The sequence below is a fragment of the Pan paniscus genome, chromosome 2 (assembly GCF_029289425.2).
Source record: "Pan paniscus chromosome 2, NHGRI_mPanPan1-v2.0_pri, whole genome shotgun sequence".
In the NCBI taxonomy this organism is placed as follows: domain Eukaryota; kingdom Metazoa; phylum Chordata; class Mammalia; order Primates; family Hominidae; genus Pan; species Pan paniscus.
The window spans coordinates 73,737,332-73,881,510 of record NC_085926.1 but is presented as its reverse complement, the minus strand read 5'-3'; the positions used below and the strand labels follow the sequence as shown (position 1 = coordinate 73,881,510).

Sequence of the window (144,179 nt, the reverse complement as noted above, 5' to 3'; positions counted from 1 at the left end):
TGAACATTACATTGTTCACCCAAAGAGGTGATACTACAGAACTCTACCCAAAACTGAACCCAACGAAACATTTTCTCAACTTTCATTATTTACTGTGTCAAGATTATAAAGAAGCCAACTTTCTTTGTTTTTCTAATGTATATATATTTTTCATATTCTCTTTTAAAAAGTCAATTTTGAGGGTTGATGCTTTATACACAGAAATTTAAATTGGTCTAGTATATCTGACTTGTATCTAGTATTTCTTATTTCTCTTCAAAGAAGAAAAGATGATTTATGGGGCGAAATTTGACTTAGAATATCAAATCCCGCTGATCTACCTTGACAAGAATGCTTCATCTCATCCAAATACATAAATCTACTTTATTTTAGCATGATGTGATTTTCAACATAATGTTTTCATGAAATGTAAAAGAATAGCAAATACGTATCGAATACTTTAGTGTACCATGAACTGCGCTAAGCAGGTACTTTAACTGCATTAAGTAGCTTTAAACAACCCAATAAGGTAAAGATTAATATTCTCCTTTTAAAAAAAAATAAAGAAACTGAGGCTTGGGGAGATTATATAATTTGCCCAATTTCACACAGTTATTTAGTAAAGGAGCTGAGAGTCAACCCAGCTGGTCTACCTCCAGCACTGTATTGCAAAATAAGGCTAGTGAACCTCGCATCCCATGTGCCCTCCTCTTGGGGAGGATATGAGCAATGCCCTGTAGTGTAGAAGCCTATCTAATTTCCCTTTACCTAGCATTTCTAGAAGTTACTTCACTGCAGAACCTCTTCTCCCCCAGAGTGCTGACTAATATTAAGAATCTTCAGAACGTAGTCAGGAAAGCTCTGCCTTAACTATCTGAGTACAGATTATCACACTACACATGCTCGCTCACACAACTCTCTCTGCCTGGGATGCCCCATCTCCATCTACTCAAACACCAGTCATTTAAAGCCTGGCATATCTTTTTTAACTTCCTTTGGGATATCTTCCCTTTGCTTAACAAAAACCGAATAAGCAATAGCACTTTTCTAGCACTAGAACATTCTCTTGTTACTGCCTCGTTCTATGATTGTCTCCACTATTTGACTGTGAGCTCCTTAAGGGTCTGCTTGAATTGTTGTATGACTAGTGGCAACCACAGACCTTGACACAAAATAGATATTCAATGAACACTGATGGAATAACTTATTGGTCCTTTTGCAAGGAAACAAAGTATTTCACAGTTATCCATTGTTCAAGAAAACAGAGGCAATAGAAAATGGTGAGAAGTTAAGAGGAGAAAAGAGGTAAAAAAGAAATCAAGCTAAACATACAAAATGCTAGTATAATCTTTACTCATGAGATTTGTAATTCTATTTTTGCAAGTCTATAAATGTGGATATGCTGTAACTCACAACAAATGACAGGAATAGCATTTTTTGAGGGTTTACTGTGTGCCAGTCACCACTGTCCTCTTCACACATGGGAACTTATGGAAGACCAACCTCAACGAAGTAATTGCAATTCTCACACACAGTCTCCATCAACAAGGAAGAAAAAAGTGGAAATTTAATTCCCAGTTTATAGACCGCTCTGGTGAGTTCTGAAACAGCAGGCAAAACAGATGTTGCCCTGACTTCCACTCCCTGGAATGTGACAGCCACCTTGATTGCCCTTTTCCAGCCATTTAATTTGGTTATTTAGCGAGGCAGTGACATTGATGCATCTGTAAGAGGTAGGCTGACATAAATCAGATCCTCTTACATTTTCTAAGGAAAAACCTCCACCCTTTCCATCAGACTATTGCATTATTTCTATAGTGATGCTGAAAAGGGAGAGAGGTGATTCGTATTCATCAGGATTCTAAAATAAATGAAAAATCTGCTGGCCTGGCAAATAGGTAATGCTGCTATTCAGAAGACTTGCACGTATGACTGGATTACCAACAGATGCCCATAAAATGTTCCTTCTCGCCTCCTGTCACCTAAGAATGAATTCTGTATGTTTTTTTCCTTTACTAATTTCCAGAACATTCAACTCCATCTGGTGTTGGTGGGCCCTGAATAAAGGCCCTTGTCATCAAATCGCTCACTATTGATTAGGAAAAGCAGATACACAAATAGCTAACTACCTTCCATACATATAACGGTAAAACTTCAAATGGCTCCCAGCCAATGAGGACCAACACTTTGCTAGGCTCAATAATGTATTAACCATCTCATAATGAGGATGCCAGCTGTCAGCCACAGGAAATACTAAAACAGGGAAGAGAATATTTTCAACAATTTAGTTAATGATTTCCATAATGTGCTTGCCAAAGCCCACGCAGCATCTTTGGATCACATTAAGGTCCCTGCTTTAAAATCTTCTCTGGCTCCTAATTGCACACGGGATAAAATTCTCACTCCTGTTTTGCATCCCATGGTGGTATGGTACTGTAATTAAGAGTTTAGCTTCTGGAGTCAGGCATGCTCTAACTTACCTGCTATGTGGTGTGTCAATTATTTATATTTGGCCTTCTCACCCGGAAAATGAGGGCAATAGTAGTACCTACTCAGAGAGTTTGGAGAAATTTAAATGAGATAGTCTATGTGGAATGCTTAGTACGTAATAAATGTAGAAATAATGGTGGTAGAGTAAGTTGTGGTGGTGGTAGTGGTAAAATAGTAGACAGGTAGTAATTCTAGTTTTTAGTTTTCCACAGTATAATACAATGTTATATTAACATATTTGTGTGCATGTATGTGTATGTCATATATTTATATATTCATTCATATGCACGTATGTATGTGCATTTATGTATAATTTTAATTAGGCTATCTTAGTTTAAAATAACATTTCTTCCATTTATTTAATATTGGACATTTTATTTAACCTTAACTTTGCTTTGATTTATTATCTATAAACTGGAAGTCATAATAATACCTACCTCAGGCTTATCTTAAGGTTTAAACGACATGAAACATGTAAAGTAACTGACACATAGTAAGTGCCCAGTAAGTGTTTATTTTCAAAAATACCCTTTGCAAAATATCTCTTGAAAGATAAAGCATCTTTATTTCTATAGTAGGAAATATTATTTTTATTACTTCCAATTCATAAAAATTATTTATTTCCTGACTCTCCCCTTGAGTTTGCTAAATTCTAATAAATTTAACAGGCATACATGAAACAACATACCAATAGCTGTACTCCTAGGACACATACACAATTTCTGTAGTATGAGAAACTTCCAGTTTAAAGCCTAGAAACTCTGAGTTATTGAAGTTGAAAGTATAGAAATCTACTCTGTCACAGTCACTTTCGATGAAAACTACAATTTTTGATAAGTTCCATAAAACCTGCTTAATTCAACATTTATGAGAGACACTAAAGATAAATGAAAGGTATAGAAATGGAAACCTTTCTAATCAGTCATTTGTCAAGAATAAAGGACAAGAATGATAGGCATGAAAATAGACTAGATGTGCATATAAATAACCTGCTGGAAATAAATGATTAAATATTTTTATAAATTTAGCCAAAATAGACTTAGGTCCATAACATAAAGCTTAATTCATGTGCCAGTGAAAGATCAGGTGCACTGGTTCATTCAGTACACCTAGGCAGGCCCAGGTTGGGGTTTGGGAAAGCATGTACATTTCACATATTTCAACAGGAGTAAAAGAAAAGACAAGAAAGCTGATTTCACAAGACTAGAGAAAATCTCCTCTCTCCTTTAATTGCCATGGTGGGTGAGCTGCAGTATATAATTAATCCCCTGGAGGAAGTTTTGTAGCCACGTCATATTGTTGGAAATGAGTTAACACTGAAGCACAAAAACAACACCATTAAAGGAAGTGGATAGTTCTATAGAGTGAAGAGGATATCACAGGTAGACCACTTTTTGAATGTCCCTTTCTTTAACCCAGTAGAAGGGGCAGGTGCAGGAAGCTGGCATGGCCAGATGACCAGATCTCAGTGGGGAATGGGAATATGGTTTACCCTATACTGTGGGTTTTGGCCCCACATGAAAGCTTTTGTGAAGCACCAGAGATTGGGCTTTCTCTATATGTTCAGTATCCATTTTCTCAGGACCTTAGGGAATGATAAATTGCTTGAGGAGTGATTTGATAAGTCTCCCAAGTCATGTTATTTTCCACCATTAGAACTTCTGGTTTCTCTTTGCTATTGTGAATAATGCCGCAATAAACGTACGTGTGCATATGTGTTTATAGCAGCATGATTTATAGTCCTTTGGGTATATACCCAGTAATGGGATGGCTGGGTCAAATGGTATTTCTAGTTCGAGATCCCTGAGGAATTGCCACACTGACTTCCACAATGGTTGAACTACTTTACAGTCCCACCAACAGTGTAAAAGTGTTCCTATTTCTCCACATCCTCCCCAGCACCTGTTGTTTCCTGACTTTTTAATGATAGCCATTCTAACTGGTGTGAGATGGTATCTCATTGTGGTTTTGATTTGCATTTCTCTGATGGCCAGTGATGGTGAGCATTTTTTCATGTGTTTTTTGGCTGCATAAATGTCTTCTTTTGAGAAGTGTCTGTTCATGTCCTTCTCCCACTTTTTGATGGGGTTGTTTGTTTTTTTCTTGTAAATTTGTTTGAGTTCATTGTAGATTCTGGATATTAGCCCTTTGTCAGATGAGTAGGTTGTGAAAATGTTCTCCCATTTTATAGGTTGCCTGTTCACTCTGACAGTGGTTTCTTTTGCTGTGCAGAAGCTCTTTAGTTTAATTAGATCTCATTTGTCAATTTTGGCTTTTATTGCCATTGCTTTTGCTGTTTTAGACATGAAGTCCTTGCCCATGCCTATGTCCTGAATGGTAATGCCTAGGTTTTCTTCTAGGGTTTTTATGGTTTTGGGTCTAACGTTTAAGTCTTTAATCCATCTTGAATTGATTTTTGTCTAAGGTGTAAGGAAGGGATCCAGTTTCAGCTTTCTACATATGGCTAGCCAGTTTTCCCAGCACCATTCATTAAACAGGGAATCCTTTCCCCAATGCTTGTTTTTCTCAGGTTTGTCAAAGATCAGATAGTTGTAGATATGCAGCGTTATTTCTGAGGGCTTTGTTCTGTTCCATTGATCTATATCTCTGTTTTGGTACCAGTACCATGCCGTTTTGGTTACTGTAGCCTTGTAGTATAGTTTGAAGTCAGGTAGTGTGATGCTTCCAGCTTTGCTCTTTTGGCTTAGGATTGACTTGGCGATGCAGGCTCTTTTTTGGTTCCATATGAACTTTAAAGTAGTTTTTTCCAATTCTGTGAAGAAAGTCATTGGTAGCTTGATGGGGATGGCATTGAATCTGTAAATTACCTTGGGCAGTATGGCCATTTTCACGATATTGATTCTTCCTACCCATGAGCATGGACTGTTCTTCCATTTGTTTGTATCCTCTTTTATTTCCTTGAGCAGTGGTTTGTAGTTCTCCTTGAAGAGCTCCTTCACATCCCTTGTAAGTTGGATTCCTAGGTATTTTATTCTCTTTGAAGCAATTGTGAATGGGAGTTCACTCATGATTTGGCTCTCTGTTTGTCTGTTGTTGGTGTATAAGAATGCTTGTGATTTTTGTACATTGATTTTGTATCCTGAGACTTTGCTGAAGTTGCTTATCAGCTTAAATGTGGCACATATACACCATGGAATACTATGCAGCCATAAAAAATGATGAGTTCATGTCCTCTGTAGGGACATGGATGAAATTGGAAATCATCATTGTCAGTAAACTATCTCAAGAACGAAAAACCAAACACCGCATATTCTCACTCATAGGTGGGAATTGAACAATGAGAACACATGGACACAGGAAGGGGAACATCACACTCTGGGGACTGTTGTGGGGTGCGGGAAGGGGGGAGGGATAGCACTGGGAGATATACCTAATGCTAGATGACGAGTTAGTGGGTGCAGCGCACCAGCATGGCACATGTATACATATGTAACTAACTTGCACATTGTGCACATGTACCCTAAAACTTAAAGTATAATAATAATAATAAAGAAGAGATTTTTAAAATTACCATAATAATTGACCTATTATCCTCTATGAGTCTCATCGTCTGATAAAGATTTATTCTCAATTGTATAAAAATCATCAGTTATTGTTAAATAAGAAACTCAGTATATGTAGACTCCTCCAGTCTCTTGGATTTACATATATAGTTTTAATTGTACAATATTATTGTAAAAGTTAATATCCTTTCAATGTATCTGATTTAAAATTACCACAGAGCATTGTGGGATTAAAGGAGTACTGTGTCAAGGGAAAAAACAAACAAACAAACAAACAAACAAGAACTTCTGGTTTCTCACACTCTCTACCCCTTGAGTGAGTCCAATGAGCGCGGTTGTGCTCAGTGTGAGGAGTGGCACGAAACCACCCACCTCAACCCAGCCAGGATTCTCCTAGCCTGGAGGTGCTTGAACACATTCCCCTAATGACTCTAATGTACACCCAGGTGGAGGAACACCGCCCAGCCCTTTCTTGACGGAAGGCTTCAGGCTCAGGCTGCTTCCGTATCACTTAGCTCCATTCTCCCTAAGAACTGATTGTCCCTAACACCTGTATCTTCGGATCCACCAGTAACTTTAGAAAGTCTTCCTACTATTCTAGTCCCTTTGGCCAAAATGAGCCTGACCTGCCTGTCTCATGGGCAAGCACTCATTTGGCCCAAGGTAGCTATCTTAATTTTAATTATTTTTAATTTACTTTTGGGCTGCAGGCTAAATACAAATAAAACTGATACTTGCTTTTAGGTTTGTCTAGATTCTCAAAATGTGCTCCCCAAATTAGCAGCATCAGCATCAGCTGGAAATCCATTAGAAATGCAAATCTCAGGTCCCACCCAGGACCCAATGAATCAGAAACCATGGAGGTAGGACCTAGAAATCTGTGTGTTAACAAGCCCTCCAGGTGATGCTGATGCACAATCAAGTGTGAGAACCATGGTTTAGCCTCCCGATGGTTCTCAGATTATAGCTGGGTGGGGCTCAAAAAGGAAAGTTTGGCATGTTCCAGCTTCTTTAGAGTTTTACAATGCCTACGAGAAACCTGAACTTCAGTAGGTGACCTTCTTTTATTTAAATTTTTAGACTATCAGTCACAAACTCAAATGTTTATAGAGACCAAGAAAGTAAATAAGTAGATTGAGAATGGGCACGTCACTTAGGAAGGCAGTGGGATCCTGGTGAATTACAGAGCACTTGCCCCACTTGAGATATTGACAAAAGAATATTCAAAAACCACTATGCAGACAAAGCAAACCATTTCCTTGGGGTCCCAATTTGTCCTGCAGGTAGCCTGTTTGTGGTCTTGATTATGTCATATCTCCTGCTATAAAACAGGAAATAAGGGTGGCTGTTCGCTGTACCAAGTTTTTTGGTTCATACAAAAGGGAATGGTTATTTTAAAACAGGTTTAGTCCTCTAATAAGTTGAAGAATTTTGCCTCAGTATTTATAAATCCTGTGACCAAGGTGCATGCTGTCCTGATGAATGAGGTCCTACAGCCCTAAGAGGAGACTTAAGGGAGAACGTTCTGCAGGAACAGTACATGGACTACCTTAGCTGTTGCTTGGGCATCAAAAGATGTTTCATTTTGCTTCATCTTCCTCTCAACAAAACTTACTTGCAGTATGTGAGCCTCCAAAAAAATTATAGTTAACTCACATGAAGGGGTAATATTTAGTGACAATATGTTACCCACAGAAGGGCCATTTGCATTTAGAAAGGATGGAATCCTGGAGAAGGAATTAAGCATTCTCTAATTCCAAGTGTTGGCAGCAGCTTATAGTGAAGTTGTAATCAGGTCTATTAACTATACATTCATGTAGTGTCAGAATTTCTAATATTACTAACTTTGTTATGATTTTTTGTGTACAATTAAATGTTTTAGTGTATTCACAGAGTTGTATAAGTATCATCACAATTTCAGAACATTTTCATCACTCCAAAAAGAAACCACATACCTACCAATAATTACCCCTCAACACCTCTCCCCAACCCCAAAGCCCTAGGCTACCATTAATCTACTTTCTGTCTCTATAGATTGGCTCATTCTGGACATTTAATATAAAAGGAATTATGCAACATTCAGTCTTTGTGACTGACTTATTTCACTTGCAGTGTTTTCAATGTTCATTTGTATTGTAGCATATGTTATGACATTATTCCATTTTTATTGATGAATAATATTCCATTGCATGAATATAACACATTTTGTTTATCATTCATCAGCTGATGAAAATTTGTTTACACTTTATTATGAATAATGTTGCTACAAACATTTGTGTACAAGTTTTGTATGAACATATGTTTTCTCTTCTTTTGGATACATACCTGGGATTGAAATTGCTAGGTCATATGGAAACTATGCTTAACCTTTTGAGAAACCGACACTGTTTTCCAAAGTAGCTGCACCATTTACACTTCCATCAGCAGTACATAAGGGTTCCAATATCTCCACATTATTTGTCTTTTTGATTAAGGCCATCTTAGCATCCTAGTAGATGTGAAGTGGTATCTGGTAATCTTGGTTTGCTTTTATCTGACGACTAGTGTAACTTTGCTGGTATTAAATACAAATAGTTGTAGAGGATTTATGGTGTACTAAACACTGGGAATACTAGAGTGCACAAAGCTTGAATGGATTGTGTACATGTCACATTCTATTGCCTTATAAACCATGTATATCTGAAAAATAGTAAAGATTTTGGTGGTTTAATGGAGCAAGTTATATTCATTGGGTGCTTACTATATGCCATGGAGTATGCTTTAATGTCTTACAGGTATGATCACAATTATCTCCCATAATAATTCTGTTTTTAAGTAAGTAGTATTTTAATTCCTACCAAACATATAAACAATCCAAGGGATACAGAGTTTATGTGATTGTTCCAGATGACAGAGTCAAATGTTGATATTGCACCTACACAAGCTCAAATCTGCTTGCCTCCAAATTCCATGCACTTTACTTCTAAACTGCTCGTCTCATATTTTCAAGTGAAATTTTACATGTAGAAAAAATAAAACAAGTAAAATTTGCTGCTTGACATTGCATTTGCTCATTCATTTCATGAGAACCAAACAAAGAGTTGAAGCTATGAGTTTGGTTACTTGGGCAAGACCTGAACCAAAAATTCAAGAATGTGGTCTTAATCTCATTCCTGGGTTTAATTGAAAATGAGCAAGTTTACTTATCTGTCTCCCTCTCCACACAAGTGAGTGTGATTAAGTCTAAATTTCCAAGTCTGAAATAGAAAATATTTTGATATTGCTCAATGAATTACCCATGCTAACTTGTTGGATTTAAAATGGGTTTTCTTGGGTTTGTTTGCTATAATTTAAATTTAAATGATTTCTGTGACAGTAACCAAAGCACCATGAAATTTCATTTCATATCAGTTTTATTATTAAATTGACAATGTTACATATGTATTTATATGCTCATCTTCTGACAACATTCTCTTTACCCGCCCACCATTTGCAACCAGTTTACTGACTCAGAATGAATGACAGATTAATTCTAATTATAAATATGAACACCCTTTCTAAAGTTTCCATTGATTTGTTTTTGTCAGCTAAGATACTGTAAATGTCAATGCTCCTTTTGATTCTCACAAAAATCTATGTGGATAAAAGGCAACAATTTCCTGAACATACTGATTATTCCCCATTGACCAATAACAAAAGTATTTATGATGTCAAAATAACATGGGCAAAAGTACTGATGACAATACATTGCTTCTCTATTTTTACATTGACTAAATTAAGCTCTCAGAAAAATTTTCTCTTGGTGCTTATTGCATTGATAATTTCTCCTTCTAACAGGCTAGGAATTTTTGTTTGCCATATTTTCGTTAGCGGTTTTCATTGTTCTGTGTGCCATTTAAATTCCCAGACTCCCTCATCTAATTTCTTCATGAGTGTCAGTTTGGTATCTCTGCTTGTTCAGTGAGTTCACAGCTTAGTTAGGCTTACTTCTTTCAGTCACTGTAAGGAAAGTGATATACTTTAAAGATTTTTAAAAGGCCAATTGCTAAAAATAACCTGAATAAACCCTTTGAACAGACCAAGCATATTTTGTGATTTAAAAAAAAATTCTGGCATTAGACTAGCTAGTTGTAACTACAAAGTTTATATATTATTTCTATATTATGTTTCTATTCAACATTTTATTCAATGTCACCTTCCTACTGAGATATCTCAATTCCCATGGTATGTGTTCTTCTTCTCTGCAATGACTAATAATCTCCATTTGTTAATCACGGATGTGTTCCAGGTGGTCTTTGGCTAGAGGTCATTGCCAAGGGAAAGTTGTGGACTCTGCCAGAGATGTCCTTAAAGTACAGGGAAGATGTGACAGCACACAGTCGAAGGCAGTTATTGGAAAAAAAAACAAAACGAAACCGTGGACCATTTCATGCTGGTGTCCTGCCCTATTCACACTGTTCAATCAACTGATTATGCTTATTTTACTCTTTGTTCGCTAAAACTGAAAATACAAGAGTAAACTCCAGTCTAGTTCCAACCTACAAATCTCAAATTGGTCATGTCAAAATTAATTGGTTGTGGCTGTCTGTTGCTCATTAATGCACTTCAACTGTTAAGAAATATTTTTTGAAAATCAAATGTAGCATTAGGAAAATTTAAAAGCATGAACACATCTAATCCTTACCAGCAGGAGTAATGGCTTTTATTTCTTCTACTTTCAATTCAAATCTGCCTTTGTCCCCATTTACATAATCACACGTAATAATTGTTACTTGACTTGCATTGGCATGTATAAATATGTGAAACGTACTTAAAAATCAAGTTTGCAATAATAATATCAATGAAATGAAAAAATTGGAAGAGCCAGGCCAGCTTGAAAGTGTGACCAATGTGATCCAACTTAATCCTTATTTGCATGCAAGTAACCTTAAAATTTCTCGCCAGAGCTCATTCCGCCTTTCTCTTTTCCTCCCTTCCTAATAAATGGGCGGGTAAATAAAAATTAAGGTAAGCTTATTGTTAAGCTAGAATATTTCCCCTCTTTTCTCTTTTTTTAAAAAATATTACTATAGTACTTTCTCTCCCTGCTCTCAGTTGCATCTCTGGGTCCCCAATTTAAAACATTTTGGAGTTCTATTAAGATATAGACCTCTCAATACCATCACTTCCAAATAGGCTATTTATCCCCCTCTTCCACACCCCCCACCCATAGCACCACTTTCTATTGTTTTTAAAAATGGATACACATCATATATAATTCTGGCTCTAAGTTATAAATAGACACAACCAAGTTATTCATTCAAATGGCATTCTCTTAAATTTTTTAAGACTAGAGATGGTGAAATCTGATGAACTTCAACTTGTTACTCTCCATATTCCTTTCCATATAGCAGAATACTGGGGAGATGATGAGTTTATGTCAAGAATATATTCTTTTATTCAATAAAGCTAAATTTAATTCTCAATATAACTGTCTGCATTAACACTGCCAGGCCATTTGAAACCAATCTCTAACCCTTTTTGAAATAACACTAAATATAAATAAAATAACAAAGATTTTTAATAAATAAATGACTGGAATGGATTTCAAGAAGCAAGCTTGCTATTAAATCAACACTTCTTGACCTTAGAATCCAGTAAATTCTGTAATTTTTTATCCTTCATTAAAAATATTGCTTTTTTTTTGAAGGACCATTTAATTCTAGAGAGTAAATATGAATTTTAAAGAAGTTATTTTTATCTCCCTCCAGATTTCTGGAAAAACTAAAATCCTCAAGGGGGAAAAGTAATTATTGTCCATTGAAGCTCTTATTCAGATAGGAATAGCACTGGGTAGTTGCAGGTGGATGGAAAAACCCAAAAACCAGCTAAAACAAGAACTAGGCAAAGAAACCATATCATAATAGAAAACCCAAAATAAGGAAGAGAAAACATTCAAAATCCCAATCAGGGTGACATGCCATGACTCTTCCAGGCAAACCCAAACAAGGGAGAAAGGGGGTGGCAACTGGAGGGGAGGGTCCCTGAAATCCCCTCCTTTTCCAGAATATCTAGTAATTGATCTCACACCCTAATTAAAGAAACACCATAAAATTAGAAACCCAGACTCATTGTGAGCGACCCCTCAGTACTACCCCTGCACTTCTCTGTTAAGTGTGTACTTTTGCTTTGCAATGAAAGCTTCTTCTGACTTGTCCCTGAATTCTTTCTCAAGATGGTGTCAAGAATCTGAAAAACTGGCTGGGGCTGGAGTTCCACCAGCATCCAGAGGCCCTCCTGAGCCTTCCAGCAACATTATAATCATACTACTTTATGCATCAGGGTCTATCCAAGTATGATATGGAAGGATGTATTGCTAATGGGCAAAACCGTATGTTTGATTTGTCTCAGTGAAATATACAGTGTTTAGATTATTATGAGCTGATATCAATGTGGGCAGGCTGTCAAGATGGCCTTCCCTCTCTGTTTTGGCTCTGGTCTTGAAGCTGAGAACACCACAAAAACTGCCAGGCCACCATAGCAGCATGCGATAAAAAGTTTGTAGAACTAGTTTTGTAAACTTTTAGCTTATCAGCCACTAACTAAAAGGTATAAAAAAGAAGTATTTGCAGACACAAAAAAGAGGACATACGTTGTTTGACTCCACTCATCTGAGGCACCTAGAACCAGCAAATTCAGAGACAAAGTAGAATAGAGCTTACCAGGAGCTGTGGGGAGTGGAGAATGAGGAATACAGAGTGTGTTTGGGATGATGAAAAAGTTCTGAAAATAGATAGTGATATGGTTGCACGACATCGTAAGTGCACTTAATGCCATTGAATTGCACACTTAAGAATGGTTGGAATGGTACATTTTATATTACATATACTTTATCACAAGATAGATAGATATATAGACGAATAGATAAATGAATACATTAACAACATGGAAATTTAAAAATAAAAAGTGCCTGGAAATAGAAGAAACAGGCAGCTTTTTCCTCCTCTCAGGAAACGACAACAGGTACTATCTGTGGACATGCTCCTTCTGAGTACGCACTACCCAACAGATCCCAAATACAAGCATGTGTAACTCTTTGACTGCAGGCTTTCTCTAGCTGACTTGTCCTGTACACAAGGTGGGCAGAAGTGAAGGGGATATAACACCCTCAGTGAAAGGCAGGGGATCTCTCAGTGAAAGGCAGAAAGGAATTGGTGGATAAATGTCCCAGCTCATCTTTCCCCAATGGGGATGACTCCAAGCATGTGCAACACTGTCTCCCAAAACTCCCCAATGAGAATGAGTCCCAGTTGCTTTCAGTGGCATAAACTGCTTGATAATTTGCCCCTTATTGGCTTCCTGCCCTTCCCTGTCTCAATCCCCTAATAGTTCTTCTTGGGATCACCTCTCACACAAATAACTTGTACTTAAATCTTGGTCTCGGAGTCTGCTTCTTGGAGAATCACCCTGAAACTTGAAATGTTGAACTAGTATTTGAGGATGCAGGGTTGGTTCCTGGCACACACCAGAGAGACTTGCCTGGCAGGTAAGGAGAATCTGAGTTTACCGAAGAACAGCTTGCCTTCCCGAAGCATGGAAGTAGCAAATGTGCTCACCAATGTGGACCAGGGAGAAAGAATTATCATAAGAACCATCCTTCCAAGAGGACTCCCTGGAGCCCAAAAGAAGGACGGTCTGGCAGAAACCGGATTCTGAGGGGCTGATCATATCTACAGTGGGCTATGCTTTTATTAGGGACATTTGCAAGGTTTCCGAAGAACTCACAAAATTACCCAGAAAATACAGAATTAGTTTTGGACATTTGAATACCAAGAGGTCACCAAAGCAAATGGTAGTTATACCAGCCTGATAAGGTATTTTTTGATACTGACTTCTCTCTCTCCCCTTCTGCTCCTGCCCTGGAGAAACTAGAGGCAGCCCAGAAAGTCAGACAGTGGATATAAAACATAAGGTGAAGAAATTACAAAATAGCCAGTGAGACTTCCCCCAGCTCCCTACTCCAACCTCACATCAGATTTATAAGCCCAAAGCAGGTCTGAATTGAAGGAGGGAAGTTGTAAGCTGGGTGAGAGTCTGGGATATTTATATGAGATGCAGAAAATTAGTGAGACTAACCTGAGATTTCAACTAAGAGGTGGAAAAGCACATGTTCATCAGAATTAGTGAGCAGATGCCATTGTAAGAATGAATAAGCTTATTTTCTGCTTGATTTCTATAGATTATGGTTTGCTCAACAAGCTACTACATAAATATTTTTTCCATTTTGATTCTTTAAAATAATAGAAAAATTATGTCTATAAAATATCTAACAGAAATGTTAAAAAGTGTTATCAAAGTTGATTAACACCCACATTATGCACAGAGAAAAACTGTGATGCTCTAAAATCTCATAATATTCACACTGTGCTTTTTGCCATAGTTGTACTAATAGAAAATGACCGGATTTTCCTTTGTTCCTTTGTAACATTTAATCTGTCTTCTACAGTATCTTCAATGAGCGTGTGTTGCTTGTATAAATAGAAAATAAAATAATATTAAAAAAGAATATCACCCGATAACAAAGAAGATGAAATTGAGAAAGTTAAATTAATAGAGGCAACATTGATATCCATCATGTTATTAACCAGAACAACAAAGACCAACAGATTGTATTCCATCATTGGAAGAAATAATTCCTGTTCATAATTTAAAAAAACCCTGAGGCCACTGGAAGATCTTGAAGCACCTTCCAATCTTTGAATGTAGATTGATTTCCAAAGCTAATTCTTTGAAAACTAGTCTAGTTTTCATACCCAAGGTAAAAAAAAAAAAAATACAAGTCTACTCGATTTACTAGAAGACCCCATAGTCTACCCTGCCAAATCACAGAATATAATATGTCTTCTTTTAAGTCCTAGTATGCACAAAAAATATTTTATGATGAGGAAACAGGCTTGTATTATTCAGAGTTCTCTACAGTTCTCCATTCTCAGAAATTCTACATATCATTTTGGCTACCAAACCTTCTTATTTGGACATCCCTTTTGTACAGACATCTCTAAATGTTCAGCTGGGAATTTCTGCTAATTAATTTTCTTCTTCTACAATAATTAAAGACCTTTAAAAGTCATGATCTTCTCTTTTTTTAATTAGATGCAATGATTAGAAAATATTTTATATTACACAGCACTTTGCCTCTAATTGATTACATTTTCCCTTCCTTTAATTAATTTTTGTACAATGATAAAGCATTTTTGCCTTTGGGCCCTTGTAAATGTTTGTGTGCACTTAAAAACCCACATGTGTATATGTATAAGTGCTGTTATTTCACTGACTTTGCCCCAAGAACAGTCTTGAGAAGAGAAGCAAATAAAATACATGTTGTATGTGATATGAATATTGTCACCATATCTTATTGTTTGTTTGTTTGTTTTGGTCTGGTTAGGTGTGTCTTTAGCACGTTTTCATTAATTTTCTTGAAGCCCTAAGCATTTGAGGAGTAAGTGTTTATATGGCATTATCTAACTTTTTCCACCTTGTTTTCATCCCCAAACTATTAAGAACAGCTCATCATTTTGTGCTTGGATGGGCTTGCAATCTGGGGCTTTGAAATACCATAGAACACAGTTCATACTTTGATGAACCCTTGTAGCTCTTCCTTGCCCTAGTGAGAAATGCTGAGTGTGGGGTGCCTAAACTACCACCTACAGCAATATTTCCCCCTCTCTGCATCTTCTCATCTTCACCAGAGATCTTGGTGACTTCACCTATAGAATTTCAGAGTGCATGTCTCAGAGCTCTCCTAATCCCACGATTATTAGGAAGAGCTGTTTGTTTTGGCTTCTTGGGATGGGTCATTATATGTATAGTGGCCTATATGTGAGAAGAAAACAAATGCCTATGCAATAATCACCATAGTCAATGGAAAGACAGCAGCTTCCCTCCCCTTTCTGTCCTATAGAAGCACTGATTTCTCATTCTGTACACTTTTGCACTTTATTTTATTCACCCTTGTATTGCCACATATACGCCTTACTTACGTGTGCTTTGTCATTCTATATGAATTGTAAATTTCTCAGAGGAAAGACCTACATTGCATAGCTGTTGACTAATGTGGAGGTCAGGAAGTACTTGCTCAACAAACCTGACTGAATCAAGTTTAATAGTCCAATGGTCAAAGCACAGGATTGGAAAACAAAAATTATTTCCAAAGAACACAATTACTGCAAAAGTTGCTATACTCTCTTTATTCTCTTCATTTGAGAAATGATCTGAATATTGTTTAGTATTATTTTTTAGTTTTTTTTATTTGCAAAACTCGAGACCATCAATCATACAGTCTGTGGTCTTCAAACCAAGTGTGTTCTTCAAACCAGCAGCATCAGCATCACCTGGGAGTTTGTTAGAGATAAAAAATGTGGGACCCCACTCCAGACCTACTGAAGTGCAATGTGTATTTTAACAAGATATCCAGGTGGCTTTCACATACATTAGTTTGTGAAGACCTGTTGTAAAATACATGACCAATGTTTTCCACCACCACCATCACCATCACCATCTCTACTAGTAGCATTACTAGCACCACCACCATCACCAACACCACCATGACCAGCAACACCATCACCCCCACCACCATCTCCTATTATACATTGAGTATAAACACAAGCCAGAAACTGCACTAAGCCCTTCATATGTGTAGTAGCATGTTCTCACACTGCTAATAAAGACTTACCAGAGACTGGGTAATTTATAAAGGAAAGAGATTTAATGGACTCACGGTTCCACATGGCTGGGGAGGCCTCACAATCCTGGTGGAAGACAAAGGAAGTGCAAAGGGCTCATGGTGGCAGGCAAGAGAGAACGTGTGTAGGGGAACTTCCTTTTATAAAGCCATCAGACTCGTGAAACTTATTCACTATCACAAAAACAGCATGGGAAAGACCTGTCCCCATGATTCAATTACCTCCTACTGGGTCCCTCCCCCAACACATGGGGATTATGACAATTTAAGATAAGATTTGGGTGGGGACACAGAACGAAACCATATCAATATGCATTATTCTATTTGGCACACAAGTACTCTATTTGACAAATAATACTTTATACTCATTTCACATAACAAGATATGACAGCTTATAAATGGAGGATCTGAGTCTCAAATACAGTTCTGTTTGGGCCTGAAAATCTGCTCTGCATTCCAGTGCCTTTCATTTTCAAGTGAGAGTTTATATCAATTACAAAGATGGATCATTTTGAGTGGAAAAACCATCTAATTGACAGAAAAAAAAAGCTGTACTTTTTCCTGCTGTATAAGTGTCTGATTCATTTCTGTTGAAATGTAACTTAAATTTTTTTAAATTATTTTTTCTCTTTGACTTTTTATCCCCACGACCCCTTCTGTAATTAGCCTTCAGTTATTATTTTGAGAAAAGGAAACACTAAAGAGTTTATAAATTATAAATTATCACAATCTTTAATATTATTGAACCTCTTAGCTTTCATTTCTTTCTTTTACAGGTTGGTGCAAAAGTAATTGCGGTTTTGGCCATTATTTTTAATTACTCTTAATGACAAAAACCACAGTTACTTTTGCACCAACCTAATACTTAGGAAATTTATCTTTTAAAAAGGGAGGGAACAAATGCTGTGTCCTCACATGGCAGAAGGCAGAAGGGTAAAAAGGGGTAAAGGGGGCCTAGCTAGTTGTCGCCTACTCTTTTACAAGGCATTAATTTCACCTATGACAGTGGAGCCTGCATGGCCTGATTGATTACCTCCTAAAGACCCTTCCTCTTTATGTACTGTTACACAGGGAATTAAATTGGAACATGAATTTTTGAGGGCACACAAACACAAAAACCATAGTAGTAACTATGTACCATTTTAATTGCAATATTCGGTAATAGGATCACTATTTTCTTGGTTGATGTCGTTTTGCATTCCCTAACTATCAAGAGCTAAAAACTTTCCAGTTCATCTCAAATCTAGTCAAATTCATAATCCTCTTCCATACATTGTCTCCAGCAACTAATCTTGTGTCCCATTACTCTAGATTTTCATAATCTCTTGCAGTAATCTCAAAAATGATCTCTCTGACCTTCCATACACCCAATCCATACTTCCCAACGCCTTCAACTCTGTCCTTATCCAACACATATGACATCATCTTCCAATTTACAATTTTTTTATGGTTCCACATTGCCTGTATTAGTAATAGCTAACGCTTTCCTCATACTAATTTAGTACTGCACGGAGCTAAATGTCTTGTGTGTATTAGGTCATTTACCCCATCAGCATTCAAGTAAGGTAAGAATTGCTATCATACCCACATTACCAATGAATCTCTGAGAAACCCAGTAGTTTGCCTAAGACCACACAGCTATTAAATGTTGGCTCTGGGTCTCAAACTCAATTTTGCCAGATTTCAGACTCCCACACCTGTAGCTCCCATGCCTTATTGTCTGCAGAATAGACGGCAACCCACATAATCTGTTATCCAATACTCTCCATGCTATGACTTGATGTTATCCTCCCAGCTGTGCCTTCTACAATATAGAGCTCAACATTTCACTGTCTTTGAACATCCCTTGGACTTTACAATGTCTATGATTTATTTATGCTATTCCTTCACCTCTATTGCCATTCCCCCTTTTATGGATGTTCAAATTGCCCTCAGTTCTTGGATGCCAACACCTGTATTATATTTTCTGTAATTTCTTTTCTTTTTTTTTTTTTTTTTTGAGATGGAGTCTCTCTCTGTTGCCCAGGCTGGAGTGCAGTGGCGCAATCTCGGCTCACCGTAAGCTCTGCCTCCCGGGTTCATGCCAGCCATTCTCCTGCCTCTGTCTCCCAAGTTGCTGGGACTACAGGGGCCCACCACCATGCCTGGATAATTTATTTTCTGTAATTTTTAAGTTAAAATCAAGTTCCCCCTCTTCCACATCCTAATAGCACTTTTTTCTTGCAACACGTGTAGTTTTAATTACAGGTGGATTTGCCATGTAAGGTTCTTGAAAGCACAGTGCCCAGTAAATACCTCTTGAGTAAAATTGAATAAAAATTTATTCTCATTCCACCTCTAATTTCTGACCTTAAAATGGATATAGTTTAATAGTTAAAAAAATAATTTTTGTTGGATGCAGTGGTTCATGCCTGTAAACCCAGAACTTTGGGAGGCCAAAGTGGGAGGATTGCTTGAGCCCAGGAGTTTGAGACCAGCCTGGGAAAAATAGACCCTTGTCTCTATAAAAATTAAAAAATAAAAAATTAGCCAGGCATGGTGGTGCATACCTGTGGTCCCAGCTTCTTGGGAGGCTGAGGTGGGATGATCATTTGTGTCTAGGAGGTCAAGGCTCAGTGAGTCATGATTGTGCCACTGCACTCCAGCATGGGTGAAACAGTGAGACCCTCTCTCAAAAAATAAGTAATTTTTAATATGCTGTTCACCTGGATTGTGTAAATTAGCTAATGGAAATCAAATCTCGTATTTTTACCTTCTCTTTTGGGATCTTCCTTACATTAAACTAAAAATTGACTTTTGATTGAGCTGTTATTATTACTTTTTGTTTTTATTTTTTACAGTCATGAAATTTTACTGAAAGAATTGTCCCCTCAATGTGTAGAAATATATTTAGTAGGTTCCCTCTTCTTAACCAGGAGGCTAAAAAGAAAATGTCAACACATAGAAATTAAAGAATGTACCTGTGAAGCCTCCCCAGATGTGGTACCTGGTGGTGGACAAGGGTCACGGGGATACTTTTCTGTTCTTTGTAACTTTATGAAAGCAAAAAACCTTAGTTACTTTTGATTTATAATAGTGGCAAGGTCATCTTTATCATGAAAAAAAAAAAGAAAAACAAGGTCTATATTTTCAGACCCTGAGATTCAATTTATCATGAAGATCAATGACAGTTTTATTCTCTAGAGAGATAAACTATTCCTTTTGCTATAAAATTATCACCTTTGTTCAGACCTTGTGCTGTTGCTAAAGTACTGTGAAGCTGGAGTTGTAATAGAATCGTTTAACAATAGAAAAACATTACATTTGAACATTCGTTTGTATAGCTGTCTCCTCTTTCCAAACAAAAGATAGTATATGAATCCACTGCTTGAGTTGTGAGGACTGAGTGAGAAGCAGCCTAACTCATTAAACTGGTAATGTAACTAGAAAGTTAAGTGTTTTCTGAGAGCCATCTAGAGGATGAGAAGGCAAGAGATAAGGCCAGAAGTATTTGGAGGAGAGTTCAGGGGGGGCAAAAAAGGATAAAAAGTAGAAGAGAAATCCTTGCTGAACTAAAAACATTATAGAGCAAAAGGGAGAAAGAAAATAAATTAAACTCTAAATAGGAAGTATACTAAGTATTAGACATTGTTTCTGAATTTAAGAATTCACAGACTAATCGAGGAATCAGGTATACAGCCATTCTGTCATTTATTCACTCATTAAAAATTTACTCAATGTATGTGTACTATCTACCAGGAACCAGGATGGGTGCTAGGGAATAAGATAGACACAAGCCCTACCCTCACATCACTGTCAGTCTAAGGAGATGCACAGGCACTATAAATGTCATCTAAATAAAAAACATCACCAGCAGGGCTGATTCTAGCAGCTTGTCCCACATTTATATTGCCCAGAATTTACATGATCAGAAGAGCGGGACTCCACTTTTTTCCTCCAATGATTTTCTTTCCCAGGAGTCATGCCAAAGAATATAAGTGTAGGTTAGTCCTAGCTGCCATGTGCTCTTGCCAAGTAGATCTGAAATTAAGACATGACCACTGGATGCTGAAAAAGTCACAGTTGATGTCAATGCTTGTAGCCTCAAGCATTGAATGTTGTTGCTACTGCTTCTCTACCTCTTGATGTCACACATCGGTGAAATTACTGGTGATGGATACTCACTGCTAAATGTTATAACTCCTAATTAAAACTTTTAAAATCACTCACACAGACTTTCCTGTAGGATGACAGGGTTAGGAAACAATCTCTCTGACAAAACCCCAACATTACTCTTCCATATAAAACAGTTTTCAGAGAGATTAGTCCACTAGTCCCAGTTCCTTCTACCTTGATTATGAATTATTTTAAGGGCCTCTGTGTACTTTCCTACTAGTAGGTCATGGTCAGATCCATCCCTGTTGATCTGATCCTTCAGTAATAAGGTCTCAAAAGTTACTTGATCATTCTCCAATCCCAGAAGACCTCTCTGCTCCTCTGTAATTTTATGTAATCTCCACTCAACCCTAGGCAGCAATATCCACACTCCATATTCCCAATGAATCTGTTAAAAGTGTGGTAATGTATCTCTGTCTGCTTACAGATTCTGCATCCTGATACTGGCTCACCCTGAATGTCCTGTCAAAAAGTGATTAGGGTTAATTTTTGTATAAGGTGGAAGGAAGGGGTCCAGTTCCTGTTTTCCTCATATGGCTAGCCAGTTTTCCCAGCACCATTTATTAAATAGGGAATCCTTTCCCCCTTGCTTGTTTTTGTCAGGTTTGTCAAAGATCAGATGGTTGTAGATGTGTGGTGTTATTTCTGAGGTCTCTGTTCTGTTCCATTGGTCTGTATATCTGTTTTGGTACCAGTACCATGCTGTTTTGGTTACTGTAGCCTTGTAGTATAGTTTGAAGTCAGGTAGCATGATGCCTCCAGCTTTGTTCTTTTTGCTTAGGATTGTCTTGGCCATACAGGCTCTCTTTTGGTTCCTATGAAATGTAAAGTAGTTTTTTTTCCAATTCTGTAAAGAAAGTCAATGGTAGCTTGATGGGAATAGCATTGAATCTATAAATTTCTTTGGGCAGTATGGACATTTTCATGATATTGATTCTTCCTATCCATGAGCATGAAATTTAGGCTGTGGAGAAATAGGAACACTTTTACACTATTGGTGGGACTGTAAACTACTTCGACCATTGTGGAAGACAGTGTGGTGATTCCTCAAGGATCTAGAACCAGAAATACCATTTGACCCAGCAATCCCACTACCGGATATATACCCAAAGGATTATAAATCATTCTACTATAAAGACACATGCACACATATGTTTATTGCAGCACTATTTACAATAGCAAAGACTTGGAACCAACCCAAATGCCCATCAATAATAGACTGGATAAAGAAAATGTGGCATATATACACCATGGAATACTATGCAGCCATAAAAAAGAATGAGTTCATGTCCTTTGCAGGGACATGGACAAAGCTGGAAGCCATTATTCTCAGCAAACTAACACAGGAAGAGAAAAACAAACACCACATGTTCTCACTCGTAAGTGGGAGTTGAACAATGAGAACACATGGACACAGGGAGGGGAACATCATATAGTGGGGCCTGTTGGTGGGTGGAGGGCAAGGGGAGGGAGAGCATTAGGACAAACACCTAATGCATGTGGGGCTTAAAACCTAGATGACAGGTTGATAGGTGCAGCAAACCACCATGATCCATGTATACCTATGTAATAAATCTGCGTGTTCTGCACATGTATCCCAGAACTTAAAATAAAATAAAAAATAACTAAATAAAAATGATTAGGGTGGGTATCTGTAGTACAACAGTAAAAATATGCACATGATGGAATATAATCAAGTATAAAATGTGCAGAGCTGACTGTACATCTCCTTGGTCCTCTTCTACACCTTCACCATAAGGAGCTGTACTTTTTCTCACTCCACAAGTCACTATCACTGTCCTTCAAATAAAGCATCACTCTCTTATTTAAAGGACAGAAGAGTCATGTATGAGTCAGAGGAAGAAAGATGAGAACTGGTAGCTGATTCAGGACTTTCCCATGAGTCTTTCCTGATTGGTCCTAAGATTTTACATAAATGTTGTATACTTGCAAACATAAAATAAGCCTCTAATAAATGTTTATTGAACTGAATAGAACATCACTAAAACTACTATGAGTATACAGATATACATTGAAGTTGCACCATCGCATTAAATTTTATTAAATATCGTCACTTCTCCTATAAAAGAAAAATAAAGCAAAGAGACAACCAATTTAAATAATGCAAAAGAGATAAATAATTAAACAATGCTGACAATGCCACCCAACAAACACATGCCCTAAAGTGAATGGGCATGAGAAAGATGTAAAACTGCTCTGCCTAAGCATGATTTAGTCCCTATGGAAATACATACTGTCGTAATCACATCATGCTGAGTGTGAATGCGAGGGCTCACTGTATGCACTGTTTATGCAATATGGCACCTCCACATGAGCTGGGTCCATAATCTTTAGCTGTTGCTCAACTGAAGAAAGCAAGGTCTGTTTCAGTGTTGGAGGAAAACTGACTCTGTTGGACTCGTTGAGAAATTCAATATCAGTTTCCAATGTGGTAGCCAATTTTGCATCTACATTACCAAAAATATAGAGAACAGAAATACATTAAGCCGTGGTGCCAAGCACTCTAATGACTACAATGTTGAGAAATGAAGTGAAAGACAATAGTAATTTGACCATATATGCTTTTCACCTACCTGATATCTTTAGACTAACAACCAGAAAGATGCAACTCCATCATATTTATGAAGTTATTCTAAATCTAAGCTTTGGACATATGTACTTATTAACACATGCCTTATTTTCATTATAATTTAATTTAAAATACACATAGCATAGCTGTGTAACCTTGAACTAGTCACATAAATTCTGTTTCCTCATCTGTAAAACAAAAGGGCCAGACTTTGAACACTCATATCCCTTCCAGTAGTATCATTCTCATTCAGAATACATTAAATTCCATTCTATATGCAGAATAATCTAATTGGGAGATGATTGGTTGAAGCTTCATTGTGAAAATCAGAGTTAGGAAGCCATTTCTGTGACATGGAGAATAGTCAGACAGAATTACATGTATGAGCTTTGTGAGTGAACTATTAAGATTAATACTAATGAGATTCTATTTTTATAAGTTGTCCCTTGACAGCAATTCTTAAATAAAAAGATAGGACTAATGTCTCAGGCACAATTCAGTACACAGTCAGCAAATGAAGAAATACCTTTGTTAAATTACCTTCGAGTCAAAAGCCTGTTGTCTGTGAGATTAGTTCTTATAATCATTTTTTATTAAAAAACCAGCTGCCATTTATGGACAGGTGTTTAATTTGAGGTCATGTTAGAAAAATAACTATTTAAAACAGTTTTATATACTTGAAGAATTTATTGGACACGTTTGAAATTCCATTCACAACAAATGCAAGAGGAAAATAAAACAAACATATGATTTCTCATTATTCTCTAGAAGCACTGGGAACTTAACCCTACCAGTCCCATAGTGAAATGATGAAGCCATTCTTTAGTTATGCATATTCTGCTACTCTATTAAGACATTTGCTAAAAAGTCAATTTTTCTTGAGCACATTAATATATATATGAATTGAGGTGTTTCAAATTATATTTTTATTACAAAAGCTTAAATTTTAATCCAGATTTCAGCTTTGCCTATACTTAGGAAGAAAGACTGTCAGTCATGGAGGGAAAATACCATACCCTGTTAAACTCCTTGCAAGAAATTTCTTTTCTAGTAGTTATTTGCTTTGCTCTCAGAAAGCATAATTAGTCACATTTTAATAGTCCCTATGATCTCTTTCTATATAGACAGCTGTGGAAGAAAATATTGAAACTCAGGAATTTGTCAAAGTTAATTGAAAGCAACAGAACCAAAATTTCAAACTTAAGTTATTTGAAATTAGAGTTCAGATTATTCATATGTAATCAGATAATGCTTTGATGTCTTGACCTATGTGTTTTTGTTTCTAATATTTATTGCTATTTCATGGCTCTTCCCCATTTAGGCCCTAGCTTAAGTGTTTTATGTTCAAGATCTCAGGAAAGAATAAAAAGGATGACTCAGAAGAACACAAAATGATCAATTTTTGGCTTTTGGCTTTTAAGATAGCATAATCGTGTAATAACAAAAGATGAGTGCTTTATGAAAGAATACTTTCTGACCTTTGGTCCTTCTCCCTAAACCCCACCACATTCATAACCAAGGGCTGCTAAAACAGGAGAATTAGTGGGGAAAAAGAATGTGGATATGGGTGGGCTTCAAGAAGGACCCCTGAACCCTTGGCTGAGCCCCAAGGTGGGGACAATGGAAAACCTAGAACAGCATGTTCTCACTCATAAGTGGGAGCTGAACAATGAGAACCCATGGACACCGGGAGGGGAACAACACACACCAGGGCCTGTCGGGTCCCCTCGGGGTGAGGGTAGAGAGAGCATCAGGATAAATAGCTAATGCATGTGGGGCTCAATATGTAGGTGACAGATTGATAGATGCAGCAAACCACCATGGTACCCTTTTACCTATGTAACAAACCTACACATCCTACACATGTATTCCAGAACTTAAAATAAAATTTAAAAAAAAAAAGAAAAGAAAAAAGAAAACCTAGAACAGGAAGGAAGGGCCTTGTCCCAGGTGTAGCAGATTCTCCTTGGTTACCCTCAATACATATACCATATCTATCTTCTCTCTCTCTCTCTTCATTAGTAATAGAGATTGCGCATTTTAATCACCACAAAGCCTTTCAGTCAAAGGACTGTATTTCCTGGCATTCTATGCAGCTGGCTTTGATCATGTGACTAAGTATGGCCTATCTTCCCTCTCCTTCATGACTTAAACGAAAAAGAATAGTGAAAACTGGTCTATGAGATAAAGCCACAGCATGAGGATAGCAGAGCAACAAGGTAATGAAGCCTTGATAATGACATATTTAAAGGATTGTATCAGCCTTGAAACACCATATTAGCACAGAACCACCTTCCAGTATTTTCACATGAAGGAGAGATGAACATCTGCCATATTCAAGTGACATTATTTTCATGTCTCATAAAACATCTCAACTACTATCATAATACACTAGCTGAAGCCCAAAAGATGGCCAGATATTGTTTATTTTTTCCACCCAGCACAGTGTGAATGCAGAAAATTTTTCTCTAGGCAGATGGGACTGAGACCTCCTCAGAGAGTTTCAGTGACCACCACAGAGTCTGGAAGGGCCAGGGAGCATAGGAGCAGAGATCCCCAGTACTCAGAGTAGTGCAGGAATGGGGGATGGTCTACCACGTGCCCCCAGATGACAGAGAGAAGAAGGATTGGAAAATGTCTGGCAGGGAGGAATCACAGTAGCCACATGGACTAATGGCCAAAGTCCATATAGGAATGGCAACTTACCAGCAAATGCCAGTGCTAAGAGCTAATAATGACCCGAACAAGCTTGTGCCCACTCACGCTCTAAGTTAATATGTTCTGACATTACAGACACCCACTGGAATTTAGATACAACCCCAGAAAGGGAGGAAATAAGGAAGCCCTGAATTCATTGAAATTAATTTTTTTTACCACTGAGAAAAATGGAATCTTGTCATAGACATTAAGTTCTAAAACACTCAAGTTCTAAAAACTAAAATTGTTACCAGTTCTTACATTTCTTGGTTTGTGGTCTGTGACTTGTACTCGACACCAAAACAATTGTTAGGTGGTAGAGGACAGTGGAGTTAAAAGTTATTAAATAATAACCAGTTTGTGGATTATTCATTACATTCATTCATTTACCAGCCCTTACATAATGTATGAGCACTCAAATATTTCTAAATATCTGTTGAATTATTCCATTTCACTGACTGTGATATTATATGAATAAACTTTCCTGAATAAATTATTACAAGTAAAACTTCAAATTGTCCTCCTCCTCTTTTAAATGTGGAGAAACTGCCTAAAGTTCCTATAAACACTCTCTAATCTATACACCAACTAATTCCTTGAATATACATGTCCAATAGTAGAATCTTTTTTGTAATAGCCTAGTGAATTTAGTGCCAATATGGGGTAACATTTTTCTTTTCAAAGCTATTTGAGTGGTATTTTGCAGGTGATGATACATTTAATATGGCATTATCCACAGGTAACCTTCCAATTTCCCTTTTTGACCTAATAACCTATTACATATTGTATTAGTTATTTATTTAACACATTTTTTAGCATTCATTGTATACCAGGGGCTGGGTTATCACTGCAAAGACAGCAAAGAACAAACCCATTGAGGCTCTTACAGATTCAATAACAAAGGAAAGTATTAAACAGAAGGAATAACTGTTTAAGATGAGGCCTGATAGTTGAATTACATTTACCAGGCCAATGGGGTAAAAGATGAGACGAGGGGAAGGGAATATTTTCCAAAAAGGAGAACACATTTGAAGTCTTAGGTAGAGGAAACTGTGTCTGAGGAATTCCAGTTTCAGTGTGACTGTATCATAGAAGGAGAAATAAAGAGCAAATGAAAAATGAAACTGTACACACAAATGCAGATTTGAGGAGCCATAAATCCCTAGAAGGAACCTATGGGAAAAGTCCATGTTTCTAAAAACTATTCTAGAAAAGTAGAGTCCTGCAATCACAAGTCAAATGCTTGCAAATTTGAAGCCCCCTTGAGGTGCCTGAGCTGAAGTCAATCGTTTTCCTTTCCACCTCTCAGGAGAAAGTATCAAGAGATCCAGAGGGAAGAGTGACCAGCAGATTTGACCACTTTTATGACAGTATATTATAGCAATTATTTAGAACCTTGACATATACTTTAGATTAATTTTATTGATTTTCACAAAATTTACAGTTTATAGATTTTTTTAAAGAAAGTTTTCCCTATTCCCATTGCCAGTCCTCAATATGAGCCTGGAAATCTTTTCAGAAAGGAGACCATCAGTTGAGACAAACAGAAACGAAAACTGATTTGCCTTCCATCCCTCACACTATTTTACTCCAGAAACAGGAAAAGGGAATGCCTGAATAAGGAATGATTGTTGGGGACAAAATTCTTAAATTAGAAAAGCTAATTCAGTTCATTAATAGATCATTAATAGATCTTCACAAACCAACAGAATTTAAGATCATTCAAATATATCAAGAGATAGAAAACTTATGAGTGTTCAAGGAAATAAGAGTACACTTTAGGGAAAAAGTCATATTCCTCACATTCTAAACACTAACTCATTGCAGCAGGATTGCAACCAGATTCCCCTGATGACTTTTGGAGAAGAAACACCAATTAAACAGACGATGACAGAAGGAATCTGAACTTATAAAACAATCACATTGCACAATATTCCCTTAAAATTGCTAAACCAGAAGGCAGATCTATACAGGATGAATTTAAACTCCAGTTCAAGCAGAATTAAGGGGTGTAATGACTACTCCTCAAGGAAGACAGACCAGAAAAATTAGTATGGAATTCCAGAGTTTGTAAGATATTTACTATCCTAGACTACTATATCTGAACCAACTAGTTCACTGAATTGTAAGCATTCAAGGCTTAGAAAATAATTGAAAATAGTGAGAGAGGAAAGAACAGAATAATATTTAAATTCCCCAACTGTGCACAATTCAAAAACTGGCCATACATAAGAAAAATATAAAATATACTACATGACACCCAAAAGCCTTTCCCTTAAAAGAAGATTGTTCAAAGATTCAAAATTATAAACAAAAATAAAGTTTGAGTAACTGGGAGACTTTAAAAATAGACTTCAGGTAACTTTCAAGCAATATTCTGGGAGTAGACTCAACAGTGGAAGTCAATAGAATCTATCCTGTCTTTTGTAATGGACTCAAATCTGAAATGGGGACTTGGTCAGAAAAATAATTGGAGTGAGATATCACCAGTTTAGAAGATCTGCAACATGTAGCTGAGTATTGTCAAAAAGTTCTAGAAAGTAAATAAGCTAGAAATAAAAACAAATATCTGATTCTCAGATAAAACAACTAACCACCCAAAGAGCCAAGGATACTCTGTTCTCTAAGAATCAAGAACCTGTAAATGAGGACACTTACAGATATTGCAAACAAAAGTGTTATTGGAAGACCCATGTCACTTATTGGTTGAGAAACAAAAAGACAACTGTACAAATCTGTTGAAAGATACCGCTCCAAGAAAACTATTGGAAGCTGCCAATTCCTGTCCTTTCACTAAACTCCAGAGGGGAATTGTTTACAAATATAAATGAACAACAATATACTTTTCTTGTTGATCAGTGCCACTCTGTACACCATCAATCCCACTAAAGAAGCAGATCTCATCCTTTAGAGCACTAAAACTACTAAAATGGTGGGATTTTCTAGTGATTCTAAAGCTTTTCCAGTGTTCCAACATAAAATTGTTACTTTGAGACCAATATTGGAAAAACCCTCCTTTCTTTCCTGACACAACTTTTGCAGATTTAATAGGTAAAGATCTACTTTGCCAGTGGAACTGCCAGATTAAACATACTACAGAAGTATTATTTTTAGATGTTTCAGGAAATTCTCCTGCACACAATGAAGTTATGGCTGATATGGATATTAATACATCCTCATTATGTATGATTCAAAAAAATCTTAGAATTTAGCTGTGGTTCCAGAAACACTATGGACAAAAGATTCTTCATACGTAGGCAAAAATAACTAGAGAAGACTCTAGTTATTTTTTCTAGACTCTAGATTGATTTTTCTAAAACTTTACCTAAATTTTCTCAATGGCTTCTTAAAGCTGAAGCCAGTGAAGACCTTAAACTAATTGTGACCCCTACCTGGGACACTCCAATTTACCTATGAAATGATTGAAAAAGACATTTTACTGGTGCAGTTATTTGTAAATTATGTAAGGTCTTGCCCCTTACTCAAAGTCTTCACTATTTTTGTTATTCTCAATAATCTGAAAAAGTAGAAAAACACAAGTAAAACATTAAAACTGAAATTACCTAACCAATCAGTGCCTTTCAGCTCCCATAGTCACACATCCTGCTCTAAGTTCTTTTCGTCCTATCTCCTTTTCCCTTCAGGATCTCAAACATTCTCTTATTGCGAACCATGAACTAGTCACTGCCAGAAACGTGTGCTAAGGGATAATGTCACCTATACTTGACTCCAATCTTTTACAAGTTCAATATTATATAAAACTAACCCAATATACTCGGTCCTATCATTAACAGGCACAGGCTATCTTTCCTCACCAATCACCTAATCTGTGTTTCACAACCTAAAAGCAAGTGAGCTAGTGTACTGGGAAAGAGTGATGTACATTCATGATCTCATACAAATCTTATAGCAACTCTTTGAACTAGGTTTTATTATTATCTCCATTGGACAAAAGAGAAAATTCTTGGTTAATTCATTTGCCCAACTCCGATGTCTGGTATTTGAACACAGGTTGTACAAAAAAAACCTTAACCACTTAGAAAAATGAAGCATGCAAGGATTTGGGCATTAATTGAAATCCAATTTCATTAACACTGGCTAGCTCTTAAAAAATGAAATTAAATTATGTTTGATGTTATATTCCATAGAACTATGGCCAAATTTATTAATGCTTGCCAAAACTCTTCAGTGTTTGGGGTAGTTCTTTCTTCTCTCCTTCATAGATTTGGTCACATTTGTTCATTGGAAATTGTTATTAAAAATGTTGTTTATCATGTGTGCAAAGAACAGGGATAAGTCTTAAAGCTAATGATAAGAGAATGCACAATCCAGCTGTCATACAAGGACCTAACCAAAAACAATGTTGATTTTTGAGAATGGAGTGATTAGTAAAAGAAGAATGATCAGGTTTTCAGAGTCCCAGACAGTTCCATCATTTTGTGGTAGTAGTTATGAAACATGACCTGACTTCTTGAGTACACACTGGGTGACTGCGATTGGGTGAAATTTCCTCCTCCAGCACTTTCTTCTAGATCTTCAAATATGTGACACCGACAGAAATGAAGCTGGCAAATCAATGCATAGAGAATTGTCTCACATATGTAGCTCTACCCAGGTCATACATATGCATATTGTTTTCTCATTAGCATGTACTGAAAGGAAAAGAGCATACAATAATAGAGGCACATTGGCAATCTGCAAAGAAATGGAAATAATGAGGGTCTTATTGCTTTTAAATTTCTTTAAATATATTTTTAGAAGGCAATTTTTGATGATCTGTATATTCACTGGTGTGTGTGAAATAGCTCTCCTGGATTTGTTTTTGTTTTGCCATAGACATGACATACATTTTCCTTAAGTCTGAGAAATTAGATGCAGGCCCCACATGATTTTCTCATCCTGAAACTTACAAGCCCTTGATTTATGGGTCTTTTAAAAGTGCAGAACACCCACAGATCTGCCAACTGACTTTTATTTATTATCAGTTTTCTCTAGTGTGGACTGAAGTAACTCCATCAGTTATTCTCCACTATTACCATATTCACTATCATCTACCTATATTCTTTTTCATTATGCAAAGTATTAATGTTCCTTTCAAATCCCTTTCTGCTCAGTGCTTCTCTTCGTTTTCTTTCCCCATCTTTGCCTTTCATTTCCTACGCTAAATTTTTACTTACCTGGTGATTGCTTTCAAACCCTTTTGTATTAACCTTAGATTTTGAACTTTGTCATAAATGTTTTATAGACCCATTTCCGTTACCCAAAAAAAGCATACTTGGGTTTCCAGATCCATTTGATTATTGAACCCAGCCATTTGACTTCAATGGGGATATGCATAACAAAGGATATATTTCAAATGTACAATATGTCACACAAAATATCTGGATTTTGGCGGCATCAGTTTTCTCATTATCCCATAGGCTCTAAAAACTGAGTCAATTTTAACTGAATTCATCAAAGAAATATTCCTGGATTATTAATGCAATGTGCATCCTTTGCAAGAAGGACCTGTACTTTGTCATGAATTTATGCAGCCCATGAATAAGCAAAATCATGTTCATTTAAAAGACTTGTTAATCCCGAGTGAATTATTTAGATTCTGCCACCAGCCATTTTGCAAATCTAAGGTGTCACACTGATTTAATAAATGAATGAACAAATGAAAGGGCTGATAGAGCTGTGACAAAAATTTAAAAACCACAGACACTAAAGAAATAGTATATTTTAAAGCCTTTTTACAAAAACAAAGGAAAAACACTTTTCTAGGCATCTCCAAATTGTGATCCCAGCATTTCCCCTACTTAGCTAATAAGTCTTTCTAACTTCTGCTCATTATAAAGTTAATCATTGTGTTGTAGTATATTGTTTCTTTTCAATTCTGATATCAAAATTACCCTTGATAGCTGCTATATTTGAAGATGATTGAATTGAACTTTTAATCTGATTAATCAAAGAGCTCAAAATATAATCATAGTAATTTTATATAGGAATATATTTTGCTAGAAATCACAGAAAAGCCTACTACAGTGGCTATAAACATATTTTGGTATGGTGGTCCAAGAGTGCCATGGCAGTTCAGTGGTATCAACAGGGATACAGGCTCTTCTATCTTTCCATCCTCAACCTGTAGGCCTTAACCTTCATTTTGTTTGCCTCATGATCACAAGATAGTTGCTCTGCTACTAAACCTCACATCTGTAGTACCAGCAGGAAGGAAGAGAGAACGCAAAGAGGCATAGGTTATTCTTTTTTTCCTTGAAGAGATTTTGCTTTATTTCAATAAAGAGAATTCTGCCTAAGAACGCTGACGTCATTAGCAAAAAATGGTATCCCTTGACCAACTCAAAACTCTTCCAAAACCAAGAATATGAGTACTTTGGTTTTCTTGTCTGTCTACTTGAGGAAAACAAAGGTGAATAGGACTGTGAATGACCATGGTGTAATCTATCTGCTGTATTTCCAGTTTGTTCCTATTGTAGAATCTAAAAGGAGAGCATGAGAGACTACTGAAGATATTTGATAAGAAAGATAAGGGGATCATAAAGACAATAATAATTGAGCATAAGATATGTGGGTTAAGATTGGTGGAATATGGTGGGTGATGCAGCTAGGTAAGTTTGAACCAGACGTTGAAAACCGATGAAACCAAGCCAAAGTTATTAGCTGTGATACTATGGACCACTATTCTCCACTGGGCTATACGTTAGAATCACTTAGGAGGCTTTCCAAAACTGTTAACGCCAGCTAAATCTGAAATTCTTGGGATAAGGCTTAAATACCTATATTTAACATTTTCTTCATGTTATTCTTAAGTAAATTCAGGGTTAAAAGAGTGACTCTGAAATTTATTTTGAGAACTGAAGGTTTTAGAGTAAGCCACCAATAGAGCAAACTATTTACAGATTCATTCAAAATATAAATATGGAGAAAAATTAGCTTGTCAATATAAGTGTCCTTTACAGAAAACTCAAATAAATATGTCCTTAATGGATAGAACTTGAATATGGATATACATTTAGATCTTGAATATCTCTTTAGAAATTATTTGAAAAAAATTGTAATAGTATGTCATTATTTGTAGTTTTAATGCCATTAATCCTGAAGACCTGGAAAGCCCAAAATTTATCAATGTCAATTCTGAATTACATATTTTAAGGAAATAGCTCCTTCAAAACACTTGAGATATTTTGATTTGTGCAGTAGTCATGAGTATAATGTTTCAAACTTTATGGATTATCTATTTACATTTACTCTGCAGATATTATTTTAAATTGGTCAGGATAGGCTAACTTCTGTAACAAAAAACCCATATCTCAGGAAATAAATATTTATTGTTCTAAAACAAGGGAAAACAGTGAACATGGAGAAGAGAGTGGGAAGTTTTAAAGAACTGGGCATGAACTTTGCCCGCTATCTATTGTCCAGAGCTAAGTCAAATGGCCCCACCTAAATGAAAAGGAGACTGAGAAATACAGTCTTCTGTGCCCAGGAGGAAATGGAAACAGAATGTAGGAAACACATGGCATTGCATCTGCCCCAACTACTTAAACACTTTTGAAAGTGACCTTTTCAATAATCTAGAAAAAGCCATAGAACTTCTCCCTAGGAAAATGCATGCATTCACATCATTTTATATATAATTTCGCAGGTTGTATGGATCCAGCTTAAAAAACCCCACTCTCCAACTCTGAGAGTTGACTATGTAGATTTGCCATGAGTACTTTCCATAACAGAAAAAAAAATCATTGGACAATTTCAATGATTATAAAACATGTATACTCTAGTCTGTCTTCCATATCTCCCAATCATTCTCATAGGAGTGCAAACCCTATTGTGAACTGCACATATAAGAGATCTAGGTTGGATACTCTTTATGAGAATCTAATCCCTGGTGATCTTTCACTGTCTCCCATCACCTCCAGATGGAACCATCTAGTTGCAGGAAAACAAGCTCAGGGCTCCCACTGATTCTAGATTACTGTGAGTTGTAGAATTATTTCATTATACCTTACAATGTAATAATAATAGAAATAAAGTGCACAATAAATGTAATGCACCTGAATCATCCTGAAACTATCCCCTCCCACCACCCCAACCCTCAGTTCATGGAAAAATTGTCTTCCACAAAATTGGTCCCTGGTGCCAAAAAGATTGAGAACTGCTGTGTTCAGCCTTTCAAATATTTGAAGAATTTTTTCTTTCGGTTGCCTCGGTCAGAGGTTACAAACCATCTAAGGACTGGAATGGGCTTGCAGACAGGTGTTATTTAGACTGAACTCCTTTTTTAGGCATTGAGCATGAATGCCTTCCCACCAAGCATTTTCTACTCCAGTTTCCACCACACCTTAGTTTATACCCAATGAGTTTCTTCATTAAGTTCATGCCTGGTGCCTGAAGGCATGTGAGTTTGCAACCCTCTGCTTTAAGCTACATCCTTTCTAGGTAAATCAGGAGTGGTAAATAAGTTTATCTCATATGCCAATTTTGTGAAAAATGTCAAAAGTGCATCCAGATACAGGGGCAAAGAATCTTGTGATTGAAGGATCGTGTCTGCTGTGCAGACAGGAGATGGGAGGAATGGCTTATGTACCATTGTTTGTAATTCCTGTGCTAATCATTTACTGTCCCCTCAAGCATCTTTTAATAACTTCATTTCTAGACTTGACTTTTCTCTAGTGCCCTAGTTTATCAGTGAACCTTTTTAAAAATGGTTCGAAGAATGTGGATACTACATGTGGTACAAACAGCAAATGAGATGAAATGGACTATGACTTCTGCAGACCTGAAGGTATTATGCTAACTCAACCCAGGTTGCATATTTGGTATGAATGACATATAAGTAATTTGTGTCAAACAGATAGTGCCACAACATCCCAGAGTATTCTTCACACAAACTGCAATAGCATCTGACTTTTCTTTATGCCATTTGGGGGGTATGATTTTAAATATTATACATATATATAGTGTAGCCCAATAAACTCTCTTTGAATCCTGTCATTTTTATCTAAGTTATTTGCTATCTTTTCTAATTTTACAATTTTAAATTATCTGTTAATGTGATGACCAGGCATTATCATTTAAGATGTTTTAACTGCAAGAAAAAGAAGGGCAAGTCGAATTTGTTTAAACGGCAAAGGAGACTATCAGCTTATTACCAGAAGTGCTGGGGTAGACCTTGCTTTGGAGATGGATGTTTGATCTGTGTTACAATATGTTATCCAGGACTCAGGGGTTTTCTACTCTTCCTTCAGCAACAGTGTCAGCAGCATCTTACGGCTGTTCTTCCTTATAGTCATGGGTGCCTGCTATAGCAATTGGGGCTATACACTTCCATGCTTATGTATAAGAGATGATATACCTTCTATTCTAGTGACAATTTCCCAGAAGCTCCAAGAAAATATTTCATTGTTTCCCATGGGGCCACCTCCTCTCAAACCCTGATGTCAGGGAAGTGCTATGAACTGAATGACATAAGCCTGGATTCCAAACCAATCATTGGCAAGGATTATAGGATGGTTATGATGGATTTAACTAATCAAGTCCAATGCCTGGGAATGGTATCAGCATCTAGACCACTTAGTCTTTCACAATGAAGTTGGTATGCAATGAATATCAGCAAGGCAACATCAGTGTCCAGTATACTGGTTGCTTCCATCTTGATCCAAGTCATTGATGTATTTTTTTCTCCCAGGAGTCACATTCTTCCACACTCACCCTTGCAGTTTACCTGGTTCTGTTTTAGTTACCTTTTCTCTCTCATTCAAGACAGCATTTTCTCCATACAGCTTCCTTAAGCTTCTATTACTTTCTCTCTCTCTTTGGTGACCCTATACACCCTATAGAACCCTAATCCTGTCATAGTATGCACGCTGTAGTATAGTATGTATCCCTTCCTATCGTTAGCATGTTCTACTTTCTTTGGTTTCTCACAATGAACTGCAAGTATCTTGAAGGTGAGACCATGTCTTAATACCTATGGCATCCCCAATGCCTACCCCAAGCACCTGACACATGGTAGGACATCTATAAATATTCATTGAAATGAAAAAATGTTGAACAAGAAGAAACTACTTTCAGATTGTGTGATCACACCACCTAGAATGTTTCTAAATTAACATTAGTTAATTAATTACTTAAATTCAGTAATTTAATTTAAATAATAATAGTTGAAGTCTGGTTGGCCAAAGAAGTGGCAGTATATCTAACTATACTACCACCCTATCCAAATCTCTTCAAATGGATATCCTGAAAACCTAGAACTAAGCCTTCACGGAAATAGACTATAATTGGCCCACATTTCAAATTTAGCAAATGTCAGAAAATGAAATTCATTTGTGGGACTTGTTCTTAGTAAACCTATTCTAGTTTTCTCTTTTTTTTTTTTTTCTGAGATGGCATCTCGCTCTGCCACCCAGCCTGGAGTGCAGTGGCACGATCTTGGCTCACTGCAACCTCTGCCTCCCAAGTTCAAGTGATTCTCCCGCCTCAGCCTCCTGAGTAGCTGGGACTACAGGTTCGTGCCACCATGCCTAGCTAATTTTTATATTTTTAGTAGAGACGGGGTTTCCCCATATTAGACAGGCTGGTCTTGAACTCCTGACCTCGTGATCCGCCCGCCTCAGCCTCCCAAAGTGCTGGGATTACGGCATGAGCCACCGCGCCCAGCACCTATTCTGGTTTTCTAAGATTATTGATGGTTTCTTTTCTTTTATTCCTACATGTCCACAATTAATCTATTCATTAGCAACATAAATAGAAATATTCAGTATGGTATCACAGATCTAAGTCGAATGTTTCTAGCCATTGTAATGTAAGGCCAGACTTAAGCACAGACAAATAGTGGATGCAGCACTTTGTCATGCTGCTAACTGGGTCTGAAGCATGGTTTTTACTTTCTATTAGTGTTATTTTCTAAGTATTGATTATCACCCCTCTCCCCTCAGATGGTCAGCATTCCTGCCTGTTGTTACGTGGGGGAAATTCAAAGTGTATGAATAATGTATGCTTTTCTTTTGTTATAAAATTTTTCCTGGATTTTTCTCAGGGAGACTAATTTTGCATAGTATAAACTGAAATTACATATTTCTATAAGACAATCCAGAGCGAAAGAAAAACCAAGGAAAGCAATGTTTTACACGAAACCAATAAAAAGCAGGCAGATTAGCTCTAAATCAACTTGCAGTGTGTCAGAGAAGTAAATTTAACTGCTCAGAGTCACAGAGGGAGAATCCATCTTTGTCTCTGTGGTCTAAGTAAGATTTTGACAAGAAATTTAATAACATGAAAGAATAAATGTGATACTATACACAGTGGTTTGTTTCATGAAAGAAAAGGATGAAAAAGTCACTAGATGTAAGTCATTGTTCTCAATTCATTGTTTCTAATTCATTGCATCTATTCATGAAAACAATCCTCACTCAGCCTCTATGACTTTGGCATTTGGAAATAAAAATGGAAGGAGAGAAGGAGTTCCCCAGAGCTTTTGACTGTCTGAGTGTTTGAGGCCATAAACAACAAATCAATACATTAAAAAATACTGCAGCATGAAATGCAATACATTCTTATAGACTGAAATTAAAAATAGATTAATTCTAGATTTTCTGATGGTAAAATTTTGGATAAGTACGTCAAAACTAAATGTTTATCTTTTCTCTGGTATTCAAGTTTTACAAGTCTAATAAACATATGCCTGCCAGTTTTGCCAATTGTGTAATCCCACACTGGAATTTCTACTTGTTCCAATGGGTTTCTACTGTTTCTAACCATTTCTTAGCAATGGGAAAGATACCTAAAACATCAAACATCTTGTCACACCTAAAATGCCCTGTGTGGTTTACGTGCATGCTTTATGACTGTATGCTTTATGGAAGAATTGCATTATTTCTAGAGCTTTCCTGGAGTGAGATGTTTCCTAATGAGAATGTGCAGTTTTCAAAGATAAGGTGAAGGATTTTCTTGATCTCTGAATTTCTTAATACCTAATGTAATGTCTGATACTCTGTGGTGCTCAATAAACATTGCTTGAATAATAACAGAGTGGAAAGACCATGGTTTCAAAACCATTAAGACCTGAGTTCAGATTCTAACTCTTCTACTTATTAGCTCAGTGACTTGGAGCAATTTCCTTTTGTTCTCTGAGCCTTAAATGAAAACAATGACATCAGCTTTGCAGATTGTTCTGAACACTTGAGACCACATGTGAAGGGAAAAAGAACAGTAAGTGTGTTAATTGTGGCTGTCAGTTGCATTGTGTCCCCCCACATTCATATGGTGAAGTTCTAACCCCCAGTACCTCAGAATGTGTGGTCTTGTTTGCAGATAGAATCTTTATAGATGTAATCAAATTGAAATGAAGTGATTGGTGGAGGGAACCTAAGCCAATATGACTGGTGTCCTTATAAAGAAAGGAAGTCTAGACACAGAGATTTGCATAAAGGGAAAATGATATTAAGAGATATAGGGAGAAGACAGCCATCTACAAGCCAGGAGATGGGCCTGAAATGGGTCCTTCTTTCATAGCCCTGAGAAAGAACCAACCCTGCCAACACCCTGATCTTGGACTTCCAGCCTCCGGAACTCTGAGACAATAACTCTCAGTTGTTTAAATCACCCAGTTGAAGCCAGTTTGCTATAGCAGCCCTAGCAGACAAATGCACTAGTTCAGTGAAACTGGTTTATTCCTCACACATGACTCTTTGGTTTCATTCTTTTATTGAATTTCTCATTCTTTTATTGAATTTCCCTTCCTTGAACTCCCAGCATTTTCTCTTTGCTGTGTCTGTGGATGTCGTCTAGGAAATGGCCCAGAGTCACCAAATCTTGCTCCGGTCCACACTGAATCTTGTGGCCAACAGAACTTAATCACAGTCATCATTTTTTGTGTCCAGGCCATATCTGTTTCAAGCCAATTAAGTGGCTCCAATTTAGGCAAGAAGGTCAATAAATGGAATACCAATCAATGGTTCTTGTGTCTAGAAATAAGTAAAAGGTTTAATATAATTTTATCAAGATATAATTAATAACTCCACTGTGGTATAGTGCTACATTTTCTAAAATTCATGTCTAAGAATTAAAAATAAGAATTAAAGAAGAGTTTAGAATCTCCTGGATTTAGCTAGCTTGATTCAAGAGCCCAGATGATAAACCACTCTCTCATCCATTTTCTTGAGTTCAAATTTCTTTCCTGTATACTTTTTAGTATAAAGATAAAAATTGTAACCCTGTCTAGTGCCTTCCTTGGGTAGAAGTAAGAGATGAATCACAGCTTAAAGATTCTGACCCTGCACTGAAATTGCATTTTGTCCACAGCAAATGGACTGAGGATTTAGTAGTCCTGAATTCAGAATCTTTTAGCTGTTCCAACTTGACACAAATGTGCATTTAACTAGCATCCTGGCAAAGAAGCAATTCCCTACTAGGAATTAACTAAATGATATCTGTTTCCATTATTTGTACTTGCCTCCTTCAGCTAAATGCATTTTCATTTCCCCTTGGGTTTCACTTCTTTCAATATTTCTTGGCTGTGATTGGTTTGATTTCTGACATTTTGGCAGCCTCAGTTCAAGAGATGAATGCAACTAATTTGGTAGATAAAATTCTAATCTCCTCTGTCTTGAGTGTCAATTTTTGAAAGGTAATCTAAGATGATGTCTCTATCCTGTAATTTATTTTGTCTAGATTTGACTAAAGCCAGGTTTGAGCAGTTGATTACATTCTCTGATCCAATCACCTGAAGGCTAAGACCAATGACACAGGCTCTAATTGAAGAGGGGGAAAAAAAGCACAGCTCTAAAATCTTTTGTGACAAAACATTAGCCCTAAATTTGCCAGTTGAAAAAAAGTGTTGATGAAGTTGCTAATGAGTGAACTTGGCTTTCTTCCTTGAGGTCTGCCTTCCTCTGCTCTCCTTGGTCCAGCAGAAAACTCTGTTGGCATATTTATGAAGAACTAAGAAAGATTTTCTTTCAGAGAGAATTTCCTTGGCTCCAAAGAAAACTCCATTCCACAAAGTAAACTTGATTTCAGCCTCAACAGGTGCCAGATGCTGGTATCTGGCACTAAGAAATATATTTATTAAGTTACACTTTTAGTTCAGAAGCCATTGAAAAAGGTTTCTACAATTTTAAGTCATCAAAACTGCTTGCATAGCTCTCTTTTTATTTTAAAATTATGTGTGTGTATATATACAGATACATGTATGTATATATATGTGTGTGTGTATAATATATACACACACACACTCCTTTCGAACTCACTATCCCTTAAATCCTTTAATCTCTTCATCTTGGAAGATTGTTTACACAAATGACTTTGAATGTTTTCACTCAAATTCTGTGCTTTTCTATTTAATCCAATAATGAGCTTACCCATCCTTCTGCATTGCTAAATGGAAAAGCACCCCTGGTGTCTACTGACATGGTCACCCCATGCTAGGCCAAGGCAACATCGCCTCAACTTTCTCGGGTTTAACCTTTAATGTAGTATGCAGCATCCTGAGACCTGCATGCATGATGAATGGAATCTCTGGCCCGTCTGAAAACGAGTTTGTGTCGGCAAGAAGATTTAGTATCCCCTGTGCACCCTTGAGATAAAAAATCATCTGGGCTTGTGGGAGCAATTTGTCTAAGAAGAGTAATTTTAGATATTCTTGCAATGACTTTAGAGGGGCTGAATTCATAGTGGTTTTCCCCTTGATTTTATTTCAAACACCTGTTCATCATGAACAGCCATAATTCGAAGCCAAGGTAATGGGGACCCACAGATGCACAGAACAAGCAGAACTGATTCGTGCCCTTTGTGAGGTTTCTCTCTACAGATCACATGTGAGCCCGTGTGTGCTTGAAGAACATTTGCTATCACTGGTCCTTGCATTTTCAAAACTAGAGTCTATTATGAGGCACTCTCAGTGTGATAAGTCTAACTGATAAATTATGGAAACAAAAATAGAAAATTGATAGCTGCGATAAGTTTCCTTAGTGCACAGCTGGTGCAAGCATCTTGCTCTCCCATCTGTGTGTCAGCGTCTGCATCCCTTTTCCACCACCATAGGCACTTCTTTTCTTCTCTGAAGTAAATCTCTTTGCCAAAAGTCTGTTTGTTTGTTCTGCTCAACAAACGGCACATGTCCTTAGTATGAGCCCTCTCCCAGTTTTTCACAAGAACACTTTCAAACATTTTTTCCCCTTTTACTTAGACTCTTGACCATGTACAGAAAACTATGTCTTCTCCAGGTAAGGCAATACTGTAAACAAAGTGTGTCTCTGGCCTCCTTGGCATTTCTCTCAAAAGCCAAACACTGCGACAGTTAGCCCATGCAGTTTGTCCTACTGCCCTTTGTGAGTCAGCCAGTCTTAGAGACCATGAGCACAGGGCTCTAAATCTGGAGACATGCAGTCTCTTATGTTTGCTAAGTGTGTGATCTCAGAAGAATGACTCCATCTGTCTTTGGGCCAGGTTTCCTCATCTGTCATTGTTCACAACATCACAACAATGACACTTGTTATATATGAAATATAGGCAGGAGATTAATTTAGGCTAAAGATAGGCTTTATAATACAAAGACCTCATGACATTTACCCAGTGGCTTAACTAACAAAGAAATTTGTATTTTCCACACCTAAGTGTCTGAAGGGAACATTGCAGATTAGTGGGTGGCTCTATTCAATGCAATCACTCGGATATCCTTCATTCCACGATATTACTCTGCTATCCCCTTGAAATTCATTTTTATCTTCTAGGTTCAAACAGGCTGGATTTCCATGGGTTCTAGCTTGCTGAAAGGGGGACAGAACATCAAAGAGACCTGCCTATAGTCTTATGGCACCAACCTTGGCACCAAACATATCACTTCCATTCATTTTCCATTAGAATGAACATAGTCACATGACTATACAACTGCAAGGGAGGCTGGGAAATGTAGTTTTGCCCAGGAATATGGAAGACAGGTTAAGCATATCGACACAGTTAAGACACAGTTATTGTATCTCTATCACCATAGGAATAGATTCTATATTAAAATCCCAGAAGATTAAATGAAATAACATATATTTGACCTTGACATACAGTCAGTGGTCAATAAATGTAAACACACATTACTACTAGTGGTAGTATTTGATAAACTCAAGTGTTAGAGTGAAAACAGACTACTAGATGACTTAATTTCACTTAGTACTAGCACTAATACAACCCACATCTGACAGGCTATTAGGGATTTCTGCCCCATCCAAAAAGGGATCTGGAATGAGTCTACATCTCAATGCTCACTGATTTGGAACACATAACTTATCTGCCTAAGCTTCCGATATGGCTCAGAGTCCCTCTTCAATTCTTTGCTAGGCTAAGACACTTCCCACTCCACCTAGTTCCTGCCAGTTTTTTTTTTTTCTTCATGATATGGATCCAGCTTTCTCTAACCCCAAGCATCTAATTGGGCTCCCCTGCCTATTTGGCCACCAAGTATAGATTAGGATGGAGACCAGCAGACTAGTTTATGTGCTCTCTGGTGCTATCATGTCACATGGTTCATCTTATTGTAACTGCTTGCTCACTTGACTGTCTTCTGCCCAAAACAATGAATTAGCTGAGGACTAGGACTGGGTATGCCTTATTTACTACATATTCCCAATGCTCATCAAAGGACCTAGCATATAATAAGTGCTCAAAAACTATCTGAAAGAATAACAAAACAAAAAAGCAGAAAAATATCCCTGGAAACTCAATATATCAGTTAGCATTCTTAGAGATACTAGCAGCTGAAGTAGACAGTGTAAAGATTAAGGCAGATAGAGAATTTATTTGAAAAGGCTAACACATGGGAAGTCACGGAATTACTGAAATAGGCCAAGTGACCAACATAGCACCCAGATCCACACTAGAACCTTGGTCAGAGGAGAGAACTGGCATCACCACTGATTATGATGACATTTGTGCTGCTGCTCTTTTTGCTCTCAGAACTTGATTGTGAAACAACAACCAAACCATGCATGGCAGCTTCTGATTGTTTGAGGCTATGTCACATGCCAGGCCCCTAGGAGTGCTCAGCATTTGTGGTGTAATTTTATATCTGCTTTACCCCCAATAAACTCAGAAAGGGTTAACTGGCCAAAAAAAAAAAAGATAATTATTTATTACACTCAAACATACCTCTTGCTATTTTCATGCTCCAATCCAGTCCAAAAAAAGCTGACCTAAGACTCAAGAAAAGTTCCAAGGTCCTATTTCACTTTGTCTTACTTTCTCAGCTCTACATGCATGAATATTTCTGAAAGATTTCTTAATTTATTCATTATGGTACCAAGCCATACTTCAACTCTCTCTGGACATAGAGAACAATTGCACAAAGATTTATCAAAATCCACTACTTTACAAAGACAAGTGCTTATTCATATGCACAGAATTAAGGAGGAGGCAAAGTATTGGCATAGTGGTATGTTTCCTCCATGAGAGGACACAAGACATATTTTGTATTTGTATATTTATGCGTTTGTTTATTGCCTTGTCCCTTACAGAATACAGTCTGTAAAGGCATTTGTTTTTGTTTGTTTGTCTTACTGCTGTATCCCCAGAACCTAGAACAACTTATAATATGGGGTTGGCACTCAGTAAATGAATGGTGAATGAATAAACAGATGGGTATCTGTTACAGGAGTGGAGTGGTTAGCACACAGGTGAACATTCTGACTGGATTTGTTTCTTCTTCACAAAGTGTTGGTCTTTACACGTTATCTTTCCATTAAGTCAGATAGGGGATTATGGGAACCCATGAAGAACTTAAGTCCTGTGCTCTCTACCTCTGACATAGTACCTAAACCCCAAAGTCTGCAGTTCTGAAATTTCCTTCTCTGAACAAAGGCCACCTGCTCCCACTTTTCTCTCCCAACCTCCAACCCTCCTTTGGCTCTCTAAGGCCTCTAGGTTTTTACTATTCATCATCACCCTTGTCCCTTCTTGACTGCCCTGGCAGTACTCTACACTCATCATGTCAAAGGTGCTCTTACCAGCAGCACTAGGTTGAGTAGTGATCTCAAAACCTCATGTTAACCCAGAACCTCAGAATGTGACCTTATTTTCAAATAGAGCTTTGCAGTTACGATCGAGTTAAAATGAGGTTATATTGGATTAGGGTGGGCCCTAAATCCAATGACCCATGTTCTTATAAGGAAAAAGAGAGATCCAGAGCCACAAACTGACATACAGGGAAGAACACCATGTGAAAACAGAGAGAGACTGGAGTTATGCTGCCATAAACTGAGGAATGCTAAAGATCTCCAGCAACTAACGGAAGCTTGAAAAAGGCAAGAAACGATCCTCCCCTAGAATCTTCAAAGGGAGCATGGGCCTTTTGACAAACTAATTTCAGACTTCTGGCCCCCAAAATGTGAAAGAATGAATTTCTGTTGAAGCCACCCATTTGCGGCACTTTGTTAAGGCAGCCGCTAGGAAAGTAGTATGCTAGCCCTGGAGTCTTCACCACTGTTTCCTCCAGCCACTGTCATGATTCCCATCCCCAGCCCTGAATCCTTCCTGTTTCTACTGCTGCTTCCCTTTAGCTGAGGAGCCTGCTGGTAAAGCCACACATAAGCATATTTTGTTTTTGTATAGATACAAAATCCCTCCCTCCCACATCCCTGCCCCCATTTCCCTCCACCTACCCCAGCATCTTTTTCCAGCAAAATACCCACCTCCCACAATCCTGCTTCATCTAGAATGCCTCTCTCTCACTGGCCCATTTGTAAGCTTGCTTACCCTGAAAAAAGACCTCCCTACGTCCCTCTGACCTCTACAGGACTGCCCTTCTTCTCTCTCCCTTTTACCAGGCTTCTTAAAAGAATAAATGTATACCGGGCGCAGTGGCTTACGCCTTAATCCCAGCACTTTGGGAGGCTGAGGTGGGCAGATCATGAGGTCAGGAGTTCAAGACTAGCCTGGCCAATATGGTGAAACCCCATCTCTACTAAAAATACAAAAATTAATCAGGTGTGGTGGTGCATGCCTGTAGTCCCAGCTACTCCAGAGGCTGAGGCAGGAGAATCACTTGAACCCAGGAGGCGGAGTTTGCAGCAAGCAGAGATTGCACCACTGCACTCTAGCCTGGGTGACAGAGCAAGACTCCATCTCAAAAAAAAAAAAAAAAAAAAGTGCCATCTACCTCAACCTTTAAAACATCAAAACAGCCCCATAAATGTTCTTTACCATCCTTGAGAGCTCTGGTCTTGGGCACTACTGAACCCTCTCTTCTTCCTAAAATCTCTCTCATACACCCAATTCTGAAACTGTTTTGTCCTGCTCTCTTCCCACCTTGACAACTTCTTTTCAAATTATTTTTTCTCCCTCCCATATCCCTTAATAAAGGCATTCCCTTAAGTTTGGCCTTTTACCTTACATTTTTTGTTGTTTTCCTTGATGATCATACCTATTTTCATGAATTTCTCTGTCCTTTCTGCTTAATTTATCACATACTTTGGAAAGACCTCAACACATGTTTGAATAAATAAATGAATGAAACCCAAAATCTTGATCTTTCAGATCCACATTTCTAAATGTGTACAGAAATAGGTTTTGTTATGTGTTTCTAATGCCTAGCTGTGTTCTTTACATGCTAAATGAATGAGAATAAATGAATAGCTATTTTTACACAAATACCCCGCTGGCAAACAAAGGTTCAATAAATCCGGATTTCTCCATCTGTACCCACAAGCCAGCTCTTCCTTTTGACTTTTTCCCCCAGCTATGAGTGTTTCACCAATACTAAGGGTTTGCAATCTTGGGATCATTTTTCTTTTTCTCTCTTTCTCTTATACTTTATCTGTTTCATAATCTTTTAAATTCCATATCTTTAAAATATTTCAAATATCTCTTTTTTTCACATTCCCAATGCTTATGCTCTAGTTTAGCATTCATTTCTCTAGTGTTTTCCATGTTCATTTTCCTGCATCTTAAATATCATAATTATAACTCAATGTATTTGTCTGGTTTTTATTGCTTATAATAGAACACCCAAAACTGGGTAATTTATAAAGAAAAAATTATTTATGACAGTTGTAGAAGCTAAGAAGGCCAAGGTCAAGGGACTGCATCTGGTGAGGACCTTCTTGCTGGTAGAGAGACTCTGCAGAGTCCCAAGGCAGTACAGAGCATCACATGGCAAGGGCGCTGAGTGTTCTACCTCAGGTCTCTCTTCCTCTTCTTATAAAGCCACTGTTCCACTCCCATGATGATCTATTAATCCATTAATCATGAATGGAGTAATTCATTCATCAGGGCAGAGCCCTCACGATCTAATTCTGGGACTCCATGTTAAAGACCCCACCTATCAGTACAGTTACTTTGGGGATTAAGTTTCAACATGAGCTTTGGAAGGAAAATTCAAATCATAGCACCAAAATTCTCATATCTTATCCTTTTCTATCCAGCCTGATTGTCAAGAATATCAGTTATGGTGTAAGCTGGACTCAGACAGAATCTCATCTCTGCCACTTACTAGCTATGTGATCTTGGGCAAGTAACATAATCTCTCTGAGCCTCAGCTCCTCTTTTATAAAATAGGGGAAATAACAGTCCTTATTTCATAAGTGCAGGGCATGTTACCTGGCATATAGAAAGTGTTCAGTAAATAGGGGGTTCATAAGGGTGAAAGTGGTGGCTGTGGTGGTGGCAGCAACAGTAGCCAGAGGTCTGGTCTCCATCCTCCCTTATTTATGCAGTAATCTTTCAGGAGCTCCTGAAAAACTTGCAAGTAGTGACCAACCAACCATTCATTCACAGGTAGCCTCGCAGATCCTGTGAAGAAGAACACAAATGTCAGGAGTCAACCAGCTAAAACCAATTGCTAAAACCAATATCAGAGAATTTTTATAGGAATTCAAAGAGAAATTTTGTATTAAAAAGGTCAGCCCAGTGCCTGGCCTAAATTAAACAGTCAAGAAATGAAATTATTCTTGGAGACATTTTACAGGGGTTTGAATTGTAGTACTAAAATGAGGATGTATACTTATGGTAACCAACTGAGGAGACTGTAGCAGGCGTGAAAAGATTTGTATCTCCTTGCCCTCTTGAATTTAGTCATGCCCAAGTAATTTGCTTTGGTCCATGAAATGCTAGCTAAGGTGACCTTTATTAATTCCAAATAGAAACATTTAAATGCTAACACTCAGTTCTCCAAACTTCCCCTGCCAGGCAGAAACTCTCTCTTCACCTTCAATGGAACATTTAGTGTGAGTAAAAAATAATTCTTTGTTTTTCTAAGCCACTGCAATTTTGGGGGTGTTTATTACTGCAGCATAACCCAGCCTATCCTGACTGTTAGGGTTGATAACCAGTGTCAGGGAGAAATCCTATGGCCTCAGAGAGCCACTTAAATATTCTTCTCACCCTTGATCTATTCTTATTAATAAAGTGGGCTACACGGTTTTCAAAGTTGAATTAGTTAATAAGATCCTTGGGGCTTTGTCTTTAATGAGAAATAACACTGACATGAGAACTGGAACTTGCTAGAAAACCAAACACTGCAGGAAGCTCATCTCTGCTCTTTAGCTTTTATAACTATTCCACTGCTACTCCAGAGTTTCCTTTTGGCTTATGTCTCCTGCTCCCCACTTCATGTCCACCCATTCTGCCACAGCTCCTCAAGTTACACTAGATGAATATTATCCTAGTAACTCCATATTTCCTTCCTTCCCACATGCACACTCACTTTTCCCTCTACATGGAAGGCCTTAAAAAAAAAATCATTCCTTTATCTGCATGACTAAATCTTACCAATCATTCAAGGTCCATCCTAAGTCCTCTCTCTCTAGAAGACTTCTTGCCCTTCCCAGCAGGGAGTTATAATCCCTTTGTGATATCCCTATGGCATTATATGTATATTTTCTTTGACTTGCTATTTTTAAATCTTGTATTATTTTTTATCAACTTATATATTTTAAATGCCTTAATAGATTGAAGCTGTTCAAAGGCTTGATCCATGACTTACATATCTTATCCTGGGCAATTTAATAGATTTCTTTGGCCTTAGGATGTCCTCATAGATAATTGTAATGAATGATGATAAATGGAGTATTGATATTTAGCTGTATGACAAGACTTGGCAATATATAACACAAGAAATAAACTGTACTAAATTTTTTTAATGTCACAATTTGTAGAAAACCTAACCACTCATCATTACCTCTTCCAAATTCTGACTCAGTTTTGAAATCGGCCCAGAAGCTTTGAGTGATCATCTTTATTAGTGGTGAAACTGAATTGGAAAAGGTAATTTGGATTGAAGGCCAAAATGGGGCTTCCTACAACAGGCCTCTGGAACTGATTGTGTCCAACCAGTCGCAGATATAGCAGCTAGAGGTGTGCAGGCCTCCCTGGCAGATTGGACCAGGAGGGCCTGGTCCTGGTGAGATTATGACATAATGGCCAGAGTTACAGGGAGAGCTTGCAACACTTGCTGCAGGCTTAAGAGAGAACCAGGCTCTAGGCAAGGCATGAGCAATGACCTTCATCCAGACTCACCAATGAAATAAGAAAGGAATAAGGTTTAGAGAGAAGTATTTCCTGCTTGAGAGGATCAGGAAGCAACTCAGGAAGAAAAAGAGCAGGGTTATCTAACAAAAGACACGCTCATAAACTTAGGTCATAAGAACAAAACTAAATCACTTAATCACAAGATATAAGAATACAGAAGGAAGGACACACAATTTTTCAAATTTCCTGTGGGTTTGATGTCAGATTTTAAAGACATAATACATATGCTAAGAAAAATAGGCTTTAGATTATGTTTGGAGAATCATATATGCTTGCATTCTCCAAAGTAAATTATTTAAAAATATCAGTTTTGTACTGTTTAGTTACTCACTCACATACAAGTTTTGCACTTTAATTAAAGGATTATATTGTTAGAGGTCAGAAGATGATACCCCAAAATGAAGGCCTCAGAAGCAAAAGATTCTTTCCAACCTTCCCCTGCCTTCCTGTCTCTCAGTCGGGTTCTCCCTCAAGGCTAGCCATAGAAACTAGAATCCCTCTTCTGCAAGGTGGTCATAGACTCCAGAACCCCTTTTTCCCAAAGCCAGCCGTAAAACCTAAAATATTACTTTAACTTTTGTGCTTTCCTTTCTGTGCAAAAACTGGCCATAAAGAAATTATCTGGCCTATCTTGTTTGATTATAGGTCATAAGACCTTCCACCCCATACCCAGAAGGATGACATGTTGCATAGAGAGGCCAAGAAGAATCTAGACAGACAGACCATGCTGGGATCTCCACTCAACCCGTTAGCACTAAATCATAATTTTTTATCCAATCATATTTCTACACAGCTGCTGCAACTTTGTTGATTCTAAGCATAAAAATGGACAGCTTCCCCTGCATGTTTTGGTCTTCATTCTGAAGGCTCCTATGCCATGTAAAAGTATGATTGAATAAATTTGTATGCCTTTTCTCCTATTAGTCTACATTTTGTCAGTGATTTTCAGTGAATTTTCAGGGGGCAAAGGGGAAATGTTTCCTTGGCTTCTACAATATTAACTGGGCTGTATTATATTGACCAAAAGTCTTAAGAAAAACAACAGCTTTGAATAGGCACCGCTGTCTACTGACTGCCCAGTTGGGCCCAGGAAGACCATGGTGGCATGTATACACAAATGAGGTCACATGTTCATACTTGAAATCTGCAACATTTTCAATTCTGACACTACAGTCTTCCCACCTGACCCAGAAATGCAAACATCCCATGTTTTTCAGGAAGAATGTCAACTCTAGAGATGTGGCAATTCAGCAAGTAGATGGCTTCTCTGGTGAAAAACTACATTAGATCTCAATAAAATACATTCCATTAAAACTTAGCAGCAGGACAAGAGTGTGTTACTGCTTTTATTGTCTGAATTGTGTCTCCTATGTGGGTTTGTAATGCAATATTACATGTTAGGGCATTTACAAAGAGTTTTCAAATCATTAAAAGGCTATTGTCAAAAGAATGATGGAAAAAGGATGAGAAAGTATCCCCTCCCCCTCTGCAATCCTCAGCCCTCCCCAAATACCAGCACCTGGAACAAGCCATGCTTTGCCTTCATAAAAAGCTGTTGGAAGCCTGAAAAAAACAGGCAAGATAGAATTAAGAAAAATGGGCATATCCCACTGACCCTGAGTATAGAAGAGAAATGTATAGAATGTATGAGTTATTAGCACAGTAGAAAAATATTTTATTTAAGAACCACATCTTCACAGCTCTGTCTGAAAGGTTTCACTCAAACTGCAAAAAAAAATAAGCGTAAAGATTGAAAGCTCAGGCTACTCAAGGATCTATAATGTTGTGTGTAAAAGAATCATAAAATCATCAGCAAAAAGAAGGACACAGTAGGAGTCCCAAATTGTAAACGATTAAGCTCCTAGGCATGTGTCATACTTCATCCTAAGGGATAAAAAGAGGAGTTTCAAGTGAATTCCCCAGCTTTGTTTATGGCACAGCTCTTTCTGACAATAAGGTTTATCTTTCAAAAAATCAAAGTCAAGGTTTGGCTTGGTTTTGCTTGGCATTCATCTTCAGCAACAAATGAAATACATTTGCATTTTAGGTCCTCAAAATAAAAGATTTCAGAGAACCCATTGCCAATTGTTATCAAAGAATGAAAGAGAGAGGAAAGACAGCAAACAAAAATGCTATATCTTGGCCATTAACATAGTGAGTCCTTGAATGACAATTCATGAGTAACCAGGACAAGGGCTATGTCTAAGAAGTATACACAGCTGCCCAAAACACTGAGAACCTGATCTTCGTCTATGTTAAATGGTCTGTGTGTGTTTGCTCACTTCATCTGCACAACAATCCTGTAAGCTGGTGCTTACAGAGAGATAAAACCGTCTTGCTCAAGGTCACACTATTTGTAGATGGCAGAGCTGGAGTTTGATTCCCATCTCTGACTCTAAATATATGCTTTAAAAGAGGGTTTCTCGACCTCATCAGTATTGTCATTTGGGCGGAATATTCCGTTGTTGTGAAGGACACTACAATGTAGGTCATCCTTGGCTTCTATCCACTGGATGCCACAGCACCTCCCACTCAGTTGTGACAACAAGAAATGTCTCTGGACACTGCCAGATGACCTCTGGGGGGCAAAACGGCCTCTGGTTGAGAACCCTTGCTCTAAACTAGTTTCACTCAAAAACGTAGACTATGCTCTAGTTAACAGACTATGAACATAAGGAGCTTGTGCCAGCATACAAATCAACTATGTCACTAAGCATACTGTTTACTTCGAATGACATTTTTTTTTTTCAATAGCAAGACTTTTTTAGTAAGGAAGCAATGTGTGGATTTTCATTTTGGAGCGAGCTCTTTATCTCATCAAAGACCAGCACTATGTAAAGTGCTGCTATAAATTATTGTGGTATATTGCCTCCCTGAAATGGTAATATTCAATAAGGATTTGATAAATTACTTTTCAAGTTATTTTCCCCCTTAAGCCTGTATTAGATAGTCTTTATTCTGGCAATACACTTCTCATCAATAATCAAAAATTATTATAAAGCTGAGTTTAATAAATGGCTCTTAGGTTTGGTTTGAGTGTTTGATTGTATTGCTCTCTCCCTGACCTTCAGGTTACTAGATGACATTCCTGATTGGAAAAGCTCAGTGCCCAGCTAGACAGCTTGCCCCACACTAGGCTATTATAAGGTTTGACAACTTGGTCCAGAATAGTCATTGCAATCTACAAGTAACTGGAGGCTGTGTGGTTCCCATCCTCTCCCACTCCCCTTAGGGACACTGCAGTTGGGGAAGATGGGAACTACAGAGTCTCCAGTTACCTGTAGATTGCAATAACTATACTAGCTGTTTTCCCAATAAAAATTCTATTGTCTTATCCTCCTTTACCATCTCAGCAACTAATATTCATAAATAGCAACACCTTCTGAGAGTTAAAGTACTAACAGCAGCAGCAGCAACACTATTTAAGAATAATTGAATGCTTCATTATGTACTAAGCATTAAGAGCTGCATATACATTAGCTCAGAGAGTTTTCACAATAACCATATGAAGTAGGCACTATTATAATATCCATTTTACAGATAAGGAAACTGAGATCAGAAAAATCCAGTGCCATGACAGAGGTATTTTGGCTGGAATCAGCCCAGATAGAACTCTGAAATTTGTTCATTTTTTTCTTGAACTTTTTATTACATAGAATTTCAAACATAGAAGAAATAATAGACAGAAGAATATAATAAACTTCATAAATAAGTCACCAGTTACAAAAATTAGCAACTCATGGACAATCTTGCTTTAATCCAAAACCAAATCTGCTTTCTTTCCCTTATTACTGGGAAGCAAATCCCACACAGCATCATCCATAAATATTTCAGTATGTATATCTAAAAGATCAGGACTATTTTTAAGAAACATAAGTTTCAAGCCATTATCAGACGTAAAATATCATTGATTATATCAATATTATTAAATATCATCAATTGTATCATAAATGTTATGAATGTTTCTTTTTGTATTTTATGGTTCTTTAGTTTGCATCAGAATCTAAGTAAAATCAATTCATTGCAACCAGTTGATCTATGACTTCAGTCTCTTTTAATCTCTCCTTTCATTTGCAATTTATTTGTCATAAAAGTTGGGTTGTTGGATGGGTACGGTGGCTCACGCCTGTAATCCCAGCACTTTGGGAGGCTGAGGCAGGCAGATGACTTGATGTCAGGAGTTCAAGACCAGCCTGGCCAACATGGTAAAACCCTATCTCTACTAAAAATACAAAAATTAGCCAGGCATGGTAGTGTGTGCCTGTAGTCCCAGCTACTTGGTAGCTGCTGCAGGATAATCGCTTGAACCCAAGAGACAGAGGCTGCAGTGAGCCGAGATCACACCACTGCACTCCAGGCTGAACCACAGAGCAAGACTCTGTCTCAAAAAAAAAAAAAAGTTGGAATGTTAATCCTATAGAGCAAGCATCTGTGTCATCTATTGTTTATTTTTGCAAACTTTTAAAAATTTAAATACATACATACATACATAAAATAGATCAATAAAATTTAAAACCATCTTTTAACCATTTTTAGCTTGAGGGTGTACAAAAACAGTCAAGGGACAGTTTAACCACTATAGTAGAATGTTCCACAGTCTGAATTTTGAGGATTGCAACCTCATGTTGTCATTAATATGTGTATCAGTCCATTTTCACACTGCTATAAAGATACTACCTGAAACTGGGTAACTTATAAACAAAAGAGGTTGAATTGACTCATAGCTTCACATGGCTGGAGAGGCCTCAGGAAACTTCTAATCATGGCAGAAGGTGAAGGGGAAGCAAGGCACATCTTACATGGCAGCAGGAGAGAGAGTGCAGGTCAAACTGCCACTTTTAAACCATCAGATCTTGTAAGAACTCCCTCACTGTCATAAAAACAGCATGGGAAAAACTGCCGCCATGATCTAATCACCTCCCACCAGATCCTTCCCTCAACACTTGGGGATTACAATTCAAGATGAGATTTGGGTGGGGACACAGAGCCAATATCAACCATATCAACGTGTTTCTCTATTCTTTGTATTTTCTATAAATTGTGGCTGGATCTAAAGCTTGATGAGATTCAGGATCAATCCTTTTGACAAGCTACATCATAGGTGGTGTATTCTTCCACCAAAAAGGACATAATATCTGGCTTTTATTCTTCCCAAATTTCGTTTTTAACATTAATGTTCTGTGTAAGTACTTGACTTCAAAGAACTTCAAATTACCTTATGGGCACATAAAATACATATATATATATATAAAATAAGTGGTTTCCTTATTCTTACAGTGTTTTTTGAGTGACTTCTCTGCTAGGCATTGAATTAGGTATGTGGTATATCGAGATGAAAAAGCCAGAGGCTCTACCGTCAAGGAGTTGTCTTGTGGTAAGTGTTTCACTGATGCCATGTAGCACAGCCAGTCAAATAACAAACCTGGCTTGTAGTGAACCAGGGAAGCTGCACCCAGCAAGAAGGAAATAGAATGATAAACATTCATAGGAAATAGAGATCAGGTTCTCTTGCTCTGGGACAAGGATGCTTTGTAGAATTATGATGTCAGTTGGACTCAAGACAATGGGAAAGACTTAGAGAGATGAGGTCAATCATCTCTGTAGATTCCAATGAAGAGGAATCCTATGAGCTGCAGTACCAGTGCAGAGGGGCATAAGATGTGTGCATGGCCAGGAAGATGAGCAGCTGGGTGAAGCAGAGGGGCTGTTTAAGGGTTATCATGGGCAGACCTATCATTTTAGGCAATCCCATTTATAAAATCTCCAGAATCAGACAATCCTTTGGTAACCATCTAGTTGAGTAACAACAACAACAACAAAAACAATGATATCAAGCAAATTTTTATTATCTTATTGAGTCTTCATAGGAATATCATTGGGTAAGCGTTATTAGTCTCCACTGTACAGCTGAGAGAAAGGAGTTCCAAAATTCTTCATTCTCCCTCTACTCAAGTTTACCCAAGTTGTAAATGCCAAGGCAAGGATCTGAACTCAGGTCTGTGCTACGATTCATTTATAAGGGCAGAGATTTCCCCTGAAAGAATACCATGTTGACCCAATCTCTCATGAAGGATCTCTCATGTTGGGGGTTGTTCAGGATTCCACATCCCAGGAGGGGCTACCACATTCCTTCTTCAGATACTTATTTCTGCCCCTAATCATTTAGACGACTTTAAAAAAATGTTTTTTCAAGAGAAGAACAATATGGTAAAATAGCAAGCTTGAGAAAAGAGGAGTAAAGCAAATGAATTGTCGCTCTGGTCAATACAGTTGCTCTGATATAAAATCTGTCTCTAGGCACCAAGAAAAAAAGGAAATAGAAATAAGAAGTAGAGAAGAAACTCATATTTATTGAGATTGTCTGCACCTGGCACTGTCCTGGCACTAATTAACATAATTCATATAATGTCAAAACATCCCTGTGAGGTAGCTGAGAGATGATAGTTTTTTTTAACTTTTAAGTCCAGGGTACATGTGCAGGCTTGTTATATAGGTAAGCTTGTGTCACAGCAGTTTGTTGTACAGGTTATTTTATCACACACCCAGGCATTAAGCCTAGTACCCATTAGTTATTTTTCCTGATGCTTTCCCTCCTCCCACCTTCCACCCTCTGATAGGACCCAGTGTGTGCTGTTCCCCTCTATACGTCCATGTGTTTTCAGAGAGATAATAGATTTTTTAAAGACAAAGTTCCTACATGTAGACCAAAAGAAATTTCTCACGTAGGAGGATATTGAGTTATGTAAGAGCCAATGCTACAGTATCAGCAAAAACTTTGAAAATAGCACACACAGGGACACCGCTACCAGTTAATACCCAAATCCCCATCCTCAGCCACCTTTGCCTGTTAATACCCACATATTGGCAAACTCATGTGAATGAAATGATCCCACTGTGCAATTTTAGTCTGTCCAAGATTTATATGGGTTCAGACTGAGGTGAGTAGCAAAAACTAGAAAGAGCCAAGAAAACTGGTAAGCAGAAATAATAAGCAGAACAACAATAATTATAATACATGAAGACAAGCAGGTAGTCATCTGAAAAATAGAGTGGAGAGTGTAGAGTAAAATAAGGAAAAAATGCAAACCTGTATAACTTGAACTTCAAAGGCAGATTGGTAAGGCCAACTTCTCCACAGCAGACAGCTTCAAGAGAATGGATTTCTCTGGTTCAAAGTTGGATTCTGAAAGACAGTTTTCCCCACAGATATTTTTCCTCAGTCCAGTCAGTTTAGCCTCAGTAGCATCTGGTGGTAGGAGAACCATGGGGTATCCTATAGAGACAGAGAGGATGATTTGATTATTCCCATAATAATATTCATACACAAGAATGATATGGCTAGGTGTTAAATTGAGGGGGGAGGCCGGGCGCAGCGGCTCACACCTGTAATCCCAGCACTTTGGGAGGCCGAGGCCGGCGGATCACGAGGTCAGGAGATAGAGACCACCCTGGCTAACAAGGTGAAACCCGGTCTCTGCTAAAAATACAAAAAATTAGCCAGGCATGGTGACACACGCCTGTTGTCCCAGCAACTTTGGAGGCTGAGGCAGGAGAATCGTGTGAACCTGGGAGGTGGAAGTTGCAGCGAGCCAAGATTGCACCACTGCACTCCAGCCTGGGCAACAGAGCCAGATTCCGTCTCAAAAAGAAAAAAAAAAAAAAAAAAAAAAGTTGAAGTGGAGGGGAATGTCTATTAAAATATCTAGTTCAAAGTGTCTCAAATTAAAGTATTTCCCAAACAAGCTGAAAATAACATCTGTTAAATGAAATTAAATATTTGTATTGAATTTGACCATTCCTTAAATGCTACTAAACTCAACATTTCCTGTGGTCAGACCATGCAGATCTCCTCTTATGATAAACGGTAATTGCCGAAGGATTATGGGTAAATATTCCCCTGTCATTTCTTTTGAGAGGGAACCTACTAGGTTAATGTGAACTGGGCTAAAAATATTGATTCCAGAAATGAGTATGAAATGTTGTGATTTCCAATTATTCTAAGAAATTGGTCTTTGAAATCCTGAATTATGAAAGGATAAAGTGGCTCCAATTTAATCTGTGAAACAGGACTCTATTTAGACTCCATGGTCAAGTTCCTAGGAAAAAACTTTAGACGGGAATAATGGTTGGCATCTAATATTGTTGACTGGTGCCCTCCAGTGGCAAAACTTGATGGAGTGTTCAATCCAGTAAAATTCAAAGTGTCTTCTGTTTCAATTCTCAGGCCTTTTGAACATATGAGCCCAAACTTTTTAAGAGCCCAATAGTTGGGAATAAAACCACAAAGGCTTTAGATTGTACTTGGTTTTACACTGTATGGTCATAAAATGCTAGAGAAAAAGGTTGTTTGCCTTTAAAGTAAGGCTGGAAAAAGACTGAGAGCCACAGGAGATTAAAATGACTTGGCAGAAAGATATTGGGCAGGCATTTTAGAATCTTCAGGCTGTATCCTCACCCTTTCCCTGTTGTATCAAACTCCTTTATGGTATTTCCTGTTTAGCTGGAAGGAATGACATATCCCCAAATGCGCAGGTCCTGGGCATTGAGGAGATGCCAGTTATCCTGCCTGTTAATATGAATGTGCCCTGAGGATACTGATGTTTTTCACATGACAAATGTCTAGCTTTGGATGTCCTAGTCATACTGTGGGTCATTTATTTTCTTTCTTATTTTAAAGTCTTTTCTTTGGAAGGCCAAGGCAGGTGGATCACTTGAGGCCAGGAGTTCAAGACCAGCCTGGGTAACATGGTGGCCCAGCTATTCAGGAGGCTGAAGCAGGAGAATGGCCTGTACCCAGGAGGTGGAGGTTGCAATGAGCTAACATCACGCCACTGCACTCCAGCCTGGGCAACAGAGTGACACGCTGCCTCAAATAATAATAATAATAATAATAATAATAATAATAATAAAGTCTTATCTTGACCTCCTCAGGATGCTGTGTCCCTGGGCCCTCTCTGTTTCCTTTCTGATCTCCTACATTGCTTTCCCCCGCCTCCCACCGGGGTCTTCCTTTTAGCATCCATCCATGTCCTCACTTCCCTTTGGGTCTGAAGGGGAAGACAAACCTGTCGGCCATCAAGAGAGGACCAGACTCCCTCTAAATTCTTGAGGATCTTGATACATTAAAATATAAAGAAATGCCAAGTTATATTTAGTGATATATTTTGTTTCTGAAATTGGAGTCTGTTTTCCTGTTAACAATTTTGACACAAATGCAATATAATTGTCTTATTTGTAAGATGATTACAGAGACTATTTTTAAAAATCTAGCTCTAAGTGTACTAAGAGAAGGGTGCTCCAGAACTAGGTCACAGGTATGAAAGTATATGATGACATCATTCTCCTTCAATCCTGTCAATACATCTCTGTGACAATAAGTATGAATTTGTAGAGAAAATATGATAGCATTAAAATGCAGTTGCGGCTAGGCACGGTGGCTCACACCTGTAGTCCCAGCCCTTTGTGAGGTGCAGTGGGCAGATCACTTGATCTCAGGAGTTTGAGACCAGCCTGGGCAACATGGAAAAACCCCATCTCTACCAAAAATACAAAAAATTAGCTGGCATGGTGGCACATATCTGTGGTCCCAGCTACTCAGGAGGCTAAGGTGGGAGGATCACTTGAGCTGGGAAGGCAGAGGTTGCAGTGAGCCGAGATCACACCATTGCACTCCAGCCTGGGCAACAGAGTAAGACTCCATCGCAAAGAAAAAAAAAATGTAATCGCCTACCGGGTTCATCTTCCTGCCCACTGCAGGGACAAATTGATTAACTGAGACTGCAAGCATTGCAGTAAAGAGTTTAATTGACACGAGGCTGGCCACATGGACATAGTTACCACTCAAATCAGTCTCCCGGAAGGCTTGGAGATTAGGGTTTTTGCAAGCATAATGTGGTAGGCAGGGGGCTAGGGAATGGGGAATGTTGACTGGTTGGGATGAAATCACAGGGATGTGGAAAATGTTCCCTGTGCACTGAGTCAGCCTGTGTGGGGATCACAGGACCAGTTGGGTCATGAGTTGCCAGTCTTGGTGAAGTCAGCTGCTTGTCAGAAATGCAAAAGTCTGAAAAGAAATCTCAAAAGGCAAATCATGGGTTCTACAATAGTGATGTAACCTACAGGAGAAATTAGGGAAGTCACAAATCTCATGACTTCCAAACGGTAGCTCATTATCACTTAACTATACCAACATCTTAACAGAACTCAGGTCCCTCTCATAATTCTAACCTTGTGGATTTTCATTGGTTTTACAAAGGCAGTTTAGTTTGGGGAAGAGCTATTATCATTCTTGCTTTAAGGATAAACTATAAATTAAATTCCTCCCAAAGTTAGCTTGGCATATGCCCAGGAATGACTAAAGGACAGCTTAAAGTTTAGAAGCAAGATGCAGTCAACTATGTCAGATTTCTCTTACTGTCATAATTTTGCAAAGGCGCTTTCAAAAAGTCTAAAATTATATATCAATAGTCTAAGCCCTTCCTGAATGTGAACTGTGGCCCAAAGGGTGGCTCAACTTGCTCTGGGAGAGTGAGTAAGAAGTAGATATATCTATGCGACTAAACAAGGAAGCCAGTTTGGGCACAGAAATGTATTGGTATTGAGGAAAGTATTTCAATTAGGACAGATAGTTAGAAGTCTCTTAGTAATATCCAACCACAGAACCCACAGTTAATTCAGATTCAAAGTGCACAAATTTTAACTGCACAAAAAGAATGTGAGTCTCCTCATCCCTGCATTACAGATTTGGGGAGAGCGTGTATCATTACAGTGAAAATAATCACCTGGGACTGGAGCCGATGGTTAAGGACCTTTGTTTTCAGATGCTCACATCCACTAGAGATAGTTTATATTCTAATGATTTTATCAATTCTTCCTAATATTTTATACCATCTAGAGGAAATAGGAAAAGCTAATTATAGCTTACCTTCATTATCCTTGTCATCATATTTAAACTACTCCAGTCTGTGTTTGCAGATTGACATAGGCAAGCAGACTTTTGAGTGTGAATCAGAACAACTATTTTAGGAAATAATGTTACTATTCTCTGTACCAGTTATCTCCCTTCCTTCTCAGAGCCCTCTGAGAAAGGATGGGGGTCATTCTCACTCAGCCTAGGTCACACAGCTGCCTTGAAGATGTGAGTTTCTTGACTCCCAATCTCATTATCTTTCCATTTTGCCAACTTAAGAGTTCAATAATAACGACTCTCCTGTTGCTAAAATGTTACACATAATCCCTCTCCATTACTGCAATATTTTAACTAGAATCTACCCCTTCATGGATTTTCTTGCTAAGTAATGCTTGAAGAGAAATGTTCAAAGTCAGTACTCCAACACTAAGGAATCAAGACAGAAAAGCAATGGTACAGTTCAGAAAGATCAAAGTTTGGGGAGGTCATTATGGGAATTTATTTCATTTTGAAAGAATACAGGCAAATGCTTGTATTTAGGGTGTGAACTAATTGGCGATATGCATATAGTGGCATAATTTAACATCTCTTTCTATTCAGTCAGTGATTCTTAGCCTGTTTTGGATCACAGACACCTTTGAGGAGTTGTAGAAAGCCATAGACCCTTTCCTCCCCACTTCACCCCTGACCCAAATCACATAGGCACTAAAAGTTGTATTCAGTTCCAGGGGATTCACTGACCTAGTTTTAGAATCCTTATTCTAGATACATGGCTCCCGACTGGACAATGTTTCCCTTGGGGGACATTTAGAATGTCTGAAATATTTTTGGTCTTCACAACTGGGAAGGCACTACTCACATCAAATAGACAGGTGTCAAGGACATCTGCTAAATAGTCTATCATGAATTGTGCTGCCCCTGTAACCAAATACATTTTTGTTCAAAGTCTCTGAAGTGCCAAGGTTGAAAACACCTGCTACGGATCTGCACTGTCCAATACAGTAGCCAGGAGCTACATAGAGCTCTTGAAATTGTGGCTAGACTGAATTGAGATGTACTAGAAGTACAAAATACACACCAGATTTCAAAAACTTCATACATAGCTGTAAGATATTGCATAAATGATGTTTTGTATTGACTACATGTTGAAATAATATTTCAAATTTACTTGGCTAAATAAAATGTATTAACATAAAGTTCATCTGTTTCTTTATACTTTTTGTAATGTGGCTACCAGAAAATTTAAAATTACATATTTGTCCATAGCTGTGGATACATTTCATTGGATAGACATGCTCTCGATGCTTTATAAAATTGAACTATTGAAAACTAATTAAGATTCTGATTCTAAAGCAAGGGTGAGCAAACTAAAACTAAAACTCATCCACTAGGTGTTTTTGTAAGTAAAGTTTTATTGGAACACAGTCACACACATTTGTTTGCCTATTGTTAATGGCTGCTCTCACAAAAGCAGAGCTGAGTAGTTGTGACAAATACTGTATGGCCAGAAAACTCTAAAATATTTATGATCTGGCTTTTTACAGAAAACATTTGCCAATCCCAGATCCAAGGTCATGTCCACTACAGGGGTGGGATAAAAACTTTGCCATCCTGACAGTAGTAATATTTTCATATTTAAAGTAAGCAAATTTGGGACATTTGAAGAAGAGCTGGCTGAAAGGATGGAAGGCAGGTGTAACAGAACACACTAATTGGCTATGCTGTCCTCATATGACTGTATTTTATTTTGCTATTCAACTGGAATATGGCTCTCTATGACGGAGAATAGGAAAGATAATATCTCCTGTTAAAAATGGGTCACTGAGGCCGGGCATGGTGGCTCACGCCTGTAATCCCAGCACTCTGGAAGGCCGAGGTGGGCAGATCATCTGAGGTCAGAAGTTCGAGACCAGCCTGGCCAACATGGTGAAAACCCACCTTTACTAAAAATACACAAATTAGCTGGGCATGGTAGTCCCAGCTACTCGGGAGGCTGAGGCAGTAGAATCGCTTGAACTCGGGAGACAGAGGTTGCAGTGAGCCAAGATCACGCCACTGCACTCTAGCCTGGGTGACAAAGCGAGATTCCGTCTCAAAAAAAAAACAAAAAAACAAAAAAAAAGGAAAGAAAGAAAGAAATGAGTTATTGCTTCAGCCAACAAGTATTTATTGAGCACCTAATATATGCTAGGCACTGTTCTTAGAGTTGGAAATACAACAGTGAACAGAAATAAAGTCCCAGCACTCCTGGGGCTTATAGTCTACTGTGACAGAACACCTCTCTGAGATAAGTGAAATATCAAGAATGTCAAGTATATCAAGAAGAATACTCGAGTACGTCAAGTGGTGATAAGTGCAAAGAAACACAGAACAAGTTAATAGAATAAAGAGCCTTGGGGTGGAGGTGATACAATTGGATTCGGAATGCTATGGTCATGGAAGGCTTCTCTGAGTAAGCACATTGGAGGGTGTGGAAAACACAATTGTAAGCCTTCCCTGAGGACAATCTGATACTATGTGTCTAAATCTTAAGTGTGACCCAGTAATTCTACCTAGTTATTTAACACAAGCAATTATGGAAACTAGTGTTCCAGAATGTTCCCTGGAGCATTTTCACCATAATAAAAAAAAAAGGAAACTACTTAAGTATTCAACTAAATTTATTAATATAAACAATGTACATGGCATAGTAAGCTTTTTAAGAAAAAGTATTATATTAATACTTATATAATTCCAGTTTCATAAAAATATAAAAACATTGTGTTTGCAAAGAAAAAATTCTTAAAGTCTTAACCCAAATGTTCGGATCCCTAAAAGGTCAAATTTTAAGTGTCTCTTGCATGCATCTGTATATCTCTCTGTAGCATCATCTTTTAAAAATAACTCATAAACAAATCGTTATAAAAAAAAGAAAGGAGACAAGGCCTGGTGGCTCACGCCTGTAATCCCAACATTTTGGGAGGCCAAGGAGGGCAGATGGCTTGAGCTCAAAAGTTTGAGACCAGCCTGGGCAACATGGCAAAACCCCATCTCTAGAAAAAATACATAAATTAGCTGAGCGTGATGGTGCATGCCAGTAGTTCCAGCTACTTGGGAGGCAGAAGTGGGAGGATCACCTAAGCCCTGGAGGTCAAGGCTGAAGTAAGCCTTGACCACACCATTGTACTCCAGCCTGGGTGACAGAACAAGACTGTTGAAACTGCCCTTGCAAAATTATGACTGAGACAGTGAAAGAGATCTAACTGACTCCACCTTGCTTCTAACCTCCAAGCTGTCTATTCACTCCTGGGCATAGGCTGAGCTAACTTTGGGAGAAACTTAGTTTGTAGTTTATAGTTTAAACAAGGACGGTAACAGCCCTTTCCCAAAGCATATCTCCTTCTTGCCTGGAGACTAGACTAACATTATCCACAGGATTAGAAATTATGGTTTAGGAGTGATGCAGCTGGAGGCTGCAAGATTCTGACCCTCCCTAAACTGCTCCTAAGATCAGTGCTTGAGATGTTTTGCAGACCCTGTACTTGATGGATCAGCTGGTACCACCCAGATTGGTAAACTGGCTCATCTGATCTTGTGGCCCCCACCCAGGAACTGACTTGGCACAAGAAGACAGCATCTACTCTATGATTTCACCGCTGACCAATCAGCACTCCTGGCTCACTGGCTTCCCACTACCCACCAAGTTGTCCTTAAAAATTCTGCTCCCCAATGCTCCAGAGACTGATTTGAGTAACAATAAAACTCCAGTCTCCCACACAGCCGGCTCTGCGTGAATTACTTTCTCTATTGCAATGCCCCTGTCCTGATGAATCAGTTCTGTCTAGGCAGTGGGCAAGGTAAACCCTTGGGTGGTTACACTGTCTAAAAAATAAATAAATAAATAAATAAATAAAATACAAATAAAAGAGAAGACTGAATTTGTCAAATATGCACATTAAAAAAATTCCCTTTAATGTTAATCCTAAGTATGATAATCTTCCACTGAACCATCAGGAGCTAACAATGAGGAGTAAGAGAATTAACTTAATGAACACAATGAATTGTCTTTTTAAGCAAATCTAGTAGATTCCAGAACACTGTTCTCTTATATTATCTACCAGAGAATAAAGGTCAATCCAATTAATTCCTTATCACACAGCCATGTTAAAAGGCCCAGGATATCAATGAACCAATGGGAAACTCCAGAGAAAGCAGACAACACCCACCAATTGCAACTGGCAGTTATAGATACTACAATAACCAAGACAACTCAAAGTTACTAGAGCTTCTCAAAGTTCAGTCATGAGACCTCTACAGGAGTATCATTTGATAATGGTGATGGTTAGGGAGAGGGAGGAGAAGATGTCTGTTTAAAATGTGGAGTCGGCCAGGCGCGGTGGCTCACGCCTGTAATCCCACCACTTTGGGAGGCCGAGGCGGGAGGATCACCTGAGATCGGGAGTTCGAGACCAGCCTGACCAACATGGAGAAACCTCGTCTCTACTAAAAATACAAAATTATCCAGGCGTGGTGGCGCATGCCTGTAATCCCAGCTACTCTGGAGGCTGAGGAAGGAGAATCACTTGAAGTCGGGAGTCAGAGGTTGCAGTGAGCTGAGATCACACCATTGCTCTCCAGCCCGGGCAACAAGAGCAAAACTCCATCTTAAAAAAAAAAAAAAAAAGTGGAGTCTTGGGTCCTACCCACAACATTACCCAGGTGGGGTCCATATTTTGCATGTTTCAAAGGTTCCTTGACTAATTCTTATGCGACCAATCTCTTTAAGCTTACAGCTGCTTACACTGGGCAGAGAAAAAGGAAAACCTCTTCTGACTATCTAGAGAGATGTTATTTCTGATCAGAGTCCTTGAGAAAAGAAAAGATAAATTGGGACTTGCCTAATTATCAGTTAATTATTGAAGGAAGCCCTCTTGCTTATGTATGTATAAGTCTCAGTTCTCCCTACAGGGCCATTGTAAGCAAGAGTCCTTTGGCCTACTTTTGAATATTGCTGATACATTTTGTCTGAGAACTGACACCAGCCTAATTTCCTGCCCCTGGTGAAACAATTCTGGGACCAGGCATATTTTCTCATGTGTGTATTAAACAATATTGAGAACAAGCAAAATAAATAGCTGCCTGTTTCTGGAAGGAAATACTTATTCCTGGAAGCTAGGACTGCCTACAAATTAAAATAGCTTACTTATCAAGATGCATGACTTGCTCATTAAGACTTATTCAAAGCCAGGTGCTGTGGCTTACACCTGTAGTCCCAGCTACTCGGGAGGCTGAGGCAGGAGGATCGATTCAGCCTGAGAGTTTGAGGCCAGCCTGGGCAACAAAGTGAGACCCTATCTATTAAATAAAAAAGTACATTTTTTAAAAAGACTCAATATAAAACCTTCTTCTTTCTGAGTCCTCCAATGAAAGCTAATATGTCAAAAAATATGCCCAATCCCAACCATTCTCTACCTTGCAAGACTCAGCTTAAAAGCATTCAAACCCTCCATCTCTTCCCTGTCTTTCCTGTTTTAAAACACTACAAAGACTCTGCCATGTTGGGGGTTTCCCTTATTGGCAACAGGCCTACTACACATGGTTTGGCTTAATCAGCAGCCTATTCTGATGGCCCTTGAGATTTTGAAGGTCCAGATGTTATCATTTCAGTTGATGTAGGTTGGCATACTTCAGTCTCCCTGAGGTGCCTGCTGGATATAATTCTTTTTTTTTTTTTTTTTTTTTTTGAGACAGAGTTTCACTCTTGTTGCCCAGGCTGGAGTGCAATGGTGCGATCCTGGCTCTCCACAACCTCCACCTCCTGGGTTCTAGTGATTCTCCTGCCTCAGCCTCCCGAGTAGCTGGGATTACAGGCATATGCCACCACGCCTGGCTAATTTTTTGTATTTTTAGTAGAGACAGGGTTTCTCCATGTTGGTCAGGCTGGTCTCAAACTCCCAACCTCAGGTGATCCGCCCACCTCAGCCTCCCAAAGTGCTGGGATTACAGGCATGAGCCACCACGCCTGGCTATAATTCTTAAAATTCGGTTTTCAAGCTTCACTGTGTCCCTTTCAAGAAGACTTTTAACTTCTCTTATTCCCAGCTAAGGCTCTTGGCAAACATCCCCAGCTAAGCTTGTATATATCAAAGTATCCAAATAAGGCCAGGCACAGTGGCTCACACCTGTAATCCCAGCACTTTGGGAGGCCGAGGCGGGCAGATCATCTGAGGTCAGGAGTTCAAGACCAGCCTGGCCAACATGGTGAAACCTCATCTCTACTAAAAATGCAAAAAGTAGCTGGGCGTGGTGGTGCACGACTGTAATCCCAGCTACTTGGGAGGCTGAGGCAGGAGAATTGCTTGAACCTGGGGGGCAGAGGTTACAATGAGCGAGATCGCACCACTGCACTCCAGCCTGGGTGACAGAGCAAGACTCTGCCTCAAAAAAAAAAAAAAAAATCCAAATAAAAAGCTGAAAAAAAAGGAAAGAAAGAAAGAAACCAGATCTGTTGAAGTTCCTCTAAGAGTCTCTTCTAGTTTAACTTCTAAAGATGCTTGTGAGCGGGGGCAGCTGAGTTCTACCTTCTGTTAACTTTCGTAGTTCCACAACTGTGTTACTGATGCTTAGGAATTAGAGTATAAGCCCCAAGCTTAGTGGAGAAGACAGATGAACATAAGAGAAGTAATCCCAGCCCTTTGGGAGGCCGAGGTGGGTGAATGGCTTGAGCTCAGGATTTCGAGACCAGCCTGGGCAACATAGCAAGACCCTGTCTCTGCAAAAAACACAAAAATTAGCCGGGCATGGTGGTGCAAGCCTGTAGTCCCAGCTACTCTGGAGGCTGAGGTGGGAGGATCACTTGAACCCAGAAGGCTGAGGTTGCAGAGAGCTGAGATTGCACCATGGCACTCCAGCCTGGGTGCCAGAGTAAGACCCTGTCTCAAAATAAATAAAATAAAAGCAGCAAAAAAAAAAAAAATGCGCAAATGAAAAGCTTGGGCTTTAAGTCAGACATATCATAATAAATATTTGTCTCTCCTCTTTGCTGCCTATGAGATCTTTGGCATCTCAATGTTCCCGAACATCAATGTATTCAACTTTAAAATGTGAAAAAAAAAATTGTACAGTAAGGATTACATGATAAAGCTTAAACACAAGCTCTAGAAATGGTAGCTATTATTGTATTTTTATAAATCATACCTGAAAGCTCTCAGATGAAATTTGAATGCTATAACTTCAGATTTACATTTTAAATATTGGTTCTGTCTCTTACTAGCCTTGTGTCCTTGAGTAATTAATCTCTTTAAGTCTTAGTTTTCTCATCTACAAATCTGAAAACACTACTATCCCCTTGCTATGGTCTGAAAGTTTGTGTCCCCACCCCCATCAAATTCACATGTTGAAACCTAATCATTATTCAGAAGGAGGGACATCTGTTTTTTGTTTTTTAGGGAAAAGAAAAGAAACCTAATCATTGATGTGATGGTATTAGGAGGTGGGCCTGTGGGATGCAATTAGATCAGGAAAGGGATTAGCACCCTTTAAAGGAGGCCCCAAAGAGCTGCCTGACACTTTCTCCTATATAGGACACAGTAAGAGGGTGCCCTCTATAAGGCAGGAAGTGGGCCCCCACCAGACACCAAATCTGCTGATGCCTTGATCTAGGACTTCCCAGACACCAGAATGGTTGGAGATAGGTTTCTCTTGTTTATAAGCCATCTAGTTTATAGTAATTTGTTAGAGCAGTCCAAATGGACTAAGACATCTCTCAATAATAAACAAAATAATGTATTTAAAACACTTAGCACATTGATCCATTCAATCAATTTATATTGAAAACACAGACTCTAGAGTCAGACTACTTATATATTAAATTCCTGTTCACGTACCTTGTTCAAGGTACTTGAACTTTCTGTGCTTAATTCATAGATTATCCTGTGTACTGAATTTCCCTCAGAAACAGAGATTTTTGAGATCACTGCAGTGAAACCCACCATTGTAGTAAGGCAAGGTTTGTCTCCTTCTCCCTTCCACAACGTCTCTGATGTACATCAGTTTGAACTCTAGCCCAACTTTCAAAAAACAAAGAAACTCCTACAGTTCTAAGTCTTTGGCTTTTCTCTGTGAATCACAGCTACCTTATTAGGTTTCTCCCCCTTTGTCCTCCTTCTTTTTCCTTTTTGTTCTATGCTTCTGCATGCATGTTTTAATCAGAGATTTTTAAGAGACTTATCCACAAAGTAGTCAAGAAAGAGAATTTTAGGACCAGTGATCTGATACCTCTTCCGTGACTGAAAATTATAAAATCGGAAGTATGTTAGGAAGAAAATATTTCCACGGTCTGTTAAGATATTCAGAAGCTTTTCACTAGAACAAGTTTGCATTATTTAACTTCTCCAGGAGCAGGCAAGAAAAATATCAAGAGTCTGCCTTTGGGGAGATGCCATTTCATGAGCGATGAAGCAGTAATGAATGGTAAAGATGGAATATCAAGGAATCATTTTTAAGGGAGAAATGCAGCTCTAAAGCTATTCGGTTCAAGAGACTGACATAGGATGTCCTTACTTTCAACTATATTTTTTCCAACCACCTATCTGTCCATGCATATTCATTTAGTGACTACAGCAGGCAGTGTAGTATTGAAAAGAAATTACAGGCCATTCATGGTGGTTCATGCCTGTAATCCTAGCATTTTGGGAGACCGAGGCAGGTGGATCACCTGAGGTCAGGAGTTCAAGACCAGCCTGGCCAACATGACAAAACCCTGTCTCGACTAAAAATACAAAAATTAGCCAGGCATGGTGGCCGGCGCCTATAATCCCAGCTACTCAGGAGGCTGAAGCAGGAGAATCGCTTGAACCCAGGGGGGTGGAGGTTGTAGTGAGCCAAGATCATGCCACTTCACTCCAGCCTGGGTGAAAATGAGAAACTCCATCAAGAAAGAAGAAAGAAAGAAAGAAAGAAAGAAAGAAAGAAAGAAAGAAAGAAAGAAAGAAAGAAAGAAAGAAAGGAGAAAGGAGGGAGGGAGGAAGAGAGAGAGAGAAAGCAAGAAAGCAAGAAAAGCAAGAAAGCAAGAAAGCAAGAAAGCAAGAAAGCAAGAAAGCAAGAAAGCAAGAAAGAAAGAAAGAAAGAAAGAAAGAAAGAAAGAAAGAAAGAAAGAAAGAAAGAAAGATTACAGCAAGTGCATTGAAGTTGTGTCCAGAGCAAGCACAATGAGACAGCCCAGGAACCTGAAGCTAGAGTCAATATTGAGTATGCTGGGACAATGACAGTAAAAAGGAACTGAAGGGAAATTATACACAGAGCATACTTCAGACCACCTCAGTCTGATGGAGGACAAGGATAATGTCCTATTACAAATTTGCAAAATAAACTTAGAGGCATGATTCAGTAAAGATGTGAGGTTTCACCTATTCAAGCACATGATCTGAATTTGCATCTGATCCTGAAGTCCTTGCTTCTAACCACTACACTAGTGTCCCTTTAAAATATTTTGTATGTCTGAACAAAAAAATCATTGATAAAATCCCTTTTAATCACACTTTGGTATCTTTTCTTCTCCCATGAAGGCTTCCCAGATTCGTAAGTCTGTTTTAGCTTCCTGCCTTTGTTCTCCCATAGCAGCCAGTTCCTCTTCTAAAATGACTCCAATCATTTCATATCATTGCTGCCTTGTCTCTCTCTCACAGTGGGATACAGGCTTCTTAAGACCAAGGACCACCTCTTGTTCTCTGTAATCTCCCCAGTGCCTGCCATATTATGAATGCTCAGTAAGCGACTGTTGAACATGGGGATGGATGGGCAAATGGGTGGATACATCTGTAAATGATCAACACACTGAGGGAAGTCACCACATAACTGTTTACCTAAGAAATGTCTATGATAATTAACATAAAGGTAAATAGTAGTCAGATTGGCTACTGTTTGTCAACTTAGATGTCAGTTATTGATTGAATTGGAATTTGTATTCCAAGGTATAATGGTAAGTTTAGTCTAAGCAAGGAGGCAGTAATTTGATGGTTACTGCTCCATTCTGCCATCTCCAGGGCCAGGCTCCCTGCCCCATAACCACAGCTCTACTTTCATCCCCATGCACATGTGTACTTTGAGTACATACAACTCTAACCCAAAGTGGCTACTGCTCAGCTTTCTCCCTATGATCTAGCCTCAGGCAAGGAAGCAGCTGGAGCTCCTCTGCTGCTCCTTTACAACTCTTTACACCATGCTAATGGGGGAACAAGGCAAGTTATAAAACACCATTCACTGTAGGACCCCACTTGGGTTAAAAAAAGAAAGAAAGTCTCTTACATGTGTGTAAAAAAGATAGAAAGGGCATGCCCAAATGATAATGGTAGGTATTTCCGGAAGTAGACAGACGACAGATGGAGAATTTTCTGGCTTTTTATCCCTATTTCCTAATCTTTTCTATAACTATACTAGATTTCTGATAAAATAAAAACAACATTTAAACAATAGCAATTCTGGATTCACAGCAACAATTGTGATGACTATTGCTTTATCATTCAATATATACTGCCTTTCCAATTCACAGTAAGTTCCTTGGGATCCGGTCACGTGATGCCCTGAAGTGTCAACTTCTTAGCCCTTAGCAAAGTGCTCTGCAGAGCAGGGTCTAGATAGTAAACAAATGAACTCTCGGTTTCTGTTTATAATTTGAACACTCATGCTTAGGAATTTTTCAGATTCTCCTCCCAAATTTTGTGAAAATCTAAAGGATATTTGTACATTTGGGGATTGTCAGTCCTTGGAATAATGTTGGCTTGAGGTCAGAAAGAAGAGAAAGTAAATGTCCAGTCAGTTATGCAAAAATATGCATTGATTCTGATGAGCTTTTAATGGTAATCCTTTTTCATCTTTTTTCCTCATTTTTCGTAAACACATTATTTTCCATTGCAAAGCAGACCTGTCTTCATGGTGTGTTTGTGCACAGGCTGAGAATCCAGGGAGAGACAAGGAGGCCAATGTTTACTTTTAAATTAATCCGTCTCTTCTGAAAATGCCAAATATGCATGGCCATAGCAAGACTGTCAGGGTCTTACTCAGAATGCATTTCATTAGGACTGTCATTTCTCCTGGGCTTCCAGCAGACCTGGTGAAGAGCTGACCTCAGGCCTCAAGCAGGGTCAACTTCGATCATAAATACCAAAGATGAGTACAGTACAGGAGGACTATCATGTGGCTGGATCTTGAGTTGTGCCTCAAAAATTAGGGCTATGTATATATCTTCCAAATGGAATCAAGAGAGACTCCTCACACAATATGGAAAGAAACTTCCAGGAGAACAGGGAACAAAGAGTTAACAGCACAAGCTTTGCCATCTGGTAAACTTTAATTCAGTGCTGTGCTCCACTGGACCACTGTGGGTCAATGTCTCTTAACCTCATTTTCCTCATTTGTAAAATGTGGATATTGGTGGCTAGTCCACAAATTCCCTGAGAGGTTTAAAACAGATGACATGTGTGTTTCACTTAGCAAACTGGCAGTGCCCAAAAGACATTTTTATTAACATGAACAGTTGTAGCACAGCAACGTGCGATAGTTGAAGAAAAAAGCCAAAACACCATAATGAGAGAGAGGCTGTGGGTCCAATCTCTATTTTGCCACTAACTACATCATCATGGACAGTTGTGTAATTTCTAGTTCTCAGTTCCTTCATTGGTGAAATAAATAAGTTGGCCTGAATTTAGGATTGCAAACTGGCCAACTACCGATGTGGTTTATTTGGAAATTGGAGAAATTCCCCCAAAATTGAGAAATTTCTCTAAAATACCTATATGCCTGGTTTCTAACAAAACTCAGGAGAGCATTTCCATATGGCTATAACTGAGCAGCAGAAAGCTTTTAAATAGGGCATCTACTCTCCAGTTCACCACAGTCTCCAAAAGGTCTTATACAAAGATCACCTAATTAATTTGCATTAATTTCCTGCTCCCTGTAACCATTTAGGTTTGCAACCCGTGGATGAGACCAGTGGTTCTTAACTTGGGTGCATGTTAGCATCACCTGACAACTATTTAAAAAATAATAGTGCTGCAGCCTCCCCGAGACCAGTTAAATCAGAATTGTCAGTAGAGTCTGGACATCTGTATTTTTCAAACCTGTATCGTTAAAAAGCTCTTCAGGCATTTGAAATCCACAACCAGGGTTAAGAACTGCTAGACAAGGTGTTTTCTATGATTGTGTCAACAAGATAGTATCTTGATTTCGTAATCATTCATTTTAATACCACTCTAGCCTACATGTATAGAAAACTATTATATAAAAATTATATGTTCAAAATACGACTACTATTCATTAAAACATGAAGAAACACAGCAAATGAGAACCTAAGTTAATTCCGTCTGTGTCTTCCCTTTAATAGCCACAAGAACTTGGAGATTAATTTTTTGCTTATCCCCAAAATTATTTTATTTTTAAAAAAATATACAATCTTTGTCACTTTTATGTTTTCTTTTTTGCATCTTATTAGTTACCAGTTCCTACATGAAGCTTTGAAACTTTTTCTAGATTTAATGTTTCGATGTTCTCCTGTAATTACTCTAGGCAAGGAAGAAAATGCATGCTATTACTCACATGCCCCATATTGCAAAGTAACATTAAAAGAAGCCATTAATTTCTTTAGAGAGGGACACCATTTCCAAATTCCAAAATATTCTCTTTACCCTCCCTTTTTCCTTTTGGTTCCTCTGAATATTTAGAGAACCTTCTAATAAATTTTCTCATCTACTTACAACTTTTAAAGTTTATTTTAATGCTCTTAAACTTTTAATTAAGAAAAGGAACATGTCTGATTTTATTACTTTAATTCACTTACAGTTGAATTTTTCATTTCTATCCACTGTGCTGTCTACAGAGTTTGGAGCAAAAAGTTCAAAAGCAAAATTAAGGTTGATATAAAGCAGTGATTTTCAATCCAGGGAGATGTTGCCCCCCAGGGGGCATTAGGCAATGACTGGAGATATTTTTGGTTGTCATGACTGGATGTTGATCCTTCTGGCAACTAATGGATAGAAAATAGAAATGGGGTTAAACATCCTACAATGCACAGGACCTCACAACAAAGGGTAGGCTGACCCAAAATAATAACGGTGCCTAAACTGAGAAACCTGATATAAAACTTTTTTTTTTTTTCGCTTTGCTCCACATGGGTAACTAAGTTGTGGGCTTTCAATCCCTGACCACGGAAAAATCATTAAGAATATGCCTTCAGTTTAAAAACGTGAACTATTATTCCGCCCCCCTTCAAAGAACTTTGTGCTCTGAAATGAAGGGATATGTACAAATTCTGGCCAATTAGTCTGTGGCTTATTTAAGAACAGGAAGAGGACAAGGTGTGGCAAGGACTCAGGAAAGGAGGCAACCAAAAAAAAAGTATTTCATTATATTTATGCTAATTCTTCATGCTTTACGTCTTCATAAACATGGGAAATTTGTGCGGAGAATGATAGCTCTTTCATGGGAAATGAGAACTTGCTGGTATTAACTGGCATAATTACAAACTGGCATGGGGGATCTGTGCATTATACTGTTTAAAAAAATGCATTATCCACAAAGAATGACCAGAGGTCTGTTCAAAAGACATATGGTCAATTTCTAAGACTTGAATCCTCTGGCTTTTAAGATGATGCTGGGTTGCAATGCACGTTCTTGAATTAGGAGTTCTCATGGACCACAGTTATACAGGATTCATGATTTTTTTTTTTTTAAAGATGGCTTTTGAAATGTGACTGGGATCAGATGAAAAACACCCTATAATAGCTTTTTCTTTTTCTTTTTTCTTTCTTTCTTTCTTTTTTTAGAGACATGGTCTCACTCTGTCACCCAGGCTGGAGTCCAGTGGCATGATCTTGGTGCTCACTGCAGCCTAAGCCTCCTAGGCTCAAGTGATTCTCCCATCTCAGCCTCTAGAATAGTTGGGAGTACAGGCATTCGCCACCATTCCCGAATAATTTTTGTCTCACTTTGTTGCCCAGGCTGGCCTTGAACTCCTGGGCTCAAGCAATCCTCCCACCTTGGCCTCCAAAAGTGCCTGCAGGTGTAAGCCAACACACATGGCCCCAAAACACCCAATAACCGGTTTCCTTTGGTCAGAACTGCTAAATTTATTTGGTAAAGGGTTCTTCTTGTCTCTAGCTCTACCTGGCCATTTCACGAAGCTCAATGAATACATCAGGAGTACAAACTACAAATTAGGTAGTGCATGTTTCAGATAAAGGTTGAAAGAGATAAGAACAGATAAGACACATCATGGGACCAAACCAAAGAAAACACACCTTTGGGCTGGGTCTAGCCCACAGGCCACTAGCTTGAAACTGATAGACAAATAAGCTCTAAAGTCCCTTTCAGTCCAAAAATTGTATGGTTTTATTTTTAGCAAGAAAACTCACTGCTGCTAGGCGTATTTTTAAAATGTGGTTATTTCCCTTATTGTGTCATTTCCCTGCTCAAAAGTCTACAGTCTACAGTTGTTCCCTACTGTCCCTCAAATTAAATCCAAGCTTCTAAAAATGCAGAGCTCTACAATCTGGTTCAAGCCTCCCTTTCCCCCCTAATTTCACAGCATCTTCTGACATTCATTCTAGCTTTCAGCCCCAGAAGATTTCACGTTGCCTCAACCAAAACATCACCTTCCTATCATACTTCCCCTCCCTATCATACTTCCCCTCCTGGAGTCTTTCTTTGCCCAATCACTATCTCAAAGCAGACTGCTCTCTCCTACCCTGTCTTGTCCAAAGCCCATCATGCTCCATTCTCAAATGTCTTCCTTTTCAAGTCCTTCCTAATTCCCCCAGAGAGATGACTATTATCCTTAACACTTGAATACACCTCTGGCCACAATCTACCTGACAGGGTGAAATAGATAAGATTTTAGTCCTGGGCATCAGCTTTACCATTAGCTAGCTCTTAACTCAGGGCAATTTATTTAACCTGTTAAACCTCAGCTCCCTCACCTCGTTAATGAGCATGTCACCCAGGTTTGAGCTGTAACCCTTGTTCTCAGCAGGTGACTGCTTAATCTCTCCATCAGTTGTGCTTAGTTCACAAGTTGGTTTCTATAAGAAATCTAGTTATACCATGCATTGTAGAAGCTCATGCTTTTAAGTAAACACCTCTTTTACTTAAACAAGTATTTATATCATCTTCAAATTCTTCCCTCTACCTCTCCCACCCCACCTCCTCAGCACTTTAACCACTCCCCCACTTCTGATTTTTTTCTCTCTTGGTCTCTTCAGACATTGTAGATGTATCCACTTTGATTATGCAGAAAATTTCACTCTGTCTGTGATCCTACATTCATGCTTACAATCCTGAAGTCATCTTCCATTTTCATAAAACAAGGAAATTCTTGGCTTCTTAGAAAGTGCCGGGATTGCAGTGCTATTTACAATAGCAAAGGCATGCAATCAACCTAAATGTCCATCAATGATGTACTGAATAAAGAAAATGTGGTACATATATACCATGGAATACCATGCAGCCACAAAAAAAGAATAAGGTCATGTCCTTTGCAGGGACATAGATGGAGCTGGAGGTCAATATCTTCAGAAGACTAACACAGGAAAAGAAAACCAAATACCACATGTTCTCACTTATAAGTGGAAGCTAAATGATGAGAACTCACGAACACATTGAGGGTAACAACACACACTGGGGCCTTTTGGAGGGTGAAGGGTGGGAGGAGGGAGAGGATCAGGAAAAATAACTAGACTTAATACCTGGGTGGTGAAATAATCTGTACAACAAACCCCCATGACACAAGTTTACCTATGTAACAAACCTGCACGTGAACCCCCAAACTTAAAAGTTAAAAAAAAAAAAAGTAATGGAGATATTAACAATTTTTTTCTACTAACAATAGTAGTACCCATCTTATGGTATTGTCATACAGAGATGTAATCCATATTTATGTGTTTAGCATAGATCCAGCGCATAGTTAAGTGCTCAAATCTTAGGATACTGTGATTACAGTTCATCTTGTTGTGTCTTATAAGACTATAGACACGTTAAGGGGAAGACCCTTATTTTATTCGTCTTTCAATAAATAGCACAAAATTGTGTTCTCTGCCTTGGCTCCACATCAGTCACCTAGAGACTTTGAGCAAACGCTCAAGTCCCCATTCCACATCAAGCACATCAGAATGCCTCAAGTGGGGCCTGCGTATCAATGTTTTCCAGGTAACTTTACTGTGCACCCTGGCTTGCAACAACCATTTAACCTATTACCTTACATGCAGCAATAATAACTGCTACTGCAGGTTACACTCTTCTTACAGGATAAGCATTATCCTAAGCGCTTTTTTGCCTGGATTACCTCATGACAGTAGTTGCTAAAGATCCCCAGGTAATTCCAATATACAGCCGAGTTTGAGAACCGGTTCCTTATTAAACTCTCACTACCGCCTCTTGCAGTAGAGTGTGTTGTTATCCACGTCTTACAGTGGAAACTGAGGTTTAGGGAGCTTAAGCAATGTGCTGGAGTCCTTCAGACAGCAAGTCAAGGGTGAAGATGAAATTCTGACTTCATTCACAGGTCTCTCCAGGCTTTCTTAGGAGGAAACAAGTAAGTGTTGCTAGGTTGAGTTCTCTTGCCCCTAGCCTCACAGCAGTTGTTGCTAAGTGGGAGAAATGTTCTTGTGATGCTCCATTTTCTTTTCCCTGTCACGACCCAGGTCATGTTTTTCACTAGCTGTTCATATTGGTACTGCATTTCTACCCTCTCCATGATGCTTCTTAGCCAAAGAGATTTAAAAGCCCTGATATGTTATTTTGTACCGTAAAATAAATCCTGAGATCTTGGCATAATTAAAGGAGGACATGCCTTGATTTCAAATCCATATTTGCAAATAAGAATATTCTCCCATCCTGTGCATTAAGATATTTGGTAATAATAATGACCTACTTTTGTTATACTGCTTTATGGATTTTAAATGAGGTAAGGTGGAATAATGTCTCTTGAACTCTAAAAGGTTTGCAGTTTGGGTTCTAGCTATGTGTGTGAGTAAAATTTTAGTTACCTAAGACATTTAGCTTAATCTCATAAATGATTTTAATGTAAGAGAAAGTAGAAAACAATCTAAGCCAACATTTCCCTTAAAGTCTTGATAGAAAAAAACCATAATTCTCTAGCTGGAAGAAAGAAGTAGCCAAGTCATAGTGTTGCCAATACATAAAGTGTATGTTTACCAAAATGAAATATTTTTGATTTGCTAATTTATGAAGCTGTGCAGTTGGGCTAGGCTTTTCTCACTGGTTCCTCCTTCTCCCTACACTACTGTAAGCATGCAGGATTCGCCTTATCCCCCATTCACCTGCTCTATAGAAGCCCCCACTTCCAACATCCAGATCAATGGTTCTCAAGCTTTAGGACACATCAGAACCACCTGGCCAGCCTGTTAAACCACAGCGTTCTGGACCCCACCCCCAGAGCTTTTGATTTGCAATTCTAGGAAGTCCAACTATTTGCATTTCTAAAAAGGTCCCAGGCATTGCTACTGATCCAGGAATAACACTTTGAAAACCATTAAGTTATATGATCAAATGATCTATTAAAAGCTGAAAAATTTGTGCTTTTTCTGAAATTTCAATAATCAGGAGCATGAGGGTAAAGCATGAATATCTTTTCATGTCTAAAGAAGCACTTTGACTAACAGCTGCTGACAATAATATATTAACAAGAAAGCAACAAGTATTTATTGAGCCCTGCTACAGTCTAAGTAGATGCCCCTGCGTCTACTTAACATTGGCAAAAGCAACCAGGTATTGTGAGAATTGTAGCAGCCCTGGTTACCTGTAGGTGGCAGAATATTCTAGCATAAATGACTTTTTAAATTTTTCTCGTAAAATGATTGATAACTTTCAGAAAGATTTACCAAAATCACTGTTATTTTTAAAAAGAGAAGGAAATATTTTAAAGTATAATGGATATAATATTCTACACAAGAAAAGGAATGTTATAATTTGCATCATGTATTTGGTAGGTATTGAAAAAGCAATATTTAATAGTGCTTATGAAAAATAAGTATTAAACACTATATGCAAAGCTATGTATTAAGTGTTTTACATGAGTTCTGTGGCTTAATGCTCGTGGCAAGCCTATAATGTTAATATTCCGGTTAAATAAAAAAGAAATCTAAGGTTCAAAATTCTACTCATTCTTCAAGTCCTGTTACATGTAGGCTTTTAGTTGTTTCATAAAGCTTTTGCTTAGCATCCCTTTATAGGAAGCAATCTCGTGCCTTCTTCCTCCTCTCCATCTCTCATAGTAGTTTTCATATTGTTTGTTGGATTACTGGTGTTCGTGTAGTCATCATATTCCTCCTTTACAAGAATGTTGTAAGAATTAAAATTTTAAATGAGGCAATGTATATAAAAGTAATTTGTAAACACACACACATACAAACTATTATAAACATATTCTGTTTAGTGAGTTGAATGGTGGACCTTGTAAAAGAAAATATCAGAACCCCAAAAGGAAAAAAAAACCTAAGCTGAAAGCTGAGTCCTGCAAGAAACTGCCTTTCCTTTTGTTCCTAAGCAGATAGTTACAGACGAAAGGTAAGATATCTCCATAGCGAGCTGCTCTAGATTCACTTTATCTTTATGTAAAGTGATGATTTACTGAACATGAGTCAAATACACGATTGACTATTCTGCTCCTTTTCTCTTACAACATGTAGATTCAGTAATATGACCATACCCTCCCCCTTTCCCCTCCAGCCTGCTTTTCCCCTTTAAATATTGAAGCCCTCAAAATCATCTTTGGAAAAAGGAATGGACCACAGACTTCTTCTGTGATTGTGTATTTCTTTTTTTTTCCGGGCATGTTCTTAACCTTGGCAAAATAAACCTCTAAATGATTGAGATCTGACTCAGATACTTTTGAGTTTAAACCCCAAAAATGGTATGTTCACATCCTAATCTCCAGAACCTGTTAATGCAACCTTATTTGGAAAATGAATCTTTGCAGATGTAATTAAATTAAGGATCTCAAGATTAGATCATCCTGGATTATCCCAGCAGGTGCTAAATCCAATGACAAATGTCATTAAGAAGACATTCAGAGAAGACAATCACAGAGAGAAGAGAAGGCAATTTTAAAACAGAGGCAGAGACTGGAGTTAGGCAGCCAAACACTGAGGAAAGTCTGGAACTATGGAAAACTGGAAATGGCCAGGCACAGTGGCTCATGTCTGTAATCCCAGCACTTTGGGAGGCCGACGTGGGAGGATCACTTGAGATCAGGAGTTCAAGACCAGCCTGGCCAACATGGCAAAACCCCATCTCTACTAAAATTACAAAAATTAGCCTGGTGTGGTGGTACTCACATGTAGTCCCAGCTACTCGGGAGGCTGAGGCAGGAGAATAGCTTAAATCTGGGAGGTGGAGGCTGCGGTAAGCCAAGATCATATCACTGTACTCCAGCCTGGGTGATAGAGCAAGACTCCATTTCAAAAAAAAAAGAAAGAAAGAAAGAAAAAGAAACTGGAAGAGGCAAGGAATGATTCTCCTCTAAAGCCTTGAGAGAGAGTATGGCCCTGCTGACACCCTGACTTTTGGACTTCTGGCCACAGAACTTTGAGATAATTAATTGCTGTTCTTGTAAGTCACACAGTTCATGGCAATTTGTTACAGCAGCCCTAGGGAATCAATCCACACTCTAATAATAAAAGCTAAGATTTATGGAGCTCTCAGTACATGTGTGCCAACCCAACACATAAGTTCGTTCAATCCACATAACCAGCCTATTAGTTGAGTCCTCTTAGAATCCATATTCTATAAACCAAGAAACTGAGGTCTAGAAAGGTTAGGTAACTTGCCCCAGGTCACACAACTACTAAAGGGCAGTTAAGAGACTCCAACTCCAATTGCCCTGACTCTAAACATCCGTCCAGCCACTACTTTAAAGCCTTTTGGTGTACTATAGGAAATACAAGGTGAAGAGACATTCCTCCTTTGTTTAATGAGTAGGTTCATAACTTTTTAATGAAGGAGGATTTAACAAATTCAGAAGGAATGTTTTCTTAGTAACATTGTCTTAATGGCACAGTCATTAAGATTGTTAGGAAGAAATTTTGTTTTAGGTCTATTAGCAAGATAACATTGGAGCACAGAAATTGTCAAACTGAACACGGTCCCCACGATGTGGAGAAGAAAAATCAGAATCTCCATGGGGAGGTGATGCAATTATAGTTTGAAGGAGCATATTCAAAGTTACAATTTTATATTTCTTAGGTGAAAAGAGTTACTTTTCTTTTTAATATTTGTTTATTAGATAGGGTCTTGCTATGTTGACCAGGCTGGTCTCAAACTCCTGACCTCAAGCAAAACTTTCATCTCAGCCTCCCAAAGTTCTAGGATTACAGGTGTGAGCCACCTTGCCTGGCCAATTTTTTTAACTTAAGGAATTTTCTTCTGGAGTCTTCCTTTAAGTTCATGTTCCTGAAAGTGTAGCCATTACTTGTTTGTTTGTTTTTTTAATTTAAGAGATAAGGTCTTGCTATGTTGTCCAGACTGGTCTCGAACTCCTGGCCTCAAGCAGTCCTCTAGCCTCAGCCTCCCAAAGTGCTAGGATTGCAGGCGAGAGCCACCACGCCAAGCTAGTGAAGCCATTTTACTCCAAGTGCCTACTTCACCTAAGTGCTTGGTTTGTTGTTCTTGTTGTTTTTAAAAAAGAAAACTCATGCCCAGACCTACTGAATCAGAATCTCTGCATGTGAACCTGGGCATAAGCCTTTTAACAAGCTCTGAGGTTGAGCAATAAGTTAGAGAACTCCTGCCTTCACACTGTCCACAACTATGGTGCCACCAAAGGAGGATTTCATATTACAGCAGCCCTAGGGAATCAATCCACACTGTAACAATAATAAAAGCTAAGATTTATGGAGTTCTCAGTACATGTGCACCAACCCTACACATAAGTTCATTCAATCCATATAACCAGCCTGTTAGTTGAGTCCTCTTAGAATGGAATTGTTTTTAAGTCAGTCAGTGGATTTCAGATAGGGTCTTAATGCCACTAGTCACTTTCTAATCTTGGGCATCAAAACCCTGAAACTCAGTACAGTGAGTGGTGTATCATCTTTATGCTAGGAGAGTAAGGGTGGTGGATGGTAAATTTTAATGTAAAAACATAAAGCAAAAATCAGTGATACTTAAAATTACTCTTGAAAAAGAAAAATAATTTCAGTTGCCCAGCATTGAGAAATTTCTGCTTCTTCCATTGTAAATGAAGACTTCTTGCTTTTAAGGAATGTGTGTGTGTGTGTGTGTGTGTGTGTGTGTGTGTGTGTGTGTGTGTTGGGAGGGAAGATGAATGCATCTTTGAACACTTGACTTGTTCTCACCCCAGTGTGATTTGTTTTTCACCCAGTGAGAGGAACAAAGTGGTGGGGATTAGGGGCAGAAAAAATAACAGGTCTACCTCTTCTTCACACCAACTCCTGGACACAAGATCTTTATGTAGAACATAGAACAAATTTGGAACATCATTTTTTTTCTCCCTTATTCCTTCAGCTTCTTTCTCCCTTTCTCTTTTTGCCAAAGGACTGTCATCAAATTCACATCAGTGAAATAGATTAATGATGGGATTCCAATACATTCTCCTCCGAAAAATGGATATCACACCTTGAGAGTGTTTTAAATTACATCCTTAGTGCAGTGTCTGGCATGTCATAAACATTGAGTAAAAGGGAGTGATCTTTTTCAAAGCTGCCCCTGCTACTGTCATTAGTGTCAGGGATGTTTGAGAATTAAACAAAATATGTATCTAAGAAACCTAGACTATAGTAGATGCTTTCAAAAATAGCTAGTATAATTATTTTCATAGCATGGCCAAATACCTAGGCCTTGAAGATGCTGAAGATATCCCTGCAGATTGCCATCCTGTATATGAGAGGAACATGTCATACTGGCTACATGAAGGAATTATGAGTTTTTGTTTACATGGAGGGTTTTTTTCATCTCATATTATACTTTCTATCAACAAAGAAGTCTTTGCTTTGAGAATAAAATACCTAGGAATGCAACTTACAAGGGATGTGAAGGACCTCTTCAAGGAGAACTACAAACCATTGCTCAATGAAATAAAAGAGGACACAAACAAATGGAAGAAAATTCCATGCTCATGGATAGGAAGAATCAATATCATGAAAATGGCCATACTGCCCAAGGTAATTTATAGATTCAGTGCCATCCCCATCAAGCTACCAATGACTTACTTCACAGAATTGGAAAAAACTACTTTAAAGTTCATATGGAAAGAAAAAAGAGCCCCCATTGCCAAGACAATCCTAAGCAAAAAGAACAAAGCTGGAGGCATCACGCTACCTGACTTCAAACTATACTACAAGGCTACAGTAACCAAAACAGCATGGTACTGGTACCAAAACAGAGACATAGACCAATGGAACAGAATAGAGGCCTCAGAAATAACACCACACATCTACAACCATCTGATCTTTGACAAATCTGACAAAAACAAGCAATGGAGAAAGGATTCCCTATTTAATAAATGGTACTGGGAAAACTGGCTAGCCATATGTAGAAAGCTGAAACTGGATCCCTTCCTTACACCTTATACAAAAAGTAATTCAAGATGGATTAAAGACTTAAATGTTAGACCTAAAACCATAAAAACGCTAGAAGAAAACCTAGGCAATACCATTCAGGACATAGGCATGGGCAAGGACTTCGTGTCTAAAACACCAAAAGCAATGGCAACAAATGCCAAAATAGACTAATGGGATCTAATTAAACTAAAGAGCTTCTGCACAGCAAAAGAAACTACCATCAGAGTGAACAGGCAACTTACAGAATGGGAGAAAATTTTTGCAATCTACTCATCTGACAAAGGGCTAATATCCAGAATCAAAGAACTTAAACAAATTTACAAGAAAAACCCCCATCAAAAAGTGGGCAAAGGATATGAACAGACACTTCTCAAAAGAAGACATTTATGCAGCCAAAAGACACATGAAAAAAATGCTCATCATCACTGGTCATCAGAGAAATGCAAATCAAAACCACAATGAGATACCATCTCACACCAGTTAGAATGGCAATCATTAAAAAGTCAGGAAACAACAGGTGCTGGAGAGGATGTGGAGAAATAGGAACACTTTGACACTGTTGGTGGGACTGTAAACTAGTTCAACCACTGTGGAAGACAGTGTGGCAATTCCTCAAGGATCTAGAACTAGAAATACCATTTGACCCAGCGATCCCATTACTGGGTGTATACCCAAAGGATTATAAATCATGCTACTATAAAGGCACATGCACACATGTGTTTATTGCGGTGCTATTCACAATAGCAAAGACTGGGAACCAACCCAAATGTCCATCAATGATAGACTGGATTAAGAAAATGTGGCACATATACACCATGGAATACTATGCAGCCATAAAAAAGGATGAGTTCATGTCCTTTGCAGGGTCATGGATGAAGCTGGAAACCGTCATTCTGAGCAAATTATCACAAGGACAGAAAACCAAACACTGCATGTTCTCACTCATAGGTTGGCATTGAACAATGAGAACACTTGGACACAGGGCAGGGAACATCAAACACGGGGGACTGTCATGGGGTTGGGGGCAGGGAGAGGGATAGCATTAGGAGAAATACCTAATGTAAATGACGAGTTAATGGGTGCAGCAAACCAACATGGCACATGTATACATACGTAACAAAACTGCACGTTGTGCACAGGTATCCTAGAACTTAAAGTATAATTAGAAAAAAAAAAAAAAAAGAAGTATTTGCTTTAAAATGTTTGCCAGACCAGCAGTCTCCTGAAATACTGATCTACTCCTTACAGGCCATTAACCCAAACCCAGCTAGACATTTTCTTCTTCTTCTTCTTTTTTTCTTTTTTTTTTTTTTTTAGAGAGAGGGTTGCCCAGGCTGGTGTGCAGTGGCACAATTATAACAATCCTTCCTCCTTAGCCTCCCCCAGCTGAACAGTTCTAATTGGCTACAGAAGAAAAAGCTAGTTTGAATGACCAGCCTCTTTCCTAATTTCTCATTCCTAAAGATATTGAGGAAAGAAGAAGAGATGTCTTGACATGTCTGTACATTACCGTGATCAGTTTCTCCACGGAGCTAAATTTGACCGGTCATTTTTGGAAACATAATATTATTTATTCATTTACAAAACCACAGATCCCTGTCTGCAGTTCTGTTCTTGTATCATTAGCCCTCTCCACTGGATGGAATTATTTGCTACATAATTGCATTCTCAGACTCCTCCATGCTTGGATCCCTGATGTGATTGACCATAATGACTCCTCTGGTGCCCACTGGTATATTTACACAAGCCAATAAGAAATGCAGCAAATCACTCAATATGATATCTGGTTTTAGGCACTGCATCTGGGATATAGCACATCATCCTTAAAAACTGTAAAGAAACCTAGAAATGTAAGAAATCCAGGATGAGGTGAGATCCATCAGTCTATTTCAGTTTCTTTGGTATTTTTTAATCTTATGGAAAAGAAAATAAGAAGGAAAGCTGAAAAACATTCAAATGAGCTTCCAATTGACAAAAGGCAACAATGAGAACAGATATTTAGACCTCACTGTAGACAAACTACTGAGAAGGAAGAATTTAGAACAGTTAAGACACATTGCTGTTTTTTAAAGAGCTTCATTTGCTTTCCTTGACTTAATTTATTTTAACATGTAAGCTGTATCATCTATTTCGGGACTAACAATTCTTTAGTTTGTGGAAGCAGTATTTCATCACAGCATTTCAAGGCTTTACACACATACACTCTAAGGACATACCATACATACCAGATAAGTGCAAAATGGAACAAGGTAGGGCTCAATTTTCTTTGACAAAGTAGATATACCCATTTAAGTAGCAATTAGATCAAGAAATAAGACATTACTAGCACCCTAGAAGGCCTACTCAAGCCAAGGAGCTACTGTCCCCCAAAAGGTAACCAGTGACATCTAACACCAGAGATTTACTTCACCTGTTTCTGAACTCTTAGACTCATCAATTTGTGTTCTTTTGTGCATGACGTCTTTGCTTGACATTATATTTCTTTGATTTTCCCATGCCATTACATTTGCTTGTTCTCATTGCTTTAAAGGGTTCCATTGTGCAAGCTATAGTACTTTTTACGCATTTTATTATGGATGGACATTTGGATTGCTTCCAGCTTGGGGCTACTGTGGATAGTATTGTTATGGACACTCTAGTACAAGTCTTTTATGCACAGCCTGGCCAATTATTTTGGTTATATAGATAGGAGCGAGTTTGCTTACATATGTTTAGCTTTACTAAATATTGTCAAAGAGTTTTCAAAGTGGTTATATTTATTTGCGCTTTTACCAGCAGTACGTGAAACTTCCAGTTGTTCCATATCCTTACCGATACTTCGTATTATCTCCCTTTTAACATAGACTTTCTGGTGGTCTGAAATAATCTCTTAGGTTTAATGGCATTTTCTTGACGACTGTTGAAACTGAAAACCTTTCCTTGTGTTTTTGAATTTTAATTGACACAAATAATTGTACCTATTTATGGAGTACAAAGTGATATTTCAATACATATACATAACCTGTAATGATCAAACCAGAGTAACTGACATTATCCATCACCTCAAACATTTATTATTTATTTGTGTTCAGAACATTCAAAATCCTCTGTTCTAGCTATTTGGAAATGTACAATAAATTATTAATGATAGTCACCTTACAGTGCTAATGAACAGTAGAACTTATTCCTCCTATCTAGCTGTAATTTCATGTCTATTAACCAATCTCTCCTTATCGCTCTCATCACCCTTCTCAGCCTTTGGTAATTACTACTCTACCTCTCCAAGCTCAACTTTTTTAGTTCTCATATGTGGATAAGAACATGTGGTCTTTCTTTCTGTGCCTGACTTCTTCCATTTCATGTTATGTTTTCTAGGCTCATCCATGTTTCCACAAATGACATAATGTCATTTTTTTCTATGGCTGAATAGTATTCCACTGTGTATATATACCACATTTTCTTCAGTTGTTCACCTATTGGTAGATTTAGGTTGATCTCATACCCTGGCTACTGTAAACAGTGCTGCAATAAACATAGGTGCAGAGAGATCTCTAATATACTGATTTCCTTTCCAGTGGATAGACACCTAGCTGTATGATTGCTGGATCATATAGTAGTTTTATTTTTAGTTTTTTGAGAAACCTCCATACTGTTTTCCATAATGGCTTTACTACTTTACATTTCCACCAACCCCGTAAAAGATTTCTCTTTTCTCCACATCCTTGCTGGCATTTGTTATTTTTTGTCTTTTTGATATAGCCATTTTAACTGGGGTGAAATGATATCTCATTGTGGATTTGACTTGCATTCCCCTGGTAATTAGTGATGTTCAGCATTTTTTCATATATTTGTTGGCCATTTGTATGTCTTCTTTTGAGAAATGTCTATTCAGATCCTTTGCCCATTTTTTAAAAATAGGATTGTTTGGTTTTTTGCTATTAAGTTGTTTGAGTTCCCTGTATATTCTAAATATTAATCTCTTGTCAAAGGAAGAGTTTGCAAATATTTCCTCCCATCCTGCAGGTTGTCCCTTAGCTCTGTTGAATGTTTGCTGTGCAAAAGGCTTTAATTTGATATAATTCCATTTGTCCATGTTTGCTTTTGTTGCCCATGCTTTTGAAGTATTAACTATGAAACCTTTGCCCAGGTCAATGTCCTAAAACATATTCTCTGTTTTCTTCTGGTAGTTTTATAGTGTTTGAAATTAAAGTATTTAATCCATTTTAAGTTGATTTTTTATATAGTGAAAGACAGAGGTCTAGTTTCATTATTCTGCATGTGGATATTCAGTTTTCCCAGCATCATATGTTAAAGAGGGTATCCTTTCCCCAGTTTATGTTCTTCGTACCTTTGTCAAAAATCAGTTGACCGTAAATACATGAATTTATTTCTGGGTTCTCTGTTCTGTTCCATTGGTCTATATGTGTGTTTTTATACCAGTACCATGCTTTTCTGATAAATATGGTTTTAGAGTATATTTTGAATTCAACCAGTGTAATGTCTCCAGCATTGTTTTTGTTTATTTATTGTTTGGGGTTTGTGTTTTGTTTGCTTAGAATTGCTTCAATTATTCGGCATCTTTCATGGTTCCTTACAAATTCTAGAATTGTTTTTCTGTTTGTGTGAAGAATATCATTGGAATTTTGATAGATATTCCGTTGAATCTGTAGATCGCTTTGGATAATATGGTTATTTTGACAATATTGTTCTTCCAATCTACGAACATGAAATGTCTTTTATCTTTTTCATGTGTCTTCTTTGATTTCTTTCATCAATATATTATAGTTTTTATTGGTAGAGATATTTCACCTCCTTGGTGAAATTTATTTCTACGTATTCTATTTTGTAGTCATTTTGAATAAAATTGCTTTCACAATTTTTTGCAGCCATTTTGTTATTACCATATAGAAATACTATTGATTCTGATTTTTGTGCATTGATTTTTGTATCCTGCGATTTTACTCAATTTATTTATCAGTTCTAAGGGTTTTCTGGTAAAGTCTTCTAGTTTTTCTCTGTATAAAATCACCTCTTCTGCTAACAGGGACAACCTGACTTTCTTTCCCAATTTGGATATCCTTTATCTCTTCTTTTGCCTAATTGCCCTGGCTATGACTTACAGTAATATGTTAAATAAGGTGGAAGTGGGCATCCTTGTCTTATTCCAGTCCTTAGAGGTAAAGCTTTCAACTTTCCCCTTTCCGTAGGATGTTAACTGTGGTTTTGTGATATATGGTCTTTATTTTATTGAGGTACGTTCCTACCATATCTAATTTTTTGAAAGTTTTTATCATAAAGGGGTGTCAAATTTTATGAAATGTTTTTTCTGTATTCATTGAGATGATTATATGATTTTTCTCCTTTATTCTGTTGATGTGACTTATGACATTTTTTGATTTATGTATGTTGAACCATTTTTGCAGCCCTACGATAAATCCCATTTGATCATGATGTATAATCTTTTTATTGTACTACTGGATTTGGTTTGCCAGCATTTTGTTGAGGATTTTTATACCTATGCTTATCAGGAATAATGTCCTGTAGTTTTATGTTTCTGTTGTGCCTCTTTCTGGTTTCGATCTTAGGATAATGCTGGCCTCATAAAATTAGCTTGGAAGACTTTCCTTTCTTCATTATTTTAGAATACTTTGAATAGAATTGGTTTTAGTTCTTCTTTAAAAGCTTGGTAGAATTCAGCAGTAAAGCTATCCAATCCTGAGCTTTTCTTTGTTGGAAGACTTTTTGTTACTGATTCAATCTCATTAGTTTTTATTTGTCTGTTTATGTTTTCTATTTCTTCTTGGTTCATTCTTGGTAGGTTATATGTTTGCAGAAATTTATCTGTTTCTGCTAGGTTTTCCAATTCATTAGTATATAGTTGTTTATAATAGTCTCTAACGATCCTTCTTCGTTCTGTGGTATCAATTGTAATGTCTCCTTTTTCATTTCTGATTTTGTTTATTTGGCTCTTCTGTCTTTTATTAGTCAAATGGTTTGTTGATTTTATCTTTGAAAAAAACCAACTTTTTGTTTCATTGATCTTTTGCATTTTTTTAAAGTATCTATTTCATTTACTTCTGTTCTGATCTTAATTATTTCTTTTCTTCTACTAATTTGGGGTTTGGTTTGTTCTCGCTTTTCCAAGTCTTTGAGATGCATTGTTAGGCTCTTTATTTGAAATCTTTCTACTTTTTTGATTTATGTTTTTATTGCTATAAAATTCCCTCTTAGTACTGGTTTTGTTGTATCCTATAGGTTTTGGTATTTTGTGTTTTTAAAACTTCCTTCTTAATTTTGTACTGACATATTGGTAATTCAGAGGCATGTTGTGTAATTTCCATGTATTTGTAGAGTTTTCAAATTTCCTCGTTGATTTCTAGTTTTATTGTAATCTGAAAGGGTATTTGATACAATTTTGATTTAAAAAAATATTGAGACTTGTTTATTGGCCTAACATATTGTCTGTCCTAGAGAATGTTCCATGTGCTGATGAGAAGAATATGTATTCAGCAGCTGTTGGATAAAATATTCTGTAAATATCAGTTAGATTTATTTGATCTATAGTGTAGTCTAAGTCTGATGTTTCTTTATTTTCTGTCTAGATCACTTGTCCAATGCTGAGAATAGGGTGTTGAAGTCTTCAACTATTATTATATTGTGGTATATCTCTGCCTTTAGCACTAATAATATTTGCTTTATATGTATATATGGGTGCTCCAGTGTTGGGTGCGTATATATTTACAGTTATTGTATTTTCTTCCTGAACTGATTGCTTTTTCATTATATAATGACATTTCATTATATGAATGACACTCTTTGTCTCTTTTTATATTTTTTGACTTAAAGTCTATTGTATCTGAAATAAGGATAGCTTCTCCTCACTTTTAGTTTTGATTTGCATGGAGTATCTTTTTCCAGCTCTTTACTTTTAGTCTATGAGTGTCTTTACAGGTGAAATGAGTTTCTTATAGGCAGTATATACTGGAGTATTGTTGCTATTGTTTTTAATCCTTTCAGCTAGTCTATATCATTTAATAGGGAATTTAAACTACTTAAATTCAAGGTTGTTATTGACAGGTGTAGACTTACTCCTGTCGTTTTGTTAACTGTTTTCTGGTTGTTTCTGGTTGTTTCAGATATCCTATTTTCCTTTCTCCCTTTCTTTCTGTTTACCTTTAGGGTTTGATGGCTTTTTGCAGTGATAAGGTTTGATTCCTTTCTCTTTCTCAGTTGTATATCTGTTTTACCAGTGAGTTTTATTCTTTTGCATGTTTTCATGATGGTAGTTATCATCCTTTTGCTTTCAGATGTAGGACTCCCCTAAGCATTTCTTGTAGGGCTGGTCTAATGGTGATGAATTCCCTCAGTTTTTGCCTATCTGGAAATACTATTTCTATTTCAGTTTTAAAGAATAGCTTTGTTGGGTATAGTATTCTTGGCTGCCAGGGTTTTCTTTCTTGGCCTTTAAAGTTTCTGCTGAGACATCTGCTGTTAGTCAGATGGGGATTCCTTTATATATGATTTAATGCTTTTCTCTTGCTGTTTTTAAAATTCTCTTTGTCTTTGACTTTTGACAGTTTGACTCTAATGTGCCTCAAAGAGGATTCAAAGGGATTTTTGAGCTTCATAGATCTAGATGTTCATACCTCTCCCAAGACATGAGAAGTTTTCTGCTACTATTTCATTATATAAGTTTTCTATGCATTTTCCTATCTCTTCTGCAATTCAAATGCAAATGTGAATATTTGTTCTCTTAACGCTCTCCCATACGTCCTGTTGGCTTTCTTCAATTTTCTCTTCTTCCTCTTCTTCTTTTTCCTCTGCTTCTTCCTCTTTCTCTTCTTCTACCTCTTCCTCTACCTCTTCCTCTTCTTCATCTGTGTTATTTCAAAAGATCTGTCTTCAAGTTTAGAAATCCTTACTTCTGCCTAGTCTATTGTCAAAGCTCTATTCCATTTTAAAATATTATTAATTGAAATCTTCAGTTCCAAGATTTCTGTTTAATTCTTTTTTTATAATAGGTATCTCTTTGTTGAATTTCTCATTCAGATCCTGAATGGTTTTTCTGATTTCATTGAATTGTCCATCTATATTTCACTGAATTTCCTTAAGATCATTTTCAATTCTTTTTCCGGAATTTCATAAATTTTATTTTCTTTGGGGTTTCTTGCTAGAGAATTATTGTGTTCCCTTGGAGATGTCATGTTTCCTTGTTTTGTCATCTTTCTTGTGTGGTGTAATAGTCACTTCTTTTAATTTTATGAAGTAGCTTTCATAGGGAAATACCTTTTCCTATATATATGCCCTATAGCATTTGTTGGGTAGTATGCTTTGACTTTGGTTCTGGCTAGGCACAGGCATGTAGTTTCCAACAGTATCAGACTCCAGACAAGTGGACTTCTGACCCTTTTCATATGGGTGAGATGCACAGAAGCTCTGATGCTGGGTGGGGTTGCTGGCAGCAGCAGGCCCAGGTGGGTCACTTCTTAGGCTCCTGGGTGGGGGGACATGGGCACTCAGCAGCTCCACTACTGAAGTGGGCAAGATTGTTGGTTGTGGGCCCCAGGCAAGCTGGCCCTTGGGCCCCTGGGGGTGGTATGTGGATGCTTAGTGGCAGAGTGTATGAGGTTGTCAGTGAAGACAGGCCCCAGGCTCTTAGCTCTCAGGCCCTGGAGAGTGCATATATCGGCTCCCTCTGTCTTTGAGGTTGCCTCCCTGCTGTGCTGGACAACCCCAAGTTGCCAGGTGTTATGTGGGCTCAGGTGCCAGGTTTATGGCTGCATTGCTGAGTCCAACAGAGGTTGTGCCCCTGCAGCCTTTTGTGGGTGTAGTAGGATAATGTCAGTACTCCAGAGATGTGGAGACACAGGGGCTATTGGGCCCCTGGGCAGAATGCCTTACATATATTAACCTTTTGGGTAACTCTTTTTGGTCAGCTGCCTGTTCAAGTCTTTTGCCCATTTTTCTATTAGGTCATGTAAATTTTCTCTTATTAATTTGTTGAAGTTATTATATATCTGGTTCCTAATCTTTTCTCTTAATTATGTTCTATAAATATCTTCTACTTTTTCACCCTTAAGTGGTATTTTTGGATAGACATTATTTAAATATGATTCAAATTACAATTTTTGTTTTTATAAGAGCACTTTCTGTGTTCTAGACCTACTCTAGGTCAAGGAATATTGTTTTATTTTTCTAAAATTTTTATCTTTTTCTTTTTAAGTTTTATCTTTCACATTTGGACCCATAGTCAGTCTAGAATTGAGGCTCTTTGTATGTTTGTGTGTGCTTGGAGTGAAGTGCTTCTCAAGATTCACTATATGCTATATAGATGTCTAATTCCACACAAATTTTGTTCTAGTTACTTAGACCATTTCTCCACTGAACTATATAAATTATAACTCATTTTTCCTATCATTTTGCACAAAGGATATTTTCAAAAATTGAATCACATTTTACTTATTTTTATACTTTACATTTTGTAACCTAGATTTTATATCAGTTTGTCATAAACCTCATTAGAATATAGATCTGCATTACTACTTTTTATAACCATATAGTATTCTACTGGATGGCTGTACAATAATTTATTTAATCCATCTTCTATCAATTGATGTTTAAATTGGTCCAAATCATTCAGTAAAATAATCAGTGCTATCAAGGTGATCTGTGACTATATAGTTTTGCATGTTTATTAAAACACTTATTTTTAATGCAACCAAGAATTAGGATATCCACATTTTCAGGCTTTTAATCAGAAGCAGCTATATATACTGTGAATCTAATGAAGCTTAACCTTCAGGGTCCTTCATTTACTCAGGCTCTTTTCACATTCCTGTGCCAAATTTCTTGTTTATAATTTTGTGTCCTTTAGCAGTGATTAAGAGTGGTCATTTTCCTCCATCTTTGCCCCATGTGGCATCATCAACTGAAGGTATCATTTACAGGGTCCATTGTGGCTTTGGGTGTAGGCTACCTTGGGCTTGTTAAGTCCACTGATTACTTTTCCCTATGGCATCATCAACTGAAGGTATCATTTACAGGGTCCATTGTGGCTTTGGGTGTAGGCTACCTTGGGCTTGTTAAGTCCACTGATTACTTTTCCCTGCGCTTATTGTCCAACTACTCATTTGTTAATGGGAAGAAGAACTTAGCTTGCCCAGTTATACAGTGTGCCTCTCTAAAGGACTTCTGGTGACATTTTGTACTGATCTTTTCATAACGACAAAGAATGTCATCCATTTCAATCCCATTAAGAAGGAAATAGTGAGTACATGCTTGTCACTGTGTTGCAAGGAAATAACAGTATTCAGAGGTGTATGTGTGACAGTGTAAATAGCAAAACTTTAAAAAACACAATTTATTTTTCAGAATTCAAGTGATCTGAGCTTGATTTAAAATGAAAGTTAAAGTCAAACTACCATACCATCTGCTTATGTTGCAGCTTTATGTCTTTACCCATAAATTTTCACTATAAATTTTTTCTTCTCAGGCAAATAAAAATATGAGAAAAGGAGAAGTAAGGGTATCGAGCCTGTTTTTGCTGAGAGGTGTGATAAATACAGTATAATCTGATCTGCTTTTCTGTTTAAATCATTAAAATTTTTATCTAATCTCAGTCACTGAGTAATCATAAGAAATGAGTGATAGAACTGCTCTCTGCCCCATTTAAAACATACACTCTAACTACCCTTCACTTAAAACTTAGAGAAAAAATAATATAAATGTTGGAAGCCCTATTAATAAAAAGGACATTGTGTGAGTCATTCACATGGAACATTAATACAAAAGCTACTTGATTTATAAAGCATTCCAATTCGTGTTCTCCCTCATACTTATCAAAACTTTTATTTCCAGTTGGTGGCTTTTTTTTCCTTTTAAATGCCCTTTTCCTCTTTGAGTTTATACACACCACTCTTTAACAGAACAGCTTGTTGGCCATTTGTGCAAGAAGTAAAAATGCTTTCATGAATACAAGTTACTCATTTTTTGATGTAGGGTTTGGCTTTGACCATAACTTTAGGTAATCGTTGCAGTCAACAGATGTTAGAGGGTGCCGTCCATCAGGATGAACAAACCCACGCAGTCAGATTAAGTAAAGGCATCTGGAAACAGCACAACTGAGAATAGGTTTTATGACACCTGGCAAGCAGCCTTCTTTTCTTGTAATACCTAAAAGTTTCTGAGTAAAGAGGGCATTGGCTGATAAGCTTTGTAGAAATGTCACCCAATATTAGGAGAAATGATTTCCTTTCAGAACAAAGACCAAAATGATAAAACAACTCAAATGGGGAATGATATAAATAAATAAATAAAACCCTAAGTTTTTAGGGGACCTCTTTTGAAGGTGGATTTTTTTTCTTGTCAGCTGAATATTTCCTAAATTCTGTTTTCCATTTTCATAGCCAAATCTACTTATGTGGATAGCTTCACTGAATAGGCCCTTTTCTGGGCTGGGGATGACATAGAAAAGAACTAGAAAGGCCCTAAATTACATCATTTCCTTCCACCATAAGAATTTTTTAAAAATGTTCCTGAAAACACTGCATGTTCAATTCCATCCAAGTCCTGAGGGTTCTTGATTATTTTTAAAAGGTGTCACTGTGAGATATTTCAAACATGCTGGTAAGAACGAATAAAATTATAAGGAATACCCGTGCATTCTCCAGTCAACACTGTTATTTCATTTCTTCATTAAAGAATTAGACATAATATAACTGAGCTCCTCTTGTGAATTCCTCTCTGATTCATGTATGTTTTTATAATTTTATTATTTTATATTCATAAACATTAACTATTGTTCTGATATTTTAAAACATTATGTATAGTGTATATTGTACTTCTATTTTGTAACTTGGTCAGATTTTTCAATGTTGAATGATTACGTAATAATCTATACTATTTATTCATCTATTAACAGACATTTAGGCTTCCAATATTTTGTTCTCACAGGTGTGTATAAGAGAGGAGATGGAATTGCTCAGATGATAGGTATGAGCATCTAAACTTCAGAAATGTTGCCAAATTGGAAATATAGCTGAGCAATAGGTTTATACCAATTTTCCTCCTTATTTCTTAGATAGTTTCTACTGTTTCTATTTGAAAGTCAGCTATTATTAGTCTTCTTATTTATCCTTTGGAAGCACCATGTCTTTTTTTTCTCTGGGTGCTTTTAAGATTTTCTCCTGTCCTTTTGTTTTCAACAATTTGATGATACTAAGTCCCAGAGTGGTGGTTTTTATTTATCCGGTATAGGATTCACTGAGCTTATGGAATCTTTGAGTTGAGGTCTTTCACCAGTTTTGAAGCATTCTTTGTCATTATCTCTTTAGCCTTTTGTCTAGTCACCCAGCATCCCATGTATACTCCAGAACAAACTGTCTCATGGGGAAAACCAGCCACATCTCCACAAATTTCCAATCCATCCACCAGGATCAAGCACTCATAAAAGTCCTCAAATTTGTTCTTTCCTCTAGTAGAGTCACTGTGTTTGGATTAAGCCTTACCCTGCCTGCAGCCCAAATCAGCAAATATCCCAGGAGAATAAATGACTGGTCAGCTCAGGTCTGAAAGTTTTCCCTACCCCTGAATTCCAAGTTATCTGGTCTTTGTTACTTCTATAGCTCCCCAGTATCTTTAACTATACAACTTTGGTAACTTATCTAGCTTTTTCTAGTTTTTGCACTGGGAGTGTTGATCTGCTACAAGTTATAACATGCTACCTGGAAGCAAAAGCATTCACTGCATTGCCTAAAATTTGAGAGATCCAAAAGTTGGCATAAACACTTTACAACTGCCTTTGAGCTAGCTCCTGCCATCAAAACCATAAGCTAATCTCGACAATTGAATATTATGAAAAAAATTAACAAACTGGGCTTTAATCAAAATTTTAAACTTTATTTTTTTAGAAGTCTCTTTAAGAAACAAGGAAAAGGTAAGCCACAGACTGGGGTAAAATATTTCCAATAACTACATCTAACAAAAGGTCCATATCTAAGATTTATATTTAATCTATAAAGAAAACTAAGAGGACAAACTCCATTTTTTTAAATGGGGAAAGGTTTTGAACAGATATACAAATGATCAATACGCATTTGAATAAGTGCTCAATGTTATTATTCATCAAGTAAAACCACAATGAGTAACACTACAAGCTCACCAGAATGGCTAAAATTTAAAAACTGACACCTCCAAATGTTGGCCATGATATGCAGCCACTTGAACTCTTTATTATAGCTCATGGGAGTGTAAAACCATGCAAATACTTTGGAAAAAGACTGAGATGTTTCTCTCAAAAGTAAACACAAGACTGACCTAGAACCAAGCAATTCTACTCCTAAGGCATTTACCCAAGAGAAATGAAAGCCTATGTCTACACAAAACTTGTACATGAATGTTCATAAAGCTTTATCCTAATAGCCTCAAACTAGAAACAACACAAACATCATCAATAGGTGAATAAATAAATGAGATATAATCCCCTTTAAAAGAATTACATGGGCCGGGCATGGTAGCTCATGCCTGTAATCCCAGCACTTTGGGAGGCCGAGGCAGGCAGATCACGAGGTCAGGAGTTCAAGACCAGCCTGGCCAACATGGTGAAACCCCGTCTCTACTAAAATACAAAAATTAGCTCGGTGTGGTGGTGCGTGCCTGTAATCCCAGCTGCTCAGGAGGCTGAGGCAGGAGAATTGCTTGAACCCGGGAGGCGGAGGTTGCAGTGAGCCAAGATTGTGCCATTGCACTGCAGCCTGGGCAACAGAATAAGACTCCGTTTCATAATAATAATAATAATAATAATAATTACATGTTATATTTTTGAAACATCATTAATCAAATGACATCATCAAGATTTTTTCCTTTGGAGGAGTAAGGAAGAATCATTATTCATGCATTGAAATATTTTTGTTGTTGCAAATATCCATTATTCCAGATACTGTACTTGGTAATGGTTTAGATATACAATGATGAGCAGATTGGGTATGGCTACTGCCTTCACTCACAATCACATGACAAAATTTCTGAGTTTACAAAGACAAAAGTGTTTATGGACTGTTTATATTTGTGTGTTTGTTAAACAGCAGAGGGGATAGTGATTATTGATCTTGATGTAGCATCTGGAAATAAGTTTCTATTTAAGAATTTGCACTCCACTTAAGTTTGCCTAGGTGAACGTTTTATAGTTTGGGTAGAGAGATGATGGCCACTGAGAAGCTTGGAGCTTTGATGCTAATCTCTGCAGCTTCCTTTAACAAAACTTAGGGTCATTTGATCTTTTTGCGTTTTCATCCCTCCTTCTTTAAAAATAATCCCGATTTTAGGTGTGGGGTGTTAAAGGACCTTTAGCCTGATATAACCACCCACCTTGTATTTCTGACTTTAATAGCACTAGATTGCTTATAATCTGGGCAATTTCTCTGCTTCTTTGGCTGCTCACTTCAGCTCACTTCAATTCCTTCTCTTCCTTAAACTGTACATGTGTTTTTCTCCCCCCCAGGCTTCCTTTGCTGTTTAACTGTACTTCATACATGCAGGTATCATGTCTTTATGAAGGTTTTCAAATTAAGGAGGGTACCACTCCCCTCTGCCCACCTCTACATACCTCTGTGTGCCTAACTTCATTATATCAATGGATGAAAATCCCACAGCTGAAAATAGGCACTAAAGTACGTCACAATCTGAAGCTGGTCCAACAACATGCTCTAAAGGCTTATAAGTAGTTGCCCAAAAAGTCCCTATCACAATGAAAAACTCCACCTGCTATTTCTAATTCACAAAAACTGACTACTTGAGAGGAGAAGGGAGTCAAAGTCAGATGCCAAATACTTTCCTCAACAGTACAATCCCTTCCCATGTCCCCTTCCCAAGGACTTCATCACACTCCACCATCCAAGTGAGAAAGATTTTGAGACATCCATGCACAGAAAGAAGGCATGTATGAAATGAGGGAGAGACTGACAATTCTTGCCCTGGTTGGATGTCTGCTTAGGCAATGGACATGGTTTCTTTCTACTCAAGGGAAAAGAAATCTGGAGAAAGAAGGCACAATCACTTAATTATCACAGTTTAAGCCACTTTACTATTAAATCGCCCAAGAGAGCTGCCTCCCAGCCAAGAGAGACACAGCTGGTGGTTGTGGGGTGGGCCACCAAGAATAGAAGCTGAGGGGGTGGAGGAGGGGGCCGAATGCAAATCTGACTCTGGGGTCAGCTGCTGCTCCCAAGTACCAGTTCTGTATCTCACGAGCTATGTGAGCTTGGGCAAAACACTTAATTTTTCTGAGTCTTAATTTTCTCATCTGTAAAAAGGGATAGTGTAAGTATTGATGTTATAGGATTTTAATGAAGCTTACACAGAATACTAGAAAAAAAAAGATGCTTCACACAGCACTTAGCATGAAATGAAAGCATATTTAATGGTACTAAATATAATAATTGTGTTCTCCGCTTCTAAAACAGACTTTATCCCAGATCTTTATTGGAGTTGGATTCCTGAACCTTCTTTCCTCTCCCCTCACCCCTGGCATGCCTCATCCAACCAGTGCCCAGCTTAGTTTCAAGGTCTCAGTCTTTCTTATCCTATTGCTGCCTATCTTACTGTAGTTTAATTAGCCATGTCTGCCTGTGTCCACATATCATTAAAGAGCTGAGTTTGGTAGTGCAAACATTTTTATCCTACTTTCTAGAATACTCTGAATTGTGTGATAAGAGGGTACTCTGGAAACTTGCAACAGCCAGACATTTAGCAAATCCCAGTGCCCATATTTTGTAAAGAAAACACACACCCTGAGTGTAGCGGTGCTGCAAAACTCATAAGACAGAGCACAGTAAAAATACTAAGAGGCTGAATATACCAATGGAAAATGACTAGGCCATGTATAATAACAGAACTTTGACCTGCAATCTGCAGCAGCAGTCCAGGAAGCCAGGCTGTTCTAAGTCAGACTTGTAGGAAGCCAAATTGCTATCTCGTTACAATCCAGGAAGCCAAATAACAACCCCTGTAGCATTTGGCCCCAAACAACCAGGGCTTGATTAGTACCTGACAGCTTCCCTAATTGTCGTCCCTGCTTACAACAAACCAAAGAAATCCAAATGTGCACCCCTAACCAAATAGATAGGATGCACTACCTCTTAGCTCACCTACAGCTTCCCTGTGTCAACAGCTTCCAATCAGGGCACGCTTGAAGCCTGCCCTTGTTGCCTACTATAAAGTTTTCCCACTCTTCTGCCAACCTTTCAGCCTCTGCCAAATGCGAGTGACAGTGGCTGACTCCTATACTACAGCAAGCTTTGAATATAGTCTGCTTGTCCTGATTTGGTCTCTGTTTATTTCCACAATATTTAAGTACAAAATCTTATTTCAGTTTTATCTTAATGAAATTTGGCCACATATTAAGCTTTGGCTATGTGGTATCATGTATAATGGCTGGTCTCACTGTGGGGTACCACAGAGGCTTAAGCTTAACCTTTGGCATCTCGAAGGCACCCAAAAGTGAAACACAGCTGAATAAGAAATATCAAGACCCCAGAGTACTTGCCGGGAAGGAATCAAATATTTAACAAGCTCTAAAAGTGAATGAGGACTTTGCCCTATTCTAACTAGGTTAACTCTAGGAGAAGATGACCTGGCTGATCTGTAAGGTAATTAGCAAATGTCACGTTAAAATTAGTTACACAGTCTGATGAACCATTGAGTCCCACTAACATCATCATAAATAGTCAACTCATTTTCTCTATTTTTATGTTACCAATAAACCCCAAATGTATTGGGAATTACCAAACTTTATGCAACAATTTTTATTGGCTATTTTTCCCTAATCTCTATATAACATCATTTTTAAAATAATAGAAAGTTAGGCCAATCTATTATTTAATAAATAGAGTATTTGGGCCTACTAAGAAATGTTCAACTTTGTTCAAATGATTACCTCTATTTCTTTTATTTTAAGGCCAAAAGAACTAAGCTGTTTCAGAGGGTTAATTGGTATGAGCGAGGAGGGGAGACGGGAGACCAAATGTACCATCCCATGGAACTTGGAAGAGAATTACTCTTAAACTTTTTTTCAAAGTATATTTTGACAATAATATCCCCAGGCTATAGAGCTAAATTGCTTTGTTCATTTATGAGGATCTGTGTCTCCTCAGTGTGTTTAACTCCCACAGGGGAACAATAAAGCCAGAAACAGTGGTCATTATTAATCCCCACTACAGTGGGGAGTTCAAAATAAGGCCTGCTTGTCTTAGACAATAGTTTCATATTTTAAGTTATTTTATATATGTATATAAAGAGAGAACGAGATTTAAATTTGTTCTATCTGCAGCCTCTTGTGCCTACACAGGGAGCATCAGTGAGTGTAGGTGGCAGCTAACAGCACCTCCCTCTTACTCTTTAGGTCTCAAACTCTGCATGACCATCATTTCCTCCCAGAAGCTAATCTGCCTCCCCACATCCTCCATCCCCTAACCCCACAAAGTTCTACCTCTCTTTCCCCCTTCCCCCACACATTACATTGTTTCACTTTGGCATTTGTTTAGTATGACTATCTCTTTAACATTTGTTTCCCAATAAAACTGTAAGCTCCATCATGATAAAGACCTAGCACAGTTTTGCTCACTTTTCCACAGTGCCAGGTTCTTAGAAGGGACTCAAATATTTTTTGAGTGAATAAATATATTAGTGCCTGTGGGGTGTGGTTGGAGTGGTAGAAGACTGAGACAAAGAAAACTAAACTATTCTACCTCAAAAAGCAAGAACTGAGGAGTTAATACAAGCCAAACAGCAAGGAGGCCCTGGTGCCCAGGTAATGGATTAAAAAAATGGTGGGTGGGCAACATGGCAGTTGGCATGGGGGTGTAATGGAAGCCATGGTGTTAGTTGAAGCCACTTATATGAAATAAATAGCTAATGTTCAATTTGTTGGTTATTTGCTAGCTATGAATGATGGGAAGCCATTTCATATCATGGAAGGACCAGTAACATCCACTATCAACACAGTCTTGAGTGAGTAGAACCCAGTGAGAAAAAAGAACACAGAGGCCCAAACAGAACGGAGAGGAAACCTTAGGAATAAACTTGGGACAAATGTTCTTTCCTCACATCTCCAAATATACTAGAGAGAGGTGGCCAGGGTCGATGCCAAGGCAAGTATGGTACAGAGGTACCACTTGTTAAAGTACAAAATCACTTTCATACTGGCTAGTAGAATCACTGATGTTGACCTTTTTCTCAGGATTTCTTGGAGGACTTGAGCCCCTTCCTGACTCACAGGGTGGACTCACAGCAATCACAGGGTTAACACCTACCATAGAAGAGGGGGTCCAGGCCAGCTATCTATCTTTATTATTGCTCCAAGGGGCACCCATGAAGGGAAGACAGAGGCTAATATCTAGGTTTTACTCCAAAGCTGCCTCAGACCTCAGACCATAAAGAACAGAATACCAGTGAGTTTTGGTGGTATCTCCACAATGCTTTCACTTGTTCCACTTTTAGAAATATTGCCAATTGATCATCAATATGATTGTGCAAGTTATCCTCCCACCTACAGTGTATGAGTTTTTCTCCACATGCTCATTGTATGTCCATACAAAACAAAAATGAATGTCCACCACAGCTTGAAACATAAAGGCCCCAAACCACAAACAACCCAAACATCCATGCACAGATGAATGAATAAATGAGATACATGACCTATACAAGGATTACATGTTGGATTTGTATTATACTTTTATGATTATTCACATCCATCCTTGAGTATTTTAAGTTTATATCTAGAAGAAACTATCAAAACTTTTTCTAAAGTGGTAGTACTACTTTATACTCTAATTATGTATGAGAATTCAAGTAACTCAAAATGATTACCAAATTTTGTAGTGTTAAACTTTAATTTTTGTCATTCAGGTGGACATGTAGACATATCTAATTGCAGTTTTAACTTGCATTTTTGATAATAAATTAGGATACTGATAACTTTTCCATGTTCTCCCCTTTCCTTGTTTCTGTAAGTTGGGTTATTTGTCTTCTTAACATTTAGTTGTAATTCTTTATATACATTGGACAAAAATCTTTTGCCAGATGTATTTTATATATGTAGTGTGTGTATACACACACACACACACACACACACATACACACACACATGAAAAATAGAAAGCAAAAGAAATTAGAAAATCTTAAAGGCATCCAGAGAAAAAAGACTGTATTTTCAAAGGAGAAATAATAAGTCTAAGAGCTGAATTTTCAGCAGAAACTATAAAAATATGTATGTTACACACACACACACACATATATGTAGTAACATATATTTTATATATATATATTACTATATATACTCTATCTGAGTTTGGGGCTTCTCTTTTTATTTTGTCAAGGTGTCCTTTAAAGAGCAAAATTTTAAATGTTTGGTTAAAGTTCCATTTATCATTTTGTTTTATAACTCTCAAATTTTGAGACTGATGTATTATTTGCATGCGGACTTTAATCTCAGAGACAGTTGCAAAATGTTTATACTATCCTTATACTAAAGATATCAACTCACAGATTCTGTGAGCTCAATGATATCCATGTAGGATAGATAAGGAAAACCATGGCTGGATACACTATTTTCAATCTCTTGAAAAGCAAAAGAAAATGGAAAATCTTAAAAGCATCCAGAGAAAAAAGACTCACTATTTTAAAAGGAGAAGCAATAAGTCTAAGAGCTGAATTTTTAACAGAAACTATGAAATCTAGAAGAAAACAGAATGGTAGCTTCTAAGTACTGAAGGGTAAAAATCATGCTAGAATTCTACCTCCAAGAAAAGTATCCTTCAGATATTGGTATAAAATTGAGACAAAAGCACTAGAATTCATTACCAGCAGACTTCTATTTCCAGAAATTATAAATGGAAGTTCTTTGGCTAAAGGAAATAATTCCAGATGGAAGCATGAAATAGTAGTGAGGAAGGAAGAGCAACATACAGATAAAAAATTAGAATAAGAGTCAAAGAATATTTACTGTTATAATATTAATCCTACTAGTGTCTTGTGTAGATTATAAAGTCTGATAAAATAAGTGGCATTCATAACTCAGTGGGCAGAAGGAGGATAGAGTTAAGTTCTCTTAAATTTTTTGCTTCGTTTGGGAAGTGATAAAAGTACTAATCTAAGATAAACTGTCACAAATCAAGGATGCACGTTGAAATCCAGGGTAACCATAGAAAGGATTACAAACAAATGTATGATTCAAAGCCAATAGGAGAGAAAAAAAATAGAATAGTCCTTTCAAAAAAGAAAGCCAACAGAAATAGCAGAATCAAACTGTAAATAGACCACAGAGGTCACCATAGCTAATAAAATATTGTATTTCTTTCTGCCAAAGTATGTAATCACAGTTCCTAATCCATTACCCACCTCATGGCCTGCATTCATCCCAGCCTGGCAGATGAGTGTTTTTATGCTGAACATGAAAAAGAGCATTCCTCTTTTCCAGACACTCAGCTATAAACTTCATGGTCAGAGGCATTGACACTATGATAATCTTCTGGCCAAACTTTCCTCTCAGTATCCATTTTTAAGTGTTGATTATAGATGAAACAGGAAAGAGGAGAACAGAATAAAATAAACACACTGTATTAGTTAGGTCTCTTTAGTTCATGCTTCAATAACAACCCTGAAATCTTAGTGGTTCAAAAAAATAAAGGCTTATTTCTCACTCATGTAACATGACAATGGAAGTCAACATTAGCTCTCCTTCAAGTTGTCTTCATTTCTGATCCTAGCAGAAGGAGTAGCGAAAGGGTAAGAGAGAGTACTGAACAAGGCCATAACTTAAAGTTTCTGCTCCAAAATGCACAGGTCACTTCTACTCACCTTTCATTGCAGAAGCAACTCCCATGGCCAAGACTGATATCCAAAATGTTAAGTATTGTTCTCCAGCAGGGTCAAGCCATATGGGGTGGTGTATTAGTTCATTTTCACACTGCTATAAAGAACTACACAAGACTGGGTAATTTATAAAGGAAAGAGGTTTAAGTGATTCACACAGTTCCTTGTGGCTAGGGAAGCCTCAGGAAACTTACAATCATGGCAGAATGTGAGGGGGAAGCAAGGCATGTCTTACATGGTGGCAGGAGACAGAGAGAGCGAGGTGAAAAGTGCCACACTTTTAAACTATCAGATCTTGTGAGAACTCACTCACTATCATGAGAACAGCTTGGAGGAAACTGCCCTCATGATCCAGTCACTTCCCACCAGGTCCCTCCCTCAATATATGGGGATTACAATCTAAGATGAGATTTGGGTGAGGACACAGCGCCAAACCATATCATTCCACCATTGGCCCCTCCCAAATCTCATGTCCTTCTCGCATTCCAAAACACAGTCATGCCTTCCTAACCGTTCCTCAAAGTCTTAACTCATTCCATCATTAACCCAAAAGTCTAAGTCCAAAGTCTCATCTGTGACAAGGCAAGTCCCTTCTGCATATGATCCTGGAAAATAAAGAACCAGTTAGTTACTTCCAAGATATGATGGGGGTACAGGCATTGGGTAAATGTTCCCATTCCAAATGGGAGAAATTTGCTAAAACAAAGGTGCTAAAGGCCCCATGCAAGTCCAAAACCCAGCAGGGCAGTCATTACATCTTAAAGCTTCAAAATGATCTCCTTGACACCATATCTCACATCCAGGTCATGCTGATGCAAGAGGTGGGCTCCCAAGGCCTTGGGCAAATCTGCCCCTGTGGCTCTGCAGGGTACAGCTCCCATGACTGCTTTCATGGGTTGGCTTTCATTGATTGCCTGTGGCTTTTCCAAGCACATGACACAAGCTGCCAGTGAATCTACCATTCCGGGGTCTAGAGGATGGTGGCCCTCTTCTCATAGCTCCACAAGGCAGTGCCCCAGTGGGGACTCTGTGTGGGGTCTCCAACCCCACACAGTTGGGAACCTCTACATTGCCCTAGTAGAGGTTCTCCATGAGGGCTTTGCCCCTGCAGCAGACTTCTGCCTGGACATCCAGGAATTTCCACACATTCTCTGAAATCTAGGCAGAGGCTCCCAAAGCTCAACTCTTGCCTTCTGCACACCCACAGGCCCAATACCACGTGAAAGCCTTGAAGGCTTGGGGCTTACACCCTCTGAAGCAATGGCTCAACAGCTACCTTGGCCCCTTTTAGCCATGGCTGGAACTAGAGCAGCTGGGACACAGGGTGCCATGTCCTGAGGCTGCACAGAGCAGCAGGGCCCACAAAACCCTTTTCCCTCCTAGGATTTAAGCCTGTGATAGGGAGAGCTGCCTTGAAAATCTCTGACATGTCCTGGAGACATTTTCCCTGTTGTCTTGGCCATTAACATTTGTCTTCTCTTTACTTATGCAAATTTCTGCAGCTGGCTTGAATTTCTCCTCAGAAAATGGGAGGAATGGGTTTTTCTTTTCTACCACATGGTCAGGCTGCAAATTTTCCATACTTTTATGTTCTGTTTCCCTTTTAAACAGAAGTTCCCATTTCAGACCATCTCTTTGTAAACACATATGACTATATGCTTTTGGAAACAGACAGGTCACAGATCAAATGCTTTGCTGCTTAGAAATTTCTTCTACCAGATACCCTAAATCATCTCTCTCAAGTTCAAAGTTCCACAGATCTCTAGGAATCTGTGGGGAAGAAGCAAAATGCCACCAGTCTTTTTGCTAAAGCATAGCAAGAGTGACCTTTACTACAGCTCCCAGTAAGTTCCTCATTTTGATCTGAGACCACCTCTGCCTGGATTTCATTGTCCATATCACTATCAGGATTTTGGTCAAAACCATTCAACAGGTCTCTAGGAAGTTCCAAACTTTCCCACATCCTCCTTTCTTCTTCTGAGCCCTCAAAGCATTCTAACCTCTTCCTGTTATCCAAAGTTGCTTCCACATGTTCAGGTATCTTATAGAAGTGCCCCACATCTCTTGGTACCATTGTTCGTGGCCTGAGAAGAATGCGTCTGGAAGAGAGAAGCAGTGACTATTTTGAACAAATACTATGATCTACCACATATGTGATATTTCCTAACCATTATATTTTTGTTATGTCATCATTCAACTATTATTTAGAAATTATTTCAGTTCAAGTGAGATTGTGTGATTAAAATGCTTCTTCTCTAAGGCTGAGGCCAACATGACATTGTTTCCCATTGTCTTTTTTCCTTATAGATTCTTCTGCTCATTTCTAAACTTGATGTTTCTATATAACATGTATGTGTGTGTGTATATATATATATATACACGTGTGTGTGTATATATATATATACACGTGTGTGTGTATATATATACAGGTGTATACATATATATATAAAAAACTGTGTCTGTGTGTATATATACATATATATACACATATATATGTATATATACACACAGACACAGTTTTTCATGTATATATTTTTTCCTAAGAGATATATTTGAACTAAATGTGTTTATCAATCAATATCATTTTAAAGTACCCATTTTAGGCCAGGTGTGGTGGCTCACAACTGTAAACCCAACACTTTGAGAGGCAGAGGTGGTAGGATCACTTGAGAGCAGTAGTTTGAGACCAGTCTGGGCAACATAGTGAAATCTTGTTACTAAAAAAAGAAATAACTTAAATAAAATATCCATTTTATGTACCAATTCTACCCATGTAAACATGAAGCAGACATATTTTCTCATTTTCACAAGAGCTATTTATCATGACTGTTTATTTATTATGACTGTGTGAGAGCAGAGTTCTCACCTGAAATCATGTAACTTATTTTCCACATAGTTGATGAATAGAGTAGACAAAACATGGACTATATCATAGAGAAAAAATTTTATAGCTGACATTTACTGAAAGTGTTGGACACAGATGCATATCTTTTAGTAATCAACAATCATGAGCTTAAAACTGACTTCCAGAGTCAAGACATTAATCACCTCTGTAATTCTCTGCCCCATGTTTCCCATAAAATTGCTACCCATGGCATCAGGAGCTAGCCAAAACAGAAGAGGAAGAAGGGACAAGCTGTATAAAAACAATAATAATGGTATCTTACACATACACCATGCTTTGTAGTTCACAAAGCAGTTACATGTCTATTTATTACCTCATTTCAACTTGAACACAACTTCGTTGTGAGCAAGACTGGTGGTGTTATCTTCATTTTATTCAAGAATGAAACAAAACTGAAATATTAAGTGACTTGTCCAAGGCCATCCAGCTTTTTAGATATAATATTACCATCCAGTAAAACTCATATGGCAGAAATGCCCTTTGCCCTGTCATTCCTTGGAGACAGCTCTAAAAAGGTCAAACGCCAGGCCTTGATAGGATGCCAATTCACTGATGGACATTACCAACTAATACTCCCCTTATCTAAAAATCCACATTATAGACAATTAAGCACTTCTATTTGCTTGACTGAGTTTTCCTTTCCACTTAGTTCTTTTAAAATGACTTTGAGCATCAGGATTTGCAAACCAGAATTTTGTAGGACTAATACATGTTTAACGAGAGAAGTCAAGAATAATGTTTTAGAAAGATGTTTTTTTACTTATCAGGCAGGTCAATATCAAAGAAAAGTCTCTTTGTGAACAATGACCTGGTGATTTTTCAAAAATGGAACAAGAAACTTTCATGTCACCATGAATTTAATACTGTCTCTTGTGTTTTCCTTTGCAATCTCTTTGATTGGATTATGTTCAAGGATACACGGGGCTCTTGTCTTTTGAGTGCATTTAAGAGTTCATTTTCCAGCTTTGACATTCAGCTCAGGAGTTTCAACAGCAATTAATCAGAACTATCCATATCAGAAACATTGTTAATCTTTACCAGACAGAAGTCGTTATGTTTGCAACTAAACTTCAATAGACTCTTTGGACGTAGGATTTATTATTTTGCAAATGTTTTGAAAGGGAAGACATAGCTTTGAAGCAGAGTCGGAGAAACAGTTTTAAAGAGTTAGAACCAAAATCCAAGAGTCATTCAACCAGACCTGGAAGGAAACATTTGTTTCTGCTGCAGGTTATAAGAATAGTCACTTCAAGGTTGAACACCATCCAAGCGTGCATTAGGGTATATGGTTATTCATCCTCCAAATTTCAGTCCTCAACCCTTCTCTGCCCTCTCCCCTGCATAAGCTCATTTCTTCCTGATTTCAATTATCACCTCAGTGCCTCAGTGTAGATGACTCACAGATTCATTGGTTACCCAGCAGGTATTGAATTCCCACTGCAATAATATATGGCATCACAATAGTTTCCATTTGTTGGGTTCTCACTATTGTCAGATGCTGGGCTAACCTTCTCTGTGCACTGACAGGAGTAAAGCATGGTGGTTGGGATGGTGCATGGTCTGGAGGCCAACTGCCTGGGTTCAAATCCTAACACTGCCACTTGCAAATTTTCTTACTTTGGGCAAGGTATTCAGTTCTCTGGCTCTGCTTTCTTATCTCTAAAATGAATATGAAGAGTACCTACCCATAGGGTCTTGTTTGTTTTGTGCTTAGAATTAAATAAAAGATTCCATGTAAGATACCTTACTCATAGTAAATTTTCAAACATTGGTTATAATAATTGTTACTAATTATCACTCTTATTTTTTATACAATGACACAATATTCCTAAGATGAAGGCACTATTTTATCCAATTTAAAAACATGCCTGTCTTCTTAATCAGCATGATAAAGGCCTCTCTAAATTATGGCCCATGGGAATAACGCGTTGTTAGAAAAGATATCAGTCCTAGACTGCAATTTGCAAGAATATGCAAATAAGAGGACTGAGATAACCATAACAATCTCACAAAGTGCTGTGAGAGCTCAAGATCCTAAATGTCTATCTGTAGCCTTGTTCCCCTAAGCTGTTCAGAGTCACAGAATGTCAGAGCTGAAAGCACAGTAAACACAAAAACATAGAACTGTAATCACAATAAAATGCTCCATTTAAAACAAATGGTATTCATCTCAGAGGGTCGAGGGATGTGATGAGAGTCACACAGTTAGCCACACAGGCAGAGCTGCAGACCCTGGCCTCTACTTACTCTGTGGATGCCCCACCATCAACACTTTCCAACACGTTGAAATGTAAACATCATTAAACACATTCATTACCTATTTGCTACTGTTTGGAAAGTCCCATGTTTAGCAAAATGCTCTCTTTCTTACATACACCACATTGCAATTCACCAAAACTATCCACATTGGAAATATTTTTACTGTTTACCAGACAGAAGCAGCTATGTATGCAACTAAATTTTAATGGGGTTCATCATTTTGCCAATGCTTTGAAAAGTGAGGTGATATGGTTTTGCTGTGTCCCCACTCAAATCTCATCTTGAATTCCCACGTGTCGTGGGAGGAACCTGGTGGGAAGTAGTTAAATTATGGGGGCAGGTCTTTTCTGTGCTGATCTCATGATAGTGAATGAGTCTCACAAGACCTGATGGTTTTAAAAATGGGAGTTTCCCTGCATAAGCTCTCTTGTCTGCCGCCACGTGAGATGTGTCTTTCACCTTCGCCAAGTGGAAATGTAAATCCAATGAACTTCTTTCTTTTGTAAATTGCCCAGTCTTGGGTATGTCTTTATCAGCGGCATGAAAATGGACTAATACAGGAGGCATGGCTTTGAAGCAAGGTGAGAGAAGTGCTGCTTTTTGAAGTGCTCAGTTAAAACAAAACACCAAATTGTTTGTTGAACTAGTCCTGGAATGAATCTTTTGTTACTGCTGCAAGATATGAGGAGCTCATCCCCTCATATCCTGTCCAGCAGGAAATTCTGTTGGCTGGTAACATGTCCAGAATCTGACTGCTTCTCACCTCTTCCAGTGCCACCACCCTGTTCCAAGCCATGAGCATCTCTTGCTTAGTGTACTGTGGGGCCTCCTACTTATAAAATCTGCCTTGACTTTTACACCTTAAAGTGTATACTTCACAAAGAATAGACTCCACAAAGTGATACTTTTAAAACAAAGTCAGATTATGTACTTGCCATATAGAAACCCCCAATGCCTTCCCATCAGACTCGGAGAAAAACTCAACTCCCTTCTGATGACCTAAGGTTCTACACTCTCTACTCCCTACCCCTACCTTCCCTGACCTCATCTCCTACAGCTTGCCCCTCATTAATTCACTCTAGCTGCATGAACCCCCAACTACACACCCCCAGCCCCGCATTCCTTAAAACTTTAGAACCTTGCCCTAATTGTTCCTCTGCTTCTCCGCCTGGAGCAATCTTCACTGAGATACCTGTGTGGCTCACTCTCTCACTTTCTTCAGGTCTTTGCTCAAGTCCCTCCTCAATGAGACTTAGCTGGATCAGCATGTTCAATTATTGTATGGGGCCCGGAACGTGCACACATACACACCTGATTCCCATTAACTGCAGTTATGAATTTATATAGCATCTAAAGTAAACCAGGATATGTTTTAGAGCTAAAGAGGATGCTGCTAATAGTTATGCTGGCACAACAGAAATAAACTAAGGCTGCCTTGAGCAAACTGGGACATATATCCACCCACATATAGCATGCTCAATTTTTTTCCCTTGGCATTTATTGCCTTTTGACAAACTGTAATATTCACATATTTCTGATGTGTTTCAGTTATTGTCTGTCTCTCCCTCTTAAAGCATAAGCTCCAAGAAAGCAAAGACATCCGTTTCTTTCTTGATGTATTCTAAGTGTCTAAAATAGTGCCCAACAACCTGGAACGGAGTAGATTCTCAATAATATTTTTCAAAATAAATGAATAAATGATATAAGGAAGTCAAAGATTATCTCAAAAGTTCTTTCAAACTTTTAGCATCGGATGCATTTTTCAGTTCAATTCTATCAAAAATGGCGAAATGAACAAGATGAATATGCAAAACCAAAATTGGCATCAGAGCCATGAAATTCTAGATTCTTAATACTGGATCTGGAAGAGAAATGAATGGATGATCTGGCTCTATTTTCATTGCTTGAAGAAAGCAAATGTTTAAATCAGTATATTCCAGTTATTTTCCTGCTGTCCATCTGTATTAGTCCATTCTCACATTGCTAATAAAGACATACCTGAGACTGGGTAATTTATAAAGAAAAGAGATTTAATGGACTCACAGTTCCACATGGCTGGGGAGGCCTCACAATCATGGTGGAGGGCAAAGGAGGAACATAGGCACATCTTACATGGCAGCAAGCAAGAGAGCTTGTGCAGGGGAACTCCTCTTTATAAAACCATCAGATCCCATGAGACTTATTCACAATCATAAGAACAGCACAGGAAAGACCCGCCTCCATTATTCAATTACCTGCCAGTGGGTCCCTCCCATGACATGTGGGAATTATTGGAGCTAAAATTCAACATGAGATTTGGGTAGGGACACAGCCAAACCATATCACCATCCTTGAATGTCTCTGACTTGCTCCTTTTCATGTTTAAAAAGCTCAGGTGGAAATTCTTTCCTAAAATTTCCCATTTTTTTCACTCCCTCAACCTAAGAAAAGTCATACTCACAAGACAATGTTACTGTTCTCTTATGATGTTATTTCTGTACCTCGTACATGTTCTACAAATGTATATGTCTCCTTACATACATTCTGCCCTGTCACTTTCCACAGTTTACTATTTATAACATCTTCCATGTCTTCCCTGTGCCTTCAGTGGACTATAAGTTTCTTAGAAACAGGTGCTTTAACATTCAGTTTTGACTTCACAACAACTAGCACAGTACGTGGTACACAGTGAGCATCATACTTGTATTCATCAATCTGAATTGGACTTCATTTGATGACTATTAGATTGGATTCAATGACAACTGCACTAACCAAACTACCCACTCAAACTTGGCTGTGTGACTGCTACATTCCAGTTTAACTCTTCAGACTTTACATCGTTGTAATATCAAAGGCCCTTTCTAGCACAATATTTTCAATTACTTATAATTTCTTTCCCTACAACTGACCCCACCCCCAGCTATACATGATCTTTAAACACTTGTTGCCATATTAGAGAGGGCTACTGCTTTCCCTGTAATACTAAAAATAAGGAGTCTAAATTGGGTCCTTCTATTTATTAATGAATAAAACAATTATTAAAAATGAATTTGAAGCTATCAAATCTAATCTATCTCTACATGAAAACTCCTGCAGTTGTATTGTCAGTCATAATTTCCCACATGCATAATGGAATACATGCACACCCATGTATCTATCCCTAAAATATATGGAATAGATATTACCAAAACACATATTCTAATTCCTTAAGATTATTTTTTGACCCTCTAATATTTTGATGCCTGTTGGCCAAGTCCTTATTGACTGTGTTACTGAATAATTTGTCCATCTCTGCTCATATTTTCTGCTTCTGAGTGATTCATCATATTTCATCCTGAGATGCTTTTACCATAGGTTTGTACCACTCATCTCTGTTTCACCTTAATTATATTCAATGTCTACTGTATTCTTAGCTGGAAACCATCTCCTTTTCATCCCTCAAAGCCTACTTTAGATCTGACTCTCCCAACAATGAAATGCCCAGAAATACCTGAAATACAGCATATCATCTAGGCAAGACTATTCAGACTTGCCATTAGCTGTCAAGTTTCATGTATTTTGCCTTCTACAAATCCATCCCTGGAGCCTTCTGCCATGAAAGTATCCAATGTGAATAGGTGTTAATCTCTATCATTTTAAAATCTCCCCCCATTTGCTCCATCAGAGAATTTAAAATGTAGCATATTTTCCCCCAGACTTTCCCAGCATGTTTCCTTTGTTCAATCTAGAATCAGGCAATTTAAATGACAGGTACACTTGATTTAAAGTCTGCGAACTCCCCTCCCCACCAGTAATTCCAGATTCTATCTCCCTTAAATCATCGTTCCAATGAGAAGTCGGGAGAAATAGACAAGCATTACTGAAAATCACAAAGGCAAGTTTCTCACCAGGTTGTGTATATCATCAGATGATCTTGACAAAGTCCAAAAGCCACCAGGGGTATATTGGAAATAGTTGCAAGGGTCAAGCCCTCACAATTACCAGAAATTCAAGCTGCCTTATGTATGTGTGGAAAAGATGTGTAAACTACTGGCTCTCCAAAGCACCTTCAGGAAAACATCCTGTTCACTCAGATGATATCTGTATTTCAGCAAATGTCAGCAAGTCCACATACTTTGGCAGAACAAATGTTATTTTTCCTTTCATTACTGTCCTAAGAGGAATTGTGCAATCCTATAGATTATCGCATGGAGCTCTCATTGGCGTGTGGCCAAGGCTGAATACTCTTCTCCAGAGAAGGCAAATTGTGAATTAGATTCACCGCTGGCAAATTGCTTTTTGTGTTCGATTTAATTTCGTTTTCATGATTTTTCCTGAGGGCTCTTCCGGCCTTGCTCAACTAACTGGTTTAACAGATCAGTTTAAGTTCAGAAAAACCTCAGTATTTCCAAGGTTTCAGAATGCCTTTTTATTGAATTCCTGATTAGGACAAGTGAGAATAACAAATGTTTTACAGGTGTTCAATTCTCTAACACAGATATTGTTTAGAAGAAGGGAGAAAATCACAATAAATTACATTGGGCATAATTTTACTCAAATTTGGGAGCTGGGGAGACGGGGGAGGAAGAGGAAGGAAGAGAATGAGTAAGCAGCTTTTCACTTAAAGTGAAAGTTACATTATCTGGACAGTAACTTCTTTAAAAGTACATTGTGGGGTGGGGGGAGGGGGGAGGGATAGCATTAGGAGATATACCTAATGCTAAATGACGAGTTAATGGGTGCAGCACACCAGCATGGCACATGTATACATATGTAACTAACCTGCACATTGTGCACATGTACCCTAAAACTTAAAGTATAATAATAATAATTTAAAAAGTACATTGAACAGTCCATGAGTAGCAATAATAAGACAACAAAGAAAATTAAGGATACATGTTCAAAAGAAGAGACATGGAGTCATGACCCAAAATGTACAGAAATTTGTTTTCCATTCACACTAACCAGGTAGAACAGTTAGCTGTGAATAAACTCAAGATACCAGACTGGCTCCAATAATGAAACATTATCATTGGAATAATATAGTTCATAGATTTTAATGATAAACTTGGGGGATGTGTTAATTGCCATTAGATTCAGGTGCATAGAACACATACATGGAAATAAAAATTGAAGTAGTTGAAATGAGGCAGAAATGTATATCTTCTTTACATCAAAGAATTCTGGACACAGGTAGTCCAATATGGAAGGAATAATTCCCTACTCACCAAGGACCCAAACTCTCCCTATCTTTACACTCTACAATACTATTATGTGTCTTCAATTCTTAACATTGCTTCATGTTCCAAAATGGCTGCTGAAGCTACAGCCTTTATGTCTGCTTTCCGGGCAGGAACAAGAGGGAAAAACAAAAGGCAAACACCTCTTAGCTGAGTCAGCATTATTTGTAGAACCTTCCTAAAAGAAACACCCTACTAGCTATATACATGGAGAGTGGAAAATGTAGTATTTTAGCTAGACATCCTAGCCAAAATATTGATGGGAATTACATCCTAACCAAAATGTTGGTTCAGGAATATGGCTATTGATTAGGCAGCTTCAGTCTCTGTCACATGAGTAAACTAATATTTTTATGAAACCAGAGAGGAGACACTTTGAAGTCTGTTGGCCTCTTTCGATCATTGTCTTTATCTTACATAAATAGTTTCTTAATGCAAATGCTTATTTGGTTCTTTTTATTTTATGGCAAAATCATCCTATGAACAAGTAAAATGTCATGCAAGAGGACACATTGCTGGCTTCTCACAAAATGGTAGGGCTACACTCAACATGGCACCGGGAAGCCTCATCAGACCAAAACTACCCATAATATATTGCCTAAAGCATCCATCATAAAAGTTATTGCTTCTGCATCAAGATGATGTGCTTTTAAGAAATCTCACTTACAGTGAGTATGTGTTAACCGTTATGCCATTCAGTTCCATTAATCCATTTCTCTGTATTAGTTTATCAAATTAAATATCGTCATGGAAAATATAGAGCAGGGCTCAGAAGGAATAGAAACAAGTTAGGTACATTTCCAAGAGGTAGGCGGGAGAGAAGTTGAAGGCAGGGTGTGAAAATGAGGGTGAATTTGGGAGAATCCACCTAGCAAGGCAGAGTATGTAATAAGAATTTCATTTCTGAATAAATGAATGAATGAAATAAAAATACATGCACAGAATAACTTCTCAATAAACATTTCTGGTTGACTATCAGATAAATGCATGAAGAGATAGATTAATGTATGAATAAATCCTCAAAGATGAATTTTATCAGTGATGATTCTTTTATTTCTTCATGCCACTATCCTTGCTGTATGTGTGCTCCCTATAGCCATCATTGGGAGTTGTTGATTATGCTAAATATTAGAGTAACAAATACAAAAAGGACACTCAGAACCATAGATCACATCCCAAGCTAAGCGCTGAAGCACCAATGAGGCTGGCCAGAGAAGTAACCATTGGGTTATTACTATCAGCTTTAACATGTAATTATTTCATCCAGCACTGAAACAGAGAGGCACTCAAAATATAAACACTCAGCATAAGACTAACAGACAAAGACTTTCTATGCACTTAACTATGCACTATATCATAACTTTTAGTAGGGCTTCCTTTTCTGGTTTGGAGGCTGTGTGGTATAATAGTTAAACACATCAGTTATGGTTTCAGGAAAATTTGAATTCGAATGCTGCATCTCCACTTGTTTCACAGCACTGAGCAAGTTACTTAACTGTTTCACATCTAAGTTCCCCCATCTTTAAAATGGAAGGAATGCTATCGCCTACCTTGTAAGTAATTGTGAGGAGTAGATGAGGACTCAATGATATCAGCCACAGTTATTAGTCATTATGTGCTGGGATCATGAGGGACTGTATAAGCCAGAGTTCTTCTGAGAAACAGAACCATTAGGAGACATATATGAGAGAGAGACTTAGTTCAAGGAATTAGCTTATGCAACTGTGGGGGCTAACCAGTCTACATCCGTAGGGCAAGCTAGCAGGCTGGAAATTCAGTTGTGTTGGTGTTGCAGTCTTGAGTCTGTAGGCTGGCAACTCGGGCAGGGTTTGTATGTTGCAGTCTTGAGTCAGAATTCCTGCTTTCTTGGGAAATCTCAGTCTTTGCTCCGAAAGCTTTCAACTGATTGAATGAGGCCCACCCACATTGTGGACACAAATATGCTCTACTTAAAGTCAACTGATTTAAATGTTAATCACATCTAAAATATTTTCATAGCAATATGTAGACTGGCATTTGATGAAACAACTAGGTGCCATAGCCTCACCAAGTTGACACATAAAATTATCACAGGGACACAATAAATATACCCATCCACACCCGCATTCTTCACAGAGAAACAAGACATAAGAGGAAAGTGCCACTCTAACCTGTATGACAGATAAAGACTAGGATGGAAGCTGTGGTTTGTATTTGCAGGATTCAATGGCTTCAGATACTCCCACCCGCAACCCTCTGGCAGGTAGGTTAACACAACCAACCCAGGCAGTGGTGCCACATAAGACTTACAGCATAGAGAAGCTGGGAAGAACTCACATTTCTGCTGATGAGTTCATAACTGAGAGGACAAAAAGGAAGAGCTAGTTTTTCTTCTGAAATTTTCCAACCAGATAAATCCCTCCTCCTTGCTAGGGTAGAGACAGTGATGCCACAGGTGAAGCCCCCACTGTTTCTGTCAATTGCACCCTTTCACAGAAAGGAACTATCAGGAGCCAAGAAGAAACATTTCCCTCAATATCCTCCTCTCCTCACTACCGCCATTGTTTTTATCACCAGCAGACCGTACTGTTCATATTTCTTGTTGGGACCCTCTAGGACTTAGCCTCTGAAATGGAAACTGGAGGGTTCTGAGGCTTCCAAAACCTAAGGAAATTTTCCAAGACATATCCAGAGAAGTGCAATCCTATATTCAACCAACAGCATATTTCCTCTATCCTAGAAATCACCCTCCTTCCCCATCCCCCAAAAACTTCAGTTGAGAACCAGCTGGAGTTTACAGCACCAGGCTTAGTGTGGATCTCTTGACACCTCTGAAACAAGTTCCCCATCACATGGGAAAACTGCTCTGTCCTTCCACACCAGTCCTGGGAGCCTCTTCCAGCTTGATGCTGAAGAAGCCTGACATCCCCCAGGTAGGGGACAGCCGAGATCTCTTGGGCTCTGTTGGGGCCCGCTTAACTGTCCTTTTAAAGCACGCACCTTTCCCTCATCTGTAAAGAAGTCTGAGGGCAGAAACCAGATGTGCTGACCTCACCTCTCACCTCTCTCCCCCTGGCCTGGAATCCAGGGTTGTTCACTTCCTATTCACAAGAAGCAGCTTGCCTGGGCAAGACTGGTGTCATACTTCGTTTCAGTCAGCACAGGAGAGTGGAAAGTTGCCCGCAAAAGGCAGATGAAAAATTAAAGTGATCTTTGGCCAGCAGATTCGTTCAAAATGCAAATCCACTCGGTGCGTAGGAACAGTATGGCACAGCCCCCATGTGGGAGATTAGAATGCAGCCTTTCACCACAGCTCTTTATTCCAAAGCCGGCAGAAACTGGCTAGGCTTGGCGTTTATCTTTTTGCTCTAAAGCACGTTGGGGAAATTCCTGAATGAGTCCCTAAAATTCCCAGTGATTGGGGAAACCTGAAGGAGTCTAAGGAGCCACTGTTTGCACCCAGCCCAACCTGATTTGAACAGCTGTATGGAACCAGGAACCAGGAAGAGAATGTGGGCTTTTGAGCTAGTACGCCAACTTACCAGCCCTGAAATCTTCAGCTGATTATTTCATCTCTCTGAGAAACGTATTAACCTCTCTAGGCCACATTTTGAGGGGACTCTAAAGCTGACATTTTTGGAGCTAACATTTCCCCTGCCACGAGAAATTACACGTGTATTAGTCCATTTTCACGTTGCTGATAAAGATATACCTGAAACTGGGAAGAAAAAGAGGTTTAATTGGACTTACAGTTCCACATGGCTGGGGGGGCTTCAGAATCATGGCAGGAAGTGAAAGGCACTTCTTACATGGTGGCACCAAGAGAGAATGAGGAAGAAGCAAAAGTGGAAACTCCTGATAAACCCATCAGATCTCGTGAGACTTATTCACTATCATGAGAATAGCATAGGAAAGACTGGCCCTCATGATTCAATTATGTCCCCCTGGGTCCCTCCCACAACATGTGAGAATTCTGGGAGATACAATTCAAGTTGAGATTTGAATGGGGACACAGCCAAACCATATCACTCTGCCCCGGCCCCTCCAAATCTCATGTCCTCACATTTCGAAACCAATCATGCCTTCCCAACAGTCCCCCAAAGTCTTAACTCATTTCAGCATTAACCCAAAAGTCCACAGTCCAAAGTCTCATCTGAGACAATGCAAGTCTCTTCTGCCTATGAGCCTGTAAAATCAAAAGCAAGCTACTTACTTCCTAGATATAATGGGGGTACAAGTATTGGGTAAGTATAACCATTCCAAATGGGAGAAAATTGCCAAAACAAAGGGGTTACAGGGCCCATGCAAGTCCAAAATCCAGTGAGGTGGCCAAATTTTAAAGCTCCAAAATGATCTTTGACTCCAGGTCTCACATCTAGGACATGCTGATGCAAGAGGTGGGTTCCCATATTCTTGAGCAGCTCTGCCGCTGTGGCTTTGCAGGATACAGCCTCCCTACCAGCTGCTTTCACAGTCTGGCCTTGAGCGTCTGAGGCTTTTCCAGGCGCACATTGCAAGCTGTTAGTGGATCTACCATTCTGGTGTCTGGAGGACGGTGGCCCTCTTCTCACAGCTCCACTAGGCAGTGCCCCAGTAGGGACTCTGTGTGGGGGCTCCAACCCCACATTTCCCTTCCACACTGCCCTAGCAGAGGTTCTGCATGAGGGCCCTGCCCCTACAGAAAACTTTGGCCTGGGCATCCAGGCATTTCCATACATCTTCTGAAATCTAGGTGGAGGTTCCTAAAGCTCAATTCTTGACTTCTGTGCACCCACAGGCTCAACACCATATGGAAGCTGCCAAGGCTTGGGGTTTCCACCCTCTGAAGCCACAGCCCGAGCTGTACATTGGCCCCTTTCAGCCATGGCTGGAGGAACTGAGACACAGGGCACCAACTCCCTAGGCTACACACAGCACTGGGCCCTGGGCCCAGCCCATGAAGCCAGTTTTTCCTCCTGGGCCTCTGGACCTGTGATGGGAGCTGCTGCCATGAAGGTCTCTGACGTGGCCTGGAGACATTTTCCCCATGGTCTTGGGGATTAACATTAGGCTCCAGGCTACTTACGCACATTTCTGCAATTGGCTTGAATTTCTCCCCAGAAAAAAATGGGTTTTTCTTTTCTATCACATAGTCAGGCTGCAAATTTTTCAAACTTTTATGCTCTGCTTCCCTTATAAAACTGAATGCCTTTAAAAGAACCCAAGTTACCTCTTGAATGCTTTGCTGTTTAGAAATTTCTTCTGCCAGATACCCTAAATCATCTTTCTCAAGTTCAAAGTTCCACAAATCCCTAGGGCAGGGGCAAAATGTCTCCAGTCTCTTTGCTGAAACGTAAGAAGAGTCACCTTTACTCCAGTTCCCAACAAGTTCCTCATCTCCATCTGAGGTCACCTCAGGCTGGACCTTATTGTCCATATCACTATCAGCATTTTGGGTAAAGCCATTCAACAAGTCTCTAGGAAGCTCCAAACTTTCCCACATTTTCCTGTCTTCTCCTGAGCCCTCCAAACTGTTCCAGCCTCTGCCTGTTACCCAGTTCTGAAGTCACTTCTACATTTTCGGGTATCTTTTCAGCAATGCCCCACTCTACTGGTACCAATTTACTGTACTAGTTCATTTTCATGCTGCTAATAAAAACATACCCAAGACTGGGAAGAAAAAGAAGTTTAATTGGACTTACAGTTCCACATGGCTGGGGAGGCCTCAGAATCATGGCGAGAGGTGAAAGACACTTCTTATATGGTGGCAGCAAGAGAGAATGAGGAAGAAGCAAAGACAGAAACTCCTGATAAACCCATCGGATCTCGTGAGACGTATTCACTATCACAAGAATAGCACAGGAAAGGCAGCCCCCATGATTCAATTACCTCCTCCTAGGTCCCTGCCACAACACATGAAAATTCTGGGAGATACATTTCAAGTTGAAATTTGAATGGGAACACAGCCAAACCATGTCAACATGGTATAGTGGAAAGAGCTAGTTAGCTCTGGTTTAAATTTAAGATTCACCATGTGTCCCATGCGACCTTAGACAATTGCTTGACCTCTCTGGGCCTCACTTTCCCCATCTATAAAAGGGGAACAAGTGGCCAGGTGTGGTGGCTCACACCTGTAATCCCAGCACTTTGGGATGCCGAGGCAGGCAGATCACTTGAGGTCAGGAGTTCGAGACCAGCCTGGCTAACATGATGAAACCCTGTCTCTCCTAAAAATACAAAAAATTAGCCAGGCATGGTGGCATGCACCTGTAGTCCCAGCTACTTGGGAGGCTGAGGCAGGAGAATCGCTTGAACCCGGGAGGCAGAGGTTGCAGTGAGCCGAGATCGCACCACTACACTCCAGCCTAGGCAACAAGTGAGACTCCGTCTCAAAAATAAAAAAAAGGAGGGGGCGGGGGGAAAAAATAAAACTATCTCGCAGAGTAGCGTCAGGAGAATTAAAATAATAAAGCTCTTGGTAGTCTTCCAAAAAGTGTGCTTGCTTGCCCTTTGGTGTCTTTCTTAAAGACTTTGATATTTGGAGAACTGAGATTCAAGTTTCAGGTACAGACAACCACCCTTTTCTGTATTTCTTGATTTTTTTTTTCTTTTGGCCTCTAATATCTTCTATTTCTCTTATGCTTGTCTGGGATACTCACAAGAGGATCTGTGGCAATAGTAGTCTGCTTGATTGCTTGATTCCCTAGGGTCAATTTGTTCATTGGGTTCTTAGGGAAGGAGTTGAGTAGATAAGACAAAATGTTCCCCACGTTTTTGCCTAAGCAGCTTGGCACTGATGAGTACTGGCAGCAGCTCCCTGAACTGTGTTATAAATTTCTGACTGCTGCACAAATGTACCACGTGGGTCAAAGACCAGCAGAGCTGCCCAATTCTCAGAACAGAGTTTGTCCTCATCAGAAAACACCCGGAAGGCCTGTAGTCCCGACAACAGAGACTTATACCTAAGAAGGTTATAAAGTAAAAACATTTTAAGACAGAAACAGGCTCCAATAAAATTATAGTAATATTGGTTAGCAGAGTTGATGAGACTAATGAGATCAATGGGATTAGTATCTTTATAAAAGGGACCCCAGAGAGCTTTTTAGACCTCTTTGGGCTAGAATTGTTAGTGGTACTTTTTAAATTTTTTAAAAAGAAATGAAAGAATTTGTGTATCTGCATACTTATCCACATCATATTTTTAAAATACTAGTATGCCATATTTATCAAGTGCTTAATTTTTGTGGGGTGCTTTTCATACAAAACCTCATTGAATCATCATATTGATTTTAAGGCACAGGCATAGTGACTGTTCATTTTTAAGATCAGTAAATTAAGGCACAGAGAAGTTTGATGACTTTCCCAAAGTCTTATAGCTACATGTAAACCCATTTTATAGCCACTACAATGTAGCACCCTCAAAAATAGCAACTACCACTGTTAGAGATACAATATTGGGCTTTATACCTACTCTCTGAATTCATTTAATGTAATTATCTCTAAAAACTCAGAAGATGGTGTAATTGACTGAATGTCTGTGTCTCCTCCAAATTCATATGTTGAGACTCTAGTCTCCACGAGATGGTATTAGGAGATGGAGCCTTTGGGAGATAATGAGGTCACGAGGGTGGGGCCTTCATGACTGAGATTAGTTCCCTTGTAAGAGAGACCCCAGGGAGCTTTTTGACCCTCTTTCTGAAATAGAGGAATACAATGAGAAGTTGGCAGTCTGTAACCCGGAAGAGGGCCCTCACTAGAACTCAATCATGCTGGCACTCTGATCACAGGCTTCCAACCTCCACAGCTGTGAGAGATTTCTGTCATCTATAGCTTATAGTACTTAGTCAGTTTAGGCTGCTATGCTAACAATGACAGATGATATTAGTACTCTAAGTTATAGATGAGAAAACTGATACTCAAATATACAGAGCATTTTCCCAGTACCACACAGTGAGAAATCTGGGATGCGAATCCAGGCCAGATGGCAGGCTTCTATCTCCACAGAACATCTTGAACTTCACACGGACTTCGCTCCATGTTCCTCACATACAGAGTGCTTTATTATCGTAGATAAGGTGTTCACAGGTGACCCAAGGCAATCTCACACGTGCAGGAATTACGTTCCACCACTCAGTTTCCACAAGGCTCACAAAAGGAATCAGTAGTTCTCACTAAGTATTCCTCAGCCTCCGCCTTCTGCACACACAATAGGATCACACCTCCAAGCCCTTAAGGTTGGATGAGGCCATGTGACTGGTAGTGACCAATGAGCTATGAGCACATGCAACATGTGTCACTTTTGGGCTGAAGCATTTAATTGTCAATTTGACACCATCCAGAGCTCTTACCAGCAGCATTTGAGATGGCAGCTGCTCCATCAGTCTGGATCCCTAAATGACTATCATAGCAATCCTGATGGCATGTTTCATGAGCAAGAATTAAATGTCTGTTATTTTAAGCCATTGTGATTTGGGGGTTGTATCGATCTGTTCTCACACTGCTGTAAAGAAACACCTCAGACTGGGTAATTTATAAAGAAAAGAGGTTTAATTGACTCAGAGTTCCACATGGCTTGGGAGGCCTCAGGAAACTAACAGTCATGGCGGAAGGTGAAGGGGAAGCAAGGACCTTCTTCACATGGCAGCAGGAGAGAGAAGAGCCAGCAAGAGCAGGGAAAATTGCCTTATAAAATTATCAGATCTCATGAGAACTCATTATCACGAGAACAGCATGGGGGAAACTGCCCCCATGATCTAATCAACTCCCTCCAACGACGTGGGGATTACAGTTCCCTCCCTTGGCACGTGGGAATTACAATTCAAGATGAGATTTGGGTGGAAACACAAAGCCAGACAATATCAAGGGTATTTTAAATATAAACTACAAACAAACTAGTCTACCCTGACTGACACAGAACCAGACCCAAAGGAGCTTTTTAAACCCCCCAAGAGACCCAGCAGGTATTAGAATTCTCTACACCCAGAATCATAGTGCTACAGGGATCAGGTAGGGCAGGTAACTAAGGAAAGCAGCTGAGCACATGATAATAGAAAGGGGAAGGGACTGGGTCAAACTGGTGAGCACATGCCAAGGAAATGTGGGCTCCCTGTTGCTAAATCTTGCAATTTTTCAGAAGAATTTGGATATTTGTGTGACTTTTCCCAATGGATAAAAAATTGTACAAATAAAACAAAACTGAACTGCAGGTTAATTTCACTTCAGGGTTTTCAATTTATAGCCCCTGGCCCTCTGCCTCAAGTTCACAAGCAGGCTCCCATTTATCAGCCATAATTGAAAGATTTAGAGCCAGTCCTGTCAGTTACTTACCGTGGGACATTGGAGATGTCAGCCTGGTCCTTAGTACTTCCATCTGTAAAATGAGTCCGTGGGAGAAAACTGATCGTTCTTTGTCTTTCTCAGGTACATCTGCACAATAAAATTTCATATACACACCAGCATGCAATCTTATTTACATATTTTATGGTTTCCAATGATGCTATAAACCTCAACCCCTGACTACCCCTCCCCACAATAGATCCATGAAATCAAGGCTAAGAAATCTGGGCTATATAAAGCCAAAGTTTTCGTCCATCTGAAAATGTCATTTTATCAATGTCAGTGTATCAAGAGGAATGGGATATTTTTCTTCCTGCTGGAGATTCTTAGCATGTCTTCTACTAGAAGAACCCATGGCTCTGATGTTATGGTTGCCTGTGTTCCACATAAAAAGATGGGTCTACAGGTTTTATCATGATGTTTAGTTATCCTTGGCCTCCTTCAGCTTTGTAATTCAAACCACCAAATGTATCGCTGCTTTTAAAAACAATCTTTCCAAACTCACATCCAAACTGCCTCCCTCTCAGTGCAGATGATGAGTGGTTTCCACAGAAAGTCTTTAGAATAAATATTCTGTGGTCACGTTCTCAGCTTCAGTCTATAACCCTTAAAAATACATCCAGATAGGCCTTCAGAGGGAGCAATTGTAATATTTGTGGGGCCAAGAGCATGAAATCACCCAAGTGAGCATCAAATAAATGAAGCAAAGTTCTATTCCAAGTGGACTCTGATTTTTGTCCCATTTTGATAGCATATGCTGTTAATACTTTCATCAATAGCACCTTTTACAGCCTGTCTTTAATAAAGAGGATTCCCACTCCATTTATCAGGATCCCGAGTATATGAAACTGGTCCCTGGGAACCCCTTGATGTGGTTGGAATGAGACTGAAATTTTTATTAAACAATCATTCAGTGGGAATAAAATTTATCATAAAGGGCAACCCTAACGTGAAATCTTTATATGTAGCAAAGAGGTCTTAATTTGAAACAAACAATAAAGTGTAGAATCCCATTATGTCAGGAAACAAGTCCAGGGTCATAGGATGAACGAGTCATAACAAAAACTTTAAAGCTAGAAAGAGAAAACTAAATGGCATTTAAAACTTGTACTACATTAATTCAAGGTAGCTACTGCAAGATGCAATCATACCCAAAGGTACATAGAAATTTCTGGAGATAATCTGATTCTTTTTGGCTGTCCTGCCAACTTCATGTAATCCTCCTGTCAAGAATAATTATTGTATAGTTCCAAATAGCTAAAAATAATAATAATTTTGAATGTTCTCAACAAAGAAAAATAAATATTTGAGGTGATGAATATGCTAATTAGGCTACTTTGGTCATTCCACAATGAATACATGTATTGAAACATCACATTGTAACCCATAAAGTTATACAACTGTTATTTGTCTATTAAAAATAAACTTTGAAAGGAAAAGGAATTTGGGCTGTCTCATTGCTCATATTCTTGAAATGTGTGTTCAATTCAACAAATATGTAATAGGCTAATGGTCCTTTTATTTGCAAGGTACCTTACAAAGTCCTGAAGGGACTGCCAAATAAAAAGACTCCTAATTTAAGGCAATAGTTTCCTAAAGTGGATGTGTAGGCTGGTGACATCTGAGGCATCTTGAGTACCCTAAAAATACATATTCCTGGGCCCCATTCCAAGCCAACAAAATCAGAATCTCTAATGGTAGGATCAAGAATCTGCATTTAAAACATATTCATCAGATGAAACTGACACAGAGTAGGTTTGGTCCTACATATGCCAGAACTTCTCCGTTATAAGTGACAGACATCTAACCCCAGCTGGCTTAAACCAAAAATGGAATCCATCAACCCTAGTAACTGAGAAGTTCAGCGAGGAGAACAGGCTTCAGGCACAGCTGGATCCAAAGTCTCAAACAATGACATCAGAGATTGGGTAGCTTCCCTGTCAACTCTGCCTTCTTCTGCACTGGCTTTATTATGCATCACAGAAAGTACAATCATAGCAATAATAGAATTCGTACTGTTTTAGGCACCACACTTTACCTGTATTGTCACATTTAGTTTTTATGAAAATAATATGAGGTAGGAAGTATTATTTCCATTTAACCAATGATGAAGCAAGCTCAGAGAGGCAACATGATTTATCCAAAGTCACACCGTGATCAAAAGAGATGGAAAGAATTGTATCCAAGGCAGTTTGGTTGTTGCTCCCGCTCTCTTGCCCGTACTTATGTACTCAGAGGTAAAGTAGGCCAAGGATACATAAAATGCTAAAAGAAAAATGAATGTTAGAAGGCAAAAGAAGGGCAAGAGAGTATAATTCAGAGGGCAATCCTTATTTGTGCTTATAGAATGTCCCATATGACCTCTCTGTAAGGCTATAATAGGCCCAGGAATCTGTACTTTGAATGTTTCTCCAGTTGGTCTAATTCACACCTCCTACAACTACATGAATGGTGATTCATCACAGCTCAAGATTTGCTGAAGTGTTTGCATCCATCGACAGCATGCACAGGACTACTGCTGGACTTCGGTTTTAGTAAAGAAGGTATGGAGGGTCATCAGCAAAAAAGTAAAGAAAATTGTTTCAGGGCTGCTGGAGGCAGAAGGCTAACAAAATCTTTGTAGCTTCTGGCTGATAGAGGCTGATAAGCCATAGACTGGTGGTCTCACTATGGAGGGGGTAAAGGGAAGAAGAATGTAACACAGAGAAGCAAGATTTAATAATTAAAAGCATATAAAGCATGAAGACAGCTGTTTATACAAAGCAAATATTAAAAATGGTTATGGGGTCTGGGTGCAGTGACTCATGCCTGTAATCTCAGCACTTTGGGAGGCTGAGGCGGGTGGATCACCTGAGGTCAGGAGTTCGAGACCAGCCTGGCAAAACATGGCGAAACCCCATCTCTACTAAAAATACAAAAAGTAGCTGGGCATGGTGGCACGTGACTGTAATCCTAGCTACTCAAGAGGCTGAGGCAGGAGAACGGCTTGAACCTGGGAGGCAGAGGTTGCAGTAAGCCGGGATTGCACCACTGCACTCCAGCCTGGGCAACAGAGCGAGACTCCAGCTCAAAAAAAAAAAAAAAAAAAAAGTTATAGGGGCTAATGAGTTCCAGATTATTTCTAATTCGGCCTGTCCTAAGAAACTGTGGTAGACTGTGGACCCCATAAACCATGACTTCTGGCGTTCCAACTTTGGGTTACTCTGAAATTGGTCATATGATTTGATTTTATCATGAGACACATCAAACGAGCAGAGACTCAATAAGCACTTGTATATTAAGGATTATCCTGTCGGAATTCTCCCTCTTGCAAGGCTAACTTGAGACTGCCATGCTACTAGGAAGTTCAAGTTCACCACATGGAGATGAAATAAAATATTGTGATAAACATCCCCAGCTGATCACAGCCTCCAGTGATCCGTCAACTACACATATGATCCCAAGTCACATGTGTGACCCCAAGCAAGATCAGCAGAACAATCATTCAGCCAACCCACAGAACCCTGAAAAAGTATAAATCATTATAGTTTAAACCACAGGTTCTGGGGTAGCTTGTTATGCTGCTATTGATAATTAAAACAAACTGGAATATTTTCATCTAGATGACAATCTACTCAATTGTTGAATCCTTTGTGTTTCCCTCTTTGCCCTGGTTAGTAAGATTCTCAGAGCTAAGTTGTATGTTCATTACTGTGTCTTTCTTCAACCAGGAATTCTCATCAGAATTGGTCCATTTCTCTTTCAGATTTTTGTCTTTTATATTAGTTGGTTTGGGTCTTACTATACCTCTGGTTTTCCTTTAAACTGACTAAAATTATTTGGAAAGTAGTCAGCGTACCGGTAAAATAATAAATAAAGGTTAGTGGTAGATGAGTAAAAGAATAATGATTGCTATAGGGAAAATAATAGTAATTATTAATATGTGAATACAACAAAATGTTAATATATTTTTAAGCCAGGCCCTATTCTAAAATATTTTCATGCATCCTATTATTTAATTCACCCAGCGATTATGAACAAGTACTGCTATCTCCCATTTTACAGGTAAAGAAAGTGAGGTACAAACTTGTCGTGGCTTTCCCCAAAGTCGCATAGCTAGTAAGTGGCAGTGCCAGGGCACAATTCAGGCCTGCCCAATGTCAGAGCCCACACTAATGACCATTATGGAACATTTCTTCACATGCCTTTTCTATTGTGTTTAGCCTATTTTGCTGTTGTATCAAAATTTACAAGACAAGGAATTATCTCCTAAGAACTTTTAAGTGTAAAACTTGTCATCAGGTTATTTAGTTCTATAAAGAAAAGATTAGAAAGTTGGAAATGGAGCAGCTGTTCCTAAATCGGGCAAACATTGCATTCAAAGAAAATTAATTTTCTCCACTTTCAAAAAAGAAATTCAAGCCCTAGTTTCTGATGCCACAATCATTGCAGTTAACAAAGCCATTTTAATAACCTCATTTTGTCCTTTGATAGATGGCTGTTCTTTCAAATGAGTATTCTCAGAGAAACTAGTGCTTTTGCAAGACTATCTGAAATGCTCAGAGAAAAGTAAACTACTCTGTAAATAAAGGGCGTTATTGTTTGCAGGTGATCCTCAAACTGTACAACCAACATATTGAATTTAGCTTTTATGCTTTTATTTTTAAATGAGTACAAATTGGAAAGCAAGAGTACTGATTCTAATGATTGAGTGCATTGAAAATTAATGAAAACCTTAAGTTTGAAAGAAGTTATTAGGCATGCCAAATGTGAACTACTTCTAACCCTAGAAGGATTAATTTTACTCTTAGGTGGTCAATTAAGAAGGAAAGGAACAAAAGTTTAAAATGTGTGTTATGGAGCTAGGTCATTGAATTTTGTATCAAAAAGGTAAAATATAAATCAGAAATGTATAATTTTTAGTTTTTACATTATGAGCAGGAAGTCTGCAATTGCAGCATTCTTTTATGTCTAACTAAAAAATTGGACAGCCTTAATGAGAGATTCAAAATTACATTTGTCAATTTCAATGTAAGTTCAGCCCTGAACTGTTACTTCATTAAAGTTGAATATGCCTTTTTGAGGGATATCTGCCATAGGACGTTCACTTTTCTGGTGTCCTTTATGTATATCCTGCCCAAAAGCAGGATGCTGGCCAGGTTGACCTCATGAGACTCACTCTGCCTGAAAGATTCCACTCTCCAATCAGTGAGACTGGCTTTCCGCTCCCCAAAGGTAATTTGAACTTGAACAGCCCAGAAAAGTGAGGAGCTTCTCTGTCCTGATATGTTCCTAACAACCAGGTTCTCACAGGGCTAGGGCCCCTGCCAATCAGACCCCCCCATTCTGCCCCACAAAAGTGCAGATACGAATCTGGCCCTACCTCTCTGGCTTTGTCTAGGCTACAAGTGAGAGCTTTCACTGCATGAAGACAAAGCTTTCTGTTTCCTCTCAAATTCTCAATGACAAACACACTGACAAAAATATTTTGGTACAGTTCTTTTAAACGTTCACTCTTAATGTAGTGTGGGAAGCAAATGTTTGCTAAAATAAACAAAGTGCTAAGAAAATACTATCACTAGCAAAGCCATCACTCTATAGCTAATAATTCATGACCACCTCATAAATAATCGTCAGCCTTCTAATCTGAATGTGTGGATGGTGGGAAACAGGCCTTTCCCAAATCCCCCTTCGATATTTTGTCATCCCTCCTTGCCTGTTTTCTCCTCAGCATCATTAATTTTCAATCACCATGGATAGGGGGACAAAGTTCTGTTTAGAAGTTATTCCTTCTTCCCAAGGATAAGATAGTTCAAAGGAAGAGAAACATCACCCTGTCCTTATTTTTTTTAAGTAAGCTCCACTAGTCCCTATGCTGAAGAGAGCAATTTCTTATATTGGTGAAGAACAAATGCAGGAAAAGATTACTAATTCTCCAAGGTTGTTGACAGCTTTTGTTCCCATCCTAGGATTCAAATCACAACAAAGAACCACTTCAAAGTTACCAAACTAAAGAGTTCTCAAATTTTAGTTAATAGTAGGGTTTCTGCCTATCCCAAGTCTACTGGGTACCAGAAAATCTTTCTGTAAGTGAAAAAAAAATCACATGTTAAATATATGTTCTTCCCCATGCCCCCTAAAATATTATTTACTTTCAAATAAGAGAGAAGAGAAGAGAAAACAAAGATAGACACCTCAAACTTGATTATTTTTCTACATGGTTTTGGGAACGGGTAGCTGAATACAGAACAAGATGATTTGTGAAAACTTTGCAAGTAAAGTCATTGACTAGTCAGGATCTTTTTCTTCTAAAATTATAGCTATTGTTTTCAGGGTAAAGTGTTCAGAAGCGGGTGATGAGCTTCTAAAACTCCTATTTGGTATGACTTGGCTAAACTTTAAAGCTGAGAAAAAAAATCCATACAAGCAGATGCTACTGAAATAATGAATGCCGTAAATGTGAGAGCTTTAAATCATAATGGCAAAAGTAATTAAACAGAAAGGTGACCAACAAACATAGAAAATGGCCAGAGATAAGATATAAATAATTCGTTCCAGCTGCTGGCTTGCTCTTAGAAGTGATGCAGCGTGTGCTATTTTTATCTCCAAAGGGAGAGCTTTTTTTCATCCTGTAATTTTTTTTTTATCCTAAATTGAGTATGAGAGCTTTGAGGTGAAAGGAAAAAAAAACTTACCAATGACTCTCACATCTCAATTTTCCTTGTACAGCCACTTCAAATTGGCAGTGTTTCATCTGACCCATCAGGGGCTGCAGGCAAATTTAGAAATCTAAAACCCAACCATTTTTCTGGAACCAAAAAGCAAAGATACTATTGTTGAGCCACTCTTAGGGGAACAGACATTTTGAATTGGTTGGAGATACAACATAGACATATACTTATGTCTGTTGAATCCTCTTTCTTCTCCTCCCCCAATCCAGAATCCCCCAGAACCCTCCACACACCCCCTCATTTCCACCCCCAAACCCCACCATCCCTGCTGCAGACCCAGAAAATTGCAGCTGCTACAATGTGGTCTCTAGTCACATAGAGAAAGTCATGAAGAAAAGTGAAAGGGTGTAGCTTTAAATGCCAGTTCTGCCTCCTCTTAGCTGTGTAACATTGGAAGAGTCACTTTCTGAGCCTTGGTTTGTTGTCTGGAAAATGAGGAAGCCATAATTTCTAACTTTTGGAGATGTTGTGAGGATTCAGTCACATGACCCACAGAAAGCTCCTGACATGGGCCTAGTAGGTATGAGGAATTTAAGGTTGACTACTGATCTTAGTCCCCATCTCCCCTCAGTTCCTAACTCCATTTTGACCAGCCCCAGCAACGCTGAAGTAGTGTTAAGGGAGAGTGTAGAAGAAAAGACAGGAAACAGGAGGGCAGAGCAAGGCCACAGGCCCTGGAGCAGTGACCATTCTTCTCCCTTCTTTTCACCCTCATGTTAACAATAGCAAACAGCAACCACAGCATTAATGGTAGTTAACACTTTTTGAGCACTTAGTGCATTCCTAACACCACATGCAGGATCTTATTTGATGCTCACAAGAAATACTATTGTTTGTTCACCACAGGTCACATTAGATTTTTTGCAGCCCTGTCTATTATTTATTCGCAGTGAGTCTCCTTTCAGTCTAAACCTTGAAGTCTCTTCACTTCTTATACTTGTACAGTTAGTGTTAAGCATGTCTTCTGTATTGTTATCCAAGTCATTGATAAAACCCATCTCTTTCTAAAACACTTTCAGCTCGTCCTTATCCTAGTAGGTGAGTCCTTTTGGATCTCCAGTGGAGTTTGGGGGACAAATTCTATAATATATTCCCACTGTTTGTAGCAATTGTCTGGGAACACCGGCTGGTCCACCTCAAGGTTCTGGAGACCTTGAGGCCAAACAGGACTTACAGCTACTCCTTGACAGAAGGGATACCCCAACCCCATTAGAAACCATGTGCAGGTGCATCCCCTCCCAATGAGGGTCAAGGAGTCCTCCTCGGGTCCACCTGGTCCTTGCCTGGTCAGCCCAGACTGAGCTCTCACAGCCACATTTAGACAATTATCTAATCTTAAATACTAAAAAAAGTTGAATTTCTCATGGGTTTCCTTGGCCCCTTAGAAAGAACTTATTTCTGCTTTCTTCCTTTCCTCCTACCCTTGCCTGCCTCTCTCTGTCTCTCTCTCTCTCTCTCTGTCTCCTCTCTCTCTCTGTCTTTCACACACACAGACACACACACACACACACACTTCCTATTCCTCCCTCACATCTCCCTAAAAGAGGGGCCTGCTCTGCCTGTCCTTTGGTTTTCCTTCATAAGGGTCTCTCTCTCTCTCTCTCTCTGCTTCTCAGGGATGACAGTGTAAGACCTGCTCTCCCTCTTAAGAAGACTCAGCCAGCTCTCCTTCTCCTTGTTTCCCTACCTTGCTTTTTCTTTGAACACTCTCTCATCCCTGTGGCTGGTGTAGTTTCCAAACTCCAAACAGATACTAATGTTAGGGATTTAGAAATAAAATCAGAATTCTCCAGAATACCCCAAATCATAAATTGAGATTAAAATACTTCCCATATTCCTCATGTACTAGTTCATTAGGAAGATCAAAAAATTGTTCAATAAGTAAGATAGACAGGTTTAGTAAGACTATTTACAAAGAACTGTAGCCTAGATTGAATATATAAGAACTAGAAAATGTGAACATTATTGGGTGGCTTTTAAATGATGTAACATTCTAATCTTTTAAGATTAACAGCTCTACACAGAACCATGCGTAGAGATCAATTGAAGAACTTATTTTGCTTTCAAAATTTTTTATTTCTTGGAACACCACCCATAGGTTTAGTAGAGAGGATAACATGTGAAGAACCTTAACATTCACTTTAATTGTAAGAATTTACCATTAGTGACAGACAGCGTCAGAACTTGTATTTATTACATGGCCATAGCTACAAGCAAAAGTGGTGAGACAGTGATTGTTTCTCACCTTCTTTCCCCTGTCCCAGTTACTGGAAATGTTGACTTTGACCTTCAAATCTGCACACCAGCTTTTCCTGCTCTTGCTTTCTTCTTGACATTACTGCATTCCTTTGAGAAGTAACGTCTCTAAGTTGAATGTTAATCTTTTATTCTCACAGGAGAATTGCAATACTTCCCCCTCCCCATTTTTCTGATTTCTAAAACCCATTTTTCTCAGGATGTGGGATTCAGAAAAAATATATAATTTTCCCAAGAAATGCCAGAAGGGAACCCCCACATGGAAACTGTTATAATGATGAATATCTATTGTTCTGGCCTAACCAAGAATAATTTCCCCTTCTTTTTGTTCATTTTGCTTGTTAGCAAGTTATTTTGCTTGGAACCAGGAAAACCTAACTGATTCCAATGGCAAGGAAAATAGGCTCCAGAACTACTGGCTTGGCCAAGAAAGATTTGATCAAATGGCCCATAATATGTCTGCTCAAGACATTAGGCTAATTTTCTCTCTCTCATTTGGACTTGCATCTTTTTGCTGCCTATATACATTTGGCCTAAAATAGATAATCTTACTAACAGATTAGATGTCCAGGATTTTGGTGTGGGACTTCACAGTGATTCAAAAAAGTCCACCAACCATATAGCTTTGGTAAAAGATCCCAGATTAAATTTTAGCCCAAGCAACAGGAAATTCCTCTTAGGCCTTAGGGCCTTACCCTGCAGAAATATTTTTGTTGGTGCATATGTTAGTCAGGATTGTCCAGAGAAACAGAAACAATAGGAGATAGATAGATAGATAGGTAGGTAGATAGATAGATAGATAGATGATAGATAGATAGATAGATAGGTGATTGATTGATAGAAAGACAGATAAAAGAGATTACTATAAATTATTGGCTCATGCAATTATGGAGGCAAAGAAGTCCCACATTCTGCCACCTGAAAGCTGGAGACCCAGGCAAGCTCTTGATGTAGTTCCAAGGCCTGAGAGCAAGAGAGCCAATGGAGAGCCAATCATAATCCAGAAAGGCACAAGCCCCATCACTAGAATCCTGAATGTTGAAATCCCAAGAGATCAAAATCCCCAAAATATAATTCTAGGAAAAATAATTTTAAAATTATCTGAAATATTTATTTACATTTTTAAAGGAGGATTTATCTAAGAAACATAAAAACATGAATGAATACTTCATGGGCCACTTTATACGATAAAATAAGCAATAATATACATATGTTTGTGAGTATAAACACTCAGATATTCTAACAGTCACATGGGTATAACAGTTATGAGCAGATGTACTGTATTCATAAAGAAGACAAAAAGGGAAGTGTATAAACACATATCACTGTGGTTGGTAATTGTGTGCACCTAGCTTTATAACTGAGGCCATCTGAAACACCATGACAAACCACCTAAATCTTTTGATGGGACCAATCAAAACCACCATTTACACCATCCCCCAAAGAGCTAAGATCTTGAGAAATTCTGTCTTTCAAAATGTAGGTGTACAGAAAGGATATCTCTTTATTTATTGAGGAAGTTTCAGCATTTTTATGTATATGCATAATGTTTAAACACAGTCCGCATTGTGATATTGTACTTCATGGAATCAAATTTGAAAATGCATAAAAAGTATTAGAATTCTCCAAAAGTTCCTACACCATTTACACCTCCAGTATTGAAAATGATACAAAGATGAAATGCACAGTAAGTTGTAAAAAATAATACAATTTAAAATAGTAAAAAATAAAACTAAGAAAGAAAACCAAAAATAAAATTTGACATATGAAAAAGTATATTATTACAAGGATAGATTGTGGCCAATTGCACAGAGATAATCCCTAAGAACTGGCAGACTTTCACAGTCATTAACTACATTTTGAAGTCTTTCATCACAATGAATAGTTGCTTTTTTCTTTTAGGGCATGGCTGTCTTCAGATAACATGTTTAGATTCATTTCCAATGTGTCACTGCTCTTTATGAAATTCTTCTATGATTCTATGTATACTGATATGAGCATTTCCTATTAAAGCTTTCTACCTTCTGTGCCATGCTTCTGTGTTGTTTAGGGTTTACAGAAATCCATTTCACATGCCCTCATATACAGAACACAAGTTTGGCAGAAACAATGCTGGTGATCGAACAGCAATGCCATTGTGAACATTACATCTTCTTATCCTACTGTGCACATAGTAATTTTTGAAACAGTCAGTAAGCTTTACTGGCTTCTTCAGGCAAATTCAGCTTTAATTCATTAAAACCTCCTGAAATGTCATCAGTAGGAAGGTATATGATGCATTTTTAAACTGAAGTTTTCTTTGTTGCTGTATGCAGTGGCTAATCCACTCATTTGACTTTTCCACCAAATGCAAATAAAGACAATAACAAGATAATAGTTTTGCCTAACATGATGTAACTATCCTGCATACAACTGAAAATGCACTAATCCCTTCCCCAGACTTTGGCTTTCCGGATTTCAACATTTGGGATTTTAATCTTTTGGGATTGTGAATTTCACAATTTTAGACGTTAGGAATTTTGATCTTTCAGGATTTAAACTTTTGGAATTTCATCATTCAGGATTATGGCATTTGAAATTGTGTCTTCCAGGATTATGATCCAAAGGCAAGGCACTGATATAAATTCCAGTCTAGAGCTGAAGGGCTGAGAACTAGGAGCATCAAAGGCAGGAGAAGATAAATGTCGCAACTCAAGAAGTTAGGCAAAGTTAATTCAAACTTCTTCCACCTTCTTGCTCTATTCAGGCCTTCAAAGGGTTAGATGATGCCCACTCAACATCGGAGAGGGCCGTCTGCTTTATTAGTCCACCAATTCAAATGCTTATCTCTTCTAGAAACACCATCACAGACACACCCAGATATTTTAACCTGGTATTTGGCCCCCTGGGGCCCAGACAAGTTGGCATATAAAATTAAGTATCACAGTGCGGATAGTATATTTACTTTAAAATGTTGTGAATATTAGCTTGTTAATTAAAAATCTATGGATTTTACTTTTTAAAAATCTGGATTTCCATTTTCTTTTAAACAGGTAAAAATATCAAGAAATACTGAAGCCCATGTCCCAGAACAACAGTCCTTTAGGTGGATCACACATTCTCCACTTCGCCGAGCTCTACTCAGTAAGTTTTGCTTCTTTGCACTTAACTGCCCAGCCCCTGTTGGTGACCAAGTTTGCAACATCTGCTCTGCATGATCCAGTGGAGCAGAGAACTAGAGTTTGAAACTAAATCCTCATTTACATATGCAATTTCCTTGTGCACCTGAAAGGATAGTAGATGGCTAGTTAAGAATGGGATTAGGCCGGGAGCGGTGGCTCACGCCTGTAATCCCAGCACTTTGGGAGGCCGAGGCGGGCGGATCATGAGGTCAAGAGACCATCCTGGCTAATATGGTGAAACCCGTCTCTAATAAAAATACAAAAAAATTAGCCGGGCGTGGTGGCGGGCGTCTGTAGTCCCAGCTACTCACATGGCTGAGGCAGGAGAATGGCGTGAATCCGGGAGGCAGAAGTTGCAGTGAGCCACTGCACTCCAGCCCAGACGACAGAGTGAGAATCCGTATAAAAAAAAAAAAAAAAAAAAAGAATGGGATTCAAAAATTCACTATTCTGGGTCCAGGTCAACTTTTCATTTTTCCTCATATCCAATAAGTCATTGATTTGAGTATAAGCTGCTAAGACAAAGAAAAAACACAATAGCAACAACAAAAATACAGTAGCCCAAACAAACCAGAGATTCATTTCTCTTTCCTGAAATATTTCAGAAGTAGGCATGTGATGCAGGCTGTAGGTAGCTCCTCTCCACTAAATTACCTGAGCATCCATGGGTGGATGCTTCTTTCTTCTTCCTTCTCCCATAGTGCTCTGTCACCCTCTAGTGTGTTTCTCACCAACCTGGGTAAGAAGGGTTCACACTACACATCCAAGTTCCTATTCATGGGGAGGGGGAAAGAGAGAAAGTAGAGAGGAAACAAATTGCATTTAAGGAGGTGGCTCAGCAGGTCTGCCTGTCACTTCCACTCTTGCTCCATTGGTGATAGCTTAGTCACAAAGCATTACTTAGCTGCTGGGAAGCATTTCTAATATTTCTAATTGGCGGCCATGTGACCTGCCAAAAAGCAGTGAGGGGCTGTCACTCAAAGGAGAAAAGAGCAAATGCAAATCGGAGAACAATTGCTGTTCCCTGCTTTAATGATCCTTTAGGGGGAAAAAAAAAGGAGACACAAAGGCCTTTTTTTCTCAGTAACCCCACAAACACACACACACACACACCCACACCCACACCCATAACCACCACAGCCAACAACATCTATCTATATGCCCTGAATATTCACCATTTTTTTAAACCAAACTGCAACAAACAGTGAAATTATGAGGAAATGATTTTCTTATTAACTTCATTGGACAACAAACTCTGGCTTTCAATGCCTCTTTACAGTTTTTCCTTTTATTTATTCACCTAATGGGTAAGACTTCTAATTTAATCAGTATGAAAATTAGACATTTCCTGAAATGTTTGGAGTGGAAAAAGTCCCTCCTCATTCAATGTTTATATTAAAAAAAAAAAAAAAACCGACCTTACAAAAAACAGTAAACCTCTAGGCTATAGATAAGTACCTGTGTTTGTGTATTTAAATAGAGTGTGTCATATCCATTACATCCATCAGAAAAGATGAGAGAGAAAAGCATAGTCAGGCATTGATCTTTCATTGTTTCTTCAAATCTTTGATTAGAATTGCCTAAAATCCTTTCTCACCCAATACCATACCTGCACTCATTTATTTTTCAAAACATACAAGCTACCATCTATGATTTTTATTCCACTGGAAACTTTTAAGGAAATTTTGCATTTAAAGCCAGTTTTTTAAAGATGACTCAAAGAACATCTTTATTTACTCTTCACAAGGAGCCATAGCATGCACACTATTTTCAACCTTTGTGCAGGTCCCAGAAATCTCATTTTCAGAGCCACAGTGTATAATACAGAGTCACTGATGCTCTGGTTAAAGCCGGGGTTGTCAGCCTGGAGCTCTGACCACTGAACATCACTGTCATCTGACAAAGAAGTCCCTGCAGCCTCTTTGAGGAGTCTCCTGACCCTCTGTGAGCATGTCTGAAACCATGCTGCATTGACTCTTTGTTCCTGGATTGAGTAAGAAAAGGGGAGAAAACAATCGGGAAAACATATCTTTTCTATGTAACACCAGTGCAACTTGCCATTCTGTTAATTCAATGTAATAGGAAGAAATCAACAAGATCAAGCTTTACACAGACAAAGCAATGGTGTTAGGAGACTTGTGGAGTTTCGTGTTTCAACCGGACTTGCTAATCTCGCATAGTCACAGCCCTCTTCTGACCTGTATCTGGATATATGTGAAGCAGAGGCTGTGTTGAGATGTAGTGAGATCGTCATCTTTTATTAAATAAGAGCCTTTGGGAGCTTGGTTTCCCCATCTGCAGACAGGGCAATCCCAGTGCTTTCTTGGCCTGGGCATAGGACTCATTCCCTTGTTTCTATGACCTTACCAGAGAGACCTCCCTGTCCACCCTATTTAAATTGCACCCACCTTTCCTTCTGGCATTCTCTCTCTTTTTTATATAGTTATATATATCATATTTTTAATGTTTTTTGTATATAAACATTTTTGAGACAGGTCTTGCTCTGCCACAGGCTGGATTCCAGTGGTGTGATCACAGTTCACTACAGCCACGACCTCCCTGGCTCAAGCAATCTTTCCAAGGCAGCCTCCTAAGTAGGAGGGACTATAGGTGTATCCTACCATGTCCAGCTAATTTTTTAAAATTTTTTGTAGAGATGGGGTCTTGCTATGTTGCCCAGGCTGGTTTCGAACTCCTGGGTTCAAGTGATCCTCCTGCTTCAACCTCCCAAAGTGCTGGGATTATAGATGTGAGCCTCCCTCTGGCCTTCTCTATCCTTATCCTGCTTCATTTTTTCTCCATAGGGCTTATCATCACTTACATTGTATATACTTATTTGTTTATCATCTGTCTTTCATCAGAATTTGACATCATAAGTACAGAAACTTTATTTTGTTTTGTTTGCTGCCATCTCCCTGGAGCCCAGGAGAGTTTCTGTCATGTAGTAGGTGGGCAATAAAGTAAGTTAGTTGTTGAGTGAACCATGAGATTGTTGTGGAAAAGACGAGAATATGTGTAAAATGTTCCACATGGTACATGGCACAAAGGCCCTTGGCACAAATTAGTTATTTTTGTTATTGTCATCACTTTTCCACAGAGACTCTTAAGAATGATGACTATGATCTCATCCAGTTCTTCATGGCTTAGTGGATCTCTTTAATACACTCCCTAAGTTACAACAGAGATTCCCACAACAGCAAAAGGAAGTAGGTGTAGCATTCTACAATTCTGGAGTCAGCACATGGGATAAGAAAAAAAATCACATATATTATGAATTGTCATTGAAGATTATTTAGGAAGACACTACATCAAAGATCAATGTGCCATTTTTCTCTAAACCTAACCCAAACAGGTTTTCTTCCTGCGTCACAATAGATTTAGTGATTATTTGGTTGAATACCCAATGGAGTATTTGACTTGTGTTCGAGACTATGTTGTACCAAAAATAGTAATAAATAATTAAAGCACTATAATACTAATAGTAATATGTTTAAACACCAGAGTGTTTTTCAAGGGGGTGAGATGCTCATACAGTAGGTGCCAAGACCAAATGTGAGGGGTGAAGGATCATGTGTCTTCTAAGTCACTCTGGCTAAGTCACTTCATAGATGTGAAGATGGGCCAGAATTATCATCACTGCTTCATTTATGTGTTTATTCTGTCTTGGTCTTGGGCTCTCTCTCTTCCCCTTTCCACTCCACCTACTCCTTCTCTTTCTGCCAGGCATTCAGTTGAAATAGTCTGAGTTAAATGTGTGCATTTATAGACTCAGAAGCAGTGTCATATAAGACTGTTATGCTCAGATCATTTTCTAGTTGGAAGGAGCTTTAGAAGACATGAGACCATTTTATTTTACACAAGATCCACAAGAAAAGTAGAAATAATTTGTCTGAGTCACACAGTGAGACGTCCAGTGCTAGAAGTCCGTTCTGTGGCTCCCTAATCTGAGGAATTTTCTCCACGTTTCTCAGTAACACTGTCATTCCCCTTTCACTCTTTCCCCTTTCCAAACCATTCACCAAAAGGAGTGTTATGGCCTTTAGTTCCTCTCCTACTTTGCTCAGGACCCAAGCATCCTCCAATGAAGGCAGCATCCTCTGCTTCTCCCTGTAACTTCTTCAGGCTCTTCCCCCTTCCTCACTGCCTCAGGAATCAGCTGGATTTCTACACAGCCTCCTGAAACTGACTCACTGCTCTGTAATTGGGCCAGTGCCTGCCTTCTGCATCCTTTGGCAGCTGCTGTCATTCTTAGTGGGAGACATCATTCATGATGCCCCTGGCACATCATGACAAAACTCCAATGAGTCTACTATTTTCTTTTTGAGTCATGTTGAGCAGGGGCAACTTCCTCACACAAAGATCAGGAAACACATCCAGACAGAGAGCACAAATGGATAGTGCAGAGGACTTAGAGACTCCAACCATATAAACAAATCTGCATTTCTAAAACAATAAGCATTCACATATAATGCCAGATTATTGTTGTAGATTAGATTGTGGCGAGGGATGAACTCACATTACATGTAGGCCTGAGGGGGGTTTTGATGAGGTGAGACATTTCACAGAACAATAGTTTGTTGCTAGAGAGCCAACAGAGTTCTAGAAAATGTTTGACCACTTATGAATTGGATCCTTCTTTAGTGTTTTGATTGGAGCCATTAGGCTGGTTTCTCAATGATTCAAGCACAAATCCACCACCACCACCCTCAGTCTACCTCACCCCCATCTCTCCTCTTATTCATTCCCCCTTCAGATCCCCAGCACACACACACTTCTTTTTCAAAATTTTGCCAACAAATATATGCATCTAATTTCCTCCCACTCCAGATGTGGCCTTTTACATATTCTCAAGGGCTACAACCATGGAGAAAATTATAGAAACTAAAGACGGGGCACCTTGAAGGAAAAGCTAAATTGGAACAATGCTGTCCATGGACCTCCCCATGGTCATTTGATGGTCTGAGGTTTAATTACCAGTGTCCTCTGTCCTAGAGTTCTCTTTCCTTTTGATTCCTATTAGTGATCATAAGCCTCTCCACGTGTTGTTCCATTAGATGCTTTCCCTGCCATTCACCATAATATTAATTCAGGTAGGGAGAGGGGAGAGAAGGAAAGGAAAAATCTGTATAAAATTTCTATCTGCACAACTCTTCCTTCAAACTTTTGGCTGCTGCCTGAGGTAACAACTCTAATAGGCTTTGAAGTTGAAAGTGGATTTGAGTATATTTTAGTAGGTGGCTTCACAGTCTGACTGATGACATTTCTTGTTTTAAAATCGTTTCGCTCCAGTGGTTTCTTCTCCTGGTGTTAGGATGGGAAAGCTCCAATGCAAGAGGATATTGTAGGATGAGTGGATAATAATCAACGGAGACACAGAAGGGTGCATAAATCCACCATGTGTGTTATTTTTAGAGCGTTCATGTGATATGATTCATCTTAAAAGCATTTCTAAATGCGAGGATCTGAAACTATCACCATGATTTACTGAAGTCGTGGAGAACACATGTGACTTTCTTGTTTTGAAAATGACATTATGTGGACACCATTGCTTTCTTCTTCCCCTTTAGTTTCTTACAGACTTGTTAGGCTAAACCGAAAGACCAGCATAAATTCTCTCTGGTACCCTGCTGTCACTGTTCAAAGCCTTGGAGTATTTGGTGTACATGATCTATGTACCAAGGTGATATTCTAACAGAGACAAATTATGTTCAAACATCTGAAAGTCATCATTTCTATGCATATGCAGACATTTTGAGAAAAATCTACCAGAGGATCAGAAACAAGATTAAACCACATCTGTTTGGGTTTAAATGACATTGTCTATGTAGTTCAAAGTTGTTTCCTTTTGTATAGAAAAAACCTGCCCAGCTGTTTTTTATCTTAAATTCTTAGCTTTTATCAAAGAAGTGTTTTCATTGGCTATCCAGTGTTATTTCTAAAAGTTAAAGTATTTAAGAAAGGAGGCTAAAAAAAATGCTTTATTCATTTAAGGTCTATATCCAGAGCCTTCCCTTGGTACTCACAAAATACTAACACAGGGGTTTTGTTCAATTCTAAATAGAAAGACTGTATCTACTGTGTGTCATCATATAATACATTAGAACTTCCATCTTTTTCTACGGGTAATTGATTACAATTGACACTGATAAGAAACATGAAACAAAAAAAAATGAATCCTAACAGGCATTTATTATTATATAAGAAAGAAATATTTGACTTCCTGAATGTTATGCACTGTTAAATGGGAAAGGGAATGTTTTTGAAATCCACTATCTATCAGTAAATAGTCTTATTTAACAGAGAAGTGGGTGTAGAGCAATTTTACCCTGGGAGTGTGTTTCTTCCGGACATCTGACACATTTATATATTAAAGAATCATATGTGATTACAATGTCCTCCTATCTCATGCAGAATAAATAAACTCTACTCTGCAGCTCCACTAAATGGTTTGTTAGAATGAAACTTGAAAGCAAAAATAAAAATGAATCAAAGGAGTATAATATAACAACCAAACCATTGTAAGCAATTGCTTAGCTGCTTTCTGGTTAGATGATTCTTTGTGTAATTTTTAGCTGAGTTTAGCATAACAACATAATACAAACAGGTTCACACACACACATACACACAGACATTGACTCTGTTATTCTTACCATGTGCCAACAATCAGCAGGTAATTTAAAGAGGACATTATTACTGAAAAGACTTCATTGTAACATTTACAATCAGTTCTCTGTTAGACATAAACAGAATTCTTTTTTCTGATCAAACAAAGGCATCTTTACAGCTTTTTGTCCCTAATTTGTGACAAAGAAGTGGTTTCAGTTTTCCTCAATTTTAATTGACATTAGAACATATTTTCAAAAATTAATATAAGTAAGCCCTGGGTATGAATGCAAAATCCAAAAGACATTCATTAGGTCTTTTCCATTTCTTGTTTCCTTAATATATTCAAAATGCTCAGTTTAGCATAGGGCTTGGGCTCTAGAGTCATACTGCCTGCCTTTAAATCTACTCCTAAGTCATTTGGGGCCACTTGCCCTCAGTTTCCTCATCTACAAAATGGAGATAATATGACTAAGTTCGTAAGGTTACAGTAAGAATTAAACAAGAAAAGCATGAAAAGCCTCTAACAGAGGACCTAGCACATAATAATTGCACAATAAATATGTCATTATTTTATGGAGAGCCGTCTAAATCTTCCCTCTGCTCCTCATCCCCTGCTGCCTCATTGCTATTTTGTGCACTAAAATCATAAACCAGATTCCTATACTGAAGAGGCAGTTGAATTATCTGGTAATTTTCATCTTGAGATTCCATTGCTAGATTCACCCTCCCTCTCTTCCTTAGCTCCTCCTCCTGGACAAGTCATGCTCCTCCCTTTGAAGATGAGCTCCTCCATCTCTAAAGAGAGCACATGGGTTGTGCCAAGCTGAAGCCAATGGCAATAATGCCTACAGATCTTGCTCGGGGGAAAGACTGCCATGACCAAATGGTGCCATGGGCCCTAGTCCACAGAAAGGAGATGGACAGAATGAGCGATGGATACATGCCACCAAGTCCCATATTCTAATCCTGGTCCCTCTTGCCTCCCCTGAGCCTTTACTCGTTCATTTATCATCTTCTGCAATCATATTTTCTAGGCCTGCCTCTAGATTATTAAAATATCATCTTAATAGGCCTCCTAACCACTGCCTGACCTTCTTTCATTCCCTCCCCAAACTGCTGCCAGGTTAATTTTGCACAGTTACTCCTGTTCAGAAACCTTCCTGGATTCTATTACAGACATGAAAAAAAATTCCCTCTTCTTAAAGCTGATAGAAAAGAATATCAGAACTTGACTGCCTTTATTGAGGAAAAGAAATTTAAGTTGCCTTTTTAAAAGCAGATAAATTTATGGAGTTTCCTGTGTGCCAGACACTATGCTTAATGCTCTGCCCCTCCTATCTCTTCTAATGCCTACAAGAATTCTATGAGTTAGGCCTTGTTATTGTCACCCATTTTATTACTAAGGAAACTCAGCTTAGAGAAGTTAACCTTGCTCAAGGACACTTGGTTCTGTGTACTGCTGTGTAGTCATTTTTATTTCTGTGTTTCTTATCTCCCCACCACCCCTACCCCAACCACACCCCTACAAGTTCTTTGGCACCAGGGAAAGCATGCTAAATGAAGAGGAGGTGTCTGGTAAATCCCTTTTAAATCGAACTGAGCCACAGGCTTCACACAAATCCCTCATCAGTCCCAAAGTGCAGCTGCATCGCTCTTAGAGTCTTCATTTTTTAAAAAAAAGCTTATATTACATTGGGTCTTCTAGCTCTCAAGGCATCTTCCCATGCCTCTTATTTGACCCTCACAACAACCCTATGATGCAAATCTGAATATCCCCATTTTGCAGATGTGGAAAATAAAGTGCAGGGTGGTCAAGTGCTTTTTCCAAGGTCATACAGCACATGAATTGCCTAAAAAGAAAATGGACCCAAGATTCTCCCATCATAGCTAAAGGTTTCTTAAGCTAAGACTTTAAGAACACCTCTCCAGATGCCTGGAACAGGAGCTCAGAGGCTGCAAAAAGTTGGTAACTTAGATTATTTTTAAGTACAAATAGCCGTTGAAGATCCTAAAAGCTAAGCCAGAGTTCAAGAGTGTGGGCTCCCAGCATGTGGCTTCTTTGCCCACTTCTTGTCTGGGAGGTGAGTTGAGGACAGAGTCTCGGCTTAACAGTGAATGTCTTGGTTTTCCTGAATTTATTTAACAACCACCCTGGATGTTATTTCAACACAGTTTATCTTCCTACGCAGTCATATGTCCCTTTATAACTTAAAGGCAGATCGACATAGACTGGGGCTTTTGAGGTTTTTGGACAAAGGTGGCACTGAGGCTTATTCAAGGGATTTGAATTTCAAATGGGCAGAGGAGGGCTTGGCGAAACGCCTGCCTGGAGACGTTGGGCTGAAATGCCAGCAAGGAACATTAATGCTGCCGCTGTGTTCAGCTGATCTTCATCCAGGAAAGGAACAAGCAAGCACAGAGATACTTCTTACAGTGGGATGAAGTAATCCAACGGTTTTTAGGAGTATTTTCATCTCTTGGTTCCAGAACGGTTTGGTTAAGTGGATTTTCAAAAAACAAATAATGAAATAGCCAGGCAGCGGGATCTATAGTCCAGCCAGCTATGGAAACTCACTCAACAGGCACTGGGGGTGTAGCGATTCTACCGAGAAGAGTCTGCAGCTTGAGGCTAGCCCTGTCCTAATGCTACAGGAAAGGGGTCCCGATCCAGACCCTAAGAGAGGGTTCTTGTGCCAGGCAAAAGAAAGAGTTCAGGGCGAGCCCATAAAGTGAAAGCAAGTTTATTAGGAAAGTGGCAGAATAAAAGAATGGCTACTCCATAGACAGAGCAGCCCTGAGAGCTGCTGGTTACCCATTTTTATC

The 144,179-nt window shown here is 38.5% G+C and overlaps 1 long non-coding RNA gene across 1 annotated transcript; it reads right to left on the bottom strand.

The window, feature by feature from the left end:
• Positions 1-46,096: 46,096 nt before the first annotated feature.
• LOC130541338 (uncharacterized) lies at positions 46,097-116,483 on the bottom strand. Its single transcript, XR_008955381.1, has 4 exons — positions 116,371-116,483; positions 115,619-115,667; positions 55,737-55,922; positions 46,097-46,912 (listed from the first exon to the last, which is right to left on the bottom strand). It is a non-coding gene; the product is annotated as an uncharacterized LOC130541338 (long non-coding RNA).
• Positions 116,484-144,179: the final 27,696 nt, after the last annotated feature.